A 127,301-nucleotide genomic window follows, 5' to 3' on the forward strand; every position below is an offset into this window, starting at 1 on the left:
TAGCGGTGCCCCTTGGCCTCTTTTGGCACTGTTATTTGGGGCTGATCCTCAAATCTGATGTCTCCTTTTAATCAACATTTTCACTCCCCAAAACAGCAGCTGCAGAAACAGAATTTAAATAATAGGCTTTTTCATTAACTTTCAGTAAAAAGCTCCACATCACATTCTCAGATATGCATTCACAAACTAACCAGACGTATATTTCTTCTTTCTGGTTGTAACTCATTAAAGATATTGTAAATCATATGCAGTGTGTGTCTTCATTTACTAATTGTTTGTCATTGGACAGGAAGACCTGTGGTTTGCTGGAGCAGCAACGAGAAGCAGAAATGTAGCACATAATGTTTAACAACTAAGAACAGGAAACATAAGGGGACTATCCAAACCCAATTTTATTCCTTCCTAGTTAAATTTACCCTTTTTAATTTTCATATTTATTTCCTATCTTATTCATAGCCTTTTCTTTTTTCTTTAGGTCACGAGCAGTTGTGTAAGCATTTCACTGCATATTGTGCATATCGTGTATGACTGTGTATGTGACAAATAAAATTTGAACTCAATTTATTGGGTTAACTTTATTCGTTTGATAAATTTCATCATGTTTTAGATGCTTCACTGTAATTAAAAATAAATGCATTTTAATTCTGACACATTATAGTGCGTAAGTGGTTTTTTTTTTTTTTCTTAAAGCAGAGCAGGTCGTTTAGTTCTACAGCCTTTCATAGAGAAGTGTCCCCTGCTGGCCGCTGGCTGAACTGCAGCCACTTACTGTACAATAACACGAAGGCGCTGCTGGTCGTCTCTGGGTCGACAGAGGGCGCTATCGCAGGTGAATACAGAGACGTCGTAACCTTTGAGGAAGCAGAAGAAGATCCACTACTAACAACAAACAGGTGACCTGTCTTCTCTCTGTGCGAGGCCGTGGGTCATGCAGTGTTATAACGTGTTCTGGTGAATAAACAGGTCTGGTTTTCGTTCAGTTTTGGGGTCTAAATGTTTTAAATCAGTCTCCATTAACTCGATGTTAGTTGTAAAACAGCAGCTAGCAGTCATTCTGGCTGGTAGCCTCTCCTCCTCCGCACACTGATCTCAGCTGTTGGCTGACAGAAGACTTCGAGCTGCTCTAAACTATTAAATAACGGCTAATTTGCATTTTGTGCTCACTTGTGAGGACCTCCCGTTCTGGTTAACACCTCCAACACTGTTATAAGGATTCAGAGGCTGCAGTGGAAGTGCTAAGACCAGTGCATGCTGTCTTTGTTTAATTATGAATATATGCAGAGTTAGGAAGTTTTACAGCACTCTTTGTATTTATGCATGTATATTGTATAAAGTATGTTAGAGTTATATGAATGGCCTCGTTTAGGGTGGTATCATCCAACATCCGTCAGTTTCACTGTATCATTTCTGCATATGTGGCCTTTATATTATTTCTCTGCCAGATTTAAATAGACAATCTTAATAAAATAAACTCATACAACCAATGCAATAAACGCAACATCGAGCCCTTCTTTCAGGTGAAGCTGTGATGTTATTTCCTGTTACAGCTGTTTTCAGACACAGTAAAGATCTTGTTCACAAACATTAGTGAAGTGCGGCTTTGAAACAAACTCCATGTAGACTCTCGTCGTTTGTGGCAGGCTTGTGTTTGGGTAAAAACGCATCTATAACTGAGTAACTCATTGCCTCACCAGAAGTCTGAAATATGAAGCAGGATTGTGGCTCATCCAGGTAACGTCAGCGTTTAGCTCGGTTGTCAGTGTTACAAAGGTGGTTCATTTGTTTCTCACGTGCATCACCATAACCTGTAGATCTGCTCCAGACAAGGAGGTGATCCAGGTGAACAAGCACCAAATCACTGAAACATAGCGTCAGCCATGTAACCCAAATCCAAATATATGCAGAAATAAATGAGTTTTTTAATTGAATTGAACTAATTGAATTATATCATTATTAATTAAATAGTTCTTACTGATTTGAATCGATTGGCATTTTTAGGTAATTATTTAAAACTCACTTTTTCAACAACACTTTCAGCTTCTAGAGTTCTTTTGTAAAGTGTCTCTGAGTTTCTTGAAAGGTGCTTTACAAATCTAAATTATTATGACTTATTATTCTTAACAGCAGTAGCCCTCATTATTCTTCACTCTGAACCCTGGTGACAGTACACAGCCACAACATGCTCAACGTGTAACTGAACCTTCTGTGTCAGCAGGAGTGTGCTGGAGATGAGTTTCACTCTCCGCCTCCTGGTTTCCTGCGGCGACTGCTATCATGGACGCCTTCTGCTCATCTGGTCTCAGTCGGTCCGATCGCTGAGCTCTGGTCCTCGAATCAGCCGCAGCCTGCGGGAGAGCTACCGGCTTCTGCAGCTGCCTGACGAGGGCAGCAGCAGTCCTGTGCAGGTGAAAGAGGCCTACCTGCGTCTCGCCAAGCTCTACCACCCTGACTCAGGGGTGCCAACTGCAGACGCGGTGCTGTTTGCTCGGGTCGAGGAGGCGTACCGTGCCGTGCTGGCGCATCAGAGCAAAGTCAAGCAGCTGAGCGGAGAGAAGGAAGCTGAAGCTGAAGATGAGGATAAGTCCAGAGGTGCAGCACTCCAGCACAGACACTACCTCAGCTACGAGGGCGTGGGCACAGGCACGCCCAGCCAGCGTGAGCGTCAGTACCGTCAGATTCGTGTCGACCGGGCATCCGAGCAGGTTTTAAACTACCGACAGCAGGAGCACGAGAGGGCGGCGGCGGGCGAGGGGGCGCTGGTGGAACGAGACATGCGCCAGCGTAGCCGCAAAATCAAGATCACCCAGGCAGTGGAGCGGCTCGTGGAGGATCTGATTCAGGAGTCGATGGCCCGCGGAGACTTCAGGAACCTGAGCGGCGCCGGAAAACCCCTCAACAAGTTTGAGCACAATCCCTACGCCGACCCCATGACCCACAACCTGAACCGCATCCTCGTAGACAACGGTTACCAGCCCCCTTGGGTTGTCACGCAGCGCGACATCAGAGAGGCCACCGCTCAGATCCGAAACAGGCTGCTGGACGGGCAGGCCCGGCTCAGTGACCCCGTGACTCCCAGAGAAAGCCGGGAGTGGGAGGAGCTGTGTGCGTCAGTGGAGGAGGAGCTAGTCAAACTGAACAAGCTGGTAGACAATTATAACCTGATCGTGCCGATGCTCAGCATGCAGATGGTTCACTTCAGTTTGTCCCGAGAGATCGAGTGTGCCGTGAAAGGAGCTCGCCAACGCCGACTGCAGCAGCAAACGGAGAGAGAGAGGGAGCGCGAGAGGAGGAAGGAGGAGAAGAAACGAGCCAACGCCGCAGCGATGACGAAGAACAGAAAACACGGACTCGTGTCGTGGATGCAGAATTTGCTCCGATAAAAAAACAACAACAATTATGTTTTTTAATTTAACCAGCACCAAAGGTCTGCCCGAAGGCACTGAAGCTACATCTGAGTTATTCAATTCTTACAGTAATTTCAGTGGTCACCAGGACATAAACACTGCATGTGTCAAATCAGCTGACTCTGCCCCAAAAAAGCATTTAAAATCTTTAATTTTCCCTGGAAGTTATGTTTCTAACATCAGCTTTGCTGTTGGATGGTTTCCCATAGATTTCTGTTCAGAGGCCTGAAGTACAAAGCATCTTCAGGTAGAACGTCACATCAGGTCGTGGTTATACTGGTTATACTGGGAAAAACAGAACATAAAAACCCTCATTCACTGACCAATCAGATACTTTGGTTTGAAGGATTTTAAACTGTTTCTGAATTAAAAAGTTCACCATGAGTACTTTAACTCATTCACTGCCAGCCATTGGCAGTGAATGAGTTAAACCCATTGACTCATTCACTGCAATTGACGGCTATAGACGTCAATGGCAGTGAATGAGTTAAGTGCCCAGCTTCCTCCAGCTCAGTAACAAAAAGATTAAACGGTCCGTTCTCGACTTGATGCTTTTCCCTCCTCATGGTAAGGAGGTGAAAGCATCTTCCAGTCCAAAGGTGGTGGACACCTGGTATAGCTAATAGCTAAAAGATAGGTGGTATGTAAGGTGATGTAGGGAAACTTGTGGTTTCAAACTTTAATAAAGGCTCATCACTGTGGATTGTGGTCCTTGGTTTCTGTAGATGTCCAGAAGTCGGGGTATCCGTAACAAAGTGTAAGTGGTTGGATTGTGTACCACAATAGGGCTGCCACAAACGATTATTTTGATAGTCGACTAGTCACCGATTATTTTTGCGATTAGTCGACTAATCAGATCATCATCCATTGGACGTAAAACGTACAGCTTATTGCACCAGCAGCATCTGCTCTTATATAACTATCATTAGCTTACAGCTTTAAGTGTTTAAGGTCTGTGCTAACTAACAATAAAGACAAGATGATAGTTTATTAAATTTTAATGACATTTGCAGATTGTTTCGGTGAAGTTTAATAAACTCCTTGCTATCTAAAATCTAACAGGACACCGGAGTAAATTCTCAGCATCTCACACTTCTGATGATCAGCTGTCTGCTTGACGTTTATTCAGCTGTGTAAAAACTATAACTTTAATCTCAGCCAAACGGATTTACTCAGGAACAAATAAAATACTAAAAAAAGCCAAACAATAACATTGTTAAGTTATCTAAGTGACTCATATATCATGTTTAACCTGAGTAGCGAAAGATGGCGGTGGGTTTGAAAACGATCTGCCGGGAGTCCGGTGTTCTCACGGCTCTAGTTAGCCTAGCCCCCGGCTAGCTATCGAGCTAGTGGGTAACAGACGTCTCCGAAAACGTCGGAGCGCTTTTGAAAATATGTGGTGTCTTGATAAACTGAGCAGATATTTGAGGTTTACACAGTTACATTCTCCATGAAAATATGTTAAACGTGTATTTTGTGACCCAGAAAGAATAATAAGAGTAATATTAAAACTAACTAGCTGCCGCCATTGTTGGAAACTGAGCTGGGCCGCGCTATGAATTCTGGGACACAGCTTCTTCTTCTTCGTCGGAGTTTAACGGCAGCTGGCATCCTTGTACATGCAGTGCTGCCATCTTCTGTTTCAGTCCGTTATTACACTCTTAAATCCTACTACTTATTCCTGCGTCTTTTGGGATCTTACAAAGCGATTTAATAGTCGACGTAATCGTGACTAGTCGACTAATCGTGGCAGCCCTACACCGCCACCATGTCCTTGTTTGTTGCATTAAACTACAGAGCTGATAGATTGATCCAGACTTTCATTTGTTTGTTTAGTGCTCAGCCAATCAGAGCCCAGCTCAGAGCTGCAGGTGTTTCCTGTCAGATAAAAGTTTAAAAGAAATCAGAATCAGAGTGCAAAGTGTGAGTAACTGTTGGAGTTATTTCTGTGAAATCACTGAAATGCAAACCCGACACTGTAACTTTTGGTTAATGTGATTAAATTAAATGTGGAGAGTGTTGCAATTTAAATTATTTGAGTCATTGATTGTCTTCGTTTAGTCCGTCAGCTGCTCCTGCGTCGCAGGATTGCAGATGATGACGGGCTCCTTGCTGCCCGCTCCATCACCCGTGGCCACCCTGCGCAGAGCCTGAGCGACGGCCCTGGACGGCGCCGTGGCCGCGTTCCAGTCGTGGGCGATGTACTGGTGGTACGGGTCGTGAGAGCTCTCCAGCTTCTTTGAGCGGATGTAGCTGAGCATGATACCGAACGTGAAGAAGCTGAACATGCCCACCAGCAGCAGGATGTACATGATTCCCTGAGACTCAGTGTGGGCCCTGCCTGCAGCCACGTGCTGCACAGCCTGCTGGGTAGTGAAGTTCTCAGCAGGCCCTGCAGGAGACAGAAAGCTCGTGCTGTTGAGGCAGTGCTGCAGGACGGAGAGAAGGAGAGACTGCAGCTCGGTACTGTTGATGTGGGACATGGCTGACCTCTGCTGGGCACTCAGCAAACTGCAACTAGGAAAAAAGATACATTTATAGAGAAATGCAGTTATTTAGAAATGCGATATATGCCTCTGGTACACGACAAATGAATAATAATTTTTCATTTGTGGAGTGATTTTAAAAACTCATGTTTAAAAATTCTGAGTGAGTCGTTCAGAGGAGTCGTGATTCCCACAGCGAGGGCTGCAGTGCTCCGCACGCTGTGCAGATTTTTCAGTTTTCAAGTCTTTACAACCAATCAATATATTTCTAAAAAGCTTTTAATTTTGTAAAATTTTCACTTGATTTTTCAGATTTTGAACAGTAGATTTATTCAAGTAAAAGTACATTTTAATATACTTTTACTTTATATAAGTATTTCCATGTTTTGCAGAGACTGTATATTACTTGCACTCCATCCATCTATTTTCTGTTGCTTCTCTGGTCGGGGTCATGCAGAGACGCTCAGGCCTTCCGCTCCCCGCCACCTTCTCCAGCTCTTCCAGAGGGACACCGCAGAGACACAGCCTCTGCAGAACGTCTCTGTGGGTTGTCGTCCCAGTGGGGCCTCGCATACGAGGAGCCATTCAGCTTTACTTGCTTATTATTTGGCAGATTTTAAAACATAAATCTATTATTATATGATGATGTATTATTAGGGGAAACGGTGTCAGGTATTATATAAGTGACTGAACTGATATATACAGTAATCACTAATATCATGTTTAGGATCCTCCATGAGTACTTTCATAACTTTTGTTCTATTCTTCAACTACGATTATGACTATTACTTAAATAAAGTGATTAAATATTTCTGTCATCACATTTACAAACAGCTGTTCACCTAAAAACAAACTTCAGCTCTTCCATGAAAGTAAAACTTGTCCCAATGTTTTCTGCACGACTCTCCAATCTTTCAGCCCCTCAGCTTAGTTCTTGTTCCCTTGTGCAGCAGCCCAATGAAAACACTCATTTCAATGTGACTTTATGCAGTATGAAGAAATGTGTTGTGAAAAGATTTAAATACTTAATGGCTCATTTACATATTTAATCATCAGAAGAAAATTTGTGATAAAAAAAAACGATCATCTTAACCTGAGAGGTCTAGTTCCAGTTTTCAGCCCGTTCACCTGAGATTTAAAATAAACTACAAGGGAGGCAAGTGGGAGGTGTAATCAGGTGTAATCTGAGAGGCAGCTCACATTTTTCAAATCAATATCAGGGTTCTCACATTCTCGGGGATGATGATCGAGTTTGTCTTATCGTTACTGATGTTTAGAGATTTCATTGTGCACACACATCCTGACTGAATCTTCATGCATTAGAGAGAAAAACTTACCTGAGAAGGACTCACATCAACCCGTGCGTCTCCAGCGAGGAAAGAAGCAGCTAGTCGCTGAACCCTGAGTATTAATGCTCAGTCCTCACCCATAAACATGCTCAACATGTCAACACGTTTAATGAAACCAGGAGGTCACAGGGCAAGGTCAAAGGCAGCAGGGGTGTCCTAATTTCACTCCCCTGTGCTGGTCCAAGCAGCAGCTTTGCAGGAAGATTATTATCTTTACATCAGGCCTTGTTTAGGCAGCGTTACCCAGTACAATGTCACTGCTTTCATTATGTATCATGAGTCTGACTGCATGTCAGATATGAACATTTCAGTGCTGCTCATACGATCGCCATCCATGCTCCTCTGAGCATCCAGACAGCAGCTTGTCAGATGTGTATGTGCTCGGCCGGGTTGTGTTGCAGAGGGAGCGTGTGTCGCTGCAGGGACGGCGCCGGGCTGCGAGCAGGAAGAACAAAGCTGCTTTCAGACCAGAGGCAGTTTGGATCGTCTGCAGCACAGCTCAGACTAGATTGAGTTACAGCACAGTCACCTCCAAATGTCCTCTCACCACTGTGTGTGTGTGTGGACGGGTTTTAACGTCTTCATGGGGACCAAAGATGGATAGTTTACTATACTGTGGGGACAAACAGCCATCGCGGGGACCAAAACGCCAGTCCCCTCGAGTTTGAAGGCATTTTTAGACTCAAAATGTGGTTTTAGTGTCAGGATTACAATTAGGTTATGGTCAGGTTTAGGGTCAGGGTTAGGCATTCATTTTTGATGGTTAGGGTAAGCAGCTAGGGAAAGCATTATCAATGAGACGATACAAGGATATAAATACACACATGTGTGTGTGTGTTTAGAAACAGTGTAGCAAAAACAGTGGACAAATATTAACAAAAATATGATTGTACAACCTTTGTCTAATTAGACGTCACTGTGTGTGCTTTTAAACCAGAGTTAACATCGTCGTCGTTTTGCTTTTGCTGGTCTCTGCTCTCTTCCCTCCAGCCTCCACCTCCTCACTGTTCTTCACGCTGCACAGTGTTAGCTGACTAGCTAGCATTACCCAGAATGCTGTTCTGCAGTGTAATTTTGTAAATATCCTCTTAAAATTCAATTATTTGCTTCCAATCATCAGAACTGTGAATAGGCTGAAATAAAGTTCCCCACAAGGCTCTTGGTGGGAAAATTAACAATAATTAGTGATAATAGAAAAATTAATATTATGTACAAAACTATACCCATAAATGGTTGAAATAAGGAAAAAATGCTCTCGTCTCATTTTGTTCTAATGTTTCATACATTCTGACTTGAATTGCAGATGAATGGAGGTAAAGTGTGTTCTCTCCTACTCCCTACTGTGAGCCGTTACAGGATGTTCAGCTCAGAGTCAGCGGGCCTCACTTTGAGAACCTGCACTTTAAAACAACTAATGGGCCAATAACCAACAGTCTCCTTTCCAATGCTTCCTGTTTACTCCTCCAAGACTGTGAAATTATGACTGAATCAGTTACAAGACTGATTCACCTTAGCTTGTGCCAGCTTAGCATGTGACACAAGACTCGGGCCTACACCACACTGGCAGCGACGTGGTGACCAGAAAACATCAAATACATTCGGCTAGCTGATCGTCAGCTCCTCTAGCCTTCACTCATCCTTAGGCAAGACACTGAACCTTGAGTTTATCCCAAATCATTCATCAGAGTGTGTGTGAAAGTAGAATGAGACTTGTTTTCAGTTAAATTTATTTATACAGCGCCAAATCACAACAACAGTCGCCCCAAGGCACTTTATACTGTACAATAAAGACCAATAATCCAGGGAAAAGCCCAACAATCAAATGACCCCCTATGAGCAGCACTTTGGTGACAGTGGGAAGAAAAAACTCTTTTAACAGGAAGAAACCTCCAGCAGAACCAGGCTCAGGGAGGGGCGGGGCCATCTGAGCAAGGGGAGGACTACAGAACAAAGACACGCTTTAAGGAGGGCGAGTGACCAATGAGAGCACCAGACACTACTTGACATGTGACCTGACAGTAGATATATTAGAGGGTTACCTAGGCAACCTGGGATATGTGTACAGCCATCATCTTCAAAGTGATGAGTGAAAGGCTTCCAGTGTGAATGCAGTTTTATTTTAATCTTGACTTCGTCCATCTTGATGCTTTAAAAACAGAGTGAGGGACGCTTTGAGCTCAGTCACGGAGCATCACATCAGCCGATCAGCTTTATTCTGAATTAAACCAGAATTGAACTAAATGTTTCTACTGTCACGAACTCTCACAGCTGTGTGCCCAGTGCTAAAAGAAAAGGAGCTGTTGTCGAATAAAATTGCTTCATCTATAGAGCCGAGAGTGTCCGTCCACCGTCGATCACCACAGTCCCCGCATTAAGCCAGCAGTAGAGTTGGATGAGGTTTTCAAGCCTTTTATCTCTAAAGGATTTCTTTCACTGACTGGGAGGGAGGGGGACAAGGTTCCCTCACAATTTTAAGGGATACTTGTATCTGTGGCACGTTGTGTTATTATGCCTTTTTCCAACCAGTCATACTATGGTGCAGATTTGTTGGTGTGGGGAATTACGATGCACATGCCGCTTCACACAGTAACCCTACTTTCCCCCTTAGTATCAGGCACAGAGCAGGTGGGGGTGAAAGATCAGCTACCAGTCGCGGGTGTTGATCTTATTCTTGGAAATGAATTCGCTGGGGGAAAGATGTTTCCTGCCACCCCTGAAGCTGCTGAAAACCCTGCTGCAGATGTTTTCGGTCATGCACCATCTGGGGCGGTGTCTCTGCAGTTTAGCATGTGTGGTTGCTCATGCACAGACCTTGGTGCTGCAGTGGACATTTCCCATACATTCTTTAAAAGCCTAAAACTCTTGTCAAGCCTTTGCCTGGGAATAAGAATGAATCTGTGGCGTTTACTGGGATACCAAACAACTTGTGTCTAGCAGTAGACAAAGAGCAATTCAGTAGAGCTCAGCAGTCTGATTCTACCTTGTCTGCCTGCCTCTGTGCTGCAAGGCGGCGAGCACTTGGAATCCAACCCGTGTTATACTGATGATGCTGTATTGCTTGTTAGGCCTTGACCACGATCCTTTAGGATTTAGGAGATCTTATGATAGAGTTTCCTGCTATTATTTTTGGCCAGGATTGAAAACTGAGGTTGTCAGATTCTGTCCATCATTTTATCCACGTCAAATGGGTCAAGCATTTCTTGAGTGGGAGAAATGTTAGATGGGGGAGTGTTATGATCCAGGTCATGATTTTGTGTTGTTGCTGCTCACCGCACCTGAGGGTGGCGTTGTTTGTTCTGTGCTTGTGTAAGTTTGCAGGTGGAGCCTGACCATTGGTAGAAGACTGAATGAGGCCGGCTATAAATTTGGACCTGTCCGGACTGGCGGCTCCGCCTACTTCCTGTTTCCAACAAGCTGTGTGTTTAGCCCCGTGTGTGGTGTGATTGAGTTTTCTTAGATAAGAAGAGCTAGGCTGCAGATATTGTAGATAGTGTAAAAAGATCTCTATTGTTGACCTGGTAGCTGTAGGGGCGGGAAGCCGTTTTCTTTGAGAAATGTTTCTCCTGTTAGGGAGACCGGTGGGAGGCCTGTATTTTCTTTTGGGTTTTCTCATTAAGTCAGTTCTGTTTAATGCCCACCCTGACGCTCGCTACCTTTTGAGTTTAATAAAACCGCTAGTCATTGTAAAACCGAGGCCGTGTTGTCCTACTGGAGCAGGGAGTGTGGGCTTTTTCTTTTTTTTTGGCTTTTCTTGTGTATTGCTCCAGCTCCTGCTAGGCCGGGGTGTACGAATGCACACAGGGAGAACAGACCACATTTATCTGGAATTATTGATGGAGAAGGAATATTCTCGAGTCACTGCTAACTTGTAAGTCTCTAATAAGTATAGTAGGTAACTTGAGTACAGCTCACCTGTGGCAAATAAGCAGTAATTTAATCGAACACTTTCATTGTTCGGAGATTGCTGACCGCAAACTCTTCATTGAAGGCTTAGTGTTTTTAAAGTAATGCAGGATGAGGGATTAATAGATGCTTTGTAAATATGACTTATGAGATAATAAACATTAGTAATTTAAAGGTGTTACTCACACCTTTAAGGCCTTTAAGCCTTAAATCAAAGTGGAGGTTTTCCTTTCCCCCCCTGTCATTTATGCGATGTTACAGTGGAAGATGTTTGCATTACAAATTACAGCACAGGCATCAGACTGCCCACACTCAGCTTTAACTACTCTTGGGTTTGTATGACACAAGAGAGAGGGGATATCCCTAATAAGGTCATCTCAGGTACAAAGGCTCCACCCACATTTTCAAATCTGTTGCATATGAGGGGCAGCCAATCAGAAGAAAAATGCCTTAAAAGGGAAATAAACAGCTTGTTTAACATAGAGGACAATCTGAGAGGCTTCCTCGAGGTCCAGCATGAGATAAATAAGGATTATTTTGAATTGTAATCATGCAAAGCCACACGAAGGTGTAAATGAGCAGGTCCATCTCAAAGAAAAAAATGCTCTGATCTTCTGCCTGAGCTCCAATCCAATCTGATGGATATAAAAAATGAAACATACAATCACAAAAATCAAAGTGAAAGACATTCTTCCGTGTACAGAGAATTTATACAGCAACTCACCGCTGATGTTAGTCTAGCTGCACCCCGTCACAGTTATCTTTAGATTCTCCCTGTCTACAAGTGCACAAAGGAGACAAAACAATCTTTTTAGATATAAAACCAACACAACCAAAATGACCTGTTTCCTGTGAACAGATCACCTGGACAACAGACATGACTTACCCAGCCTGAGCCTTTTTAGCTTGACGTGCTTCGTGCTCATCCCAGATTTTCTTGTAACAGTAGATCAGAACCGCAATGAGCCACAGCTGCAGGAACGTGACCAGCACGTACATCATTATCTCCGAGATCACATCAGCCAGCTCTCGATTGGCTGGGAAACAGGAACTGACAATGAAGCTTCAGAGAGAAGACTAACAGGGGCATATTTCTCCCATATTAGCTTCTCTTCTATCCGCCCAGCATGCATAGAGAAGAAGATCTTTTGTAACACTGCTTGGAACAACAATAATTTGTCTAACTGAAGGATTTAAATCCATCCTCCTTACCTACAGTCACCACACTAAGCTCAACCTCCTTCTCCACAGTGACAAGCTCAGGAGACAGCGGCAGGAAGAGGGTACGGTGGAAGGTGCAGCGATACGTCCCAGTGTCATTGAAGGTGACGTTATTAACATACACGGTTCCCATCTGAATGTCATCATTTAGCGTCCCGCGCCATACCAGGCGGTGGCTGAAGTCTTCATGGAGGATGTCAGCTACAGGATGGTCATAGTGGAAAATCTGAGATAGGGAAAGAATAAAAAAACTGGGAATTTAGTTATACTTGTTCCCTCACTTATATCTGAATAGAACATAAAGAAATAGACACACATAAGCTGATCGGTGACAAGGTAGGCCTGCTCTATAACATCCCCTGCTTTATTGTCCTTTTGAGCTCTAATAGGAAACATATTGTACCAAATAAATATCACCATGTATTCAGTAGGACTTTAAACAAATGACTGAGACCAAAAACTCATCAGAGATGTGTCAGGGGTACACGTCATAATAAAAAAGTTTGAAGGGATACATGTGAGCTTACATGTATGGACCCTCACACGCTCCACCAATCAGTGATCAGTCATCTAAGGCAGCGGTTCCCGACCCCCAGCCAATGGACTGGTACCGGGCCGTGAGAGTCGAGGCTCAGGTGTGAAATTTATGTTTTTCATGGTTTTTTATCGTTTTTATCATTAACTCGGTTTCTCTGGGTCTTTTCCTGTGTGTTATGAATAAATCTTCTTGTTTTGGCACCGCTAATCGTTTTATTTTGTGGTGTTCATCTGCGACACCTTAAAGGCCGGTCCGTGGTGCAAAAAAAGTTGGGGACCGCTGATCTAAGATGAACAAAGGTAGACACTGACAAATAAAACAGTTCATCTTCCCTCCCTCCATCCCTCATATATCCACCCATCCATCCATCCCTCATCCATCTATCCCTCCATCCATTTTCCAACACGTATCCATGGTGGCAGCAGTTTACTGTGTAATTTATGCCGTGGTGTTTGTGTCTGTGGAGTTATTTGCCCACACAGAGTGGTGCAGGTTCTCCGGTGCAAACTCCATCCACACTGTGCTGGATGTGAGTGATGCTGTTATTCTGTAGAAAGTGGTCCAGAACAGTGTTGCTCTTTTTTATGTTTGTGTCAAGAAACAAGAAAAAACATCAACGATAAAAAGAAAAAAAATCCAGTGACGTTTTTGTTTGATGCTCCACTACCTGAGTCACTAGAGAACTTTGCTGAACTTACATGCCTGAACTCCTCCTCTCCCAGAGGCTTGAAATGCCAGTCTACGGTGGCTCGTGCAGGGACCTCCTCTCGTCTCTTACAGGAGATGCAGCCCAGCAGGAATCCTTCTCCCGCCACAGCCTCAGTCAGAGAATCCACCTCAGAACAGCCGGCATGGCACTGAGACACTGCAGAGAGAGGACGAGGGGAAGAAGAAGTAGGAGAAGAAATATAAAATAGAAGCAGACAGAGAGAAAATACAAGAGCAGAAATAAATCAGAACTTTGTGAATCTGTCGGCAGTCACAATTGTCAAGCAAGCAAAACTTTACTTAAACAAGAAGTAGAGAGACAAAGAATAAAACTAAAGGCAAAAATACCCAAAATAAAAGAGCTCATGTCTTTCCAGTTACACACACATATCACATAATTTAGCACACAGGCTGCAATAAGAAGAAAAAGCGACATAAATCATGTCATAACAGACCAAAATAGTTTTAATCGCCTGCACATGAAGAATACAGTCACACACGTATGAATAAAACACCTGCATGCACTCTGTTAGGTAGACCTACTGAACTGCTCGCTAACACAAACATCTAATCGTCCAATCATGTGGCAGGAACTAAATGCATTTACCATGTATGAAGACATGTTTGAGACGACCTGCTGAAGTTCAATCTCAGCATCAGAATGAAGACCAAAAAACTGGATTAATCTCTCGTATTTACAGAGAAACAGGAAACATCCAGGAGCCGCAGGAGGAGCCATTCTCTGCTGGAATACTTAGTTGATGTCATAGACCAGAGCAACTCCAAACAACAGAAACTCAAATAACCACTTGTTGGAACCAAGGCTTGCAGAAGAGCAGCAGAAGTCCACACCGGGTGTTCATCATCATTTAGCCTGGAGAAATAGTTTGCTGCTTTATAAGAAAGCCCTCCGCAAAGCCAGAACATCTTACTATTCATCACTGATTGAAGAAAATAAGAACAACCCCAGGTTTCTCTTCAGCACTGTAGCCAGGCTGACAAAAAGTCAGAGCTCTTTTGAGCCAACAATCCCTTTAACGTTAACTAGTAATGACTTCATGAACTTCTTCACAAATAAAATTTTTATCATTAGAGAAAAAATTACCAATAATCATCCCACAGATGTAATATTATCTACAGTTACTCTTAGTACCGTTGATGTTAAGTTAGACTCTTTTTCTCCAATTGATCTTTCTGAGTTAACTTCAATAATTACTTCCTCCAAACCATCAACGTGTCTTTTAGACCCCATTCCTACAAAACTGCTCAAAGAAGTCCTGCCATTAATTAATTCTTCGATCTTAAATATGATCAACCTATCTCTAATAATCGGCTATGTACCACAGGCCTTCAAGCTGGCTGTAGTTAAACCTTTACTCAAAAAGCATCTCTAGACCCAGCAGTCTTAGCTAATTATAGGCCAATCTCCAACCTTCCTTTATATCAAACATCCTTGAAAGAGTAGTTGTCAAACAGCTAACAGATCATCTGCAGAGGAATGGTTTATTTGAAGAGTTTCAGTCAGGTTTCAGAGCTCATCACAGCACAGAAACAGCTTTAGTGAAGGTTACAAATGATCTTCTTATGGCCTCTGACAGTGGACTCATCTCTGTGCTTGTCCTGCTAGACCTCAGTGCAGCGTTCGATACTGTTGATCATAATATCCTATTAGAGCGATTAGAACATGCTGTAGGTATTACAGGTACTGCACTGCAGTGGTTTGTATCATATCTATCTAATAGACTCCAGTTTGTGCATGTAAATGGAGAGTCCTCTTCACACACTGAGGTTAATTATGGAGTTCCACAGGGTTCAGTGCTAGGACCAATTCTGTTTACATTATACATGCTTCCCTTAGGCAGCATCATTAGAAGACATAGCATACATTTTCACTGCTATGCAGATGACACCCAGCTCTATCTGTCCATGAAGCCAGATAACACACACCAATGAGTTAAACTGCAGGAATGTCTTAAAGACATAAAGACCTGGATGGCCGCTAACTTTCTGCTTCTTAATTCAGATAAAACTGAGGTTATTGTACTCGGCCCTGAAAATCTTAGAAATATGGTATCTAATCAGATTCTTACTCTGGATGGCATTACCTTGGCCTCCTTCAATGCACATATTAAACAAATATGTAAGACTGCGTTCTTCCATTTGTGCAACATCTCTAAAGTTAGAAATATCCTGTCTCAGAGTGACGCTGAAAAACTAGTTCATGCATTTATTACTTCCAGGCTGGACTACTGTAATTCATTATTATCAGGATGTCCAAAAAACTCACTGAAAAGCCTTCAGCTAATCCAAAATGCTGCAGCAAGAGTCCTGACAGGGACTAGAAAGAGAGAGCATATTTCTCCTGTTTTGGCTTCCCTTCATTGGCTTCCTGTTAAATCCAGAATTGAATTCAAAATCCTGCTCCTCACATACAAGGTCTTAAATAATCAGGCCCCATCTTATCTTAATGACCTTGTAGTACCATATCACCCTATTAGAGCGCTCCGCTCTCGCTCTGCAGGCCTACTTGTTGTTCCTAGAGTATTTAAAAGTAGAATGGGAGGCAGAGCCTTCAGTTTTCAGGCCCCTCTTCTGTGGAACCAGCTTCCAGTTTGGATTCAGGAGACAGACACTATCTCTACTTTTAAGATTAGGCTTAAAACTTTCCTTTTTTCTAAAGCATATAGTTAGGGCTGGACCAGGTGACCCTGAATCCTCCCTTAGTTATGCTGCAATAGACGTAGGCTGCCGGGGGATTCCCATGATGCATTGAGTTTTTCCTTTCCAGTCACCTTTCTCACTCACTATGTATTAACAGACCTCTCTGCATTGAATCATATCTGTTATTAACCTCTGTCTCTCTTCCACAGCATGTCTTTATCCTGTCTTCCTTCTCTCACCCCAACCGGTTGCAGCAGATGGCCCCGCCCCTCCCTGAGCCTGGTTCTGCTGGAGGTTTCTTCCTGTTAAAAGGGAGTTTTTCCTTCCCACTGTCGCCAAAGTGCTTGCTCATAGGGGGTCATATGATTGTTGGGTTTTTCTCTGTATCTATGAAGCGCCTTGAGGCGACTTTTGTTGTGATTTGGCGCTATATAAATAAAATTGAATTGAATTGAATTGAATCCTGTCAGCTAAGAACAGGAAGCTGAAGCTACAGTTCACACAATCTCCCCAAAACTGCACAACAGAAGACTGGAAAAATGTTTCCTGGTCTAATAACCAACCTACAGCAAATGTGTTATGCTGTCATTTTAATTTGGCCCCAAATCTCTGAGGAATGTTTTCATTACCTTGTTGAATCAGTGCCATAAAGAGTTACTGCAGTTCTGAAGCCAAAAGTACTAACAAAATGTACCTAATGATGTGTCCAGTCAGTGTTCATTTAGGCAAAAACAAACACTGTAATCATCAGACAGACAGTCGTAAAAGCTGAAAACTCTGGAGGTTAGACATGTTTTGCATGTAACATTAACTGTATGTGAGTAAAGCCCTCACATACACGAGTCATCAGACTGATTCAGCTCCAGGAAACTTTCATGCTGCACGTTGTCACTCTAAAAAACACATCTGTCCGTGTTTCTTCTCTTCTTATCATCGAATCTGGAAATGTGTGCAAATGTCATTGAACAGATCATTGCTTGTATACAGAAAAACAAAACAGAGGCATCTTTCAGTCCTTCCGGATGCAAATGATGGATCGAACAGGAACAGCGTCTCTTTGAGGAAGCGTCCAGTCTGTTTCTGTCGTCCCCGCCCCAACTTCAACAACACACAGACGGAAAACACAGGTGTGCAGGTGTGACGGCTACTGGAAACAGCAATAAGTGAGTATTTTATTTCTAATTAAACTCTACATGTCAACACCAAGAAAAACACAGTGACTGCAGTTGGAGAAAAATGAGACAAAGGCTGAAAAGAAGGACAGCGGGCTACAGATAGATGCAGATATTCTTATATCATCTTTTGTAAATAAAGACACAGTAGAAATGAAATACAATGCAATGCAAAAAATAAGAAATAAAACAGGATTTGTTTATTTGTAAAATACAATAAACAAAAAAAGAAGAAACTAAAGAATAAATGTAACCAGTCACAGACAGTTATGAAGACAGTTATGCAACATTGTATCGAAAAGGCCGCCGTCAGACCACTGAATCTGATGATATTTGTCCAACAAACTAAATTCGTTAACTTTTTTAGTTTTATTGGGTTTATAGTCATTTTCAACTTCCCAGAATAAGAGAGCTTTACGGTCAAAGTAAAGGGATTCCATGTATTAGAGCAAAACTTCAGCCACCAGCATTGATCGTTTCTCAGAGTTAAAAGTTAAAGTTGAAGAACAGGAAGGATTTTTTTGGACTTACCAAAAAGACTGAAGACAACTAACAAAGAAAAGTAGAGTCTCATCTCTGCGGGAGCCTCGGTCAAGCCTGCAGAGAAATATCGGTGTTGTCTGAGATTACATGTCTGCCTCTTGATTCCCAATGAATTTCATTTTCCACGTGAATCCAGACTTTGATTTTCCCATTGGTCCAACAGCTCAACAATCTTTAATTTCACTGAGGCAAAAAGAGAGCTTCAGAGCACAGGAAATGCTTCATTTATATCAAAAAGTTGAGTCTCTGTGTTTCAGGAGTTTTAAGTCTCCCGTGCTGTCCTGTCTGACTTTAAGGCAGCTAAATTTAGAGCGTGTGAATCCAGGAGAGTTGGGCATTACGAACGCTGAGAGCCAGCACGAAACCTGAGAAGATGAGACCTGAACCACAACCACAACGTGACCGCCACAGCAACACTACAGCCAAGTGTCCTCTGATTCAAACACTGACAAATCACAAGCCTGCAAAAGAGGAAAACTTTACATATAACTTCAGATACAGTGAAATTTGTTGTGGCCAAACAGACGTATATTCTTTCTCAGTGTGTACTACGATACACACAGTTTACTGTTCTGTGTTTCATGTTCGTTCTTTCCTGAAAGGAGCTGCAGGGCTGACATGCAAAATAACCACCATAGGATTTGTTAAACAAACAAAGTGGAAACAAAAGCAGCTCAGAGATTAAAGGGTAGCTCACAATCAGCTGCTTTCATTCATACAATAACTTCAGTAAAAAGTTCAACATTTTCCTTCATGGTTCAATATTTTTACAGACATAAACATTTACAAATGTTAAACATGACCACATAGGGAAGGCTCTTTGAGCCAAAAGGAACCACTGCACCAAAACTTTAACTGAGCATCTCCCACAATATGACCCTCGGTATTCACTCAAAGTGCAGTTTTCAAATTTTCTCCAGTAAAATATCAAAATCATCCAGGGGACCAATACTTGTTGCTGTTCTCATGTGCCATCAACATTAAAATGATGCTATCTCTGAATCATAGACAGACTTTGCTAGTTTGATTGCAGGTTTTACCAGAACTTAGATGTGTTTTCCAGCTGTACTCACAGAAATCCATAAGGACGCCTCAGCAGAGATACAAAAACAACAACAACACGTTTGTGGCAACTTTAAGAAAAGAACTGCAGTTTCTATCAAAGCTTAGTCATCAGAAGTGTTGCACATTTAAAATAAACTCAGTGAGACAATGTATGTTAAAAGAAGACAAAAGTAAAAGTTTCACATTTAAGAAGTGAAATATTTAATGGGGGTCGGGGTAAACTCGACAGTATATAATGGTTTTACTGATCTGACTCGTTACAAGGTTAAAGATGTATTAAACGCATGAATAAAATACACAGGTGTACTCATAAGACAGCAGGCAAATAGGAAATAAAGAAAAAGTGAGAAAAGATCAAAAAGGAAACAAAGAACAGCAAAGGGACAGAGAAAACTGGGAGTGTTGAAAAAAAGAAAGATGGAGGAACAGAAAAAGAAAAGAAATAAACAACAAAGGGGGAAGTGAAGAAGAAAGACGAGTGAGAACTAAATAAGGAAACCGGGGAAATGTTAAAAATGAAGAAAATATCAAAAGGGAGAAGAACAAAAAAGATTTTTAAAAAGAGGGGGGAGAAGGAAGCAATGAAAAAATAAAAATTAAAGCAAGACGAGCGACAAACGAGGGAAGAAGAAAGAATAACAAAATAAGGAAAGATGCACAAGAAGAAAGGAGGAATTCAGCAGAAAAGGAAGGAAGACACAACAAAGGAAGCTAGGCCAGAGGAAGGAATGAAGGAAAGGAATGAATGAAAACAAGGACAGAGAGAAGATTGGAGGAAATAGAAAAGGCTGCACCAAAGAAAGGAAAGTTTGGCGTGAAGATAACCCATGAACCGAAATAAATCTGACAGCCGCGGATTAAGTGATTTAAAAATGATTAGTTTTTATGAAACATCATGTCCCAGCTCCTTTAAAAACGTGTTTCCTCTCCTCTTTTAGACACCACATCTCTTGTTCCTGCTTTAAATCCATCTGAATATTCCACACTGACTCTGACATCTTTCACACTTCCTGCCTGTCCTGTTTAGCGCTGTAAATTGCACTCATCAGCCTCTTTAAACCTGATTTCAAACCCGGCACTTCCCTCGTGTTCAGCCACTAAATGTAATATTCGGTTTGTCTTGATTTCTGCCATTGGAGAGTCTGACAGTCGGTCAATGCCTGCCACAGAAACAAGGCCACTCAAGTCAAGGCTGCCAAAGCAGACATCGACTGAAGGCCTCAACTTGCGTGCTGACAAAGACATTCACGTGGAGGATGCAGGCGGTGAGGTGGCGTGATGAATGTAGCGGGCTGGATTGTTTTTAAAGGGGAATGGCTCGTGATGCGTGAGGTGAACCTGAACACGTCCCTCTGTGAGGTCGTACAAATATTTGGAGAAAATAATTAAAATGTGAGCAGGCGGTGGGACACACGCCGTGTTTGTGTGCGTTTGTGTATTTTAGTTGATTTGGAGGTCGAGGATGTCGTCATGTGATGTAACTAGAGCGATAAGCGTCCTTACCTCTTTGCTCTTTTTTGGCCTTGTGTGTGTCTGTGATTGATAATGGCAGCAAAAATCAGGAGGGTTAAAGAAATTCCCAGAGCAGAACATACGGGAGGGGGGACTTCAAGGAAATGTTGACACATGATAAACCCCGTGTGTGTGTGAGTGTGTGTGCGTGCACCTCTGTGACCCAACACATGCGTACACACAGTGAGTGACACACCTCCTATCTCACTATGCTGGTGATGATTCTTTATTTTTAGCTCAGATCGAGTTTCCAGCCCCTCCTGCTCCGCATGGTTCAGCAGCCAGAAGTGCTCAACAACACAACTCCCTGTAACCTGGAGCGCAGCAGTTCCTGCATATGTGACTCGGAGCTCAGCAGCAGCAGCAGCAGCGCCCAGCGAGGCGTTGATTGCAGGAGGCGGAGGAACAAACACCCGAGATGCCTCGCAGAAGCTATGGAGAATCTGAAATTGCCAAGTCACTGTGATGCTTTGTCATCAGTTTGAGAGGATGCAGAGGCAGCTGCTGGCTCGGGATCAAAACTGACAGGTACGTTAGAGACAATTCAAAAGTGGTTGTGTAGTTAAAGACTAAAAAACTTCTTTATATGAGTTTTTCTCCTCAAAGGACTACAAATGTCTCTGTTTCATAACGTGGTTGAGCTGCTGAAGTGCAAGAACAGCTATGTAAATATGGACTTTTAGAAAGTCCGGTATAGTGACAGATCAATAAAATCTCAAATATAGTTTGTAAATATGATAAAGTTAAACTTTGCATGCAAAACACCTAAAACTGTAAAAACCTTGAGAGACACACAAATCGTTTCCACACAAACCACAACACACAGAGATTGATCTTATTTAGATGATCACTGAGCTCCTTTATTTGATTTTGGTTTTTCCAGTTTAAATGTGCTGTTTTTGTCTTGTATTTGTGACCTTGTTAAATTAGTTTGTCTGAGCATCATATTTTTTATTTTATGGAGCTATTTGATAACTATTTAGCTGCTATTTAACACAGAAACTTCAAAACTTGGGGGATCAATAAAGTATATTGCATCTTCTTGTGACCCAATGATGTCACAATAATTAAAGCTTCTCTGTATGTCTGTACATGCCTGTACATTAACAGGTGCAGATTTCAATGGCGATTCTTGGGAAACATTAAAGATGTATATAACTATGACAGGTCGATTTTTCTTCAACAACAAATTCTTTTATTGCTACCAAAAATGAGAATTATGATTTCATGCCACCTCTGAATCTCTTTTTGCCTGCATGAATACCTCTGCCTGATGGAGGAGGCAGAAAAAACCCCACTGCAACTATGAGAAACCCTCAACTATTTTTTTTCTTCTCATGTGTAAGATCGCAAATTGATCTTAAACATTCTGCATTAGTCTTTTCATAAAATAATTTAAAACCTTACAGAATTCACTAAAACGATGAACCGAATAAGAAGAAACATCTACAGCTATGACTTCATCGCTATCAACTGAACTTGAACTGTACTTTAATGCAATACCACTTTCACTTTATACCAGAAGATGGAGCACAAAGTTGATGTACCCCGTTATTTAACCTAACAAGTAAAAAGGAATTTATTCAAATTCACAGGAAACGAGTTCAGGGCTATTTTCTTTTGAAATCCATCCATTCTCATTCCCAACACGTAACATACCAATGATTTGTTACATCCCGAGGCGTATCGTAGTAACGCGAAATGTAACCTTCCGCATCCCTATGGTACGATTGTGGATGGAATCCAACAGCGGTAACGCTCCAGCCGTCTATTCCAGCGCTAACACTAACCTTAACCATATCAGATAGTGTGTTCCAAAGCGATTCATGATCAGAATGTAAAATAAATGTACATGTCTAGATTCACTCTCATACCTCCAAAAGCGTACTATCCCGATGATTTGTCACATAGCGTTGATATGTTATGTTTTAGGATGAGAACATGTTGCTTCTGAAAACGTTTCAAAATGCTGCCCCTTCTGGTGAAAGGTTTAGTTCATATTTGCAGATCTTAATTACACCAATTCTCATTAAGACATTACAATCAAAATAAAGATTATGAGCATGAAAAATATGAATGAATCCACACTTAAACTGTTACTTTGTTTAAATGTTTAAGCAATATGAGCACAGACTGATAAATCCTGTCTCAGTAGTGATAATATTACACGGGAAAATGGAAAATAATTATTTCTTTCGAAAATGATACAGAATACCCGAGATTCTCACTGAATTTTGTTTTTTCTGTTACATAAATAATGTCCTGGGTGAGGTGTACATACGCCACCACTTACTTTATAATGTGGCTTCTTGACCTTTATTAAGATTAGATAAAAACTGTATTTTTTAATTCTGTAACTGTAAAGTGTAAACTGCTATGCCGTTCCTTTAAAATGGCATTTTAATATAATAAATGAATTTCAAACAAAACCTCGTCTACAGTTATGCATTTGCATTATTTGGGTTTTCTTTTATTCTCCACTGCAGACCAGGTGACCTGGTATACCTATCGCCCAAAGACTGCATCCTTCCTACAAATGATGCTTCTGCAAGCGGAAGCAGGTGAGATGTCAATCACACTCTTATTTCTTAAAGGACTGTTATTCACTTAATAGGGACCCACGGACACGCAGTATTTCCAGCGCGTGGGGTTACTAGTTGTTGCAGTAGGCCTCTTTAAACACAAGAGGTCGCTATGCTCCTTTGCATCAGCGGTGGTTAAGATTTGCTCCCTTCAAACAAACTCTGAAATTAAGCCAAATCTTTGGATTTCCCACCGGGTCAGATACCTGCTGCCCAGAACCTCTGCTGTTGTGACATCACCGAATTTATTTTTACTTTATTTTTTTCTTGTCCTGGAAGTAAAAGAGCCTCCGCGTCATAGAGACCCAGCTGGAGGTGACAGAAGTGAATAATGCGAAGGTTAAAGCTGATGGAAGCTAAACTGAAAACCAGTTCTCAGCAGGTTTCGTTTGTTTGATGTAAACACTCTTCTTCTCGCCACACATCGTCAGGACAGTTATTTTCCTCGGATCGTACCACAAAGTTTGTCCGTGGGGGATTCGTTTCGTTTGGCTGTTAGATGTGTGTGTATGTGCACATACATCGAAAAATTCATTTAATCATAACATATAGACTTAAACATTTTTGTGTGTGTTTTGTGTGTTTATTTATGAAAAAGACAGCAGGAGTTGTGTTTTATTGATGAGGTTTAGCACAGCTCCCCCCCGCGCACTAAGCTGGTCGCCCTGGTCTCGTCCTTTTCACTTTTCGACAAAAAACGCTTTGTCTGTTACTTCAATAGCGAGTTAGTTTGGTTCCAGTGCTGAGCTAACTTTGGTCTTTATCTTTGAATTCATTTTAAGAACAGGGTGAGGGAGGGTGTGTTTTTAAAAAAGTGAAATGGAGGAGGCGTAAGTGGAACTTTCTGTGCTGCGAATAAAGTCTGAGCGGCATCATTGTCGTGGCCTTCAGAGCTCGGGTCTGTGTTTAAGGTTAGCTGGCTAAAGGGGCTAACAGTTAGCTGGAGCCGGCCGGCTGATACCTCTCTGTGCATCCGAAGCATGTTGATGTGTTCCTGTGAGAAAGTGGATTTTAACATCACGTCCCGCACCGTGGCCCGGCTGGTTTTCGAGGCCGAACAGGATAACAGAAACGGAGGAAACTCGTCCAATGGGAGGTAGGACTTCTACGGACTTTTAAGGCTCTAAAAGTTTGTTGTTCTTGGTTCTTCTTTGCGCCTCGGTGGTCTTTCTTTGCGCTGCGGCTGTTTAACGGGTGGCAGGAGGTCGGAAATCTTTCAAGTGGTTATTTTCTGCACCGCGACGAACCGAGCAGCAGACTTTTGCACAGTTTAAACCGCAGAGCTAGTGCGTCTGACTCGGCTGTAGTCGGTGTGTTTGTTGGTGCAGTCGGAGGAGCTTCGTTTCACGGCGGGGACAGATAAGGCTCGCTCGTGTGTGCACGGGGATCACGGTGGCTGGATTACTCTGGGCAAACAAGTCTGTGCCAAGATTGTTCTTGTTCAAACAGATCACATCAAATACTGTCAGACGTGCCGGGGCCCTAGCCTTGGAAGTTCACGCTTTGAAGGCAAACAATGGACACACACACACAGGTTATCGTAACACACGGAGTTATCAGAGTTATCGTAGCTTCGCGTTTGCTAATATTATTTTATTCAGTTTGCAGAGTGGATTTCCTCGTTTCACTGTTTGAAAATGTTATGATTATGTTTCATTGGTGTCAGTGTAGCTTTAGTGTTTTTGCTCTAATGCAGAGAGTATTTATGAGGATCATGATTTTAAGAAGTTCACAATAGTTATTACAAAAACATATAAACACACAGCAGTTTTGAAGGCAGGAGTGTTGACCTCCAAAATCTCTATAAACATCTGCACCAAAGCCTCACCAGGTGGGCTGTGATAACAAATTTAACCAAAGACTGAAACTAACACACATTCTGGGTTTTGCACAATGTCGTTTCAGTTTGTAAACACAAGAAACTTTAACAAAAAATGATGCACAAGCAATTACAAAGTGATTCTCTGTTGGAGGACCCGTCTGCACTCTGTTTTCGGATAGTGTTGGCCTTGGCAGTGCCAGCTGGGCCTTGATACCAGCCACAGATTTTCCAAAGTTTGTGTTTGTGTCTCATACTGAAAAGAAGTGTGGGGTTGTTGCTGTTATTTCTGCCCATTTAGTAAACATAATTCTGCTTGAGGTATAAGTCAATTGAACCATATCGGAAAAAAGGTAGTTGAATGTTCCCTGGTGTATAACTTTTCTGACAAAAAAATTCAAATTTTTTTTCTCAATTTACAAGCTATCTTAGAAAACTGAAAGTTTACTATGAGTTGAGGCGTCTTTGAGGTATATAGGTGGTAGCTGTTATTAGCTATTTATTTTATGTTTCCACAGGATCCATTGAACAGTTATGGCTGCAGGATATAAAACTCCAGCATCTCTTAATGTTTCAAACCTAAAGCAAATAAAACTGAGCAGGGAGGGGGCATTGCGCTTGAAATCAACCCTTTTAAATCAACAAAGGCTCTTTCGGGGTTTTTGGATCTCTTGTTAATTCACAAATAAAACAACATTTACACCGATCAGTAATGTTTATCGGCTAATTTACCCCTATTTGGCTTGTTTGATCATAAAGGTTGCGTATCTGTTCTGGAGCAGCTGCGTTTTAAAAATTGGTCTCTTGAAACTTTAATTAGTGGCTGTTATCTGAAAGCCCCAACATTCACCCAGTTTTGGCTATTTCAGAGTTTCTTGAAGGGAGAATTTCTTTAAATGATCCAAAAATAGTCAAACATAAATTAGCTCATTACAGATTAATTCTATTGATCAGTCTTCTGATAATCATTGCTGTCTGACAGAAATGTCTGTAATCAGTTAAACCATCACTTTAACAACTTGTATGTGAGGAAGCAGATTTATGATAGCTGTGGTCAGGTCCAGGCAGGCCAGCGTTTTGAACGCCAGGTTTCTGCTCTTGTTGCTCCTCAGGTGGCTCCTTCCAGACAGTGCTATGTTTTTCTCTGAGGCTCCTTATCTCAGGAAAGTCTGCCTAAACTCAAAAGAGTGAGACTTCTAAGCTGAACACAGAAGTGGGAGGATCGCAGAGCGTTTTAGCCTCTCGTTGCCAGCATATATGTACAGACTGGACAGCGGGAAGTGGATTGGTTGAAGAACTGAAACTGAGACTGCCAACAAGTTTTCTGCTGCGTATTTTTTCTCTGCAAGAAACCCTCAAACCTGTTCACTTGAGAGCTGTTTTGCCTTTTTTACCACTTCAGGAGAAGTTGACCAGCACCTTCAGAAGAAAATCTGTTAAATTCACAGGAAACATGGTGCGTAATCAATAAGTTGCTGTCTGTGGCCGACACGTGGTCGGTTTTAAATGCTCGTCCTTCTTGATGGCCTTGACTGAAAAGCTCAAAAGATGACGATGTCCCCTCCTGCAAGACCAGAGGGCATGACTCTGGCTCAGCCCATCCCCGTCCCAATGCTGACCGTCCTCCCGCCGTCCTCGGACACAGAGTCCTGGTCTTGTTCGCCTAGTCCCAGACCCCTGCGCTCCGACCGACCCCGTGGCTCCCACCGTAGTAGGACAAGAACCAAAAGGCGGAAACAGGAAGAGCAAGGCTGTGCTTATAAGCCGCAATGGGGCAAAACTCCACAAATCGTGATACAGTCGTCCACAGAGAGGGGAGCTGTTCAACATCGGAGTCCCTCGCCCTCTTTGGTTACTGAGATGGGGACAGCGAAGCAAGGTCGGGACAGTCCGTCACATGACCTCCTCATACCGCCGTCTCGCTCCTGGTCTCGTAGTCCGTCACCCAGCCGCCGCTCTCGTTGGTCCCTCAGGAGCCTGCTCAGCAGGGACTCTGACGGAGACCGCTGCAGGTTAGTGTGCTGGATTCAGTCAGTGATTTATTTGTTTTTATCTACAGTTTATCTGCTCCTCATGGCACAGGCCAAGCTCAAGCTTTTCTTTTTACCTTCAGTGATTCAAGTGAAGGTTCTTTCTTATCTCGCAGCACATAAAGTTCAGGAGGTCAGAACAGAGCGTCCGCACCGTGTTCAGCAGCCTCCTGGGTATTCTGTGCTTACCGCTGTGTAAAAACATCAGCCGATTTGCATTCAGGCCCGCTGAGACGGCGGTGACTCACACGAGCTGTGCAGCCTCTCATCTGTGCACATTTGGTGAGAGATAAAAAGCACATGACGCTCTCAGTCATATTTTTCTCTCTGAAACTACACGAGAGCAGCTATTTTGGATTAGGGTGAAGGTAATTACCTAAAGCTAGTGAGGACAGGATGAAAAGTTTTTCTTTCTTTTTTTATTTGTATGACATATAGCCAAAGTTCGTACAGTTAAGGAGGAGGAAAAAGAGAAGAACTGAGCTGTATATCCAGCGTTTTTCCTTTATATGTAAAAATAGGTGTGGGCCTTCTCGTAAAGCTTATTTGGGTGGCTGTAGCTCAGGTGGCAGAGCAGGTCAGCCACTAATCAGAAGGTCGGTGGTTCGATCCCAGGCTGCATCCTGGCTGCATGCCAAATATCCTTGGGCAAGATACTAACCCCATGTTTGCCTACTGGTGGTGGTCAGAGGGCCCGGTGGCGCCTGTGTCCGGCAGCCTCGCCTCTGTCAGTGCGCCCCAGGGCAGCTATGGCTACAATGTAGCTTGCTATCGCCAGTGTGTGAATGTGTGTGTGAATGGGTGGATGACTGAATGTAGTGTGAAGCGCTTTGGGGTCCTATGGACTAGAAAAGCGCTATATAAATGCAGGCCATTTAGTATATGTGATATAATGTGCCACAAACAGGACTTTAATATCACCAACCATTCCCATGTTATTACCGTGTATCCATATAAATGGCCCACCCTGTACTTATCTAAGCAGCACTTTTTCCTCTGAAGAGATGAAGAGATTATGTTCACAAGTAAACCTGAGGATGCGTTATCTTGTGATGGTGGCATTACATTTCGTGTCAGTGAAACTGTTTCGTCAGGGTTTGGAGTCAGTCTCTGCGTGCAGCTGTGCAGCTCATTTCAACATCTGTGCATTAACTCTTTATAACTATTTTTTTGAACAGTAATAAAATATATATATATTGCACATCAGGTCATCTTACATATTAAGCCAGCATATTCTGCTTTAGCTCTTTTGCACACATCTGTTTCAATATCCATATTTTTGCCTCTTTTTCTGTCATCATTTATTTATTTGTACTATTTGTATTTATATGTTTTATTCTATATATTAATCGGCATCTGTGGGTGGACAGCACAAGAATTTCATTGCACAGAGAAATGCCTTTTTCTCTTGTGACGCATGACAATAAACACTTTGAATCTTGAATCTCTAACCTGTCAGAAACCAGCTGCAGCACATTCGACTGAAGCAAGTCGGGTCCGGTGTGCTTCTGCAAAGCTTGATATTACTTAGGCAAGCTCCTTTTTCATGATTCTGTATTTAAATGTTCAATCATAGCTTTAAATATATTTTGATTAAAGAGTTGTCATCTCACCTTTCTACAATTTATTTAAAAAAAAAAAAAAAGCTCAAGGAAAGTTTGTGTTTAAGCTGAAAGTAAATGAAGTTTCCTTTTTTATTCTTTAAGAAAATAACAATTTTGTGTCTCCAGGCAAATAAACATTTCATAACTGCAGGGTTGCTTTTTTTATTGTTTTTACCTTTACTGCATTACAAAGGATTCTGTGTGTAACAGCGTCTGAACCTCACCTAAAGAAAGCTGTGTCCTGGGTGTGATTGTGCTTTATGTTTTAACATGTTTAGTAGTTTGATTCCATGCAGAAGCTCATTAGTCCACCACTGCTCTCTGCATGTGGCTGCTGTGCTGTGCCTCTGTTCCCGCGGAGTTTCCCACTGGTTGTTTTTCCTCTTCTCTGCGTAAAAACCATAATCAGTGCTGTGGCAATGGCTCTAAGAAAATGCTATAAATGATTGTTCAGAGTTTGAACAGAATTATGCGGGTGGGGGTTAAAGTTCACAGCCTCTTCTTCCTGGAATCTCCCAGAGGAGCAGAAAGGGTCAGATCTGGTTACTCCAGGTTCAAGTAAAATTTAAACCGTTTATAAAGGGATGAGCTTGTTTGGGCAGTGTGATTGATTAAGGATGTATTTGTAATTTAGTTACAGGACAACTTTAAAATGATGAATTATGAGAGGAAATGTACTTTTCACCTTTATAGACCAACAACAATATAGCCTTATGATGCCAAAATAACTGGAGATATGATTCCTGTACCTCGTGACAGAATCTACATAATTCTCTATTTATTTTCCTCCCAATTTCTAATTATATGTATTTATTTATAGCTGAAAAGCTTTTATGCGACACATGTCTAAGAAATCCTCCCGTTTTGACTAAAAACTCATTACAACACAACTTCTTTTATTAACATGGGAGTGTTTTTATCTTAGCTTTTCTTTCCTCCCACATACCATACCAGTCATTTGTTTTTGCAGATTACCTGTTAAAATCCTGATTGAGTCCAAGTATGCTATGATGTCAAATTTAAAAAAACAAAAACCTAGAAGCAGTCAGATGGCAGGATCGCAGTGATAAAGCAAAGACTGTACCCTGTATTTAAACATCAACATCACTGCTCCAGATGACCTGAGAGGATGGTGTGACTGAGGACAGAACCCGGGTTATGTAAACTGTAAACAAAGAAAATGAGACCACCTCTGAAGGAAAAGCGGAGCTGAGTCAGGCACAAGGACCAGAGGCGGGTTCCTGCACTCTTTATCTGTTCCTCGGAATGATGACATCACCTCCAGCCAATGGGAGCGAGTTCCTGGTCTGATGATGTCATGTGAGCCCAATCAGATGAGGGATGTGTGGATCACTGCAGTGGGCTTCTGAGGGCATGCACATGAACAGCTGTGCCCTTGTCCTCTTCATCAGCGCCTCCTTTTATTGACCTACTTATATTGTTCTGCAGCATATTAATGATTTTTAATGTTCACAGCTGACCCGGCCAGCGAGGATTAGGGAGGGTTTTTTAATGGTGAAAGCAAATGTTTGTGGAGCTTAAATGGAAAAGAAAACATTTGGTTTAAATAATGTTTGGTGAAACTGGGGCTGCACAGGTTTCAGAGTTGTCACAACATTTGCATGTTTCCCACAGATTTGTAGTTTATTCAGGTTGGGATGTGTCTGCAGTGAGTTGTCAAATAGGGCTGCCACGATTAGTCGACTAGTCACGATTACGTCGACTATCAAAATCGTCGACGACTGATTTAATAGTCGACGCGTCGTTTGAAGCTTTGTAAGATCACAAAAGACGCAGGAATAAGTAGCAGGATTTAAGAGTGTAATAACGGACTGAAACAGAAGATGGCAGCACTGCATGTACAAGGATGCCAGCTGCCGTTAAACTCCGAAGAAGAAGAAGTAGCTCCGTCCCAGAATTCATAGCGCAGCCCAGCTCTGTTGTCAACAATGGCGGCAGCTAGTTAGTTTTTATATTACTCTTATTATTCTTTCCGGGTCACAAAATAAACGTTTAACATATTTTCAGGCGAGAATGTAGCTGTGTACTGGCCCTGATAATCGCACTGTCACTGCTTTAACCTGGAGTTGTTAATTAGCTTTTGCAGTTGTATTCTTTGGTTTGTGTTACAGCATGTACCCTCACAGGCTCTGAGGTTTAAAGTAAGCAGCTCTTTGTTTGGCTGCTCTTTTACGGTGCATTCATCTGGCCTTACACATTACCCGCTTGGTGCATGAGACTCTGACATGAGTATGAGCCATCTGTGGGTGAACCTCAGAAAAGCAGATTACACACAGGGAGACAGAATAGTGGAAATGTGGGCCTAGCTCAGGCCAGTGTGGATTATGATGTGGACTGTAATCCAGAGGGATGGACAGAGAGCCTGAGGGTTAAAGGATTGGGTGGGCTCTGGACTTTGGCCAGGTGGACTCACTACAGGCAGACGTGGCCTCTGTACTGTCAAAGCTAGCCACATTGGAGTCGTGTTTGTAGCTTTACAAGATGCTATACTTGAACACATTAATAGGTAATGACCCACAAACTAACAAACCTTGAGGTTAGCTCCAAAAGTGACCATCCCCATGGACTCATGTGTGAAAATACAGTACAGCCTGCTTCAGAGCAAAGCAGTTTTTCTCTTTGTGGATAGTTTCCCTCCTCATAACTGGACACAAGGTGAGTTATTAACCTGCACAAAGTCAGCGCGCCTGTTTTGCTGAGTGAGATCCTAGGGCTTTAGCAGGCTGTGACTTGGTACTAATTTGCAGATATATTTGCTCGTGTGATGCACGCGTGCACTTTATGGATGGCGCTTGTTAGCAAAGCTTGTTAATATGAGCTGAAATCAGAATATTTAATCTGTGTTCTATATGCAGAACAAAGGCCTTATTACAGATTTTTTAAAATTGATTTATAAATGTGTATTAACTTAAATGTTAAATTATTTATATTTTAAAATCTGCAAAACAATAAATTGCAACGTAATTGGGTATAAAGTATTTGAATCGAACATAAAGTAGAGTAGAAGTAGAACCTAGTCGTATTTTAGTGGGGATCATGCGACACACCCCTGGATATCCATCATGGATGCTTGTAGAAGTCAATAATTCACCTGAGTTAGTAAATGTTCAAACTTAACGAGCTGCTGACTGTGAGGAACCACTTCGTCCTCATCGAGATGAAGCATGATTTTCACCCTTTTCATTGTAAAGAGGTGCTCAGAGGGGGTTATATCATGACACCGATCCTCCCACCACTGCCTTTGGACTCAAGTGCTGTTAAACTTAAGACTCCCATTGGATGAGAGCTCTGATAGGGCTCGTAGTGGAATTAAGCAAATACTTTACCAAACTACGACTTTTAATACACTTTTACTTGAAGTATCCTCACATACTTGTCTATTTGCATGTTTCTTTATACTTGTACTTCACTATATTCTGCATTTATTCTGAATAAGTTTTATTGATTCTTTTTAAGATTTTAATTCAGACAAATCCAGTTAAGTTGAAGTTCGTTTCTTTGGTTTTTCTCCCTTTCGCTGATATCCTCTGTAATACTTGACCAGCTTTGTTGTGTATTTACTGCTGATTCCTGTGGGGCCCCATGCCTTGTCCTTGCCCCGTGTGCCACCCTCCACCCGGAAACGCCCCTGCCCACTTCATTAAGGTAGAAACGGCTCAGTCGGACTTTTCATCCTTGTCGATGCCATCAGTTGAGCGGTTTACAAAAAAAAATACACACGGAGCCTCCTCCCTCCCTCCTTCTCTCACTCCCTTACTCCTCCTCCTGCTCTTCCTTCCCCCACCTTCCCCCACCCTCCCCCTATAGTTGCAAAAGGATTACGGATGGACGCAGACACGGCAGCCCGTTACCGGGTCTTGCAGTCGGCATAGGGAGTAGCGGTGTGTGTCCGGTACCGGCGAGGTGCAGGGGCGTCGGCCCCGGTGGGAAATTAATTCGGATTTATTGAAGGAAACGCGGCAGAAGAAAAACCCTGATAGCGGCCGTGCTTCATCTGCACACTCCGAGCAGGAACACCGGTGCCATATTCCTGCTGCGAGGGTTTGTGACCATCAGCTGGACCACAAACGCCTCATGACATGTTCGAGTAAGTGGCATAAAGGAGGGAGGATGGCTGCTGTGCAATGCTCCGCTTTACGTACCCACACAGGTCGCATCCTGCAGAGCGGTAGCACGGAGGCGCAGCAACAGCCTGCTGATAGCTTCATCCCGCAGGTCCCCCACCCTCCCTCCATCCGCCCAGCCTCCATCCTGTGCACAGGCTGCTGGTTTAGCTGAAAACGTCTCGCATATTTCCCCTCTCCTTGGACTTTGCTTCTCTGGCAGGTTATTAGGTCGTAAACGGGCTCAGCAGACCGATTGTTTTCCATGTGCTAGCTGCACATTAGCTGATCATCTGTCGGATTTAATGGGTGACAGGATAGAGGACAATATTTAAGCTAATCCCTCCTCCTGGGTACAAGCCCTGCCCAGTGACTGCATATCATTTGTTGGTTTCTTTGAATGGACTGAGGTCCGGACAGAAGAGCTGTCCATTTCTCATCTAATCAGTTTTTTAGTTTTTCACCTGTTTGTGGGGGGTTTGTGTCTTTGTGTGCGTGTATATCTGTCTAGATGGATATAAATATATATTTTTAGTCCGTTTGTTTGTTTTGCACTGTAAACAGTGCCATAACTTTATAATATGTGCTATATATGTAGATATAAAATGTATCTGTTGCATATTTTGAAGCATAATTACAATCAAAGGAGGGTAGGGCTGGACTGATTTATATACATACATACATACGTTTCACTTATTGACCATATTGCAAATATTATTTTACAATACCAGAGTTTTACTTAACTTGGTATAAATGGAAATATTTCACATAACTTACAAGTCTTTTTTTCTGTGTCAGTATTGAAAAGCAGGGCAATCTTTTTAAAATATTTGGATATGAAGAATGTGGCTAAAATGATTAGTGCTTTAACAGTGTGCATATGTATACACAGTTTAAAATGGAATAACTCACGTTCCTGTATGACGTCCTGACCTTAAGAAATCCATCTTAAAGCAGGCATATGTACACAGTGACTGGTTAAAGTAAGAGTCTCAGAAATGTTAGCCAGCTGATAATACTTGACTTAAAGTACATATTATATTATTTTAGAGGAAGCAGTTCTCTAGTAAATTCTCATATAGATATAGAAACTCTTCCTTTCTGGTAAAACGTAGTACTAATCATCAAAGATGACGATGGTGTAAAAGAGGCACAGATTTCCTCAGGTGCTCTGATCCAAAACATCCTTTTAAAAGCAAATTCTGCCCACTCAGCAACCATCTCGAGCCTTTTTTAGGGCACTTATTTTGAAGCTTTAACATATGACCTCTAATTTCAGTCTTTGCCTAAACATAAGAACAGTCAATTTTTACTTTTTTTTTATTTTTATATATCTTGGAAGTTTCAATTGTACAGCAATCTTCACCAGTTGTGGATCCTTCCACAGATTTCGGTTTGAGACAGAGATTTATCAAATTTGAACGACTCAGTTCCTTTGAACTATTTTGCAGTCAGCATTGTTTAGCCTGTGCATACAGAGTTGTTTTTGGCTCAGATTGGGGCTTTTTGGCTGTTGAATATCTGTTGAATTTAAAACATGCAGCAGATAAAAAAAGAAAACACACGTATGTAGCATTTAGTTGCCTGATCTAATTGGACTGTATGTCTTGTTAGATTGGACAACTTTATTCTTCAGTAACTGAAACTCCTCCAGTTAACTCTTTTTTCAGCCAGTTGTATTATGTGGAAATGTGATTATTGTCTTTGTTATAACTAAAACCTTTGTTCTGCAGATAGCATTTGTTTGTCCCCACAGGGAATATCCCTCTACCAACATGTGTGTTATTTGGGATTTTTATTGACTTATCAGATGATCAGAAGTGACATAAGTCTGTTGATTTCCAGCTAACAGTCTCATGTTCTTTACTGTATATGATAACCATGCTTACTGGCTGTCTTAGTCACCCCCAGAGGTGGATTCTGGAAAATCAGTTAACTATTATTATGATAGGAAATAAGTTATGTTATGAGGGTTTATGTGACAATAGTTGGTGGTGCTTGTTGTTAAATATGTTGTCGGGATGAGGGTTGCTTACGTCACGGAGAGTTGTGAAAACCTCAAGTATTGTTTTCCTTTTACACTTGAGCTGCCGGCGGATTTAAACCCGGGTTGTAAACGCGTGCTGACACAGACTCACATCATTCAGTGTCCTCACACTCTGCCAGCTGACCAGCTGCACAACAAGCCTATTTAGAGGCTCTGCTGCCCTGCGTACGTTACCTAAAGATAGCTTAATGCTACTTGACATAATGCTCCCGTGATTAGCATCACTGCTAATATTTTAAGGATTATTTCCCTGTAAAAACAAACCCGGTCATGTTTACGGGTGACTCCCTCAGCTTCAGTTCTCCTTGTGGTTGTTTTTGGAGGTTATATCATTCTGACTAACCTCCTCCTCCTGTTTCCTCATGAACTCCTGATACTGAGTTTTTAAGCTAAGCCTTTGTGTTAATCTCAGCCTTTGTTTTTTCCCTAAGTTTCCCAAACTAGTTAAGAGCACAATCACATGAAGGAAGTGATGTTGGCATCATATGACCAATCATAAACAAGGACAGGTCTACTAGTGGCTAGAGGTGGGAATCACCATACATCCCACGATACGATATTATCACAATACTTAACGCACGATACAATATTATTGCAATTTTTAAAAATATTTTGCGATATTCAGATTCTGTACATGAAGGTAAACTTTATCAATATTCATTTTATCTAATATCAAAGTCTCACACTCAGTCTTTCTCTCATTTCAGTTTTATTGTTGACAAACTGAACAGTTTGTATTACAGTCTAGTCCAACTTAACTGAATGCAACCATCTGGTACAATTATAGCTATTCTGAACTATGCAATTTGTGAAAACTATGCAGCCCATTCAGCAACTGAAGAATTTGAAAGTAAATTAAAACAAAATATAATTTTACATTAAATAAAAAAGTTTTACATTTAATTAAAATAAAACATGTCTTAAATTAAAATAAGTAAACTGTCATGTTTATTGCTGCCAAAAACAGTTAAACACATTTGGACAGTGAAGGAATGTCAGGATTGTTGCTCAGAAAAAGGATCAACATGCTCTGAAGTCAGAGCACAGAAACCTTTTTTGTAACAAAATATCTGCTGTCCCTGTATCGATAGCAAACAAAATATCACGATACTACACAGTATCGATTTTTTTCCCCACCCCTACTAGTGGCAGAGCAGTGTACTTTACAAACAGGAAAACTATATTTTAAATATCCGAAGAGGTTGAACACTGTGTATCCTGTTGTACAGTATGTATAGTAGGGTTTGAAGTAGGTAAACCTACAAAAGCACAATATTAATAAAGCCAGGAGAGAAAGCTGACATAAAACAGGTGATTTGCTTTAATGAAAGTAGTCTGTCGTGTTTGTCGTGTAAGTCTTGATTCTTTCACCTTCGGGTCCATAGGGACTAAGTAAAGCGCTATACAAATACAGGCCATTTACTTTCAGTCACAAAGACGTGACGTTAAATGGTGTAACAATTTATAGTACTTGAAATTGAGTACATTCAAGGTCAGCAAGGTCTCAATTTAAGATTTTCTTATATGAAAACTTAAAATTACTTCCATATAAACCTGCTTTCAGCCAGCAGGGAGATAATTCCTCCTGTATTATCGGTTTCTTATTGATCCTCGTCAGGGAAAGATGAAGACTCCAAATGGTTTTCAGACTCTTTTACTTACAATGTCTGTTTTTCACTAAACTCCACTAACATGCCTCAAAACCTTTATCAGACATTTTTAAAAAATCCAGCATTAATCTAACGATCTAAGAGGTTTCTGCCTCAGGTTCAGATGTCATGTGATATTTGGTTTCCAGGTGTCTCTTTAGCTTGCTTACTATCAATGTTCCCTCTAATTTTTCATGTGTCTGAGCAAACACACAAACTCCCTGAGCGTCCCTTGGACCACTGTGAGCGACAGCAGACGTGCACTGTGGTCACGCCAGCATCGAATCCATCCAAGTTACATGGTTTAGTAAAATAATCAAATTACAGCATTTACATTTATGTTAGACGACTTTTAATTAACTGCTTTAGCCCACTTACAATGAAAATTTAAAAAAACCTTGTTCATGACCTGTGTAGCATGTTAACACTATTGGAAGGAAAAATAACTTTAACTCCAATTTTGAAAACACAACTTTATTATTATTATTTTTATAAAGCTCTGACTTGTATTATGAGTCTGTGGTCTGGGAGAGAGTCTGTAACTCTGTCTGCAAAATACAGGATATAATAACCAATGTTGGGCAATTAATTATATAGTTACTTCTCCAAAAAAGTTACTGAGTTATGCAAACAACAAAGTTTTTTTGCAGCTGTTTACCTAAAAATGCAGCCAAGGCGTTTTTTTAAACAAACATTTCAAACTATTTACAGAACAATCAGCTGTTCTGCATCAAATCTGATGCCACACAAATTATTTGTGCCACTCCAAAAAATAATTTCTGTCCACTATGAGATGAAGGAGAACATCAGCCTGATACCTGCAGGCCTGACAGCAGCAGATGTATCACTGCTGTAACACCTGTAACACTCAGCAGTCGCCTCATTGTTCTGACACACACAACAACACTATTGACTACACTACACACTAACTACACACTAACTACACAAGATCTGCGCTAAACGTTGCAAATCTCTCACATCTCAATTCCGCCTTCAATCCTGAAACTCCCCCCTTCCTAAACCACTAAATGCCATGTTGCCATATCATTTTTTGATTGGTCCACATGGTACATTTTTCCACCAATAGGAAATGCTGGGGGGAGGTTTGTTTTCGCTCACAGGCTTTCGAGCGTTTTCCTTATCAAACGCAGTTTTTACTGTTCCTTCCCGCAGTAAATATAAACAACGACAGTATTCGGGGGGAAAAAACAAACATTGCAGATATTTTTATCATAACTCTGGTTTTACGTGGCCGATCAACACAATTTAAAAACTGGTATAAAGTCCTCACTTTGTCCGTCAGTTGTTCCGTCTGTCCTGCTCACATCTCCAATGGTTGTACACGTTGTCATTAACGTGGCTTCACTCCACATCAGCCGCTTTGCTCGCTAAAACACCGGTGTCGCACATAAGGACGCTGTCATAGCCTGTCAGCGACGTTGATTGGCTGCGTATATACGAATGTGAATCGCATCATTGGCTGGACTTTGGGATAAGGTGGCATCGTTCTAATCCCATACGGGAGCAGCCAGTCACTGACTCACACTGCAAAACAGAATTGTTCAAGTTTTAATTTAAATTTAAATTCAGGTGAGATTTTTTTATTTGTTTTGTGCGCAACACAGATTTTCTGTGCGCAGAGACGTGCCCGCAGTGCGCAATTGCGCGCGCAGCTTAGAGGGAACATTGCTTGCTACTATATTTTTGTTTAGGAAACTGCTAACAAATGGCAAAGGTTTTGTTTTTGTTTTCTCTTTAGTTCATTTTTTGTGGTATTTTAAAGACAAAGTGATCAGTTTTATCTTCTCACAGATGTTTTCTTTATGTCATTCGTCACATTTTGTGCAGTAGAACTTCGCATCAATCAAATATTATTCTGAGCTCTCTAAAGACGTCTGACCTCCGTACTCCATGTGCTCCGAGGCCTGAGGGATCTCCTGGGAATGGTGGTGCCACTTTTCAGAGACGTGATTGATCAGTAGGCGATGGTCTTTGTAGTCACGAGGGCAGCGTGAAAATATTAGTTTACTGATTGAAAGCAAATGAATGCATGTTTTGAGTGTGTCTGCCTCACACTGCAGACACAGTGAGGTTAAAGCTATGAGTGTATCAGCAGTTCTTCTTGCTTTGGTTTCTTGTATTACATTTGTAACTGTAGCCCAAAAGGAGCTTCTTTTAAATCCAATCCAGGGATTAAAATGTGCCTCATATCATTTTATATTTGGAGCTCATTGATTCTTAAAGCTACATCCAAACATTTTAAATGCTAATGAATGAATAATCATTTTATTTGTAAACGTTTGAACATTTATTGAAGACTGTTACCAACTCGCTTTAGTCATATCTTGAGTATAATTAATTTGCCAAGAGGAGATAAAAGAACCAGTAATATTTGAGCAGGAGCACTTAAACATCAAGTAAATAAAAAAACGTGTTTAAATAATGCTGATTATTCAAACAAGCTATCATGCTGATAGCCGCGTGCCACGACAATAATGCTTTAGCAAATTTAATCTGAAAACCAAAAGCAGGTTAAAATGAGCCCAACAAAAAACCACCTTGTAGCAGACGCTCTAACATATAGTTGATAAGTGATGGGCTCACAGTTAATGACTTTTTATGAGGGGAAAAAACATAAAAAAAGCTAAAGATGAGATTTACTGATGTTAAAGGTATTGACATTCAGATTCTCCATGGAGATGATGTAATATTGTTATCCTGAAATCATTCGGCTGTGATAATGGGGCAATAAAAGCTAGTGTGACAGCGCTAAGGCCTGAAATACATTGTGTGTGTCTTTTGAAAGACGGGAATATCTGTGATTGACTGATGATGACAGTTTTACTCACACAGGATATGGATGTATTTCTGAAAAAGAAATCTGGACTACTGCGTAGGGCTGGGCGATATGGCCTAAAATCTGTATCGCGGTATAATTTGAAGCACGTGCGGTAACAATATATATCGCGATATATTCTTTTCTTCTGTATAATGTATTTTCCAAACTATAAGGACTTAAAATCCTTTAATTTTCTCAAAAATCGAGAGTGTTCCTTATGTATGAATTCTGGTTGTGCTTACTGACCTCGAACCGATTTGGGCTGCAGAAATCTGTTAAAAATGTTTTAGTGTAACTTTGGTAAGCAGCACTGCTTGATGGATTGTCAGAGCATTACGGCTGCCGTAGTGAGGAGCTTCGGAGTAAGCTGGGTCCAAAACTCCGTCTGCTTCAGGTCCCAAAGTCAAACGAACACTGAGAGTTAAAAACTGTCTAAATTCTTTCATCTTTAATAAAATCATCAGCGTTGCTGCTTTACCAGGTGTAACAATTAAGTTTAACATCCAGGCATCCATGAAAACAGAATATATTAAATTTAACGGAGTTAGCCGTTAACAGGAAGTTAGCTCGCTAGTTTCCACCTAAACATTTCATACCATGTTCTGACTGAGATTTTTGAAACTAATTCAAACGTACAGCTCTGCTGTCACTTCTAACATAAAGACAGGAAACTAAACAGCAGTGACATTTGCAGGGTTACTGAAGTTGGGCTAGCTGGTATATAATGTTGTGCTACGTGATTGCTAGCGACACAGCTATGTTAGCATAACATTAGCACAGTGAAGCTGGAGGATGAAGCCAACTTTTTTTCCACTCGATAAAAGTTAACGTGCGGGATTCTGGTGGTCAGGGACAAATGCAATCGCACTGCAGGATGCTGTACACGGGGCAACTTCAGTCAGGAGAACAACTGAGATCATTCATCCACAATACGAGGTTAGTTATTAATATACTGCAACAACATGGGAACAGAGCAGCTGCGAGAGAATTCAACATTAATGAATCAATGTTACGGAAGTGGAGGAAGCGCAGTTTTTGGCTTTCCCCATATTTCAAAAGTGCTTCACCTCTTTGCTATGACTGTCGCCCGCCATAATTTGCAGATGATAATGGTTGTAGCTGCTGCGATGCTTTCAACCAAAACAGGCGCAGCTTGATGACATCATCAACATGCGATAGAGCGATATAGTATCTCTATCGTTGGCTAAATTTATATCGTTTCTATCGCCCACCCCTACTACTGCGTTGTGGCATTAATTCCCAAAGCTAATGACAGTGGATGTTTAAATGTTTTTACTCTACTAGTTTTCTTCTTGTGCTTGATTAATTTGTTATATAAGATGTAAAATGCAGTAAGATTATGATTCCATTTTTTTTTATCGTCAAATAAAACTAAATGAGAGAAGCTTGTGGGAAAGTTGTTGTCGCCGTTGACCTTCTTATGTTCTCATCTAAATTTGTGTCTGACTTTTCACTTGTTTACTTAAAGAACTGAATCAGAGACAAACTGAAGCTCGTACGCTGTCGTTCTGACCTGCTGGTGTTTAATTTGTGGCTCTTGGGTTTCAAAGTTGCACGTCTTGATTGGATGGTCTTAACACCCTTTACTAACTGGATTTAAATGCCCCCCCGGTCTATCTGTACCAGTCAAAATGACTTTAGCTGATAGGTCTGGCCTTGCGTGGCCCCTCATTGGTCCTCAGTAGGCACTTTGTGATGGCGTTTTATCATCAAATGAGAAACGCCTGCAGCTTTTCTTCATAGCACGACATGAAAGACTCACTGGGCAAGTCAAGCAATGAAATGTGAAGCGGTTTCCTCTCTTCTCCCCTCAGCTGAATGTTTTGTTTTTTTCCTGTCTCTTTTTATCTCCAGTACGGCCAGTAACTCTCCACGCAGCACCCCCGGCAGCTCTCCCTCCCTGCGGCGCAGGGTCCTCGGGGGAGGCAGGGCCAGTGAGAATGAGGCTGGAGGAGAGAAGAGCAGCAGTGGAGGTGGAGGAGGTGCTGGTTCGGACGGTGCGCTCCCCTCCATACCCTCTGCCTCCTCCCTCTCGTCTGCCTACCCAATCGCCTCTCGCCACTTCAGCCGCAATGCCAAGGTAAGTGAAAATATCTGCTAAGGTGAATCGTAGACTGATCGACACAGCAACTGTGACCTCACAAATGTTTTACCGCTGCCATCTTGGTGTTTTGAAACTGGACTAACAAACTGTCATAGACACGTTGTTATGCAACAATCTTCCATTTTTATTCTAATAATGACCATAATTTACAAAGTGAGCTTCATATTTTATTTAATATGAGCTGAAGCTACTGACATGACCCATAAAGTCATCGGGAAAGTGTTTAATGAGGTCACAGAGCAAGTGTGGAGTAGCATCGGTTTCCCATAGACTTCTATAACCAGAGGTTTTTGTGCAAATAAAGCAGTCGCCTCTTTGCTGCTCGCCACATGCAGCTTGGAGGCTGTGTCCGTGTTCAGTTTGCAGAAATAAAAACGCAATAAACACTTTGCATTTGCATCCAGATTTTCTGCATTGATTGCTAAAAACGGTGGTTCTGATCTTCTAATTAGCTTTATCTAATCAGACTAAAGTAGCTACATTAAACACACTCGATGGTATGCAGAGCAGTTCCCCTCCTTATAAATGCAGCTAGGCTCATGGCAATTTGAGTTGAGACTGTCCTTTTTTAAGTCACGTATGTCAGCCTCAACCTGTCCATTCACCAATTTCAATCAAATCTTAGTAAAATTCTAGCTGTGCAAGCGCCAACCTAAACAGACAGGCACGTACCTGCCGGCTGAGAAACTACAGAACAGAATGCAACAAGAAGGAAAGTTGGTGCTGAAAGTAGACAGTTTAAATGAAAGTGTTAGACGTGGGAGGTCGCCCACGTCTTTAATGAATGCAGCGAGAGAGCCGGGTGTCCATCTGCCGTGACACCTTTTCTGTTTTCAACGAGCCAAACGGCAGCAAAGACGAGGAGTTGTAGTCAGGGAGGCTTCAGAGCTGAGCTGAAGGAGACGTGACGCTACAGCACTGAGTTTCTGAGTTTTACTTTCATGGCAAACAGCTGCTCTGTGTGTTAGAGATAAACTACATGATAAAAAAAATGTTTTGATAAACGTTGTCATATTCAAGCGTGTGAAAATGCTAAATGAGACATTAGTTTGTGACTAAATTAAATATGTTATTAAATTATACGTCTAGCCCTTAACTTGATTATCATTGTTTGCAGTGGGGCCCATAATGAAACTGAATCTGACGCCTTTGTTTAAACAGGAAGCCTTACAGGAACCCTGGGGCGCCTCTGTCAGTGCGCCCCAGGGTGGCTACAATGTAGCTGCCATCACCAGTGTGTGAATGTGTGGATGACTGGATATGTAAAGCGCTTTGGGGTCCTTAGGGACTAGTAAAGCGCTATATAAATACAGGCCATTTACCATTTACCAAAGTTTCCTAAAGATAAGCAGTTGTGACCAACAGCACTGTCATGGCATATTTCACACCTGGAGGAGATGGAGGATGCAACAGCATTTCTAAAGACACATAGTTTCATGTCAAATAACAGCAAAATAAACATACATATATAACGAGAACCAACTTTCTTTGGCTGTTTTTTAGAATAAAAAGTAATCATTCAAGTCTTCTAGAGTCCAGCTCCCCAAAGGTTTTATGAGGGACAGACAGTTCAATGAGCTGCTAGCATCCTGAACATAAAAGGACCATTCATCCTCACCACGTGCCATCAGGAAGCATCCAGTAGTTTTAACTGTATGTAGAATTTATCCACAGCTGGGAAGAGATGGGGAGAGACGGCAGGCATTTAACAAAATGAGACTTGCTCACAGGTTTAGTTATAGCCCAGCTACAGCTGTGTTTCATGCCTATGACATGCTCCTGGCATGTTTTGTATTTACGACTACTTTTAATTAAGCTTGCAACATGGTACAAAACGTCGATACATTAAAAAAACAAAACGCACACAAGCGGCGACGGGCAGAAAGTTTCATCGGCTCATGCACCCTGCGATCACAGTGTGTATATCCAGCTATGTGCCACGCCTCATTTATGCTGCAGGAAAAAAACACATCCAACAAAGGATTAACCTCCGTCTAATCCCCCGTTCTCCAGATACATTTTAGGAACTGAGGCGTGCTTCCACATGATGTACTGACACGGTCAGAGGCAGGAAGACAGAGGAGACGAGGGGGCACAAGTTAGAGAAATGAGAACAGCCTGCTGGTGCTAGCACTGCTGCTCCATCACCGTCACTCGTCTCATAGCTGCAGGCCTGCTTTGATTTCAGGCTAGCAGCATTAGCAGTGTGGCATACCTTCAGTACTGTGAAAGTGAAATTTTTTGCATTATGGGCCCCTGAAATTTTGAAATTTGACTGATCATAGGTTCTCAATCAGATTAAGATTTAAGACGTTTTCTGGACCTCAATCAAAAATGTTAATTGGATGTTTTCCAAGCTGCTTGGCTATCACTTCCTCTGTGACATGGTGCTTTAGTGGAAGAAGCCGACTATCCTTCAGGATTGTATCCCAGAAGCTGACAGTTAAGTTTTATTATCAACACAACATCATACACTCAAGTATACAGTCAGACGAAATATCGTCCTCCTGGATCAAAGCTGCAAACTGTAAAAGCAAAGATTCAACTATACAGAAACTAAGATAAACTAAGGATGAGTACAACAGTTTTGTACTTGAATAGAAATGGAATAAGAGTAGAAAACAATGAGAATAAATAAATACAGTGGTACATAGATGGACTCAAACAGTGTAATACAGAATAGTGCAAGTACTGGAAGTGAGAGGAGAGTGTTATGTAGTCCAAGAAGTGTGTGGAGAAGTGAGTCCAGTGTGGAGGAGGGCAGCGATGCATGGAAATTATTTTTCTTTTTCTAATACACAAAACTCCAGAATTACTTCACTGAGAAGAGACAGGAAATGCCCGATGGAGGTGTTGCTGAAAAGGAGCTTGTACAAGTTACTAAACTGTAGAGGTTGCTGTCTTAGCCTGCATTGCTGCATTGTGAGTCAGTGTGTTCAGTAAGGTCATAAAACGTACAACTGATTGTGTGTTATGTTAGTCCGATTGCGTTTGTGTAACTTTGATTTGGATAAAGATCTGACCGCATTTCATAAGCAATCAAAGCAGAAATTCCAAAGTGCTGCAGAAGTCTCGTGGTGCTCATCAGAGATTCAAACGGGCGTCTTCATGACTCTGTAAAATTTGATCCGACGCAGCGTTTAGTAACCAGTTAGGAAACGGTTCTGCTTCAATCCGGTCACTTAAATATTAACTCTGTGTTTGCCAGACGTTGATTGAACACGCTTGTGTTACGTAATGTCAATAAAAACGGTCTTGAGTCTTCAGTGAATTCACACAATACAATAAGTGAAAGTAAATGTTTATTTTTAGCAGCTCTCACTTCAGCCGTGTCAGCTCTTCCAGTGTTGACTCGTTCTTTCAGGAGACTGTAAAACGTTAGCGTGTTTGCCCTGAGTAAATTTACCTAACGGCACACGTAACCCGAAGGCTCTGGGTTCACCTCGTACTCACTGCAGGCTCGTCGCTTTGAAGGCAGCAGCCTGTTGCAGCCAAGACGGTTTGTTGCAGCTGCACAGTGACAATTACCTTTTTTTAAAATAGGGAAGTGGTGAAAGTTTGGACATCCCTTTAAAGCTGCACAACCTCAGCGTTGCATAAAACGGAGTCAAAATGTTCTGTTTCTGCTGTGACTGATTTTCTTTGAGTACTAAATGTTTTCCTTTTTTTCTTTGCAGAAAATGCAGAGCTGGTACAACGTAAGTACACGCCCTCTTCTTCTTTAACGGCTTTTTTCAGCTTTTACTTCCAGTAGATGAAACTGGTTGACAGTAAAATGATTGGTTTAGTGTGATATTTAAAAATGTGTTTTTTCTTCTTCTTGATTAAACAAATGCAAGTGTTACCCGAGATGTTTACTGCTAGGATGGTTGTGAGGTAGAATAACATGTTCTGTTTTTTCTTTCCTGTCGTCACTCACAGGTTCTCAGCCCCACGTACAAACAGCGGAACGAAGATTTTCGTAAAATCTTCAAGAAACTTCCTGACTCAGAGCGACTTATAGTGGGTGAGTGAAGCATGTGACAAAGTGTGCAGTACCACCAGCGCACCAGGATTTTATAATCGGCCACGCCGGCCGTGAATAGTCCACTTTCTGAGAGGTTAAAATGATTCCTAGTGCATAGGAATGGGAAGGTCATAAGGAAAGGGAGGATAGAAGATTTAAGGACGTGTGACTCTAAGATGTACAGTACAAGGAATGGTTTGCAGTTGCAACAGGTTCATGGTGCTCAGCTTAGAGCTGCTGCTCGGGTTGAGGTGGTTTTGGGCATCAGAATAGGGACAAGAGCTGAAAGAGGCGGCTGGGTGGGGAGGTGGAGTAAACGTTGCCCCCACTAACATACCCAGATGAACAGCAGACGTCGAATCTATTGAAAATCACAAATGTTATTCCTGTGTGCCAACAGCACACAGGTGCTTGAGAAACGCCATCTGTGGTTCCACACTGGTTTCTTTTTGGCTCTGAGAGGAGAACTATGCAGATTTAGTAGATTCAACACACGGAGACGCTCTCGAATGCAGGCCTGCAAAAGCCAGCAGCACATAGCAGCGACAGTTAAAGCCCTTTTTGTAGGTTGAATGCCAGTTGGTTGAAAGGTCTGCTTGAGCAGAAAGGAAGTGACATTAGTTCACCACAAAGAGGAAGGCTGCGATTAAACCATCAAGGATCAAAAAGCTCCGTGTGAGAAGCAAAGACGTAGGCTGCGAAGTGAAACTCGCTTTCGCTTCACTACAAAGAACTTCTTTGTTGTATGACTTGGATCTTCTCTAACGACCAACAGCATGACAGACAGGAACAGCAGTTCGTCACTGATGCTGTACAAGTGTTTCCCAGGTGTCAGTCTGGACGCTTTAGCCCCTTTTTCCATTAGTGTTTACTTCGATCGACTGGGTTTCCCCTGCAAACCAGTACTACCTAACATGTGTTTGTTGTCATAGCAACGTGTGTCCCGCAAAAAGGTGGACGTCGAGGCAACAGTATACCTGCTGCTCAGTCTGTGGCTTTTCGTCTGGCTCTGGAACCACTGCGTTGGTTTTGAAACCATCTCCCTCGTTGCTGAGATGCTCTCATGACTCATCGAGTGATGCTACTGGCCAGCCAATCGGTGGCATGCAATCTGATGATGTCATAATTTAGTACCCGCTCGCTTGGAATCCCGGGCGAGCAGATACTAAAGGTCACAGGACCCGGTACCTAATGGGAGAACCGTGAAAACTGTGGTGACCCGTGGAATGGAAAAGGGCTTGTGAGTCTTGTTTGCTGCATCATCGCTCCTGCTGGACCGCAGGCTGATGCCATAATGATGCCGTAGACTCTCTGTAAGAGTTTCAGTCATTTTTCTCTGCCCACCAGCCCCACTGCTAAGAGCCAAGTGGTGTTTACAACCTGTCTGACGTTGATCTGTGGCAGTGATGGCTGTTTTTGACATTTATTTCCGTCTGTCTTTTCTCAGACTACTCCTGCGCTCTGCAGAAGGATATTCTGCTTCAGGGACGCCTTTATCTGTCAGAGAATTGGCTGTGTTTCTACAGCAACATCTTCCGCTGGGAAACCACTGTAAGCTACACTGTGTACACTGGCGCACACCTTCTGCAAACTAATTGTCACACCTGCAGTCTGATAAGAGTGAAGTTTGCAGATCAATAAAGATGGCCTCTGCGAGATAAGAGCGTTGCACGCTGTAAAGCTTTCTCCTCTGCTTGTTGGTTCAGATCACCATCCTGCTGAAGGACGTTACCTCTATGACCAAGGAGAAGACTGCCAAGCTCATCCCAAATGCCATCCAGATCAGCACTGACAACGAGAAGGTGAGAGTCAAAGACGAATAATAAAAGAGACGCTTTGATTTACGAGGACATTCTGCGGTTTAACCGTTGATAGTGTCAGCTGTTGAAACGGTTCACTTCAATCTGTTAGAGAAGCGTTATGAAACAAGCTGACTCGGCTCGATCTTCACCGGCCGTGACGAGGCAAACGGGGGGAAACCGTCCGTCAAACCTGTTCTCACATTTTTGTTCTCTCTCCCTCCTTTTCTTCCTCCCCTCCTTCCTGTTGCGTTGATAATCACCCTCTCAGCATTTCTTCACATCTTTTGGCGCAAGAGATCGCAGCTACATGATGATTTTCCGCCTGTGGCAGAACGCACTGCTGGACAAGGTACAGCCTCCGCTCCCACCCTCCTGCTGGTTTGTGCTGCTAGTAGTTATCATGTCAGAGTAGAGCAGGGTGTCAGGAAGCGTGGTCGTAAATACAGGGCTGAGAGAGCAGTTTCGATTACTGTTATCTGCTGACTTTTCTGCTCTGAGGGTCTGTGCAGAAACACAGCTTACTATTATCTCACATGGTAGAGAAAATAATGGCTGATTACTCTTTCCCTGGAAAAAACCAAACTAATCTTTTAGTTTAGTTTGGACCTCTGGTTTCACGAGATGATCGAGAATGAACGGCCCTCTGAAACAAAATATTAAGGATGTCACATAAACCACTTCACGACAAGAATGCAGCTGCTTCCACCACAGCCAGCTGCTTATTGTGCATACATGTTTCTGTTGTGGTGTAGCTGCACTCACAGCATCTAGTTATTGTTCGGAAACAATTCCTGTAATAAATCCTTAACAGACCGATCAGCATTCAGCAGGATATTGGGCTTTCATGCTTTGAATTAGCTCCAAGTTTATTAAATTTTGAAAAAAAAAAGATTATTTTTTCCTTCCAGCGGTTTAAGATAAACTAAGAAAGTGTGTAAATAATTTGAGCCATTTAGTTTCATTGACATCCTTCATTAACAACGGTTTTCAATGCTGTCGGCTGAGTTGCCAACATGCCAGTGTCTGTTCCCTGCAGTGGCAATAAAAGTTGGGCTGAATGTCACTGTTTTGTAATGCTGACTACTGTTGGCTCCCTTTTAGTGAATCAACACTTGATTCCACTTTGACCTTTCAGCAGTGTTGACATCCTGGTCTTAACTTGAACAGTTTGCTTTTATTTACGCTCCTCTGGGCAGAAGATGCAGAGGCTTCTGCTTTTAGAGATTTACAGGCCTGCGGCGTGTACAGGTGTTCACACATCTTGTTTTTAACTTTAGTTTAAGATTTCATCTCGATATTTGCAGCATGAACCAGATGGAAAAATAAAACACTGCACGCTGCTCACACAACTAAAACTGATAAAACACAAAAATGTTACAGCAAGGTGGGATAAAAGTGGTTTTTCTTTATTGTCATTTCCCCCTGAGGTGAGCACCGGTGTGTTCATTTATAATAACTGTGGTGTTTTTCAGTAAAACAGCAGCTGTGCTCTGAATGGGCCGCATGGCACTATATTTACCGTCGCCTCAGACGGAGTCGTAAAGTGTCCAACATGTTTGCACAATTGATTTTGATTCAAGGCTCATTGAGAATCAATAAAAAGTCCCACACTCTGTTGCACAGTGAACATCCCAGACTAATGCACGCACACAGATGGATTTTGGCTGTCACACAAATCCTATTGCCTGCAGCTGCTGTTTCTACACTTGCAGTTTGACAAGACAAAGAGCTGCAGAGTGAACCGCGCAGGAACGTGCATGATTAAATGTCTGTATTTTCTGCAGTCTCTGTCCCCCAAAGAGCTGTGGCACATCGTGCACCAGTGCTACGGCACTGAGCTGGGCCTCACCAGCGAAGACGACGACTACGTCTCCCCCACCGCTGAACACATGAACGGCCTGCTGTGAGTGTCTATATGTAACCACCTCTAGTTATAGATGTGCGAGTTATTTGAGTCTTAACCATGTTAAAGCTGAAAACCTGCTTTTATTTTTTCCTCGTGTCACATTTTTATTGTTGGGTAAAGTTCTGCACGTCAACGATAAGTTGACTCTCTAATGAAAAAGACACAATATGCGTCCCTGTCAGTGAGATTTAAGCTTATTTGTTACGTCTATAGTTAATTGGCAGTGACAGAAGCTATAATAGTCATTTTATTGTGGTTAAATGCTTAAACAGAAGAAGGCATGACAGACAAGCTTATTAGCGATCATTTAAACATACATGTAGCTTTAGGGGTCACTTTTCCATCTTTTTAAGCAAACAAGAAGACTCTGGGTTCTCTAACAGATGTTTTTCCCTTTCCCTCGCTGCGACGTTCCTGTTGCCCTGTTCTCCAGGCCGGGAGAGGAGTCGGGGTCGGTCACAGACCTGTTGGACCTGAGCTCAGTATCCGTTCCCTCCGCGGGCAGCTCTCCGCCTCCGCTGGTGCCATGCAGTTTAAGCAGTCCTCCTTCAGCTGCCAGCCTCAGCGGATCCTCTCCGCCCTCCTCTGCCTCCTGTCTGCCCGTGGAGGTGCCCTCCTTGTCGGGAAGCAGGCTCGGCTCCGAGCCCCTCGAACCCAGCCCGCCCAGCTCACACAGCTCGCTGCCATCCACCACCACCACCAACGCCTCTTTCTCCGCCTCCACCCCGGCCTCTGCTGCTGCCTCTTTTGTGAGTGTTCTTCACATTCAGACTATTTAATATGCAGGACGTGGCTGTCTGTTTGTTATACCTGGAGGGCTGGGAAGCAGAGCCAGCTGACCTTTGCTCTGCATGTTGAAACTGAATCTTTTGAATCTGTATTTGATGAAACATGCCTGAAGCTAAAAGCAGCTTATTTAAATTGCACTGCCAACGCTTGATCACACAGTTTTGGGCCCTTTTATTCCCACGTTTGATTCATTACGATTATTTGTTCTAATTAATGAGCAAATCCAATCAGACACACTTATGTAACTGGATCCAGGATCTAAAAAACGATTAACAGGACCGGATTATTGCGGTTTACCCTGCTGGGTTTCTGTCTTATTAATTGGCATCCATCATTGAGCAGTTTTATTTTGTATTGTGCTTATTTTATCTACTGTTATCTATCTTTGTTTTCAATAACTTGAATACTTGATTTTAAGTTTTATTACGTTTGCTCTTGTTCTCTGCTCCTCTGTAAGCATTTTGAACTCCGCCCACCGGCATGAAGGTGCTATACAAATAACAGGCTAGAGGGGAGTAAACATGATGGGGATGGTTCCCAATAGATGTGAGAATTTCTATTTTCTATTATAGCAATTTAAAAATAAAAAAAGCAAATAATTAGTCGATTCAAAGGATTACATCTACATCTATGACCACATTCAGGAGGAAAAACAATAACGAGGCCTCCAGGCAAGAAGGAATTGATGGGAAATATTTGTGTAGTCTGCATTCGTCTCTGTGTCCGATCAGCCAAAAGCTGCTGCGGCGGCGGTTGTTTCTCTGCAGCCGTTATCTCGACGCTGACAGAGTGAATAAATGCAGCGCTGTGTCAACTCTGTGCCGGTTTCACATTAATTGGATGGCTACAGTGGTATGCCTGCCGAGGCCACATCAGCACGAGGCCAGCCTCGCTGTGAGGCCTCTCAAGTCATATGACAATGGGGTGATCTCCCTCAGACCCCTCACTAACTGCCCTCCCATGTGCTCTTTCTCTCTCCCCCGCCTCCTCTGCATCAGACTCTGGAAGAAGGCGGAGACAGCCTGTCCGAGTCAGCCAATCACATGCTGCCCCCACCAACTGCCAGTCTGGGAAACCTCTCGTCATTGGACATCACCAACGATGAGGACCTGCCCACAGACCCCAGCAACTCGTCTGACACACAGGAAGAGAGTGAGTGTCGTTTGGGCAAAGAGACCACAAGAAAAGAGATTTAATTTGAATCTGTCGGTCGGCATAAATTTCATCTAAAAACTAATTCTGATAACATCTTAGAGCTTCAATAAGACTCAGAGGTACCTTTATGTTGGTAACAAATGATATTAAAGTGGTTTCCTGCCCTCCTGATCTCAGAACAATAACTCTTTGCTCCGCTGCACGTCAGCAGTGAATGCAGGTTTTGTAAACATGAACATGCTGTACTTTGTCTCACTTCAGTTAAATCTGACCTGAACCAAACCGAAACGGTTCCCCGATCAGCTGACGCATCTACAATCACCTCCAAGCTGAGCGTGTTATATGGTGCTGTAGACGTTTACTCTACACCTCTCCTGCTGACTCTTGGCTTCACATTTGTTTGTTCTTGGACTCGGCTAGAGTGGCTTTGCATGATTCACTGTTCAAAATAATCCTTGTTATACTTACACTGGGCCTTACTGTGAGTTTAAGCTAATATTTTTGCGATTGGCTGTCGCTCATTAACAGGTTTAACAGCAGGTGGGTGTGGCTTATGTGCCTGAGATGGTCATATTGATACCCTCGCTCTGTGAACTAACAATAATGGGAAAAACATAAAGATGAGTGTTCAGAGTAGTCGGATTACTTATTGAGAACATCCAAAAACTGTCCTATAAAGATGCAAAGATGTAAAAACACATGTAACCCAAAGTTAGCCGTGTTTGGTCGAGCTCTGCCGTTAGTGACACTGTGACGCGCCTGCTCATGAACAAAGCAAACCTCCGTGGTGGAGGCAAATACTTTGTAGAAACATCAAAACAAACTTTTCTTTGGCCCTGCAGGTGAGGTGGAAGCGTTCTGCGCTGACCTTAGCGGGCGGCTGCTCATCAACACGGCGGTCCGCATGAGCGTGGACAAACTGCATGACCTGCTCTTCTCTGCTGACACGCACTTCATCCAGCACCTCTTCTCCCAGCGACACTTCACCGGTAGGTTAAAACACTCCTGAGAGTCAGGCCTGATGACTCACTCGTTTCATTTCGGTGGATTTCCATGATGTTTAATTACTTCTTTTTTTTAAACTAAATAAATAGATAAAGGTGAACTGGGCTGAATCTGCCGCAGTCATGCAGACACACGGTTTCATCTCGGCTGTCGTGTTTTAATTGTAGTTTGAAGCCCACGTTTTAATCACTAAATCAATAGCTTAGCCATACTCTGAGTCCCTTCTCCTGCTGTTAACCGTGTAGCTTTGCTGGATGATGTCATGCTCTAATGTTGCCCACAGTTAACTTCACTAACCTCCACAGTGCTTGTGTGAACTTGTTGCAGGAAGTTAGTGTGACAGAGCGAGTTTTTCCTGTTGAGACACTAACAGTTAAGGTTTGAAAATAAGTTCATCCACTCTTATTCTCGGTTTGCTGATACCTGATCTGCCAGCGTCCATTTTTGTAGCTCTGGTGTTTGAAATGAAAATAAAACAAATTCCCCTGGAAATCTGATTTTGGGGATGTGATTACTGTTGTGACGCTGCTGAAGCTCACCCTGTGTCCCACTGATGAGCTGCTGAAAAACCTGCTCCTCTTCTTTGTGCTGCGTCACTTTTCCTGTTTAGAATAGACTAGATAGAAGAATAGAAGAGAATTCAACTTTGTTGTCATTGCACATGTTACAGGTACAAGGCAACGAAATGCAGTTTGCATCCATCCACAGATATATTATATTATGGGTATGTTACAATGTACAGGGTATGAAGGTATAACTATAAGTATGTACAGGCTGTGTACAGGATATAAATATGAAAACTACACAGAAATATGAACTATGCACGTTATAAACAGTTGTAAAATTATAATGTTTGATAAACTGGCACTCAGAGTTGCCTTTGCTTTCATTTGTTGTATATTTTAGTGTTTCTCTGTGAAGCTGAGATGAAAGTGAAGCTGTGAGGCTGCTGGTTGGAGGCCCAGCTCGCTCAGGGACATTCTGTAGCTCTAACTGGGGCCTTCCTTTCTTTCTTCCTTTCTTTCTTTGTGTAAAGGAGCGTGCATTGACTCTCTCTCCTCGCTCTCGCACTCTTTCCTTTTCATTCATAAATTCGGAGCTTCGCGTGTTCTCTTTTTTGTCGCTCTCCCATTTTCACCGAGTCTCTCGGGCCCTCTCGTTACTTTTGTTCTCCCTCCCCTTCAGACCTGTCGGTGGGTGAATGGCAGCAGGACGGCAGCAGTGGGAACACCAGCCGTGTGCTCAGCTACACCATCGCCCTCAACAACCCCCTCGGGCCCAAGACCGCCCCTGTGGTGGAGACGCAGGTCAGTCGTCAGGATGAACGTTTCTAGCTTCATTGTGTAGAAACTGGAGGGGAGGTTTTATTTTGTATTGATGCTTCAACTAGCTCTAATTTGAGATGTGAGAGAAGATGTTAGTACTCTGTTATTACGCTTCAATAATTTTGAGTCAGTTTAACTTTTTAGTTGAATTTGGAGACGTGTTCTGTCGGACACATTAGCATTTGTAGCATTCTGAGCTGTTGACCCATCACTTGAACACATTTAGACGTGTTTAATAGAGATGGCACGATACCACTTTTTTATGTCCGATACCGATACCGATATCATAAATTTGGATATCTGCCGATACCGATATGAATCCGATATAGTGTTTTTTAATCAACAAAACTGTTTTTTAAATATCTTGCTGCATTTTGTATAAGTTCATACTCAAGTTTAAAACAACAACTACACTAAAGCTATTCTGTTATACCTGTATGCAAAAAAAAAAATTTCATAGTTCAGCAATACTGATCAATCTAATAAACTTAGACCTACACCATCCTCCCTATTCTGGTATTTTAAAGAGTACTTAGCGTAAATATTAAGCAACCTAACTAATAGGGTTCCAACTCCCAGCAACAACAAAAATAAATAAATAAAAAATAGGGAACCACCCCTCACGCTCCACCTCATGATGCTTAATCGACGTAATCAACCTTAATTTGATGCAGTGTGGAAAAAAATGCACAGAAATCAATTATTTTTCAAGAAATATTAAATAGATTCAACATCTTTCTTCAACAAAATTGCAGACTGCACAGATGGTACCTTCCCAAAGGAAAAAGTACTATAGCTTACTAGGGTATATATATTAGACTTAATAGTCACTATATACAGTAATGGACTTTATTCATTTTGCATCAAATTAAAACTTTGGGTGTCAGATAATTATTTATTAAAAGCTCGACATTTTAAATGAGAATAAGAAAGAAAAGTATGTCTTTGTGCCCCCTTTTCCCTGTTCATGCCCTATCGGCCCCCCTGGCTAAACTTTGCTAGATCCGCCCCTGCACAGTTACCAGCGTCAGCTACGTAGAAAAAGATCCTCGAGTAGAAAGTAATAATAAATACATTCTAACAACAGCCTATCAAGCTTAAACGTGCTGCTGTTGTTCAGCCGCTGGTTTCCTCTTTCTGGTGCAAAGTGGGCCAAAAACAAAGAAGAGACACGGACTCGCGACAGAAAAGCCGATCAGCTGATCATTAAGCAGTTTCATGATTGAAGTAGCAGCCGGAGAGAGAGAGGCAGTCGCTTGTTAAGCTTAACGCAGGAATGCTTTACAAACATTCAGAGATGGACTTACACACTTGCTTTACTTCTCTCGGGATAACTTTGTCGGAGATGAAATGCTGGGTTGCTAGCGAAGCTCCAAATGCTATCCAGACCACCGACAGGTCCCGCATGCCACAGCCGCTCTATCACGTGATGCACACTGCTCCGACGTGCTAACGTTCTGAGGTGAGTTACGGCGTGTTGCAAGTTTTGTGAGGTGCTTTCATGATATTTAATGGATCGGATTACATTTTTTTATTTTTCTCCGATATCCGATCCAGTCATTTAGGTCAGTATCGGACCGATACCGATACGTAATATCGGATCGGTCCATCTCTAGTGTTTAATATAAAAAATCCTCTTTTTTGAGAACCTGTGCGAGTGGAACGAGGAGGATAAAGAGCAGCCAGGTGCTGCTGGTGCACTCGATTCACTGACCATCTGCAGAGGTTTTGACAGTTTGGAGCAATGTTTGGATAGATGAGGCCAAACTGGAGATGTTTAAAGCCAAAAACCAACACCTTGTAGCAACTGTCAGCACTGTATGTTCAAATGTTCTGCAGTCAGATATGAGCCATGCAACAGGACAATGATCCTTAGCAGAGAAGCAGCACTGTGGCAGGACCTGAGGAGAGCTGCACACAGCGGCTCACAAACCTCAAAGAAGAAGTTTTTCACTGCAGAGTCTTTATTTTCCACATGACCGTGTAATACGAGCACAAAGGAAGCTTCAATATTATCACTGATGATGATGATGATGGTGTGATTATTATATTTACGGAGCATAATAACTGACAGTTTAACTACTGTGAGAGAGCAGTTTGGATTGCTAGCTCTGTAGCATGTTTGATGCAATACCTGCATCAAACATGGGAAACTTGCAGCAGCATTAGTCAACAAACCGCAGCTAGCTAGAGAAGAGCAAGATAGATTTGCTGATAAATCAGAGTGGGGCCTCAGAGGGAACCACAGAGTGCGTATAACGGATGCAGCCACCATGATTACTAGTGTTGTTTTGTGGTTTTGCATGTTTAACATGAAGCACTGACTCAGAAAGGTTTTGACATACAACTGTGATGTTTAGGTTTTTTGGGGGTTTTTGGGGTGGGGCTCTGTTGGATTCACTTCCTGCCTGTAGTTTCTACGTGGAGTGAAAAACATGGATCCTGCATTGCACTAAAACTCCACCTTCTGCCTGCTTACAGACGCTGCAGAAAAGCAGCGCCCGGGGCGAGTGCTACGTGGTGGACTCGGAGGTCATCACCTCAGGCATCCCATACCAGGACTACTTCTACACCGTCCACAGATACTGCCTCACCTCCATCAACAAACACAAGAGCCGACTCAGGTTTGTGCGCTCGTGGAGGTCGCCCGGCTTACTCTTCACGCTCACACGGTGTCACTTAGAGCCACGGCCGAGCGAACAAAGGAAGAACTGAAAAAACACTCGAGTTTATTTATGCAGCAGCCTGCACTCTATCAGACGGGCTCCTTACTGAAAACACTGTTGGACTCGGCGCTGCTTTACTTGATGATACTGTGACTGATAACGTTCGTGATTAGATAATAATCCAATCGAGTACACTTCACTTTGTAAATTCATAACTTCCATTGCTCTAAAAGCAACGGGCAAGTCGCAGAATATCCAGTTTAAAAAAATAAAATAAAAGCAGTTATTAAAGGAAATAAGATTTCAACAGAGCTCTGCGCCGTCTGTCCGTCCCTGATAAATGAGGACATCCAAACACGACAACATGAGCTGAGCAGGTCGACAAACACGACAGCAGACGAGCAGTAGAAGAAGTCATGATTGCATAAGTGGCTACAGGCTAATATTCTGTTAGCTTCCAGTGCTCGAATCAGTCCTTATTATGAAAATGCTGTTGGAGTAATAAGCAGCTGACGTACCAGAGACGCTGCTTAGCACGGCTAAAATGAACCACAGGACGGAGTTTGCAGCCCATGGGTGAAGCCACCGTGACATCATCACCCACTGGTGTCGAATGCTGTCAGTCAGATAATCCGTTAAAGAGCTCAAAGAGGCACCACCAGCACACACGGTGAAGCGCGAGGTCCACTTTAATGATTAAAAGCAGTGAAAAAGCTTAACGGACTCAGAAAACCTCCAAAAGTCTGAAAACGCAGACGGACCGAAGCCTCGTCAGGCCAGCTGTTTTCACCAAACACCAAAGAAACTTGGGTTTAGTTTAGTCTTAGTACACATTTTAATTTTTAATCAAATAATAATATTTTGTTTAATTTCTGCTCAGCCTGTGAGCATGACTGTGATAGAAATGGCACTCCACATGTCTGAAGTCTTGACTGTAGCATTCCCAGACTGAAGAGCATTTTTCAGCATTTTCCACCAAAAGCAGCAGACGGTAGTTTCTCAATAGACCGTTATGCACATGGCCTGAAGACAGCTTAGCTGAAGTAAGAGCGGTGGCTCTCCTGTTCCCAGTTATCTTCATCTCAAGCCCAAATGCAGCCAAGTTCATTCTGCTTTAGGCTGTAAATATTCCTCCTGGTCGTCGCTTTCTGTCTGATTACATGAACCTAAATATGAGATGTCGGTTGTTTTGACAGATGTCTTTCCCAAGAAATTGTGTCAAAGTTCCCACCTGGAGAGCGTTCACATTAAATATGCTCTCTGGATCATTCATAACCAACTTCAAGCATTAATATTCTGGCATACATCGAAGTTTGACGTCTGTGACGTAGAGTAACAGGAACATGCAACAGTTGCTGCTATTACCCCAATTCTGAAAAAAACTGGTCTAGATCCCAACAACTTTAATAATTTTCGTCCTATCTCCAATCTACCATTTCTCTCAAAAATCCTTGAAAAAATAGTTGCTTCACAAGTCCATCTTCACCTAACTGATAATAACCTTTATGAACAGTTCCAGTCTGGCTTTCGTCCTCTACATAGCACTGAAACTGCTCTTATAAAAATAACAAACGACCTTCTTATAGCAGCTGATTCTGGTCTCCTCTCCATCCTTATCCTTCTTGATCTGAGTGCAGCTTTTGACACCATCTCTCATCCCATTCTCCTTAGCAGATTAGCTTCTATTGGTCTCTCTCACACTCCACTAGCCTGGTTTAAATCATACCTATCTGACCGCACTCAGTTCATTCAATTAAAATCCTTCACTTCTCAGCTTTCTCCTTTATCCACTGGGGTGCCCCAGGGATCTGTCCTCGGGCCCCTTCTTTTCATCATCTACCTTCTTCCACTCGGACATATTTTTCGTAAATATAATATTCAGTTCCACTGCTACGCCGATGACACCCAGCTCTATCTCTCTACCAAACCTGACTCTACTCTTCCTCCACCCTCCCTCATCCTCTGTCTAGCTGAACTTAATTCTTGGTTCTCCTCCAACTTTCTTAAACTCAACAGCAATAAATCGGAACTTCTTCTGGTTGGCACTAAACGACTGCTATCCAGAATTAACAATTTCTCTCTCACCATCAATAACTCGCTGGTCCCTATCTCTCCCTCTGTGAAAAGCTTGGGTGTCATTCTCGATAGCACATTATCCTTTAACTCACATATCAATAATATTACACGTGCAGCATATTTCCAACTCCGTAACATTAATCGCCTCCGCCCCTTCCTCACACCTCACGCCACTGCCATTCTCATCCATAATCTTGTTATCTCTAGAATTGACTACTGCAACTCATTATTATTTGGCCTCACACAAAAATCTATCAATAAGCTCCAACGTGTCCAGAACTCTGCTGCCCGTATTATTACTAGGACTTCTTCTACCCACCACATCTCCCCAATCCTGAAGCAACTTCACTGGCTCCCGGTCAAATTTCGCATCCATTTTAAAATAATTCTGTATACATTCAAGGCTATTCATTCTCTCTCTCCACCGTACCTCTCTGACTTATTACAGATGAAGCTCCCATCCCGCTGCCTCAGATCTTCATCTTCTCTTTCTCTCTCTGTTCCCTCTGCTCGTCTGATCACAATGGGAGGGAGGGCCTTTAGCTGCTCTGCCCCTCGACTTTGGAATTCCCTACCCCCGGACCTCAGAAATATTAGTTCATTCTCTCTTTTTAAGTCCACCCTCAAAACTCATCTGTTTAAAATTGCCTATTCTTAAATTTCTGTATGTTTTAACTTTTATCTTCTATTTTTACCATTGTGTATATTTCCAGTTTTTATCTGTTGTACAGTGTCCTTGGGTGCTTTGAAAGGCGCTATTTAAATAAAATGTATTATTATTATTATTACATGCGTGGGTACCTGCGTGTTTCGTCCATTTTCTGCCAATGCTCTTTAAAAAAAAAGCATTCTGGGTGAAATATTGAATCATTTCACCATGTGGGGTAGGTTTGTACTTTAAAACACATACACAAAGCCACACTTTGTCGTTTAACCTGAAAACGGTATCAAAATCGCCCCTATTTTTGATTTTTAATATCCTCCCGATTCAGAGCTCGACTCTTTAGTCATAGTTGTACTTGCGTAATTCTCTGAACTTGATGCAGTTCTTTGGTAGACTGAAACACGCTAGCTTGCTAATTTTGTGAAATGCTCTTATACAAACGGAAGTTTGAGTTTGAATTATCAGATCAGACTGTAGAAAATGTAAGAGGCCCTGTGTGTAGTTACGAGCTGAGAAAAGTCCCGATTAAGACCAAAGTGATGCAGCGCAGGTTCAACTAAAGAGCTTTTCTTTCCAGAGAATAAAAATGATGCTTAAAAATGTTGCGCATGCTTTAAAAGTTCCTTTGCGTCTCCTCTGGCAGAGTTTCCTCAGACATCTGCTACAGGAAGCAGCCGTGGAGCCTGGTGAAGGCGCTGATCGAAAAAAACACCTGGAGCGGCATCGAAGAGTACTACAAACACATGGGTGAGTCAGGGCAGCCGAGCCGCTGAGAGAAACAAACAGGAAATGCTTAATTTAAAAGAAAAAAGGATGCTTCCTGCTGCAGATCAGAGAGATGGAGGATTGATGTGGTTTGCAATGTGGCCGCGAGCCGTTTATCTACAACTTCAGGTTCTTTGAACAGAGAAAACTTTGAGAGCTGACAACGTTTGATAGTTTGCTTCTGTTGTCTCACACTGCACCACACTGAACACGGTGAGCTTATATTTAGAGCAAAGTGCATTAAATTTATATTCAGATGTCTCAAATGTCAACAAATCTTTAGGTAATCCATTTCATATAGGCCTTGTTTACCTGCGTCCACGCAGCCCCCTGGGGGCCTGTGATGGTACTGCAAAGAGACCACGAGCAGTCAATTAATATTCTTAAGTCTAATTTAAATAAAGAAAAAGGAAAAAAAATCTAACTTCTTGCTTTAAAAAGTGTGAAGATGATGCAAGCAGCAGAGATGTTGAAGGTAGAAGCTGTGACGAAGAGGGTGGAGTGGGTGGAGTGGGTGGAGATGAGCGTCAGGAGTGATTTGTGACAGAAGGATGGCAGGAAGAGAGAAAGGGAAGTTTTGTGAGATGACAGTGGGACGGCTGGTTGGGAGACGTGGCACTGACAGGGACGGGGGCGGAGCTTGAGGAAAAGGGGAGGAGACTCCTGCAGTGACTCTAAAACAAAATGTTCTTTCAGGTTTTATGGTTTTGAATTTAAATATTTACATTTTCTAAAGAAGCTGAACTGATGAGGAAGCTTCACTAGAACTAAACCTGAACCAAGCTCCTCCTGCAGCTCTGTTAATAACTATAAAGGTCTTAATATGGAGAATGAAACTGTTGATGGGGAATTAAATTACGTGAATCATTAGAAGCTGATTGAGAGAACATAATATCCCTGTAATGATATTATGATAACTCATTTTCTGCTCGTGCGCTGAGTGTAGTGGATGTTTAGGTGGGCCTCACGCTGTCCACAGATAAGCAAGACATGGGCGCTGACAGAGAGCATATCAGATATCAGAGCTTACATTCTGTCACGCCGTCACAAGCTCCGGCCTGTAATCAGGCAGACGTACACATTTTTCTGTACGTGTCTGGTCGCGGTCGTCTCCGGAGCTTTTAAAGAGATCGCCTGGACGTCTGCGTGTGCGCTGATACTTTATGTAAAAGACAAACCGGAGCCATTAAGTTCATTTCTGTTTAAAGAAAGTCACAAAACAGACACGGGGGCTGCCAGTCCCACTTTCCAAGGTTTCAAATATAGTTTTTATTTTGGATAACGTTCTTGAAACTGCATCAAATTTGAACTTGGCCGGACTCGGGGCGTGTTGTGACACCTCATGGAGCGAGGTATTTTCCCTCCGGTCTTCCATTCTGGGTTTTAAATCTCTCACGCAGAGAGCGAGGTGTGCAAGCTGGAGACACTCCTGCAGACTGAGGTTACCGTGATGACCACAGGCGAAGCGGTGGGCACCGACGCCGCCAAGACCCCGCCCGGCTTGCGCCGCAGGAAACGCACGTGCTCGCGGCGGCAGGGCGAGAGGGAGCGAGAGAGGGAAGGAGGAGGAGCGGGTGGTGGAGACCGAGGGGACAGAGGAGTGGGAGAGGAGAGGGACACGAGAGAAGCCGGTAAGTCCGCCCGGATACAGACGCAACCAGCGAGTCCCGCCTCTGTGCAGTAACGCCCTCTGGTGGTTGTGTTCGGTTTTCCAGCCGTCCAACACAACCTCACTGATTTCTAATTGATTCAGTAACAAAGTGTTCACTGTTGTGTCCTTTAGGCTCTCAGTTTATGAAGCTGGGGGAGCGATCGCGTGGCGGCGGGCACAACGGCATATCCACCATCCTCCTCATCGTCAGCTTCATGTAAGTGTTTGTGGAGTCGAGTGTGTGGATTGGATCTGTGGGTGAGCGTCGCTCTGTCTGTCCAGCATGTGTGGTCTTATTTAATCAGCAGCAGCGGAGACGGTTGTATGAGGAGGGGTTGTACTGTTGCACGGCGGCGTCAGGACCGGTGCACGACGTGTGCTCTCTATACTGTGAGCTGATCACAGCCCTGCTTTGATTGTATGTCTCTGGTTAAAGTAGCTCGCTGCTGCTCAGTGCGCTGCTGAATGTTGCTCATGCAGACACAATCGATCCTTCTGCTTACTAACGGCCTCACGATGCCTTTCTTGCCATTTCTCTTTTTCCCTCCTTTCTGCATTACTTCTTGTGCGTAGGATCTGTATCAGGTTCGTATGAGAGGCTTTAAACGTTACACCACTGGCTGTTTAAATATGACCTCTGAGCACAAACGTACAGGAAAAATCCACCGTTCAGGCTGAACGTGAAGCTTTGACAAATTCAAATGAAATGTGATAAATGAGGTTCATTTCTCTTCGGTCTAAAAGCTCAGCTGCTGATTATTTTAAGCTGCTCTCATAAACGTACGATTATCTGTCCCCAAAGGGAGGAGGATTATTTAAACGAGGATTCATAACCAGATTTTAAGTCATATAAAAAAAAAAGATGAAATCTGTCTGAAGAAATGTGACACCACATTTTAGCCTTTATTGGATAGAGACGGTGTAGAGACAGAAGCACTGAGCGAAACCGTCGCCCTCACGTCTGATTTATTTGTAAAATAAGAAGTTTTAAACTGAACAAGGTCGGTGCAACAAAGTTACAAAATTAGAATCAATCAAAGAACTGTTTCAGAAGTTTTTAATCCAAACCTGCTGGTCATACCTCCTCAGCATGTTTGACACACATGTGCTGCAGTGAGACCAGCTTAAAGGCCGCAGCCTGCCGTCTGTGTCGTTTGTATCGTGGCTGGGATGAAGTCTAGTTAAAGGTTTCCAGTAAGACGGAAAATTGAACAAAAATGAAAAGAAGCCTTGAAATTAGCCTGTGTGTGTGTTAGCTGACGGTGGATTCTTCCTGTAACAGCTCAGACTCCAACAAACCCACAAATATTTGTGTTCTTTTGTTCCGTTGGTTTTTCGACCTTCCTGCTGTCCGTGTGGTTCAGTGTGAAACATTTTCAGATTGTGGTTGGTGCTGAGTGACTCTGACCTCTGTGCGCTCTCTGTCCCCGTCAGTCTGGTGGTGCTGGTGGCGCTCAACATGCTGCTGTTCTACAAGCTGTACGCTCTGGAAAGAGCCGCACATACACTGGAGACGTGGCACTCCTACTCTGTTGCTGACAGGTAAAAGACACCGCCCTGCTTTCCTTAAACACACACACACACACACACACGTTCCTCTGGGAAGGATAATTGGTGTTTGGTGTGAGTTGCTCCTGTGGGGGACCACAGCTCTGTTACTGCATAGCAACAGGTCAGAACAAGAAGTTTTAAAGGGGATAAGATCAGTAAAAATAGGATGAGCATCATTTAAGCAATAAAAAAATCTATTTCACACAAAATGAACCAAACGGCAAAACAAACAAATAAAAAACTGGCTTTCAGCAGGAAGGAAGTCCCGTCTTGTCTTATTCTCTGTGACGCAGGGACTATTTTCTTTCTACCGTCTACATCCGCCAGTTACAGAAGTGTGAAGCGAGCTAACGTTGCAGGTGGACGTCACTGTTTCCATCCCGTGAGGAGTGAAAGGTTTAATCCTCGGGTTTGTGTGGCCGCCTCCTGCACGCTGTGACACGCTCGGTTTGGTTGGAAGAAAATAGTTCGTCCATGAAACCGCTCACGGACGGGTTTGTGGATATTTTTAATAACCTGCTGAGTTTTCAAACATGTTTCGGTGCTTTGGACAGCACACAGGACAGGAAGTGCACTTTCAAACTAAAAGTTTGAGTTCCTGCTCGCACACTAACGCACATGGACATTCACATTTTTGGAAGCTTGTATTGAACCTTCTGACAAGTCTGTTTATGAGTTTTCATTTGTATTACTTTTGATTTTTTGTCTAATTTATTGCTCAGTTTGTTTCTTAGACAAAAACATAAAAGGTCACTTTGTGCTGTTGACTCTGGGTTAAAGAGCTCTTCTTCTTCCTCTTGTTTCTCCTTCCTCCTCCTCACCCCTCAGTCCTTTGCCTCAGACAGCTGGGGAGTGGGCTCAGGTCCTGCAGCTGCAGAGGCAGTTTCATCAGGCCCAGCTCAGCAAGTGGCAGCAGATCCTGCAGTCCTCCGTCTCGCTGCTCGACCAGGTTGGCGTCCCGCTTCAGTTTGCGTTGACGGCTGGCTTCAGCTCACAGATTATAACCCAGCGTGTGCCTCTCTGTCTCCAGATGAAGCAGTCTTTAGAGAAGCTCCACCAGGGCATCGTGGTCCCAGAGGTCAAGCAGGACCCCCCTGCTGACGCGGAGTCCCTGACCGAGGCCTGAACCTCGCCTGCTCCGACTGCCCCCCTCCCAACCTCCGAACCCGCAGAGATTCGGATAGTTTCCTGTTTGAACCCCGGTGAGAGAGGACGCCGCTCAGAACTCTCCTCGCCTGACTGACTTGAAACCGCGACGTTCACCTCGAGTGAACTCAGACTGGAAGCTTTCAGGACCACAGCAATAATTTCCCTGCAGCTGCAAGTCGTGCGTGTGTGTGTGTGTGTGTGTGTGTGCGTGTGTGTGCGTGTGTGTGCGTGTGTGTGCGTGTGTGTGTGTGCGTGCGTGCGTGTGCGTGTGTGTGACACGAGGCCACAGGTGGGCCCGTTCAGACCACCCGGTCAGCTGCAATCTCCTTTAATTCAGACCTCGACTATCACAGACCGAACTTCCTCTTCTGACCTGCAACATTTCAGAGGTTCACGATTCGGGAAAGCGGGAGCATCGATCGACTCTCAGCGGACGAGAGAAAAGAGGACGAGGAACACGCTCCCACTTCTCCCGGGCTCTGTCAGGGTTTTACGTCTTTTTCAAACTCGGTGCGTGCGACTGTTTCCTGGACCACGACAGTATTTATTGTTGCCGCTGACTGTCTCGTCCTGCTCTGAAGAAGTCATGTGATGCCTGTTTCCTGCTCTGATTTGCTGTTTTGTGCGTGGGCCAAGAGGGGCTCCACGAGAACGATCACTGGCCCCAGCAATAATAGTGATTCATGTTCTGAATGTTTCAGCAGAGTAGTACATAGATACATATATATATATATATATATATAATGGTAATAATGAACCGTGTGTGAGTGTGTGTGCAGCGGAGGACATTTGGAGGTGAGAGACGGGCGTTCGTGTTAGTTTGTTTTTGAAGATTTCTCTTTCATGTTGGGTTCAGGTGGAAGCTCTAAGGTCTGATCAGTGACGGAGCGACTCCTGTGAGGACCAAGCAGACCTGTGAGGGTCCCGGAGAAGAAAAAAAGGGAATTTTTCTGGCAGTATTGTTTTTCTGTGTGTGTGTTTGTACGATTCATTTTCTTTTTATTCAGTTTTCATCTTCCGTCTTTGATTTTTGTCGTTATTCGTCCTCCCCGCTCACCGGACCTGAAAACATTTCACCCACCCGAGAGCTTCCTCTCTGGTTTTCTTTCCTGCTCTTCCTCACGCTCTCGTTCTCTTTCTCTCTCCATTTCGTTTTGGAAAACGGCGTCTGCTGAAGCATGCGGGCCCTGCTGTGCACGGCCGTGCGTGGGTAACAAAAGGATGTAATATTTATTAAAGGAGGGAGAGAGGGATGAGGAGCAGAGATGGGAATGTACTGTAAAGATGTGATTGTACACCATGCTATGGAGAGAAATGAAAAGCTCTAAACACGCAACAACGCCTCACTTTTCTTTGAGTCTGTGTTTGTCTCCTTTGGCTTAATCCGTTTTGGTTCACAAATAAAGTTCCTGCAGTCTTCTCCAACCGAGGAAAACCTCCGTCAGTGCAGGTAGGACATGTTGAAACATGGGTCTCATCTTTCCCCGCACCATGTCGTCCCATCCCGGGAATATCTGAGCTCCCGTGCTGATGATCGTTGAAACAACAGTCGTGCAAACACAGTGAGGATAAACCAGGCTTTGCTCTGCTGTAATGCCTCTTTGCACCACTAGAAGGTGCAGTTAGTCTGTGTGACTTTTGCTTAACCACTTTATTTACAGTGGGGGTGGGCGCTAAAATTAAACAGACAACATGAAGTCAAAGGAGCTCTCCATGCAGGTGAAACGAGCCACCTTTAACCTGCCAAAGCAGAAAGAACCCACTAGAGAAATTGCTCCAATATTAGGATTAGCAAAGTCTCAGTTTGGTACACCATGAGACCGAAAGACAGCACTGAACTCAGCAACGCAAAAAGTCCTGGATGTCCACAGAAGACCGCAGTGGTGGATGATCGCAGAATAATTTCCATGGTGAAGAGAAACCCCTTCACAACAGCCAACCAAGTGAACAACACTCGATATCCAAGTCTACCATAGAGAGAAGACTGCATGAAAGTAAATACAGAGGGTTCACTGCAGGGTGCAAGTCACTGAAACCAAGATCAAGAAAAAAGTCAAGAGAAGACGTGGAACCGCTCATGATCCAGAGCACATCATCTGTAAAACACGGCAGAGGCTGTGTGATGGTGTGGGCGTGCACGGCTGCCAGTGGCACTGAGACACTAGTGTTTTTTGATGATGTGACTCAGGACAGAAGCAGCTGAATGACCTCTGAGGTGTTCAGAGACAGACTGTCTGCTCACATGCAGCTAAATACAGTCGAACTGGGCCTCATTTCATAATAAAGATGGAGAACGACCCAAACCAGCAAAGCAAGTTTATTAAAGCAAGGACGTGGAATATTCTTGAATGACCAAGTCCGTCACCTGATCTTAACCCAACAGAGCATAAAGTCACCGTTACGCTGAGCTCTGCACGCTCTCCTCGCCGTAAACTCAACTTTGTTCTTAGAAAACCTTTCAGCTCCTCTGTGAGGTGACATCATGAACAATTTGGCTCACAAACATATAACACGAAGAACTAACATTCCTAACATGTGACCAGCCGGGAACAGAATCTATAACATGACACAGAATTCACTTTAAAAACTATTTGTGTTTGCAGCTCAGTTTGACTTCATTCACAGACATCACCGACACATGTAAAGGCCTCAAACAGCTTATTGTGTCAGAAGTTTGATTTATTTCAGTTTGTTTCCAGTAAGCAACATTTCCACACCTAAAACTGCAGATTCTGATTTGCTGAAGCACGAGCAGTGCAGCGGGGAGGCTTCTTCTCGTTTCGCCGGTTCAAAGCACAAAGTACATCGCTTACAAAGGAGGGCACGGTTTGTTCTTTTTTAGCATCTCAAACTTTTGGTGTTTGTTCTGAAAAGAAACCATCACATTTCCGCCTTTGCGTTATTCCAACACGCAGCATGCAGGTACGTGTGTCTCATTCTTCTCAAAGTATGAAACTTGCTTTTGTACAATAGACGAGCAGTAAACATGCAGACTGGCAGTGTTGAGCTGCCATCTAGTGGCTTTCTGGAAACATGTTTTTCTTAAAAGCCAAAGCTTTTACGAAAAACATGTTTCACATTTTTCCCTTTTGTGTTTCCACTGGCTTCTCTCCGGGAGGCACACTGGGCACGGCTTGTGGTGCATTTGCCCACGGCAGGTTTATAATAGTTTGAGCCCTTAAGTTTTCTACAAAGACACTAAGACATTGGTATGAAGTTAAACATCAGTGGGAAACTTTCAGCTGCTGAGGGTTACACTTTCTCAGGGGCATCCGCTTCTGATCTGGGACAGGAAGTCACTGTTTTTGTTTTTTCAGCACTGAGGCTTGTAAACAGCTTTGAAGGGCAGGTTTAAATGAGCAGCGAGCCTCCTTGTGTCAAACAGCCAGTTTAAACAGGCGGTGATCTGCTGAAAAGGCCTGCCAGGCTTTTTTAACCTGGCCTGTGACGTACATGAGATGAAACAGGATCTAATATTAAACCTTAAAAACTAGCTGCTGTAGACCTATTCTGCTCATGCCTGCTCCATTTATATTGCTGGTCTGAAATGGAATAGCTTTGCATGCCTTTTGTTCACCAGTGCAGTGCTGGTGCTGGAACGCAATCCCAAAACCTTCCACCAAAACAAAAAGTCTGCAGCAGTAACTAGCACCACCACAGCACAGGGCAAACAGCTGCAGAAGCTGCAGTTCCAGCAGTGAGTCGGTCCCCGTAGACTCTACAGTAAACGTTACAGCAGAAATAAACATTTTTACAGCCTGACACAAAAACAGGATTTGGCCTCTGAGGAGGAGGATGATGGCTTCATCTGGGGCTGAAAGTTCAGGGTTTGAACGCCATCGTAGGAATGTATATATGACTGAGAAAAAGGAAAAGCAGAATATGTCCACTGTAACCTGTGAGTGCATCTTTGTCTGTAAGGTAACGTTTGCACCTTCCTGCTGCGTGTAAAGGTGAAGCTGTCGTGTTTCATGAGCTCGGAAACTTTCAGAACCGTCACAAATCCTCTCTATTAACTCCACGTGCTGCAGGGTAAAAGGTGTTTGGACACTTTATCCGGCTGATGAACAGTGAGCTGCACGTAAGATAGACCAGCACTTATATTTGTATTTTACATTATTTTGTGGTATAAACTGATTATCATGGTTATATAAGGATGATAAACAGTTTTTATTTGGCTCCACAGTTTAGTGAACCTGCAGAGGAAACCAGTGATTTTAATGCTCACCGGCACCAACACATGGAGAGTGATGAAGTATTTCTTGATAAGCTTGTAATCATGCAGTTAGTGAATACATAGCGTATAATAGACCCTACATGTGTTCTGTGCAGACGTATACACCTATATACAGCATGACTCCCTCCCTCTGTCCAGCTTAACAAAGACCTGATGCATCCGTGCGTTCCCTCTGAAAGTCCGTCCTTCATCCTGCTGCAGAAAGTCACTTTAGAAAAAAAAAAAAAACTTTCCATGAAGATCTTTCTCCTCGCTGTGGTTCCATGTTTCCAGCTTGTGGAGAGGATGGTGAGAGGAGGAGAGGGCACACAAGAGGACGAGCAACTCCTCAAAGAAGCCGCCTTGAACGTTTCCCCAAACTGAAGATTTAAAAAAACAAAGAAAACTGTAAGTCACTGACAGCGAGCGATGTGAGGCAGCGAGCTCAGTTTACATCTGATAAACTACATTTAAAGCGCGGGTTTCAAACATGAGGTTCAGGGGCCATAAAAAGCCCACATCATTCATCAGTGTGATGTGGCTCAGAGGTGTGCAGCAGTCCTGACTGCTCCTGATGAGGTCTGCGGGTCTGATATGTAAACTCCACAGCTCCTCTGCAGGATTCAGGTCTGGCAAATCTGAGGGTTGGCCGGTGACAACGCCAATCATCAATAATCTACAACTGCTTGCATGACCACATGAAGCTGGCCAGTGAAGACTGTCCCGCAGGAGTAACGCACCACCCACTTCATGGTGGTACCTAACAGCATTCAGGGTGCTGTCGGCTAACAGGTGGAGGTCTGCGCGGTCCTCCCTGACCATCGCTGACCCACCCAGTCGTGACAGGTGTCGACAGCAGAAGAGTCACCATGGCGTCTGCAGACTCTTTCGTGTCTGTTGCACGTGCTCAGTGTGAACCTGCTTCCATCTCTGAGCACACCGCAGGCCCACAGCAGTGGTGGACCTGCCAGTGCTGGTTTTCTGGACAGAGCTGTGCTGTGAGCACAGGATCAGGTGTTCTTACAGCATAAAATCTGAAGTATTAATGTCATGTAGTGCTCTCTAAATGTTCCTCGAGATGTTATTATGTTATTTTGAAGATCTCCCGCCTGAGTGCAGCCATCTAACGAGAGGCGCTTGTAAAGCCTGGGGTCACCAGACTGATTCAAAACACATAATTACTGGAATATTTCAGTTTCATTATTAATTTATGTAAAAGTAAAATCAGAATTCAGTAAAATGATGAGAAAAGTAAAGCAAGACCTGACCCACAGTGAGCTTTGCTGCAAATGCATGACTTATATGTTGACATGAAAATTACTTACACATGTGTTCTTATGTGTCTGCGTGATTCTTGGATGTAATCTGACTACTGCATGACCTCCTAACCCGCCCTTTTTGCATCTTCTTAAAATGAAAAAGCAAACAAAAGAAACTAAATATGGAATTTCACGGTGATCGAGACCTACCCGTGCTATTCTGCCACTTGTGCACCTGCACGATTATCTTTACTTTCCGATGCTATAGCTAAATACTCCTCCCTGGAAGAAAGTGAGAAGGAAAAAGGAGAGAAACAAGAATCAGAAGATGTCAGCTCAGTGAGAGGAAAAGGAAAATGTCATGTTGAAAACAGCAGATTGAAACAGTAGGATGGAAAAACGAGGTCGGAAGGTGAAGACAGCCCGGCGGGATTTTGGAAACAAAGTCCTGCTACTGCTCGTGTGCTTTAGGCGGTACTCACGCGCTCTCTCTCAGAGCTTCCTCTCCTGCAGCCGAGATCTTCCTGTAGCAGTAAATCATCTCGACCAAGAGCCAGAGCTGCAGCCCGATGATGGAGACGTACATCATCACCTCAGACAGGATGGACGCCATTCCCCGGGTAACTAGAGACACGCACAGGGTTAATTTGGGTGTTTATGCAATACGAGTTTTACAAAGATACGACTCCTGGATTTAAAATCATCATTTCCTGAACTTCACATGGTTCAAAAATCTTCAATTGTCTTGATTCGATCTTAGTTCATCCTCCCTCTGAAACAAGCTGTTTTAACTCCACCTGACCCTCTATGACATCATAAAGATCCAAGAGAAGGAAAAAAGTGTCTGAAAATGAGTGTTTAACTCGTAATCTTTCTTTTACTTAAGCATAGACTGACCTCATTACTGAGAGGAGACCCCCAGGCCGAATCAGGACCCCGGAGAGCTCATGTCTCATCTTTGTTAGGAAGGGAATTTATAAAGGATGCGCTTAACCTGTAAAGCCAAGTGCATCATCATCTTCTACATCATCAATATCATTTTTTTAAAATTAGATTACATGATGCAATAACCGTTTTCTCTGTATGGTTGCAGGTCTTTACCTACAATATGAATCACTTTGTGATGTGATGCTGCAACGTATTTTAAACCAGCATCACGTTCAAAGCCGCTGACGTGGCTCATTTACACACAAAGTGTCCTTTGGCGGTGAACTGAGTGGTGACATCACTGAGACGGGGTGTTGCTCGCCATTTTTCAACATCCGGGGCTGCTGTTTTGGAAGGGTGTGCTGCTCTCTCCCCGAGGAGGAAAGTGAGGAATAGTCTGTTAAATACTAGTTTGCTTAAAAAGATGCACCAACAGAGTGTTGTACTGACACCCGATACAGCACACAGACAGATGTCTGTGTGCTGTATCGGGTTTACTACACGCCAAGTGATCGTATCTGCCGGATAATGGCATTTAACACCGCCAGCATGTCCAGTTCAGTAACTCTGGTTAGTGTGAGAAATGAGGCCCATCTCAGAACTCATGTAAAAATTAGTAAACCAGAACAGGAAGTATGAGTCAGTTTTGAGTTCAGTGCTTACGCCGTGCAACCACATTAATGGTGATGTTCTTCTCTATGGTCTTTTCGTAGTCGTAGTTGCTGTATTTGAGGGTCCGGCTAAATTTGCATTTGTAGGTTCCAGTGTCATTGTAGGTCACGTTGAGGATGTAGATGGAGCCATCCTGCAGGTCCGTGGTATGCTTGCTGCCGTTCCAGGCCAGACGCTCGTAGAAACGTGGGTCAATGATCTCGCCGCGTGCATCCTCATAAATGTACAGCTGGAAGAGGAGGCGGAGGAGGGAAAGACATCATTTTACACTTCTTGTGTGTTTCTCTACCTGTTCTTGGATTGGATTGATATTCTTTGTTGTGAAATCATATTTATTTACAGGCTTCACATGAAATCACTCTAATCATTTCATTACACAGAAGACTCTCTGCATTTTAAAGGTTTTGGTTTTCGGAGCTATATTTGAAAGGAGAGTGTAGAGTGCTGCTCTGGCCATCGCCCAACACAAGCCTGATTAGAAAACTGCATCCATAAACTACACAGGTGCAACCTGGGTGTCATCTGCATAGCAGGGTAAATGTATGCTATTTCTTCTAATGATGCTGCCTAAGAGAAGCATGTATAATGTAAAGAGAATTGGTCCTAGCACTGAACCCTGTGGAACTCCATAACGCTCGAACGCTCACTGAGGAGGACAAGCACAGAGATGAGTCCACTGTCAGAGGCCATAAGAAGATCATTTGTAACCTTCACTGAAGCTGTTTCTGTGCTGTGATGAGCTCTGAAACCTGACTGAAACTCTTCAAATAAGCCTCTGCAGATGATCTCAGTCCAATCTTTCATATGTGTTGATGCATGTTCAATCATCCAGGTAAGGAAGTCCCAGAAAGTGGATTCTGTTCATCTGGACGTCATAAGTGGGAGAAACGTTTCATCCAGGTGACTTCTTCAGTCTAACTGCAGGTTTCCAATCTTATAAACAGGACATTTGCACAATGACTGAAACCAGCACCACTGAATGAACAATGGGCTGGGAGGGCAGTTCCTTTAATATGCAAATTGTCATGACCACTGATCAATAACCATGAGTCCCATTCACAGAGAGTTGGGGAATGGCTGCAATCACAGCATTGTAAGATGGGGACAGATGGACCCTTAGGCCCCCTCCTCGATTCAGAGATGGTCTTTCCCCTTTCACGTAAATGGCCTCCTTGGCTCCGCCCTCAAACCAGCGTTCCTCCCTGTCCAGGATGTTACATCCTCATCATTGAAAGAGCGTCCACTGGCCTGTAGGTGTGAATAGACTGCAGAGTCCTGGCCTGACGAGGTGGCTCTTAGGCTGTTTGATGAATAAATCGTCCTCCTGCATTCACACCATCTTCCAATGCTGCGAGCGCAGCCATCCCCCAACTCTCTGTGAATGCTGCTCAGAGCCATTGATCAGTGACTCATGCATGTTTAAAGAAACAGACATCTGGTCTCCACATCTCTTCCCGATATTGACTGAGCTGCAGCCTACATCTCATATCTGCACTTGCTGGTGAATTAATGGATGCTGAAACTAAAAGGCAGCTCAAGGCTAATGGGATCTTTCCCGCTGCATGCATGAGGCGTAATGGCCTTTTGCTGTGCCTGGTTGTGTCTCCTTAAGTAAGTAGGTTTTCAGCACAGACTGAAAAATATCTTCTGTCATGGAAAATGCATCTCTCTGCTCTGCCTCATGATAAATGCATTGGCATCCTTTTCCCAGAAGAGAAGAGGCTGCTGTGATGACGTGTGTTGAGACATCCAACCTCTAGCTTCAGAACATTTTACTATATTTCTGGCTAAATAAATTTCACCACTGCTATTTTAGGGATATGCAAGCATAACTGACAGGATTTGGTCCCTGCTTGAAGAGCATCTACAGCTCATCCAACCATCTGATAAATAATATGACTGCTGTGGGCCTAAATGTGCTAACACACCATCCAAGAAGTGAAAGCACTGAATAGGCAGTATGTACATGCCACACATTTCACCTCCGCAGTTCATGGATGCAGCTTGTTAACCAAACACCAACCAAAAGCTGAGGCTTCAGAAACCGTGAATGACGTCAGCTTCCTTGTATATTCTGTGGTAAAGTCTTACGTCTGAGAAGTCGCTGTCGCCTGAGCCTTTGAAGGACCATTTGACGGTGGCCGTGGCATCCACCTCGCCTCTCATCTTACAGTAGATGCAGCCCAGCTTGAAGCCGTCGCTGATAACAGCCTCTGTGTCCGAGTCCACTTCCACGCAGGCCCCGTGGCACAGCGGAGCTGCAGAGTGAGGGAGACGCAGTTAGTTTCTGTCTCTCGGCCTGTTTGCGGGTCACGGGGTCAGAGGCAAGTGCGGTGAGTGGCCGTCTTCCTCTCTGTCATGTGCCCGTGACTCGAGGGAAAGGCTGAATTTGGTGTTTTCTCTCAGTACTTGCAGGCAAACTGTCTAAACTGTACTCGAGAAAACAATGCTAGCTACGTGACTTTTACGTGCTTGGTCCCAATGCTCATTACATGCAAGTTTTTTGTATCGGGCATATCTTTTTTTTCTTGCAATTTTTTATTTCCCCTCATTGTTTCAGCTCATAGATGGATTAGATTTGGTAAGTTTGGGTTCTCTGTTTGGCGTCATTTTCACTTCTGGTGTTTTTAACTGAAGCTGGGGGGAAATAAAGAGGTTGCAGTGAGCGATACCATTGTCTTGCATTCTGGCCACTGCTAACTGAGCTAAATTCATATATAGAAGCGTGAGTCTATATATGCCATCATCATCATGACACATACTTCTCATCGGCCAGGAGTTACACACCTGCAACTCCAAATGTTTCTGTCTCACACTGCACCTTGCAGTTTCCACTGCGGCCTCAGCATCGCTCTCAACCAATGATCTTGTGCTATTCTCAACTCTCACCTCTGGGAAGCGTTTGATTTGAATCGTAAGATGGTGGGGAGGGGAATGAGGGAGAGGACAGAAACACACAGCACACAACGCTGATCAGAAAAATCATTAAACAGCAGCCGCACGTCGTCCGTGTGCACGCAAAAACGCCGCTCTGTTCCTTTACTTCCTGGGACGTTTAAAAGAAACACGCAATCGAAAAGCCACCACACGGAGGGACGTGGAAGGGGAGACATGAAAGAGGGAAGAAAGAGAAGGGTAGCACAGGTATCAGTCGTTAACAGCCATTTCTACAGGAAAAGCACGGGAGACGGGGAAGCAGGAGAGGAGAGGGGTAAATGCTGTATGATGCACTGCAGAGAGGAAAAAAGGGGAGGAAGGAGGAGAAGAGAGAGTTAAAAACACAATTTAAGGCTTCACAAATATAAACCCAAACACTACTGAGCCGACAGCTGTCGCATTAGAAGAAGAGACTGAAGCAGACCACAAACCCCCCAGATGGACCCGAGAACACCCGAACCCGAGCCAGAGGGCAATGATTGCAGAGGACTTGGAGAGCAGGGATGAGTGATTACACGAGTGCCTGGGGGAAAGCCACATTCAAACAAGCTGTATTTCATTTTGGGCAGAAAGCGCGTCCTGATGAGCGAGCTCAGAGAGAGCGGCAGCTGTCAGTCCGGACGCCTGGTTCACTCGTCACGATGTCAGAAGATTTGTTGAACTGGATTTTAGTTCAACGCCTGGTAGCTGTGAGCCGATTTTATTAGAGTTTGTGTTGTAAACTCATAATTTATGAATGCTCATAATTCAGAGCTCCACCCTCTTATCCGAACAAGTATGCACGCTTTTGGCATCCCCCCCAAATTATAGTGTGGCAGACCAGTAGGGGGCTCCACTCACACCCAGCGAGAAGGGAAGGGGTAATGTTTTTGGGTTGTAGGAGGTGTTTGCCGCCTTGTGAGTTCGGTTGGTTGAAGCCGAGATTAAAGTTGGAGTAAAACGTGGCGAGCTCTCGTGTCGTCCTTATGTACCTCCACAATGGTGCCCGTGTCTACTTTTAATAAACAGTTTATAACACTTTAAATATACAGTCTTTTCCCCATGGGTGTGTTTGGGTGAACTCGTTTACCACCATTCGCTGTCACTTGCTCGAGTCTCGGCACCTTCTTCTCATATGTTATTATAAACATCTGAAACAGTTGAATCATGACTTTGCTCTAAAGCGCGGGAGCTCGGGTAAGCTCGGGGTTTGGGGGTTTTCTGGGAGGCGAGCCTGCTGAACACCAAACAGGCCTGAGGCAAACACCGTCTGCACACACCGCTCAGAGGACAGAAGAAAACACAAGGCTGCTGCTTTATTTGATTTTTTCCCCTTTCAGATTCATATCTGCTGTAATTGGCTCTCGTCTCTGTTACAAATGCGATCTGATTGTTTGCGTTAATTGCACGCTGCTGTAAGCTGCACCAGCTGTCAGCGCCGTGGCTAATCCTCGCCACCAATAGAGGTCGATGAGAGTCAGTCATCAGTTAATGCCCCTGTGAAATCCCACAGGGGGAGCATCTGCAAATCAAACGATAGCCATTTCTCTCTACAAAGAGGTTCCACCAAGTTTCCAGCTGAGCATTAATGTGCAACAACATTTTGACTCAGGTCTGTGTACTGCTGACTTTACCTGATACAGATTCTACCATGAAAAGCAAAGAAAGGAAACAGGAAGGCAGTAAAGGAAGAGGACGTGCAGAGACACATAGAAGGGTTTGACATGAGACCTGGAATACAGACAGTAGAGACACATTAAAACAGGAACTAACCACAGCAGAGATCAGAGGAGGATAGAAGAGAGCGCTCTGGCTGCAGAGCCACTCCCTGAGCCTGGTTCTGCTGGAGGTTTCTTCCTTTTAAAAGGGAGTTTTTCATTCCCACCGTTGCCAAAGTGCTTGCTCATAGGGGCTCATATGATTGTTGGGCCCCTTGGGGCAACTGTTGTTGTGATTTGGTGCTATATAAATAAAACTGAATTGAACTGCAGAAGTTAGTCTAATATTTGCAGGTCAACCCACTGCACTCATGTTGTCACAGATTAGCACAACATGAACAGCTTAACGTTCATAAATCTAATTCAACAAACATGTGATGCAGAATATTTTAACCAACGTTTGTAATCTTTGCTGCTGCAAACCTCACCACACCCACTGACCTGATGACATCAGACACACACGTTCATGTTGAAACAGAAATGAGTGCCATGAAATTATTCCATCAATGCATGTTAATCAGAAACTCCATAACAGGAGAAAATGTCACAGGAACTCAAAATACTTTCCCCCCCTTGTTTGATATTAAGTTTACGCAACATATTCTGTGTAATTACTTTATGCATTCAGGTTTACAGTGCAGATGTAAATCCAGCTGCACACACACAGAGACAGCATGAGGCTCTGATCCTGAGGGAGGGAGGCTGGTGACGCAGTCAGAGGCCACACTGTGCAAGGTGAGCAAGCATGTTGCTGACTGTCCAAAGCTGAGGCAGCGAAAAGGCAGCGAGACGAACATGCAAGCAGACACAAAGAGGAGCTCACATCCAAAGTGCAGACTAGACAGTCAGCAGAGTCCCTGAGCAACGATTCCTCAGAGCAGCAGCCGCAGCAGTGCACAAACACAGAGCATCAAAAGTGCAAATCCATTGCGTAATCTGCAGACGGAGGTTCAGGATTATGCAACGGATATTCCAGAAAATGCCGATTAGGAGATTTCTTTTTTCCCCCCAACAGGCTGGTTAATCTCTCATTTCAGTTGCCGTTTGCCTCCTGAGGACTACAAAGTGACTACAAAAGACTACCCAGTGAGGTGAGCTAGCTTAGCATGTCACAGGAGGCTAAAGAAAATACAGAAAGGATCGAGATTATTTGCTGAACTGGGCACAAGAGGAAGAAAAGAGAATTGGATAAGCGACAGGAAAAGAGATGAGTGAGGACGACATCTGTTTCCATGGCCGGGTTACCAACACCCACAGACACCGTGGGCATATATGACCCGGGTTTAATGCCAAGCATCCGTGACATTTCCCCCGACACAGAGCCGGTGAGGGACTTTCTACTGGAACAAGGGAAACAAAAAGACACACAGCTCCGAGAGCTTCGCTTTCGTTTTACTCCACAAAGATGCCACTTGATGGCACAGACGCAGGGCTTTACTTCATGTGTTTTCCTCTGCAAGAGCAGAGTCTGTCCTGGACTTGGGGTGACCCGGAGGTCTCAGAGTTTGGCTGCACATCACTTTTCCCCCATTTCCAAAATCTAAATGAAACTGCTCAAAATATTACAGATAATTTCCCTTTCATAACAACTGTACTGGAGTTCATTCATTCAACTCGACCAACTGGATTTTCTTAATGTGAAAATAAGAGGTCAGGGTTAAAAAGGAACAAATAAATAAACACTGAAAAGAACACAGTGGAAAACGTTAAACTAAAAATAATGCAAAAATAAAATAATACAAAAAATAGACACAAAATAAATATAAATGTTGTATTTATTGATGTTCAGTTGTAGCACTGTTAGTAATATGAATTATATTATTGGCACATTTGACAATATTTCATTTATTTATTGGCAGTATTAGGCCTCCATACACACAGTCAGTGTTGGAAAGGTTACTTTTTAAAATGTATTCCACTACAGATTACAGATTACATGCCACAAATTGTATTTTGTAACGTATTCTGTTACGTTACTCAATGAGAGTAACGTATTCTGGATACTTTGGATTACTTAATATATTATCATGCTTTTTACAACTACATGAATGCGCTATTGCTGAATGATTTATTACTATTACTGAAGGTTACTCTCCACACCAACACCAACTAGATGTTTAAATCTTAATATAAATGAGTAACAGTAGGTGGACATTAGGTAAGGCTGCACTTTTTGCATCGATCTCGTATAGAAAACTATTCCGCGCGTATATAAAACAGGTCCGCGGCTCCGAACCGTAGTAAAGGGACCTCTGAATAATAGGGCTGCCACAAACCATTATTTTGATAGTCGACTAATCAGATCATCATCCATTGGACGTAAAACGTACAGCTTATTGCACCAGCAGCATCTGCTCTTATATAACTATCATTAGCTTACAGCTTTAAGTGTTTCAGGTCTGTGCTAACTAAAAATAAAGACAAGATGATCGTTTATTAAATTTTAATGAAATTTGCAGATTGTTTCGGTGAAGTTTAATAAACTCCTTGCTATCTAAAATCTAACAGGACACCGGAGTATATTCTCGAGCATCTCACACTTCTGATAATCAGCTGTCTGCTTGATGTTTATTCAGCTGTGTAAAAACTATAACTTTAATCTCAGCCAAACCGATTTACTCAGGAACAAATAAAATACTGAAAAAAGCCAAACAATAACATTGTTAAGTTATCTAAGTGACTCATATATCATGTTTAACCTGAGTAGCGAAAGACGGCGGTGGGTTTGAAAACGATCTGCCGGGAGTCCGGTGTTCTCACGGCTCTAGTTAGCCTAGCCCCCCGGCTAGCTATCGAGCTAGTGGGTAACAGATGTCTCCGAAAACGTCAGAGCGCTTTTGAAAATATGTGGTGTCTTGATAAACTGAGCAGATATTTGAGGTTTACACAGCTACATTCTCACCTGAAAATATGTTAAACGTTTATTTTGTGACCCAGAAAGAATAATAAGAGTAATATTAAAACTAACTAGCTGCCGCATTGTTGGCAACTGAGCTGGGCTGCGCTATGAATTCTGGGACACAGCTTCTTCTTCTTCGGGGTTTAACGGCAGCTGGCATCCTTGTACATGCAGTGCTGCCATCTTCTGTTTCAGTCCGTTATTACACTCTTAAATCCTGCCACTTATTCCTGCGTCTTTTGTGATCTTACAAAGCTTCAAACGACGCGTCGACTATTAAATCAGTCGTCGACGATTTTGATAGTCGACGTAATCGTGACTAGTCGACTAATCGTGGCAGCCCTACTGAATAATACGTCGGGTTCGTGTCGGGCTCATAGCTGAAAACTAGCTTTACTTGAAAGGCTGCTCCAATGGAAGTTATTGTTTCGGAGGAAAACAGGAACACAGGGTACAGTCGAGTCTTAACAGCTTACTTACAGCTGGGCTCGTCAGGCTCTCTTCTTTGCTCCAGTGGTTATTATTATATTTACATGCTTCCAGCTCCCGTTTCTGCTCGGCGACAGCTCGTACTTTTCCTTCTTCTCCCTCCCTCGCTCACAGACACATAACAGCAGTCCATGCTCCCTGCAGCACGGACTACACTGCCCATCAGGCTACATTCTTTAGAGCGATGCCTGTAACACTCTGCCTGTTGCCTTCATATTAAATATTTTTTGAATAATTTTTAAAAATATTTCTTCGCCGCAAGTAGGGGTGACATGGGCCGCTTTAGACCCTCTTAATGCGTGTTTTGTTTGGGTTTCCACCGGCTTGGAATTACCAAAAATAGAGAGGGCATAGCTGAACATATGAAACAGGAAAAACCGCTGTGTAATCCATTTATTTCAACAAAGTAACTGTATTCTGAATACAACCTTTTTAAACGGTAACTAACGGAATACAGTTACTCATATTTTATATTTTAAATACGTAACGGCGGTACATGTATTCTGTTACTCCCCAACACTGCACACAGTACATCCAGGGAGTTACATTTGTGCTTTAATATCTGCTGTAAAACATCTCCAGGGAGAGAAATCCTTTGATTTCACTTCAGCTGTAATTACGTCTACAACAGGTTTTCATTTTTTTCCTGTAAGCTAAACCAAAATACTTTCCCTTCAATATTATCGAAGATGTTATTGGATCAAATCTGTTCCCAGTGATTGTTTTTACTCTCCAAGCTGCGTGGAAGGTCACCTCGTCCTTCAGAGCCCATCAAAGCCTCCCCTTCAAAGCAGCAACAGCATCTCACCGGGATTACAAACCTCCACACAGCTGGATGAACAGAGGCTCAGGTGTGCATGCGTCTGCCTGTCACGTGTTTGTGACACTATCGAGAGGGACACACGAAGCCCGCAATTAGGTCGTGGCACAGTCTCTCGTTCCAGATTCATGGGTTAGAAAGGATCTAGAAAGGATGTGAGGCCAAAAAAAAGATCCAAGCATCTCTGAGCTTTCAGTGCCACGCATTTAATTCCTCTTAAGAAAGGGCTGAAAAACTTTGTAGTTTCATCGTGGGCTGAAAGTGCACACGCAGAGGAAGAATGGTTTGTGAAGAGGACAGACGGTGATTATTTTTAGATTTTCTCACCTGACACAGATGCTTGGAAAACTGCCAGCCATAAATCATGTTAGCTGCTTTTTAAAGGTTTAGTGCACTGCAGCTCTAGAGTACTCATAATTAGCTTATCTGGCAAAGCTCCTCTGTAACGTAATCGTCCTTAGTGATGCAGAGGATGGAGTGAACTGATGTAATGGCGATGGAGCCGTTATTGAAACATCGCGGAATTCAAGCCATTCGCAGACTAAAGGACTCTGCCATGTTACAACTTTGGACGCAGAGCATTAATACGGTTCGGGTCAGGCTTGGAATCTCACACAGTGCTGTCATATGATTGTCGTGGCTTTTTAAAAACCGCAGCTTGTTATCAGATCAATTGTTTTTTTCCCACAATCTGAAATGAACGATGTGACAAACATTCGACTTTTTACCAACAGAGAAGATCGTGGTTGTGACAAACAGAAACAATTCTCCTCATTCCCAGATCTGCACTCCACGGGCAGCTTTGCATGATTCACAGTTCAAAATAAGTTCGTTATTCAGTTTATTATGTTCGTAAAACAAGCTCCTTTGGCTCATCCCATTTAAGCCAACTGTCACCTGACTGGCTGTCCCACAGCAGGTGGGCGGGGCATCTGTGTCTGATGTCAGGATATCAGGGCTCTATGATATCGCACAGACCCAGGAGTAAAAAAAGTCAAGTCACAGCACGTTTATGTATGTTTCATACACTGACCTTGTTATTTGAAACTTAAATATGAGCACCATCGTAACAATATAAACATGACAGCACAAAAGAAACAAAGAAGTCTCTCACAATTTTTATCCTATCAAAAAAAAGAAATCAACAAAAAAAAATTCAGAGGACCAAGTACGGCACCTTGAGGGACACCTCTTCTTTGAGTTATGTCGTTTTTCTTGTAACAGTATTAGGTCAGTACCATTCAGTTTGGAACAATTACAGCACCAACTTTGCTCACAGTCGGCCTTTTTCTAAGACGATTATATGAAACCCAACCACTGTCTGCACTAACACTGAAAATTATATAAAAATAAATATAAAGATAAATAAAGATGTAAATCTTAAAATCTGTAAATAAAAATCAAAATACGTGTGAAATATCAAGCAGGTTTCTTTTCAAAACAAAGAAATATTACATAAATACTGAAGCCATTTTTTAATCATTATTTTGTCATCAGATACAGGGTACCTTTTTTCTGTGAGCTAAAGTCAGTTTTTGGGTGGATTTAAAAACATCAAATAAAATGTGTTTTTGTTTGGGGTGGTTAAAAATTCTCAAAAAGCTCATAATCTCATACTCTCTTCTGTTCCTCTTTGTTAGTTTCCATCCAGTGTGGTGCTTCGCCTTCTATCTTCCCTGTCTCCAGCTCCAGATGTAGAAGCTGACTCTTAACCTTTAACTAACCCACCGGCCCACAACCAACCCGCCCAGCCCGCTGACAGACGTTGTGTAACCTTAGTACTTTGCCCAGATCGCTTTCCTGCAGCTCTGACATGTGTTCACCTTTGGGCGGATGAAGCCGTGTTAACGCGTCCACGTGCAGCAGTGTTCTGAGAGACTGAGTGTGAGTTAAAGAGCAGCTGGCTGATGGAGATAAGAGCTCAGTAAATAGAGGTTTCTGAAGAAATTCATCAAAGAACACTCTTGGTTAGGCATGTTTTGTTTTTATGGTCAATACTGATTTCAATTGCATACTGTTGTGTTTATATATATGAATCGATGGCTTTACATTTAGAAACATTTTTAAACGCCTGCAGGTTTCATGAGACTGGCAGTAATTAAAATGTGATGGATAGCGAGGTTCAGGCTGTTTTCGCACATCAGTGGAAGGTGTTTCTCGTGCTTTAATTAAATAAATGTCGGTAACCGGATTCCTGTGAAGGTAAGAAAGTGAGTCGTGATATCTGAAAGGATCCAAAAGGAGCAGAGGGAGCTGGTTCGAGTCAAAGGATGATGGTTTTCACCCGAGTGCTCCACTTCAAAAACCCCTCAAATCACACACCTGCACGCAGCGTGATGCTGGCAGGCTGAGCTGTCTTAGAGTGCGTGTACAAAAGCATGAATGATGGACTCCATCAGCAAAACAGGGGACGGTGATAGTCCATTTCTCTCTCTGTGGGCAGAATCTACACATACGTGTATCATAGGGCTAAACATGTTTTTGTTTTGGAGGGCAAAAACGGTACAAAGGTTCATATTTAAAATTGGGTAGAATGTAAATTTTAGTCTTAGGTTTGAATGATTAACTGTTTAACTGCAAAACATAGAAACATGCTGGTTTGTCCATCGCTGGCTCGATGCTTCATCGAGTGACAGCAAGGTTCTGAGTTTGAACCTTCCTGAGGTCTTTGTTCTTTGTGCACCTCGTACCTGACATGTTAGGTTACCTGGTGACTCTAAATTGGCAGAAGGTGCAGATGCTAGCAAACATGGCAGACGCCATGAGGTTATCCCCCTCGTCATGTTTCAACAGCAAAAACTGCACAAAAGATGGACAGATGTTGTTGTTTCAACAGTAACCAGTCAGACTGTTGGTTACAGAGCAAACACACGTCTTTGTTCGATGTGATACAAGATTTGATTGACAACTTATCTGGTTAGAAGATGATTTGGACACAACACTCACTCCACCCACGCAGACTAATGGTACCGAGCCTGCCGTGTTTGTGCCATCAACATTTATCTTTGTGTGAATTCTGTCTCATTATGTGCTGCATGCAAAAGGAAAGACATCAGTTCTAGTTTGATTTGGTTCATCTTTTCCTGAGCTTTTGATGTTTGGTTTGCTTTTTGTTCCGAGTCCTTAAAAGAAGCACCCAAAACAATTCCTCTAACTAAAAATTCCAAGAAGGACAGAAAAGCTATGTCTTGAACACAACTTTGATCTTTGTCCCGGGACCCTTGCACCTTAAAACCAAACAAAAGGATCAAGTCCAGTTTTGAACCTGGTTTCCGTACGAATAAAAAAAACAATCTTCAACTTCAGAGAGCAGGCAGCTCTGCAGGAGCTCATCACTGTTACTCATCTTTGCCAGTTAATCGATCATTTAATTGTTTACGTTATCCTCGCTGACTCCAGCTTCTCCAGCCTGTTTGTAGCTTCGGTCTGTTTATCGACATAAAACTGGACGACATCTGTTTCACAACGATTAACCAAACAATGGGTATGTTAATAAATAATGAAAAGCAGTCATTAATGGACTCTCCACTCTGTGAACACAGGCACACATTGTTCCTGACTTTTAAGATACACACCAGATGCTGCGTCGGTATGTGTGAGTGCGTTTGCGCTCGGCATTTTAAAGCCGCCACATGGCCTCATCTCATTTCAAATTTTGAACAGCTGGGCGTTTGGCTCTACGGTGGAACAACAAACAGTCGGAGGCACACAGAGAACGGAAAACACCTCAACAGAAACCATCGAGGCGAGGTCACCACTCACCTTCAAGTGCCAGGAGGACCAGAGGCAGCAGCAGCAGCAGCTCCATCACCGCGGACATCCTGACAGAGGACAGAGGGGTGGTGGCGTCTCTCAACAGTGCACACACAGACACACACACATACACAGACAGGACAGATCTGGAAACCCTCAGAGCATAAACACACCAAAGACGTCCCAACTGTGACTAAAAGTCGCCTCCTGTTTATCTGAGGGGTGGGCGGTGTGGGTGGGTCCTCCTCTTGCTCTGCTCCTTGTTCAACAACAGGAAAAAGCTCACATCAGCAGCAGTTTGTTCGTGCGCCTCTCAGTGTTTGAGCATCTAGAGTTACCAGAGGGAAGAATCAGACCAGGTCTCAGGTTTCGGCCTCTTTGTTCAACTATTTATGTTCCGTGGCACACCCTCAGGTCTCCTTATTGACACTGCGCGCACCACACAATGTAAGAGCCAATGGAAGCCCGGTGTTTGAAGCTCAGCTGGTGGGGGATGATGGAAACAGTGCTGGAAATGGAAGAAGTTTGTGAGAGCTGGTGATGACTGCGCAGCTCGAGAGCCAGTCAAAATGTTGCATTCATGAATCCACAAGAAACACCGAGCTGACTTTGTCCTCGTGGGCAACCTGAGTTTAAAAACGGAGGAGCGGAGCTCGGCTGGGCCAAATGGAAGCAGTGGGAAGCGTGCGCCTCTCTTTGGCTTTGGAAGACTCAGTATTGCGTCTCTCAGAGTTATTGCTGTCTGCAGAACCTTTCGGGGAAGAGTCTTGTGTTTTCCCTCTTATGAAATCACCCGCTGTGCGCGCACATATGCGTGGTTTGGCTGCTGTCTGCGCATGAGCTGCACAGGTGGCACGCACCGGGCGGTGATCCCGCGCGTCTCTGGGAAAAGTGCGCGATTCCCGCTGTGCGTTCCAGCAGTGCAGCCGTATTTAAACTCACCTCCGGTCTCACAGCGCGAATCTGTCGAACCCAAACCGTCAGCGCCCTCCTGGCCGTCTGTTCTCCCTGTGAAACAAACGTAGTCCCGTTTACCTGTAAAAAGAATCCTCCTCTGGAGGAGAAATCCTGCGCTCCGTCCTGAGTTCCTCGAAGCGCCTCCTTCTACTGACAGGTTAGAGATGGTCTCTCTCCCACATCGGAGAGATTTCAAGATCACACAAGGGGAGAAAATCTTCTTTTCGACCTTTAAGAACGAGCAGAGCTTCACATTCCTGAGTGAGAACACACAAACGCACACACAGAGCTCCAGGAATTACGTGTCAGCGCAAGGATGCCGCGCTAATCAGTCTTTGGGATGGGTGAAGGCTGGGGGGGAGGTGCATGGAGGAGGAGGAGGAGGAGGGTATTATGCATTGCAGCAGCAGAGGGATGGAGAACGAAGAGGAGGAGGGAGAGGTATAGAGCCGTTGTTATGGCAACAGTGGTTTATGCGATGGTTTCTTCCCTTCCAGAAACCCCCACGTGCTGGCAGGAGAGTCAGGTCTGAGTAACGGAGCGGTGTCACGTGGCGCCTGGATTTAGACTGAGCCATTAACGGGGTGGGAGGTACAAAATAAAAGATTTATGCCTAAAATACTGACTTCACGATTTGACGTAATTTTTCCCCAGAACTAAAGTGTAAAACGTTCATTTTAATGGAGAAAAGTGAATAAGAGACATATTAGAAATAAATAGTGTGTACAAAAGAGTGGTTTGTACTGAGGAAAAATGGATATGACAAAATTCATATAAAGTGTGGGAGTAAAAATGATACCTCCTGTGTGCATAATGCTCAGCCTGACTGCTGCTGGGATGAAGGAGCTGAGCAGTCACTCCTGCAGGAGCGGCTCAGGACCTCCACGGTCCCATCCAGGGGGTGAGAGGTGCTGTCCATAATGGACATTAGCTTGGCTAACATCCTCCTCTCACTCACCTCCTCTGTCCAGGACAGAGCTGACCCTCATTAACTATAAGCCACTTCCTGCTCCTCCGTGGCAGACAGCCACATAAAAGCCTACAGAAACCACCACAGCGCTCCTCAGTAATGTCCTGCACACCTGAAAAGACCTCAGCCTGCCAGCAGATGGAGCCGACTTTTTGATGTAGCTCAATGTTTTCAGTGTACGATGAAAATGAAACATGTAACATGTTCGAACTTTGCCGCGAGCTATGACAGATATAAACCCTCAGACTTCATTCAAAATGTGGGTGTTTGATGGAGAGTTGCGGTTAGAGAGAGTTTGGAGACCGTTTGGAGGTTTATGAGAGTGAGGAGAGAAAGTCAGGAGAGAATGGAGCCAGCTAAGAAGAGGAGGATGTCCTCCCCTGTGTGGGAACATTTTGATTTTATTCCTCCCAACAAGGTATGTAAATTTCTACAGAAGATGTATTTTAATGATACTGATGGTGCAATACAATTTATGTTGAGCTGTCTTGACTTTTGTACAAGGTGAAGTGTTTGCTATGTGCCAGGGAGCTGGGATATAACAACAACATCAATGCTTAGGCACTACAGAGCTTTGCATGAGAATAAGAGGAACACCGATTGTGGAGCAAGACCAGGTGAGCCATCAAATGCAATGATAATATAGCATGCAGTAATGTTACTAAATGATATAACAATATTATACAACTGTTATAAGTTACGTGTGTGATATTTATATTTGTGCTTTGTCTTTATTGTCTTTCCTCAGGAGAACAATCTCAAATAGATGAAGACCTGGTCAGCATGGTGATTGAGGACTCCCAGCCATTTAGCATTGTGGAGGACAAAGGATTCAAAAGATTTGTTAAATCATTAAATCCTAGCTATGTTCTCCCCACTAAAAAGGACGTAAAAGCAGTGAAAATTTAGGTTTTACAGAATAAAATGTGAACAGGCAGGACTGAGGCTCAAAGCCTCAGTGTGTAGCTGTCCATACCTCAACGTTACAAAAGCACAACTACTGTCCACACCCCAACCACACCTCACCTCACAGTAAATGATCATTTCCATTTCAAGCATTTCCAAATAATCATTTCCCATACTGCCACTATAAATATACACAGTATACTGCCATCACTACAATATACATGTTTTACACACTCCTTTTGTTGTTGACATTTACAGGCTGTGTGCAAAATGCCACACTCTTCAAATTCATGCCAGCTATTATTTTTACGTCCAGTAGGTGTCCTGCTAGAGCAAATGAAGTTTCAAGAAGCTTTGCGTTGGGGTGAACCAATTGGATGAAAAGCTTCAGTGCTTCATGGGGCTTCATCTGCCCATCACTATCAGACAGCACTTCAATAACGTTAGCGACTCAAAAACACTACCAGGCTTAGTGCAATACTCCAGCGCTGTCTGTCGCTCAGCCACACCATTAAGTAGCCCTGCTACTAGTTGATTGGCAGCAGCTGGTGGATTGACTGCAGGTGCGGCAGCTCCGGGCGACAGCACTTCCGGGTCGGAGGTAGCCTGTTGCTAGGTTACCTCCTAACACATCACAGCGGAGCCGGAGGGGAAGACAGGGCGATATGAGAGACACATACACACGCACACAGATATACACACACACTGGCAGGTCGACCGGTCAGGGCGCCGTCAGATCCTGACAGGACCATGCTGAGGACAGACCGGAGGCACCACCCCATGACATGAGTGAGATTATGAGAGCTATTGCTAGCTCTGAAAAGACGATATTGGACCGTATCGATTCAAGCACGAAAGATTTATTATTCCAGAGGTTGGGACATATTTTTCCTGCACCTGCATTTTGGTACCTGAATGGCAAGCTCGCAAAGTCATCTGCTCTTCGTTTTATAAGCTGGAATGTTAAAGGTATAAATAATCCGGTTAAACGCACAAGAGTTTTTACTCATTTAAAATCATTGAGATCCGATGTTGTATATCTGCAGGAAACACACCTCCGATCAAGTGAACAAATTAAACGAATTAAACTGTTTCTCTGCTTGTCTGCATTGCCACAAATTGTTCTATTTGGTGATGTATCATAGAACTGTACTATATAGTGTATGTAAGTTTCTGTGTTTGCTAGTAACTACCATCAACCTAAGGTCTCAGCTAATTTATCTTTGCAGAGATGTTCATTTGATTGTAACAGCAGTAGGAAAGAGCAGTAACAAGAGTAGGACAGCTAAGCTAATTATGGCTAAACATTTGGAATTTAATGAAAGCAAAAATTGACCTTGCAAAGATGGATAGGTTTATTTAGAAAGTCAGCTATTTACATTTAGTGTTCGTCCCAAGTAGGAGATTTTGAATTGAGTCTAAATTGACCGCAAATTTACTTAACTTGTTAAAATCAACCAGGCTGTTACTGAAGCAGTCGAGGAATTACCTTTGAGGTCTCAGTCATAGGTATTAATGCAAAATCTAACATTACACTAACCTTATATTTTTGTAAAAGGCAAAATGGACTTTTTTCCAGGGTGGGGGAGTGTTTCATGTCTGTAAGTTAAAATTGTTATTTTTGTTGTTTCCTGATTTCTAAGAATTGGGAGAACAATTACATGCTAACAAAATGATGCATTTTGGTTGCCCATGTTTGGTGTTGCTTTGGGCTTAGGGTGATCACTGACGATGACTTACACCTAAAAGAGCTCAAAATCAGAAAACGTTGCTCTAAAACATGTTGACATGGTAAATGAAAATGAACAATAATCAAAATTGATCATGCAAACTGAAAGACTACTTACTATGTTTCTCTTGTTACTTCATTAGCCTCAGTGTTCTCAGATCATTCTTTACATAAAAGCACCCAGTTGTCTTGCAAAGAATGTGTAGGATTAGTGCAATCACACACATTCGAAGATACTGGTAGTTATTGTTTCAAATGCCTATTTCATGACAACCAGGCTAAATTCATCTAAGGGAGTATGAAAGAGATTATCTGGATGCTGAAATGATTGTTAAAATACATTAGGCCAATAATAGTAGACCTGTGCTACATTTGTCCAGCTAGGCAACACATATTTCTGCATAAGAGATACATGAGACACCCTTTAAATAAGCAAATTTCATGTTTAAAACATGGAAATGCAGCCAAAATGGACCATACAATGGCCTCAGTGAACACATCAGCACATAAGTAGAGATGAGGAAACTCAATCACATTAGACATTAATATGACTATGAGTAAATTATATATATTATATATTCTGTTACATGGTTTAAAGAATACAATGTGATAATCACACATGAGAACGCTGTTTCCAGTTATACAAATTTATTTTATTTCACTATTAAAGAAACCAATTATGTGAATAAAAGCTCACCACAAGAACATCTCCCAACCCAGTCTTACAAAGTTGCAGTTACAATAAAAAACTGTTGGTGAGCTAAAAAACAATCCTGGTGCTGATGCTTGTCATTGAACGTTTTGGACAGAGCTCTTGATTGAAATGCCTACCGTTGTGTGTAGGCATTTCGGTCCAGATGTTATGGAGTTCAGTTCAGCTAAGATGTATTTCTAAAGCACCGGATCGCAAAAATAGCCGCTTCTCGGCTGTTTATATTGTAAGGTAAAGACCATACAATATAAGAGAGAAAACCCCCCAACAATCAGATGATCCCCTGTGAGCAAACCCTTGATGACAGTGTCTGTGAAGGTTATCAGTCATCAAGGCCATAGTAGTCTAAGGAGCTTGGAAAGAAAAGCGCCTGGACTTCTTTAAGTTAAAGAAGTCCAGGCGCTTTTCTCCAAGCTCCTTAGACTTGGTGACGGTGGGAAAGAAAAACTCCCTTTTAACAGGAAGAAACTTTCGGCAGAACCAGGCTCAGTGAGGGGCGGCCATCTGCCTCGACCGGTTGGGGGGGGGGCACAGCTGTTATAACCCCTGACGCAGCATAGCTTCTAATTCTGAAAGATACGTAGATACCTTAAACCTGCACTCTATGCAGGACACCAAGCGATGACACGACTTGCAGTACTATAGGAGTCTATGCAGAAACAGTTTTCTCTCTTGAATCTCTGTAATTCTTTTGCTACTGAGTGTCTGGGTGCAGTCACTCATTTTGGGCCAATTAAATCAAATGAACTTCCATTGTCTAAGTTATAGCCCTATTGAACCTGCGTTAACCAGCTTTAATAGGGAGGGCCAAAGTCGTAGTTGTGCTAAATTTCCTCGAATTCTCCTCGGAGATTTTCGAGTAGCTTCCTTTGTTCTTGAAAGTTCTTTTCCATTTGTCTCATCGCTTCCCGTCCATTCCACATCTTTTTGGTAAGGTCACTAACCTTATTTTCTAAGGCCTTATTTTGTTGTTTGAGTATGTCAACTTGGACATCGTAGTTGTTTATCAGATTGTTATGTTCTTCCTGTGAATCATACAGATTTTTCTTTACCTCTTCAAGCTCTCTTTTCATTTCCTCAAATTCATGGCACAACAACTCCTTTTCTCTGTTGGTCACGTTAACATCATGTTGGGAGTCTTTCTCAGTGGCTTTGAAGATCCGTGATTCTCCTTTCGCACCCTCATCGTGTGGTTTCAGTTCTTTTTGAGAATCACCACTCCTTTTGGAAAGCTCCTGGAGGTCCTGTTCAAGAAGTTCGTTATGCCGCCTCAATATGTCAATTTCATGTGCAAAGCATTGGAGTTCCAGGGTCTGTCTGAGCTGTTCACTGTCCGTTGTTTTGTTTTCCTCATTCATGATCCTTTTTCTTTCTTCACTCTCTTGTAACTCTTTAAAGGCTGTGTTTGCCTGATGGAGCTCAGTTTTAACAGCCTGTATTTCCTGTTGCATGTCATCTTTTTCCTTTTCAAAGTCCCTTTTCAGCTCACACATGCGTTTTACCGTCACATCATTTTCCTCTCTTAAAGACTGGTTGTCCTTTTCCATGTCTCCCACTTTTATAACCAAGCCTGTCTTGCTGCTTTGCAACTCTCTGATTTCTGCCTCCATTTCCTGCATCACCTCTTTCTGTTGCTGGATCTCTTTGGTTTTGGAGCTGTTTAAATCCTTTAGAATTTGGTTCCAATATTCCAGCTCTTGAATTTTGAAGTGAATTGTTTCATTCTCTAGTTGCAGGTCTCTTTTCCTCTTGTTTTTAGAGAACCCACTTCGTTTGAAGAGAACTTCAATGTTTTTTTGGAGAATCTTGTTCTCATTTATGAGCTCTCTTTTTTGCTCCTTAAGGTCGGCGTTCTCGACTTTAAGGTCACGTATGGTAGAGTTTTGTTGTTTGAGAGTTTTATTCTCATTTTTCAGCTCTTTGATTTGCTGTTTAAGTTTTTCGTTCTCGGCTCTCATGTTGCATGCAACAGGATTTGACAGACTCATATTTCAAATTGAAGTTGATGCTAAATCTCTGTACCAACTAAAAGATTTTTTAAAAATACCGTCAACTGTGTCAGAAACGCAAGTTTCCAGTAGTTTCCTGCCTAGTGAATTCTTCCACTCTCTTTGAAAGACTGCCAAGAGTGAGAACCTCTCCCCTATTTATAGGTTTTAGTGTGCTGATGTCATAAAGAAGACCAGAGATCAAAGGGATTCTGGTGAAACGTCACTGTGTCTGGTCTGGGCAGTTCTGAATTGAATAATAACAAAATGACGGGGGGCGTGTCTGGTAGCCATGTGAAGACGTGTTGTACAGGGCTCCTCAATGCAGGGCCGGCCCGTGGCATAGGCCGTATAGGCAAATGCTAAGGGCGCCGTCCATCAGGGGGCGCCACGCCAGTGCCATAAATGTTGAAAAAAAAAAAAAGTTGGTACTATTATTTCTAAATACAAAAAATAATCCCACGTTAATTAAAATGCAAAGTAAAGCTTAGTTAATAGAAACATTATTTGTTACAACATTACGCCCCCCCTCCCCGTACAATGCGCCCCCTCCCTTCCCGTATCATGGTTCCTTTTGGACACAAGATGTCAAAACGGCCAAAACTGTCAGGTGGCCAGGGAAGAAAAAAGAGAGAAGAAGAGGAGGAGAAACGAGAAAAAGACAGAGGTAGGTAACGTTAGCCTACATGAAATTATTTGAATGTGATAGTAACCTAAATTTTTAGCATTAAGCTAATGTTACATGATTCGCTAATTGCTAATCAATAAATAGCTAGTTAACTGTTTTAACGTCAGTTAATATTGTGGAGGGGGCTAAATTGTTATGGAAAATAATAATGTAACGTTAGGTAATTACAGTACTCCCACCTTTCCCACCATTCCTCATTTGTATTCATCTTTTAAGCAGGTGTTTTTTGTTTACATTGTTATTGCCTTCTGGTTAGCTAACGTTTACCCTGCAGGTAATAGTCACTTTTCCACCCCTGTATATATTATAGTTGTAAGCCTAGTTGTTAAAGCGCACATCATTAATGCTAATTAAGCAATATCACATGAGAGGGAATGCTGTTTTTTAATATGAGCACTGCTGTGATTCGGTCAAAGATAATCATAACATAACATTCTCATATGATATTATACTGTTACTTTGCATTCTGCTATTCAGCATTTCACTGTAATGATGACAATAAATTGAATCTAATCTAATTTGCATATCAGTTAACATCATACATATATCTCTTTGGTTTTTCATTTATATTATATCATTTCATTTTATTCCTGGAATCATATGTTTTTATTATTAGACTTTAATACTCAGTGGTGTCACATACTCCTCTCTTCAGATGCACTGTTGAAGTTTCTAAATCCCACCCCTGGGCCATCTACCACATCTACCGCTGCTGCCTCCACTTCAGCAGCACAACCCACCAGTGATGCAGCATCAGCAGCACCAGCAGCACAACCCAGCCATGATGCAGCAGCATCAAGCGGTCTTCCTGCTGCACCAATAGACCCTGCTGACTGGCCTTCTGCTTTAACTGAAAAGGTACGAACAGAGTTAGTTCACAGAGGTCCATTTGTAATTGATAGTGACTTCACATTCCCGAAACAGAAAGACGGGCGAAGGTGTCAGCATGATTATTTTAACAGACTCTTAATCAATGGGGAAAAGGTGAGAAGAACCTGGCTTATGTATTCGAAAAAAGAGGATAGCTTGCACTGCTTCTGCTGCAAAATGTTTTCCAAGAGAGATTACAAACTGAGTAGGGAAGGTCTGAAGGACTGGAAAAATGCAAGCCACTTGCTCAAGGTCCATGAGGATAGCCAGGAGCATAATGCTCACATGGCAACATGGAAAGACTTGGAGGTCCGTTTTGCGAAAGGACTCACAATAGATAAACAAGAGATGGCACTTGCTGAGGCTGAGAGAAAAAGGTGGCGTGAAGTTCTACATCGTTTGGTGGCAATAATTCAGTCCTTAGCTGAAAGAAACATGGCTTTCAGGGGGTCCACAGACACATTAAATAAACCAGACAATGGCAATTTTCTGAAAGAAGTGGAGCTTATGGCCAAATTTGATCCAGTGATGAAGCAGCATGTCAGTAGAGTAGAAAGTGGAGCTGGCAGTCACATACGTTATCTGGGAAAAACAATCCAAAATGAACTGATTGACACCATCAGTTCAAGAATAATAAAATGCATTGTGGAAGATATCAAAGTATTTCTCCATCATTTTAGATTGCACACCTGATCTGAGTCATAAGGAACAGCTCTCTGTCATTGTTGCAGAGGAATCAACAGGAGATCATTTGTCAACTCTCATCCTAAAACGGATAGAGGAGCTTAACATTCCTTTTGAAGACTGCAGAGGACAGTCCTATGACAATGGGGCCAACATGAAGGGAAAAAATAAAGGTGTTCAGGCAAGGTTGCTTCAGCTAAACTCAAGAGCTTTTTTGGTCCCATGTGGTGCCCACACTTTAAATCTGGTAGTAGCTGATGCTGCAAAAAGCTCACCAGATGCCCTTGGCTACTTTGGGCATTTAGCAAAATTATGTTGTGTGTTGTTTTTTGAATCACTGTCGTACCCAAATGGTTTGGTGAGCTGACAGAGTTGATACCACCGGCTCTGATACCAGCGGACTCTGATGGCCTCTCGTGAAACTTCACTCTCATTGAAAGTCAGTGTGAAGGTGCAGGGGAGCGTGGCAGTGGATCCTCTGACAGCACAAGTAGACCAGAGAGGATAGATCACAGTTTGACCCACAGCACCTAAAGACGAGCAAACAGCGATTAGAACGCAGTGACTCAGTTTAGTGATGGACGGTAAAGGGACTGACTCTTCTATAGCGCTTTATACAACATGCCACATTCACCCATTCACACAAACACTGCTTTCTATGCTTGTCAGTGCTTTCATACACCGATGGCTGCATCAGAGGCAACTTAGGGTTAGTATCTTGCCGAAGGATATTTGCCATGCAGACTGGGGCAGCCAGGGATCGTCAGTAAATACAGACTGCGGTGTGAAGCACTAAAACAAAGTTTCAGTTCAAACAACAAGATCTTTGAAAAGTTCTGACTTTTTGATGCAGAATGCAAAGGTAATGTCATCAGATCAACATCAGACACAACCATTCAAACTTCTTTACTGTTCAGATTTTCTTGAGAGAGAATTTTTGATCCATCTGAAACATTCAAGAGATTAAAAAACTCATTTAACTCAATCAAATCTGTTCATTAATAACAGTTTGATGGGAAAACAGAAGCTTTTTGGCCAAAATTATTCCAAACCAAAGTTTGAGAAGCAAATCAAATGATCATCATCATCACAGTCAGTCTTACCTGCCAGCAGGAACAGGAGCCCTCACAGACTGTTTTTGTCCCAAACTGCCATCCTTACGTTTTAATGAGCCGACTGAATGACTTCTTTAAACGTGTGGTCAGCAGTGCTGATGAAGACACTGGCTGACACACTGAGGTGGTGGGTTTAATGTCTCTGTGGTCAGTGTTTCACTTCCTTTGATTTTTCAATAAGTTCATTGTAACTGAAACATGTCGTGCAGCCTGGGTGAGGAGGAACTCACAGGTTTGAGTTTCACTGTTAGCTCCTCTGAAATGCACCACAGAGACGTCGTGTTGACGCAGAGACGACCAAATCCAAAAACATAAGGAGAGAAAAAATGATGTGCTGAAACATCGATTTACTGGAGTTAAAACTTTTAACTGTCCTGTTTTTGTTGTTTCTAAATAATAATTTAACTAAATAATTTCTGCTTGTTTTAGTGTTGATAAGTCTCGTGCTTCTTACTCAGGGTTACCGTCATTCTCGCTCTCAGGCTGACCAAGAACCTCCGTCTGAATAAGGGGAAGCTTCATCAGTGTATCTCATCAAAGAAAAGCCTTTCAGGTGATGTCAAAGAAACAACAAACACAATAAACCTCAAAAAATGTGGTTCTCATGTTTGCTGTGTTCAGACCTGTCTGTAAGGCGAATGAAGACACTCGACAATGAACGTAACCTGATTCTGATTTGATTAAATGTTAAGAGCATGAAGTTCTGAGCATGATGCTGCTTTAAGTGTTATGATTAATAATGAACGAGCAGCTGCAGATGAGATTCATGAGGACGTCTTCACAGTTTTTCAGCTCTCAGTCATGAAGAGGTGTGGACTGATCCTGCTGCTGCTCTCAGGTCTGTGAACTCATCTCAGTCGCCTCATTTACAGTTTGAATAAAACTTTTGATGTCAGAAAATCAAAGAAAGCACAAAGTGAACTGCTCCATAGGGATTATTTTAAAGGTGTCTGTAAACGAGCTTCAAGCAGTCACAGGAACACTCGTACAATCTCCAAAGACCTTTGTCATGTCAACTAAACTTCTAAAGGTTTCTTTGGGTCCAGTTAGAAGTTTGATTGACAGTTTAATGGTCGGTAGTTTGTAAGAGTTTGTATAAAGTGAAGTAAAAGAGTAAAGAAAGAAAGGAGGGAAGAGTCAGTGCATGAACGTGGCTGTTTGTGTGCACTGCTGAGAAAAACACGTCTTGATTTTATTTTCTGTGTAGAAATCTGACTGAAAGCCTGAAACGCTGCAAACCCGTCAGCTCGCTGAAAAAGATCCTGACTGCTTTTACCACGTCCGTGTGCACGTTAGAGCAGGGCGATATGACCAAAAATATTTATCATGATATTTCATTTTCTTATTGTTGCCTAACATTGTACCGGTATTACCGTGAACGGTATAATATGGCCCAGCCCTAGTGCACGTGTTGTTCAGCTTTGAGCCTCGACCACTAACACGTCGTTTTCCTTCATTGTGCACACTGAAGAGGAAAAATCGTCCAAATACATGTGCAATAAGGCCAGAGTGAAAAACAAACTTAGCACTGTTAAAGCAGCTTTTTAAGCTGATGTGAGAGTTTCGCCCTGGAGCAGGAAACCAGTGTGTAGGTGTCCACAGGCACCGTAAAACAGCTTTTAACCAGTACACGAGTTACACATCCTTTGAAGGACACATATATTAACATATATTCACGTCTTTAAAGATGTCAACAAAAAGTTTGCGTTGTGGTAGCATGTAAAGAATTTATTCTCCTGATGACTAAAATAGTCGAGCTGAGGTGAGTCTGTGACCGCGCTGACTGACTCGTGTCCTCTCAGGTTACGTGATGGTCTGCCATCTTCAGTCTGATCAGTTAGTCAGACAGCTCCACCTGGTTGACCTGCAGAAGTCCTGGAACGATGCTCAGCAATACTGCAGAGATGAGTACATTGACCTCGCCATCGTTAACAGCTCAGCTCTCATCCAGGAAGCCCAGAAAAGGGCGGGGAGCACCGAGGCGTGGATTGGACTCTCCAAGAGCGGCTGGAAATGGTCTCGCCTCGGTCCAGTTCAGTCATCATGGTTTAACATGTGGTCACCGGGACAGCCAGGGACTGATGAGTGTGTTACAATATCTAGTGATGGATCATGGTCCACAAGACCGTGCTCAGCTACTTATGACTTTGTCTGCTATGACGGTGAGTGTTTCAGACTTTGGTACCAGGGTTTGACAAACTGAACATTTTAGCTGCAGGTTTGAATCCGTCTGATCTTTTGTTTCAGCTGCGACTAACAAACACATCCTGGTGAAGAACTCAATGACCTGGTCTGATGCTCAGTCTTACTGCAGACAGACGTACACAGACCTGAGCACCATCACCAACACGCAGGACAACAGCCAGGTCGCTTCTATGTTGTCAGATACTGCTGGTGCCTGGATTGGACTGTACAGAAAATACTGGACGTGGTCAAACTCGAGCACAGCCTCCAACCTGCCGTGGGGGCCCGGGCAGCCTGATGACAGCGTAAACTGTGCCACAATAGTCGGATCAACAGGCTCCTTCAACAGTCATAACTGTGATGACCAACGCCCCTTCCTCTGCTCCAGAGGTGAGTCTGTCCTCTGTGTTTCTGCACAGTCTGGTCCTCCTGGGCTCATCCGGACACTCTTGGCACAGCACTGCCGATGCTTTGGGTGGCGCTGTCATTTAGTGTTTGCTCTGTCTGCGGTAGAGTATCACTTCCTGTTCCTGTTTCAACACAGGAACAGGAAGTAGTAGTTGAGTAGCTTATCTGCGTAGCAATTTAATTAAAAACCTTTAGATAACTTCTGTTTTCATAGTATAATCTTCACGTGCACCATGGCTACTTCACCTGTCCCTCCTGCACTTTCTTGCTCATTGTGTCAGATGTTTAGTTACTCCTTTAGCAGTAATGATATCTGTAACAAATGTAGCATATTTGCAGCTCTGGAGGCCAGGATTACTGAATTGGAGACTCGGCTTCGCACCCTTCATTCACCCATAGCTAGCCAGGCCCCTGTAGCTGGTGCAGCCGAAGATAGCGTAGGCCCCGCTAGCTGTTCCCCGGCAGACCCCAAGCAGCTGGGGAAAGAGGGCGGCTGGGTGACGGTGAGGAGGAAGCATAGTCCTAAACAGAAGCCCCAGGTACACCACCAACCCGTTCATGTGTCTAACCGTTTTTCCCCACTCGGCGACACACCCGCCGGGGGTCAAACTCTGGTAATTGGTGATTCTGTTCTCAGACATGTGAAGCTAGAGACACCGGCAGGGGCCAGAGCAGGCGACATTGAAGGAAATTTAAAACTGCTGGCTAAGGGTAAACGTAAATTCAGTAAAATCATAATTCACGTCGGCAGTAATGACACCCGGTTACGCCAATCAGAGGTCACTAAAATCAATATTGAATCGGTGTGCAACTTTGCCAAAACAATGTGGGACTCTGTAGTTTTCTCTGGTCCCCTCCCCAATCAGACCAGGAGTGACATGTTTAGCCGCATGTTCTCCTTAAATTGCTGGCTGTCTGAGTGGTGTCCCAGAAACGATGTGGGCTTCATAGATAATTGGCAAACCTTCTGGAGGAAACCTGGTCTTGTTAGGAGAGACGGCATCCATCCCACTTTGGATGGAGCAGCTCTCATTTCTAGAAATATGGACAAATTTATTAAACCCCCCAAAATATGACTATCCAGAGTTGGGACCAGGAAGCAGAGTTGCAGTCTTACACGCCTCTCTGCAGCTTCTCTCCTCCTGCTACCCCCCCAAAAACCCATCTCCATAGAGACTGTGTCAGCTCCCAAACAGACAAAAAACAAACTAAAACCAGAAACAAACAACTTAAACATAAACAATTACAAAGAAAGAACAATACAGTATCCACATCTGAACCAAAGAGTAAAACAGTGAAATGTGGATTATTAAATATTAGGTCTCTCTCCTCCAAGTCTCTGTTAGTACATGACTTAATAATTGATCAACAAATCGATTTACTCTGCCTTACAGAAACCTGGTTGCAGCAGGATGATTATGTTAGTTTAAATGAATCAACACCCCCGAGTCATTCTAACTACCAGAAATCTCGAAGCACAGGCCGAGGGGGAGGTGTGCTGGGCTGGTTCTAGACAGGCATATATGAGGGGGCAGACAGAAATGTAAAGGGGGCACATGGTGGCAGCTGAGGCGAATGTGGGGTGCTCTGAATAACTGTTTTTGTCATGTAATTGGATTGCACTTTGTCAAACCTCTACCCTAAAACCTGACCAACTTGGGTGTCCCCCCTGAAGGCTCAGCTTCTGCAGGTCTAGATCTTAGTGTCACTGAGGCACACAAACCCCCTGACCACGTTAAGGTGGCAATCACTCAGGAGGAAAACTGAAAAACAAAATAAAAAATAATAAAATAAAATATTGCTCATCAGATTCTACCAACTAAAAACATGACATTTACCTTAATTAGATGCCCTATGTTAAATACATTTGAATCCAACCATAGTACTTCTCACTATTGCCAATATTAACAAAACTAAAAAGGGTAGGCCAAGTTATGAAAAAAGGGCACTTCTCCAACTCTTGAAAAATAGAAATAAAAAATACATTAAAATATCCATCCAGTTCTTTAAAACCAACAACATAAAATCTATCTTAATTTGATTGCCTAAGTAAAGTATCAAATCAATTTTATTTATATAGCACTTTTACATTATACATGCTTCCCTTAGGCAGCATCATTAGAAGACATAGCATACATTTACACTGCTATGCAGATGACACCCAGCTCTATCTGTGCATGAAGCCAGATAACACACACCAATGAGTTACACTGCAGGAATGCCTTAAAGACATAAAGACCTGGATGGCCGCTAACTTTCTGCTTCTTAATTCAGATCAAACTGAGGTTATTGTACTCGGCCCTGAAAAGCTTAGAAATATGGTATCTAAGCAGATTCTTACTCTGGATGGCATTACCTTGGCCTCCAGTAACACTGTGAGGAACCTTGGAGTCATTTTTGACCAGGACATGTCCTTCAATGCACATATTAAACAAATATGTAAGACTGCGTTCTTCCATTTGCGCCCCTCCCTGAGCTCTGAGTTCTGCTGGAGGTTTCTTCCTGTTAAAAGGGAAAAAGTTTTTCCTTCTGACTGTCGCCAAAGTGCTTATTCATAGGGGGTCATTTGATTGCTTGGTTTTTTCTCTATATGTATTACTATAGGGTCTACCGCACAGTATAAAGCGCCTTGAGGCGACTGTTGTTGTGATTTAGTGATGTATAAATAAAATTGAATTGAATTGAATGGCCCTTTTCTTTCTCTGCAGATGTCAAACCTTCAGCCTCGAGGTCAGTGAAGGTTCAGCTGAGGGCGGGATCTGCAGACCTGAACGACCCCACAGTGCAAGAATCCATCCTGCAGCAGGTCAGAGGTCACACGGGCCCCGATACAAGGAACAGACCGCTATAACTACTGTGAAATGATAGAGAGCAGTGAGTCTGTGCAGGTTCAGGGACACGTGACAGCACACAGCTGCAGAGATACGGGGCTCGTTTAATGCAATCCCATCCATTTGTATTATTTAACCTTTTTAACTGGTAACTTGAAGAAGTCACTTAATTTCAGATTACTGTGAGGAGACGACGTGAACCAATGACAGGCAATGAGGCCTAATTCCAGACTTCAGTTTCATCCCCAGCCAGTTCATTTAGTTCATTTCCCCCAGAAACAGCACCAACAACGTTTTCTGCTCACTACAGAAACAACGGCTGATTAATGAGGAGCTTCTGTTAATGTGTGAAAACTGTGTTTCAGGTGAGGGAGAAGCTGGTGGAGCAAGGAGTCACTGAGGAGGTGAAGCTGAGGTGGAGGACGCAGCCTGATGGGAAGGTTTTCCACAGAGAGGAGGAGACAGCCGCTTACAGTGAGAAGGAAGACTGTGGCGGTTTAGTCTGAACGTTATTGGCTGATGTTCCTCAGATGATCTGCTGTGTAATTCAACTTATTTCCATCTCTGTACTCTGACTGCTGGACTGTAACAGCGTAGCTTTGCATGACTGACAGTTGGAAATCATCCTTCTTTATCCTAAGCTCAGATCAGACCCCACACACACACGCACACACGCACACACACACACACACGTACGCACACACACACACGCGCACACACACACACACACACACACACGCGCACACACACATTAGAGGAACAAAAGCCAAAAACAACAGGAAACAGATTAAAGCTCATCTATAAAATGAGTTGTCAGCAGTCGCTGCCCTGACATGGACGTGGCTGATGTGTTTACAGATGCATGTCTTTATTTTTCCTTTTCATGATGATCATGTGTTTTGAATAATTGTATTGTTTGTTATTTTCTCTTTTACCGTGGGAGGGGCTTTCGTGAGAATGAGATAAAGTAAATGATGGGCTGAGGAAAGCTGTTCCAAAGTTGGGAGCTGTGACTCTGGGTCGGTTTAGTCTGCCCACCAGGAAGTGACTGATCAGCTGATTTTTAATGGCTGATGTTCACAGGTTGATTTGACTCTTTTTTATCTTTAGAAAAATGCTCGTTTTGTTGGACAATAACATTTTTGTTATTCAGAGATGCTAACAGTAGAAAAGGTCTGAGTGGTAATGATCGAGTTTTCCTTCAGGACTTCATCGTTCTTCCTGAAAATGTGTGACTGACCATTTAAAAGTCCAGCCCTTCACCTCCACAGTAACACTCTAAGGAGTTTAAGACCATGGCGCCATCTGCTGGCCAAACCTTCACATTGCACCACGAGAATAGAATAGAATTCAACTTTATTGTCATTGCACACGTCACAAGTACAAGGCAATGAAACGCAGTTTGCATCCATCCAGAAAGTGCTTTAGCCACAATATAGATGTATTACAGAAATGGGTCTGTTACAATGTTCATGGTATGAAGGTATGTCATGAATAAGCTCTAAGTATGTGCAGGCTGTAGTGAGTATACAGGCTATGAACAGGATATCAATATGAACTATGCAAGTTATAAACAGCTGGTTATAACTTGCATGTGGTTTATAGAAGATGGTTGATCTTCTATAAACCGTTTATAGAATTATAATTATTGTATTGTACAGTATGATTGTCTACACGGCGTTTACAGTAGCGCAGTTTAGATCAGTGAGATATGTGGCTAATTTCTACAGAGGCTGTATAAAGTGCTAGTGGTTGTGTGTGTGTGTGTATGTTCAGTCCATGAGTTGATGTGGGTCATGGACATTAGCTTGGAAACGATGTTTGATGATCTCCACATTTTCTTTAACTTTAAACTTCCTCAAAGACAATCTAACCTCAGTCCAGAATAATCCACTTACTTCTCTTTTTGTATTGCCGTGTGTGTGTTAACACTCTTCCTGTCTTGTTATTTTAGAGCTTCTTTCTTATTGGAAACTCCCTGCGTCTACACAAGTTTGACCATCTCATGTCAAACATGAACACTTTTACACTTTATTGAATGTAACAACAACCAAACTGCAGTCTGAAACCATCTTTGTAATAATAAAGAAGCCTCTCATGTCTGTCCTGTGTTTCCTGACCCCGATGCAGAAGTCTGCCTGATCCCAAACCAGAAAAACTATTTCTCCTGCTTTAACAGGCGAATTAAAGAGAAAAGATGACTGAACACGAGCCGAGACTCAGAACGTGTCAACCAGCTTTTATGTGTTTTTACTCAGAGGGTCCAAACTGCTTCAGCTCAGTCCAGAGATCCTCTGAAAACCCACTTCATGCGATTGTCCAGCCTCCTTCACCCAGTTCATGTGAGCTGCTTGTGCATGGTGGGTGTAGCTGAAGCAGACGAGCACTTAAAGGGTCTGCTGTCGGCTCCACCTGTATTTTTGCATTCTCAGTCAGTTTAACCTGAGCTCAAATCTGCATCAGCGTTTGGTCCAAAGTAGAAGCTGAATGCAACACTGCCTCCCAGAGGCCAAATGCACCAACTACAGCTTCATTCAGGCGGATTTACAGCTTGTAATGGATTTCCTTCCATCCATTTTATTTTGCAGGAACTGCTGTATACTGTGTGCAGAAAAACAGTAGACATAAAACTAACTGTACAAATGATATCAGCTTGAAAATGAATAACGCCAACGCAGTGTGGGAAAGCCCCACTCTTAGGGCATACTTCCACACACTGTCTCAATACTTTTAAATCACTACTCAAAACCCATCTGTTTAGAATTGCATACACCTGATCTGTCTTAGGCCGTTTTTACCTGCTCAGTTTTTATATTTACTTTTATGACTGTTTATGTCTAAATTTTATCTACCATGTTTGCTATATATACATTTTTCTTATGTTTTTTATGGTGTTGTTTACGTGCTACTGTGAGGTGACCTTGAGGGTCTGAAAGGCGCCTATAAATAAAAAGTATTATCATTATTATTATTATCATTATTATTATTATTATTATTATCATTATTATTATTATTATCAATACAAATCAGACAAAAACAGATGCAGCAGGATCACAAACAGACACATGTTGGCTACATGTTGATGCTAAATGACTAAAATCACACGTGCAACACTTTCTACATATTTGACAACAGAAGAAGAACACAAACAAAGTTGGAATGTATTTTTAATTATTTTAAATTTTTATTTTATGCCAAATTAGATATTTTGCATAATCAAGCACCAAATCACAAAGTCTCCTCCCTGTTTGTACTGTAAGGTCAAAACCCTACAGTACTACAGAGAACCCCAACAATCAAACGATCCCCCTCTGAGCAAGCACGAGGCGACTGTGGGGCAGAAAAACTCCCTTTTAACAGGAAGAAACTTCCAACGGAACCGGGCTCAGAAGGGACGGCCATCCACTGCGACCGGTTGGGGGGGATGGAAATCAAAAAGGAGACGAGATGGCGTGAACTACAGTTGTTAGAATTTGGATTTGGTGCTAAAATTCTGCTTCAAGATGTTAAAAGAAGCAGGGCGGCGGGGAAAAGCCAGGATGGTCATTTCAATCATCTCTGGCTTTAGTGAACCACCTGAAGGGTTTTCGCAGAGTTTTTCCCAACGCTGAAAAAAACCTGGAAATTTTGGACTTTTTGGGAGGACCGGGGATGACTCCGAGGCGCATTTTTAGATGCTTTGTCAGAACCTCATCAAAAGACGCATCCTTTGCCATCGCAGCCTTTAACACAGTGTCTGGGGAGCCAAACTCCTTGATGAGGCATTTGGTCATTTTCTTGATGAACTTTTTCTTGTCCTTCATCAGACTTGTGACGGACTCTGTGCTGCTGAGTTCAGGCTGCATCAGATCTCTCAGACGCTTGAGGATCGCGTCAGGTTCTTTTGTAGTACATGCTGCCCTGGCAAAAAAGTGCTGAGTTTCAGGTTTGGATTTTCTGATGACTCTCATCATGAGGAGAACGGCGAGGTCACTGGAAATTTTCTCAGCATCAGAAGATGACGCTGATACAGACCTCATCTCTGACATGTCAGAGGAATCCTTGGGTGAGCCTGAAACACTGGCAGAGCGTTTTTGTGGGGAAATGCTCCCAGACTTTGGTGTCTGATCAGTCACCTGATCAGGTGTCTGATACCTGAGCAAAAGTCAAAAGTGGCCTTGCTCTACAAGCCTTCAGTACATAAAACAATATAATAGGAAAATAAGGATACTAAGGATATTGATTTCATGACACCATCTGTCCTTATGGACTAACGTCTCTGAGGAACGTTTCCAGCATCTTACTGAATCTCAGGACTAAGAGAGCTCTGAATGCAAAAAGGGTCCAAGCCAATACTAGCAGGGCATCGCTAATCAAGGGTCCAGTCAATATATCTGCTCTGTGACAGCAGGTAATAAAGTAATGGAGCAATATTCAGCCTGCAGCTTCCTGTGGTTAGCTGTTTATTGACAAATATGGGTCACCAACAGGAAGCGTCAGCCACATGTAGGTTATAACCTTCTCTCAGAGTGGGCACTTTGCATGTGACGACAGCTGAAACAGTACACAGTGCAGACTTAATCACAACACTGCGACTCAACCACTTTGTTATGGAATCTGATTTAGAGCAGAGATTAGAAGCAGGAAATGCCTGCTGAGGTCGGTGTAAACCAGTGGAGGCAGGTTTACACCGACATTAACAGGTGTTAAGTGTTAAAGTTGACTTTAACATGAGTGCAGAGAGAAAATGTGATGTTCCAGCACTCCTTAGAAAGAGAGCGTGTGTGATTCAGTGAGTGATGGTGTTGAACGGGACTCTCAGTTACAGGTCAGTGGTTGATTTTGTCATCATACCATCAGATCTGCAGTTTCTTGGACACACGGGTGAAGAGAGAGAAGCTCAGCTGATCAGCACTTGGTGGTGACTTGAATCAGGTGCTTGGTACCCGACAGACCTGGCGTTTCTAAACATATATGTCCCGGGAGGGTCTTGCAGAGGCCTCTTCCACATGGTGGAAGCATGAGCTGCAGCCTCAACATGGACCAGTGTGGCCCAGGCAGCGGCTGAGAGGAAAATTCAGTAGGAGTTTGGACAGGACATGAAGCAAGACTTTTAGCTGGCCCTGAAATGATTCTAGCAAACTGTAACTTGATTTGAGAGGAGGTAGTGGCCACTCCCACTGCCACGCCTTCCACAGAGAACATCGAATCGAATCCGGGGAAGAGGAGAAGGACTCACCCATCACTGCAGGTGAGGTCATTGTAGTAGTTGTGACAGTGACGGAGCAAATCTCCACGGGGTGAGATGAAATGAGCTGTGGTTGGAGCGTCGCTGGTCTTTGTCTTAGAGACAGGAGGAGCTCTGTCATTTGTCTCTATCACTGGCATCCTGGTCGCTTAACTGACGTCTTCTAGGGATGTCCTACAGGGAGGAGGCTCCAGGGCAGAGCCAGGACACGCTGGAGAGATCTGGCTCTTTGCTTGGCTGATCACCCTGCTCTCCCTGCTGCTTAGACTGCAGATGGATGGAAAATTTCACTTCTTCATGCGAGTTGGAATATGGCCAGATTTCCTAACGCTTTGCAGCAGGTGCAAAGTCAACTTTTAGTGTTAAAAAGCTACAGTTGGGATTTACTAAAGAGGCACAGTGAGAGTTTTGAATCAGAAAGGAGCAGACAGGGCTCATTTTCACCGGACTTACTGAGGAGTTACAGAACACACAAGGTTGTGGGGAGAACCTTTAAATTAAGTTTTATTATTTTGATGGTGGCAGGAGTGTTCATTTATTTTGAAAGAACAAGGAGAACAGAGCAAATGTGAAGAAAAACAGTTTGTGATGATTACGATAAAAAGAGACAGCAGCAGGTATATTACAGGTGATAGTGGCGTTGGCCTCATTCTTCTTCGTTGGTCCTCAGTGACGTCTGGAGGCTGCAACAGAAGAAGAAGACAGCAGCAGACAGGTCGGTGCTGATAAACAGGCTCAAACTCCAAATCATGACAAGTGATGCAAACAGAGAAAACTTTGTGATGATTCAGATAAAAAGAGACTCGGTGTTCAGAGGAAGCATGACGGTCTGACAGAGAAAGCCATCTGTGACCGTTGCTGAGGCTTTTTCTCATCCTCAGCACCGACAGTGTTTGTGTAATTACTCTCACTGCCAGAAGGGGGAGACACAGCTCCAGCCTGCAGGGAGAAACACTGCAGCTCTGGATTTCCAACAAAGGAGTTTATAAATCAGAGTTTTAGTTAAATAAGTTAGCAAACAAATGTAAAAGAAGAAGCACTGCACTGAGTGTTTTATACCTGCGCAACACTGTGACTCACCTGAGCTGCCAGACATCTTCAGCTCTCTGCTGCTGACCTGCTAACAAGATTTCCTGAGCAGAAACAAGAAGAACAGTTTAATTTTCAATAAAAAATATTGTTGAAATGTTTGAAAGTATATTTTACAAGTGTGTTCGGCCATGATTTATCAGTGAAAAGTCCATTTTATTTTCCACTTTATTTTTATAGCATCAGATCACAGCAACAGTCAGCTCAAGACACTTTGAGGGTTAAAACTCTACAACATTAGGAAGTAGGAATGGGTGCAAGAGAACAACGAAGGAAGTAATAACTGAAGTTTGTTCTGAAAGATTGACCTGAGAGGGAGAGTCAAAACAAACACTGAGCGGTTCTTGTAGAGAACCACTTCTACTGTTCCTTAGAATTGTTAGTCTGCTTGTCCATCTATCACCGGTTAACAGTACGTTTAGTCACTGTGCTATCCTAGCCTGGAGGGTTGCGATCTCAGGGATAATAGTAGATCAGCATGGGGTTTTGAGGCTCGTTTTATTTATTTATTTTTTCCCCTTTTTTTTTTCCTCTCCCCCTCTTTCTTTTGGGGCGGGGGGGTTCCAGAGGTTGGGACATATTTTTTCTGCACCTGCATTTTGGTACCTGAATGGCAAGCTCGCAAAGTCATCTGCTCTTCGTTTTATAAGCTGGAATGTTAAAGGTATAAATAATCCGGTTAAACGCACAAGGGCTTTTACTCATTTAAAATCATTGAGATCCGATGTTGTATATCTGCAGGAAACACACCTCCGATCAAGTGAACAAATTAAACGAATTAAACTGTTTCTCTGCTTGTCTGCATTGCCACAAATTGTTCTATTTGGTGATGTATCATAGAACTGTACTATATAGTGTATGTAAGTTTCTGTGTTTGCTAGTAACTACCATCAACCTAAGGTCTCAGCTAATTTATCTTTGCAGAGATGTTCATTTGATTGTAACAGCAGTAGGAAAGAGCAGTAACAAGAGTAGGACAGCTAAGCTAATTATGGCTAAACATTTGGAATTTAATGAAAGCAAAAATTGACCTTGCAAAGATGGATAGGTTTATTTAGAAAGTCAGCTATTTACATTTAGTGTTCGTCCCAAGTAGGAGATTTTGAATTGAGTCTAAATTGACCGCAAATTTACTTAACTTGTTAAAATCAACCAGGCTGTTACTGAAGCAGTCGAGGAATTACCTTTGAGGTCTCAGTCATAGGTATTAATGCAAAATCTAACATTACACTAACCTTATATTTTTGTAAAAGGCAAAATGGACTTTTTTCCAGGGTGGGGGAGTGTTTCATGTCTGTAAGTTAAAATTGTTATTTTTGTTGTTTCCTGATTTCTAAGAATTGGGAGAACAATTACATGCTAACAAAATGATGCATTTTGGTTGCCCATGTTTGGTGTTGCTTTGGGCTTAGGGTGATCACTGACGATGACTTACACCTAAAAGAGCTCAAAATCAGAAAACGTTGCTCTAAAACATGTTGACATGGTAAATGAAAATGAACAATAATCAAAATTGATCATGCAAACTGAAAGACTACTTACTATGTTTCTCTTGTTACTTCATTAGCCTCAGTGTTCTCAGATCATTCTTTACATAAAAGCACCCAGTTGTCTTGCAAAGAATGTGTAGGATTAGTGCAATCACACACATTCGAAGATACTGGTAGTTATTGTTTCAAATGCCTATTTCATGACAACCAGGCTAAATTCATCTAAGGGAGTATGAAAGAGATTATCTGGATGCTGAAATGATTGTTAAAATACATTAGGCCAATAATAGTAGACCTGTGCTACATTTGTCCAGCTAGGCAACACATATTTCTGCATAAGAGATACATGAGACACCCTTTAAATAAGCAAATTTCATGTTTAAAACATGGAAATGCAGCCAAAATGGACCATACAATGGCCTCAGTGAACACATCAGCACATAAGTAGAGATGAGGAAACTCAATCACATTAGACATTAATATGACTATGAGTAAATTATATATATTATATATTCTGTTACATGGTTTAAAGAATACAATGTGATAATCACACATGAGAACGCTGTTTCCAGTTATACAAATTTATTTTATTTCACTATTAAAGAAACCAATTATGTGAATAAAAGCTCACCACAAGAACATCTCCCAACCCAGTCTTACAAAGTTGCAGTTACAATAAAAAACTGTTGGTGAGCTAAAAAACAATCCTGGTGCTGATGCTTGTCATTGAACGTTTTGGACAGAGCTCTTGATTGAAATGCCTACCGTTGTGTGTAGGCATTTCGGTCCAGATGTTATGGAGTTCAGTTCAGCTAAGATGTATTTCTAAAGCACCGGATCGCAAAAATAGCCGCTTCTCGGCTGTTTATATTGTAAGGTAAAGACCATACAATATAAGAGAGAAAACCCCCCAACAATCAGATGATCCCCTGTGAGCAAACCCTTGATGACAGTGTCTGTGAAGGTTATCAGTCATCAAGGCCATAGTAGTCTAAGGAGCTTGGAAAGAAAAGCGCCTGGACTTCTTTAAGTTAAAGAAGTCCAGGCGCTTTTCTCCAAGCTCCTTAGACTTGGTGACGGTGGGAAAGAAAAACTCCCTTTTAACAGGAAGAAACTTTCGGCAGAACCAGGCTCAGTGAGGGGCGGCCATCTGCCTCGACCGGTTGGGGGGGGGGGCACAGCTGTTATAACCCCTGACGCAGCATAGCTTCTAATTCTGAAAGATACGTAGATACCTTAAACCTGCACTCTATGCAGGACACCAAGCGATGACACGACTTGCAGTACTATAGGAGTCTATGCAGAAACAGTTTTCTCTCTTGAATCTCTGTAATTTTTTTGCTACTGAGTGTCTGGGTGCAGTCACTCATTTTGGGCCAATTAAATCAAATGAACTTCCATTGTCTAAGTTATAGCCCTATTGAACCTGCGTTAACCAGCTTTAATAGGGAGGGCCAAAGTCGTAGTTGTGCTAAATTTCCTCGAATTCTCCTCGGAGATTTTCGAGTAGCTTCCTTTGTTCTTGAAAGTTCTTTTCCATTTGTCTCATCGCTTCCCGTCCATTCCACATCTTTTTGGTAAGGTCACTAACCTTATTTTCTAAGGCCTTATTTTGTTGTTTGAGTATGTCAACTTGGACATCGTAGTTGTTTATCAGATTGTTATGTTCTTCCTGTGAATCATACAGATTTTTCTTGACCTCTTCAAGCTCTCTTTGCATTTCCTCAAATTCATGGCACAACAACTCCTTTTCTCTGTTGGTCACGTTAAAATCATGTTCGGAGTCTTTCTCAGTGGCTTTGGAGATCCGTGATTCTCCTTTCGCACCCTCATCGTGTGGTTTCAGTTCTTTTTGAGAATCACCACTCCTTTTGGAAAGCTCCTGGAGGTCCTGTTCAAGAAGTTCGTTATGCCGCCTCAATATGTCAATTTCATGTGCAAAGCATTGGAGTTCCAGGGTCTGTCTGAGCTGTTCACTGTCCGTTGTTTTGTTTTCCTCATTCATGATCCTTTTTCTTTCTTCACTCTCTTGTAACTCTTTAAAGGCTGTGTTTGCCTGATGGAGCTCAGTTTTAACAGCCTGTATTTCCTGTTGCATGTCATCTTTTTCCTTTTCAAAGTCCCTTTTCAGCTCACACATGCGTTTTACCGTCACATCATTTTCCTCTCTTAAAGACTGGTTGTCCTTTTCCATGTCTCCCACTTTTATAACCAAGCCTGTCTTGCTGCTTTGCAACTCTCTGATTTCTGCCTCCATTTCCTGCATCACCTCTTTCTGTTGCTGGATCTCTTTGGTTTTGGAGCTGTTTAAATCCTTTAGAATTTGGTTCCAATATTCCAGCTCTTGAATTTTGAAGTGAATTGTTTCATTCTCTAGTTGCAGGTCTCTTTTCCTCTTGTTTTTAGAGAACCCACTTCGTTTGAAGAGAACTTCAATGTTTTTTTGGAGAATCTTGTTCTCATTTATGAGCTCTCTTTTTTGCTCCTTAAGGTCGGCGTTCTCGACTTTAAGGTCACGTATGGTAGAGTTTTGTTGTTTGAGAGTTTTATTCTCATTTTTCAGCTCTTTGATTTGCTGTTTAAGTTTTTCGTTCTCGGCTCTCATGTTGCATGCAACAGGATTTGACAGACTCATATTTCAAATTGAAGTTGATGCTAAATCTCTGTACCAACTAAAAGATTTTTTAAAAATACCGTCAACTGTGTCAGAAACGCAAGTTTCCAGTAGTTTCCTGCCTAGTGAATTCTTCCACTCTCTTTGAAAGACTGCCAAGAGTGAGAACCTCTCCCCTATTTATAGGTTTTCGTGTGCTGATGTCATAAAGAAGACCAGAGATCAAAGGGATTCTGGTGAAACGTCACTGTGTCTGGTCTGGGCAGTTCTGAATTGAATAATAACAAAATGACGGGGGGCGTGTCTGGTAGCCATGTGAAGACGTGTTGTACAGGGCTCCTCAATGCAGGGCCGGCCCGTGGCATAGGCCGTATAGGCAAATGCTAAGGGCGCCGTCCATCAGGGGGCGCCACGCCAGTGCCATAAATGTTGAAAAAAAAAAAAAAGTTGGTACTATTATTTCTAAATACAAAAAATAATCCCACGTTAATTAAAATGCAAAGTAAAGCTTAGTTAATAGAAACATTATTTGTTACAACATTACGCCCCCCCTCCCCGTACAATGCGCCCCCTCCCTTCCCGTATCATGGTTCCTTTTGGACACAAGATGTCAAAACGGCCAAAACTGTCAGGTGGCCAGGGAAGAAAAAAGAGAGAAGAAGAGGAGGAGAAACGAGAAAAAGACAGAGGTAGGTAACGTTAGCCTACATGAAATTATTTGAATGTGATAGTAACCTAAATTTTTAGCATTAAGCTAATGTTACATGATTCGCTAATTGCTAATCAATAAATAGCTAGTTAACTGTTTTAACGTCAGTTAATATTGTGGAGGGGGCTAAATTGTTATGGAAAATAATAATGTAACGTTAGGTAATTACAGTACTCCCACCTTTCCCACCATTCCTCATTTGTATTCATCTTTTAAGCAGGTGTTTTTTGTTTACATTGTTATTGCCTTCTGGTTAGCTAACGTTTACCCTGCAGGTAATAGTCACTTTTCCACCCCTGTATATATTATAGTTGTAAGCCTAGTTGTTAAAGCGCACATCATTAATGCTAATTAAGCAATATCACATGAGAGGGAATGCTGTTTTTTAATATGAGCACTGCTGTGATTCGGTCAAAGATAATCATAACATAACATTCTCATATGATATTATACTGTTACTTTGCATTCTGCTATTCAGCATTTCACTGTAATGATGACAATAAATTGAATCTAATCTAATTTGCATATCAGTTAACATCATACATATATCTCTTTGGTTTTTCATTTATATTATATCATTTCATTTTATTCCTGGAATCATATGTTTTTATTATTAGACTTTAATACTCAGTGGTGTCACATACTCCTCTCTTCAGATGCACTGTTGAAGTTTCTAAATCCCACCCCTGGGCCATCTACCACATCTACCGCTGCTGCCTCCACTTCAGCAGCACAACCCACCAGTGATGCAGCATCAGCAGCACCAGCAGCACAACCCAGCCATGATGCAGCAGCATCAAGCGGTCTTCCTGCTGCACCAATAGACCCTGCTGACTGGCCTTCTGCTTTAACTGAAAAGGTACGAACAGAGTTAGTTCACAGAGGTCCATTTGTAATTGATAGTGACTTCACATTCCCGAAACAGAAAGACGGGCGAAGGTGTCAGCATGATTATTTTAACAGACTCTTAATCAATGGGGAAAAGGTGAGAAGAACCTGGCTTATGTATTCGAAAAAAGAGGATAGCTTGCACTGCTTCTGCTGCAAAATGTTTTCCAAGAGAGATTACAAACTGAGTAGGGAAGGTCTGAAGGACTGGAAAAATGCAAGCCACTTGCTCAAGGTCCATGAGGATAGCCAGGAGCATAATGCTCACATGGCAACATGGAAGGACTTGGAGGTCCGTTTTGCGAAAGGACTCACAATAGATAAACAAGAGATGGCACTTGCTGAGGCTGAGAGAAAAAGGTGGCGTGAAGTTCTACATCGTTTGGTGGCAATAATTCAGTCCTTAGCTGAAAGAAACATGGCTTTCAGGGGGTCCACAGACACATTAAATAAACCAGACAATGGCAATTTTCTGAAAGAAGTGGAGCTTATGGCCAAATTTGATCCAGTGATGAAGCAGCATGTCAGTAGAGTAGAAAGTGGAGCTGGCAGTCACATACGTTATCTGGGAAAAACAATCCAAAATGAACTGATTGACACCATCAGTTCAAGAATAATAAAATGCATTGTGGAAGATATCAAAGTATTTCTCCATCATTTTAGATTGCACACCTGATCTGAGTCATAAGGAACAGCTCTCTGTCATTGTTGCAGAGGAATCAACAGGAGATCATTTGTCAACTCTCATCCTAAAACGGATAGAGGAGCTTAACATTCCTTTTGAAGACTGCAGAGGACAGTCCTATGACAATGGGGCCAACATGAAGGGAAAAAATAAAGGTGTTCAGGCAAGGTTGCTTCAGCTAAACTCAAGAGCTTTTTTGGTCCCATGTGGTGCCCACACTTTAAATCTGGTAGTAGCTGATGCTGCAAAAAGCTCACCAGATGCCCTTGGCTACTTTGGGCATTTAGCAAAATTATGTTGTGTGTTGTTTTTTGAATCACTGTCGTACCCAAATGGTTTGGTGAGCTGACAGAGTTGATACCACCGGCTCTGATACCAGCGGACTCTGATGGCCTCTCGTGAAACTTCACTCTCATTGAAAGTCAGTGTGAAGGTGCAGGGGAGCGTGGCAGTGGATCCTCTGACAGCACAAGTAGACCAGAGAGGATAGATCACAGTTTGACCCACAGCACCTAAAGACGAGCAAACAGCGATTAGAACGCAGTGACTCAGTTTAGTGATGGACGGTAAAGGGACTGACTCTTCTATAGCGCTTTATACAACATGCCACATTCACCCATTCACACAAACACTGCTTTCTATGCTTGTCAGTGCTTTCATACACCGATGGCTGCATCAGAGGCAACTTAGGGTTAGTATCTTGCCGAAGGATATTTGCCATGCAGACTGGGGCAGCCAGGGATCGTCAGTAAATACAGACTGCGGTGTGAAGCACTAAAACAAAGTTTCAGTTCAAACAACAAGATCTTTGAAAAGTTCTGACTTTTTGATGCAGAATGCAAAGGTAATGTCATCAGATCAACATCAGACACAACCATTCAAACTTCTTTACTGTTCAGATTTTCTTGAGAGAGAATTTTTGATCCATCTGAAACATTCAAGAGATTAAAAAACTCATTTAACTCAATCAAATCTGTTCATTAATAACAGTTTGATGGGAAAACAGAAGCTTTTTGGCCAAAATTATTCCAAACCAAAGTTTGAGAAGCAAATCAAATGATCATCATCATCACAGTCAGTCTTACCTGCCAGCAGGAACAGGAGCCCTCACAGACTGTTTTTGTCCCAAACTGCCATCCTTACGTTTTAATGAGCCGACTGAATGACTTCTTTAAACGTGTGGTCAGCAGTGCTGATGAAGACACTGGCTGACACACTGAGGTGGTGGGTTTAATGTCTCTGTGGTCAGTGTTTCACTTCCTTTGATTTTTCAATAAGTTCATTGTAACTGAAACATGTCGTGCAGCCTGGGTGAGGAGGAACTCACAGGTTTGAGTTTCACTGTTAGCTCCTCTGAAATGCACCACAGAGACGTCGTGTTGACGCAGAGACGACCAAATCCAAAAACATAAGGAGAGAAAAAATGATGTGCTGAAACATCGATTTACTGGAGTTAAAACTTTTAACTGTCCTGTTTTTGTTGTTTCTAAATAATAATTTAACTAAATAATTTCTGCTTGTTTTAGTGTTGATAAGTCTCGTGCTTCTTACTCAGGGTTACCGTCATTCTCGCTCTCAGGCTGACCAAGAACCTCCGTCTGAATAAGGGGAAGCTTCATCAGTGTATCTCATCAAAGAAAAGCCTTTCAGGTGATGTCAAAGAAACAACAAACACAATAAACCTCAAAAAATGTGGTTCTCATGTTTGCTGTGTTCAGACCTGTCTGTAAGGCGAATGAAGACACTCGACAATGAACGTAACCTGATTCTGATTTGATTAAATGTTAAGAGCATGAAGTTCTGAGCATGATGCTGCTTTAAGTGTTATGATTAATAATGAACGAGCAGCTGCAGATGAGATTCATGAGGACGTCTTCACAGTTTTTCAGCTCTCAGTCATGAAGAGGTGTGGACTGATCCTGCTGCTGCTCTCAGGTCTGTGAACTCATCTCAGTCGCCTCATTTACAGTTTGAATAAAACTTTTGATGTCAGAAAATCAAAGAAAGCACAAAGTGAACTGCTCCATAGGGATTATTTTAAAGGTGTCTGTAAACGAGCTTCAAGCAGTCACAGGAACACTCGTACAATCTCCAAAGACCTTTGTCATGTCAACTAAACTTCTAAAGGTTTCTTTGGGTCCAGTTAGAAGTTTGATTGACAGTTTAATGGTCGGTAGTTTGTAAGAGTTTGTATAAAGTGAAGTAAAAGAGTAAAGAAAGAAAGGAGGGAAGAGTCAGTGCATGAACGTGGCTGTTTGTGTGCACTGCTGAGAAAAACACGTCTTGATTTTATTTTCTGTGTAGAAATCTGACTGAAAACCTGAAACGCTGCAAACCCGTCAGCTCGCTGAAAAAGATCCTGACTGCTTTTACCACGTCCGTGTGCACGTTAGAGCAGGGCGATATGGCCAAAAATATTTATCACGATATAGATTAGAAAATTTGCGATAGAACTGACGATATAATTGATGCGAGACAAAATACAACTCCACAACTTTGCTAGCGCACAAAAACCCATCCATTTATTTTCACTTAAACAAGCAGCTGTTTTATGTACATTAAAGCTTTATAAAAATGTAACAGTGCAAATGCAAATTCTTTGCTGAAAGTTTAACCAAAAGGCATTTCCAGTAGAAATGGGCTGACATATCCTGAGCATAACCATGTATAATATCCACCGAAGTTAAAAAGAGGAGCTTTGCAACATTAAACTGCAGTGTGCCAAATAAAAAAGTCAAATATGTATTTTTCAGACCATAAGGTGCACGGGATTATAAGACACATTAAGCGAAACAAAGCAGTCAGATAAATCAAACTTTATTCAACTCATTCTTCTTGCTTCCTCCACTTCTGTACCATCGATTCATTAATGCTGTTTTCTATCACAGCTGCTCTATTCCCATGTTGTTGCAGTATATTAATGACTAACCTCGTATTGTGGATGGATTATCTCAGTTGTTCTCCTGACGAGTTTGGTCCGTTTATAGCATCCTGCTATGCGACTGCATTTGTCTCTAACCATGAGGAACCTTCACGTTAACTTTTATCGAGTGGAAAAGTGTTAGCGTTCATCCTCCAGCTTCAGTGTTTATGCTATGCTAACATAGCTGTGTTGCTAGCGATCACGTAGCACATCATTATATACCAGCTAGCCCAACTTCAGTAACTTTACAAACATCACAGCTGTTTAGTTTCCTGTCTTCATTTATGTTGGAAGTGATAGCAGAGCAGTAAGTTTGAATTTTTTCAGAAATCTCTCAGTCAGAACAAGCGAAACTAGCGAGCTAACTTCCTGCTAGCTTCTAACTCCGTTAAATGTAATAAATTCTGTTTTCATGGATGCTTGGATGTTAAACTTCATAGTTACACCTGGTAAAGCAGCAATGCTGATCGTTTTATTAAAGATGAAAGAATTTACACAGTTTTTAACTCTCAGTGACGCTGCAGTGTTTGTTTGACTTCGGGACCTGAATGATCTGACGGACAAACACCAAACCAGTTCCACATCACTGAAGTTGCACCATTTTTACAAACCTATTCTGGTTCATCCATTTCACTCAACGATCCGCTTTCCCCCTTCTCATTCTCCGTTGCCGCCATGCTCTTTTGGCCATGTGCGTATGAAAACAAAGGCACTACACATGTGTGTTTTACCCATATTCTATCACGATATTTCATTTTCTTATCGTTGCCTAACATTGTACCGGTATTACCGTGAACGGTATAATATGGCCCAGCCCTAGTGCACGTGTTGTTCAGCTTTGAGAGCCACTAACACGTCGTTTTCCTTCATTGTGCACACTGAAGAGGAAAAATCGTCCAAATACATGTGCAATAAGGCCAGAGTGAAAAACAAACTTAGCACTGTTAAAGCAGCTTTTTAAGCTGATGTGAGAGTTTCGCCCTGGAGCAGGAAACCAGTGTGTAGGTGTCCACAGGCACCGTAAAACAGCTTTTAACCAGTACACGAGTTACACATCCTTTGAAGGACACATATATTAACATATATTCACGTCTTTAAAGATGTCAACAAAAAGTTTGCGTTGTGGTAGCATGTAAAGAATTTATTCTCCTGATGACTAAAATAGTCGAGCTGAGGTGAGTCTGTGACCGCGCTGACTGACTCGTGTCCTCTCAGGTTACGTGATGGTCTGCCATCTTCAGTCTGATCAGTTAGTCAGACAGCTCCACCTGGTTGACCTGCAGAAGTCCTGGAACGATGCTCAGCAATACTGCAGAGATGAGTACATTGACCTCGCCATCGTTAACAGCTCAGCTCTCATCCAGGAAGCCCAGAAAAGGGCGGGGAGCACCGAGGCGTGGATTGGACTCTCCAAGAGCGGCTGGAAATGGTCTCGCCTCGGTCCAGTTCAGTCATCATGGTTTAACATGTGGTCACCGGGACAGCCAGGGACTGATGAGTGTGTTACAATATCTAGTGATGGATCATGGTCCACAAGACCGTGCTCAGCTACTTATGACTTTGTCTGCTATGACGGTGAGTGTTTCAGACTTTGGTACCAGGGTTTGACAAACTGAACATTTTAGCTGCAGGTTTGAATCCGTCTGATCTTTTGTTTCAGCTGCGACTAACAAACACATCCTGGTGAAGAACTCAATGACCTGGTCTGATGCTCAGTCTTACTGCAGACAGACGTACACAGACCTGAGCACCATCACCAACACGCAGGACAACAGCCAGGTCGCTTCTATGTTGTCAGATACTGCTGGTGCCTGGATTGGACTGTACAGAAAATACTGGACGTGGTCAAACTCGAGCACAGCCTCCAACCTGCCGTGGGGGCCCGGGCAGCCTGATGACAGCGTAAACTGTGCCACAATAGTCGGATCAACAGGCTCCTTCAACAGTCATAACTGTGATGACCAACGCCCCTTCCTCTGCTCCAGAGGTGAGTCTGTCCTCTGTGTTTCTGCACAGTCTGGTCCTCCTGGGCTCATCCGGACACTCTTGGCACAGCACTGCCGATGCTTTGGGTGGCGCTGTCATTTAGTGTTTGCTCTGTCTGCGGTAGAGTATCACTTCCTGTTCCTGTTTCAACACAGGAACAGGAAGTAGTAGTTGAGTAGCTTATCTGCGTAGCAATTTAATTAAAAACCTTTAGATAACTTCTGTTTTCATAGTATAATCTTCACGTGCACCATGGCTACTTCACCTGTCCCTCCTGCACTTTCTTGCTCATTGTGTCAGATGTTTAGTTACTCCTTTAGCAGTAATGATATCTGTAACAAATGTAGCATATTTGCAGCTCTGGAGGCCAGGATTACTGAATTGGAGACTCGGCTTCGCACCCTTCATTCACCCATAGCTAGCCAGGCCCCTGTAGCTGGTGCAGCCGAAGATAGCGTAGGCCCCGCTAGCTGTTCCCCGGCAGACCCCAAGCAGCTGGGGAAAGAGGGCGGCTGGGTGACGGTGAGGAGGAAGCATAGTCCTAAACAGAAGCCCCAGGTACACCACCAACCCGTTCATGTGTCTAACCGTTTTTCCCCACTCGGCGACACACCCGCCGGGGGTCAAACTCTGGTAATTGGTGATTCTGTTCTCAGACATGTGAAGCTAGAGACACCGGCAGGGGCCAGAGCAGGCGACATTGAAGGAAATTTAAAACTGCTGGCTAAGGGTAAACGTAAATTCAGTAAAATCATAATTCACGTCGGCAGTAATGACACCCGGTTACGCCAATCAGAGGTCACTAAAATCAATATTGAATCGGTGTGCAACTTTGCCAAAACAATGTGGGACTCTGTAGTTTTCTCTGGTCCCCTCCCCAATCAGACCAGGAGTGACATGTTTAGCCGCATGTTCTCCTTAAATTGCTGGCTGTCTGAGTGGTGTCCCAGAAACGATGTGGGCTTCATAGATAATTGGCAAACCTTCTGGAGGAAACCTGGTCTTGTTAGGAGAGACGGCATCCATCCCACTTTGGATGGAGCAGCTCTCATTTCTAGAAATATGGACAAATTTATTAAACCCCCCAAAATATGACTATCCAGAGTTGGGACCAGGAAGCAGAGTTGCAGTCTTACACGCCTCTCTGCAGCTTCTCTCCTCCTGCTACCCCCCCAAAAACCCATCTCCATAGAGACTGTGTCAGCTCCCAAACAGACAAAAAACAAACTAAAACCAGAAACAAACAACTTAAACATAAACAATTACAAAGAAAGAACAATACAGTATCCACATCTGAACCAAAGAGTAAAACAGTGAAATGTGGATTATTAAATATTAGGTCTCTCTCCTCCAAGTCTCTGTTAGTACATGACTTAATAATTGATCAACAAATCGATTTACTCTGCCTTACAGAAACCTGGTTGCAGCAGGATGATTATGTTAGTTTAAATGAATCAACACCCCCGAGTCATTCTAACTACCAGAAATCTCGAAGCACAGGCCGAGGGGGTGGTGTGCTGGGCTGGTTCTAGACAGGCATATATGAGGGGGCAGACAGAAATGTAAAGGGGGCACATGGTGGCAGCTGAGGCGAATGTGGGGTGCTCTGAATAACTGTTTTTGTCATGTAATTGGATTGCACTTTGTCAAACCTCTACCCTAAAACCTGACCAACTTGGGTGTCCCCCCTGAAGGCTCAGCTTCTGCAGGTCTAGATCTTAGTGTCACTGAGGCACACAAACCCCCTGACCACGTTAAGGTGGCAATCACTCAGGAGGAAAACTGAAAAACAAAATAAAAAATAATAAAATAAAATATTGCTCATCAGATTCTACCAACTAAAAACATGACATTTACCTTAATTAGATGCCCTATGTTAAATACATTTGAATCCAACCATAGTACTTCTCACTATTGCCAATATTAACAAAACTAAAAAGGGTAGGCCAAGTTATGAAAAAAGGGCACTTCTCCAACTCTTGAAAAATAGAAATAAAAAATACATTAAAATATCCATCCAGTTCTTTAAAACCAACAACATAAAATCTATCTTAATTTGATTGCCTAAGTAAAGTATCAAATCAATTTTATTTATATAGCACTTTTACATTATACATGCTTCCCTTAGGCAGCATCATTAGAAGACATAGCATACATTTACACTGCTATGCAGATGACACCCAGCTCTATCTGTGCATGAAGCCAGATAACACACACCAATGAGTTACACTGCAGGAATGCCTTAAAGACATAAAGACCTGGATGGCCGCTAACTTTCTGCTTCTTAATTCAGATCAAACTGAGGTTATTGTACTCGGCCCTGAAAAGCTTAGAAATATGGTATCTAAGCAGATTCTTACTCTGGATGGCATTACCTTGGCCTCCAGTAACACTGTGAGGAACCTTGGAGTCATTTTTGACCAGGACATGTCCTTCAATGCACATATTAAACAAATATGTAAGACTGCGTTCTTCCATTTGCGCCCCTCCCTGAGCTCTGAGTTCTGCTGGAGGTTTCTTCCTGTTAAAAGGGAAAAAGTTTTTCCTTCTGACTGTCGCCAAAGTGCTTATTCATAGGGGGTCATTTGATTGCTTGGTTTTTTCTCTATATGTATTACTATAGGGTCTACCGCACAGTATAAAGCGCCTTGAGGCGACTGTTGTTGTGATTTAGTGATGTATAAATAAAATTGAATTGAATTGAATGGCCCTTTTCTTTCTCTGCAGATGTCAAACCTTCAGCCTCGAGGTCAGTGAAGGTTCAGCTGAGGGCGGGATCTGCAGACCTGAACGACCCCACAGTGCAAGAATCCATCCTGCAGCAGGTCAGAGGTCACACGGGCCCCGATACAAGGAACAGACCGCTATAACTACTGTGAAATGATAGAGAGCAGTGAGTCTGTGCAGGTTCAGGGACACGTGACAGCACACAGCTGCAGAGATACGGGGCTCGTTTAATGCAATCCCATCCATTTGTATTATTTAACCTTTTTAACTGGTAACTTGAAGAAGTCACTTAATTTCAGATTACTGTGAGGAGACGACGTGAACCAATGACAGGCAATGAGGCCTAATTCCAGACTTCAGTTTCATCCCCAGCCAGTTCATTTAGTTCATTTCCCCCAGAAACAGCACCAACAACGTTTTCTGCTCACTACAGAAACAACGGCTGATTAATGAGGAGCTTCTGTTAATGTGTGAAAACTGTGTTTCAGGTGAGGGAGAAGCTGGTGGAGCAAGGAGTCACTGAGGAGGTGAAGCTGAGGTGGAGGACGCAGCCTGATGGGAAGGTTTTCCACAGAGAGGAGGAGACAGCCGCTTACAGTGAGAAGGAAGACTGTGGCGGTTTAGTCTGAACGTTATTGGCTGATGTTCCTCAGATGATCTGCTGTGTAATTCAACTTATTTCCATCTCTGTACTCTGACTGCTGGACTGTAACAGCGTAGCTTTGCATGACTGACAGTTGGAAATCATCCTTCTTTATCCTAAGCTCAGATCAGACCCCACACACACACGCACACACGCACACACACACACGCACGCACACACACACACGCGCGCACACACACACACACACACACACACGCGCACACGCACATTAGAGGAACAAAAGCCAAAAACAACAGGAAACAGATTAAAGCTCATCTATAAAATGAGTTGTCAGCAGTCGCTGCCCTGACATGGACGTGGCTGATGTGTTTACAGATGCATGTCTTTATTTTTCCTTTTCATGATGATCATGTGTTTTGAATAATTGTATTGTTTGTTATTTTCTCTTTTACCGTGGGAGGGGCTTTCGTGAGAATGAGATAAAGTAAATGATGGGCTGAGGAAAGCTGTTCCAAAGTTGGGAGCTGTGACTCTGGGTCGGTTTAGTCTGCCCACCAGGAAGTGACTGATCAGCTGATTTTTAATGGCTGATGTTCACAGGTTGATTTGACTCTTTTTTATCTTTAGAAAAATGCTCGTTTTGTTGGACAATAACATTTTTGTTATTCAGAGATGCTAACAGTAGAAAAGGTCTGAGTGGTAATGATCGAGTTTTCCTTCAGGACTTCATCGTTCTTCCTGAAAATGTGTGACTGACCATTTAAAAGTCCAGCCCTTCACCTCCACAGTAACACTCTAAGGAGTTTAAGACCATGGCGCCATCTGCTGGCCAAACCTTCACATTGCACCACGAGAATAGAATAGAATTCAACTTTATTGTCATTGCACACGTCACAAGTACAAGGCAATGAAACGCAGTTTGCATCCATCCAGAAAGTGCTTTAGCCACAATATAGATGTATTACAGAAATGGGTCTGTTACAATGTTCATGGTATGAAGGTATGTCATGAATAAGCTCTAAGTATGTGCAGGCTGTAGTGAGTATACAGGCTATGAACAGGATATCAATATGAACTATGCAAGTTATAAACAGCTGGTTATAACTTGCATGTGGTTTATAGAAGATGGTTGATCTTCTATAAACCGTTTATAGAATTATAATTATTGTATTGTACAGTATGATTGTCTACACGGCGTTTACAGTAGCGCAGTTTAGATCAGTGAGATATGTGGCTAATTTCTACAGAGGCTGTATAAAGTGCTAGTGGTTGTGTGTGTGTGTGTATGTTCAGTCCATGAGTTGATGTGGGTCATGGACATTAGCTTGGAAACGATGTTTGATGATCTCCACATTTTCTTTAACTTTAAACTTCCTCAAAGACAATCTAACCTCAGTCCAGAATAATCCACTTACTTCTCTTTTTGTATTGCCGTGTGTGTGTTAACACTCTTCCTGTCTTGTTATTTTAGAGCTTCTTTCTTATTGGAAACTCCCTGCGTCTACACAAGTTTGACCATCTCATGTCAAACATGAACACTTTTACACTTTATTGAATGTAACAACAACCAAACTGCAGTCTGAAACCATCTTTGTAATAATAAAGAAGCCTCTCATGTCTGTCCTGTGTTTCCTGACCCCGATGCAGAAGTCTGCCTGATCCCAAACCAGAAAAACTATTTCTCCTGCTTTAACAGGCGAATTAAAGAGAAAAGATGACTGAACACGAGCCGAGACTCAGAACGTGTCAACCAGCTTTTATGTGTTTTTACTCAGAGGGTCCAAACTGCTTCAGCTCAGTCCAGAGATCCTCTGAAAACCCACTTCATGCGATTGTCCAGCCTCCTTCACCCAGTTCATGTGAGCTGCTTGTGCATGGTGGGTGTAGCTGAAGCAGACGAGCACTTAAAGGGTCTGCTGTCGGCTCCACCTGTATTTTTGCATTCTCAGTCAGTTTAACCTGAGCTCAAATCTGCATCAGCGTTTGGTCCAAAGTAGAAGCTGAATGCAACACTGCCTCCCAGAGGCCAAATGCACCAACTACAGCTTCATTCAGGCGGATTTACAGCTTGTAATGGATTTCCTTCCATCCATTTTATTTTGCAGGAACTGCTGTATACTGTGTGCAGAAAAACAGTAGACATAAAACTAACTGTACAAATGATATCAGCTTGAAAATGAATAACGCCAACGCAGTGTGGGAAAGCCCCACTCTTAGGGCATACTTCCACACACTGTCTCAATACTTTTAAATCACTACTCAAAACCCATCTGTTTAGAATTGCATACACCTGATCTGTCTTAGGCCGTTTTTACCTGCTCAGTTTTTATATTTACTTTTATGACTGTTTATGTCTAAATTTTATCTACCATGTTTGCTATATATACATTTTTCTTATGTTTTTTATGGTGTTGTTTACGTGCTACTGTGAGGTGACCTTGAGGGTCTGAAAGGCGCCTATAAATAAAAAGTATTATCATTATTATTATTATCATTATTATTATTATTATTATTATCATTATTATTATTATTATTATTATCAATACAAATCAGACAAAAACAGATGCAGCAGGATCACAAACAGACACATGTTGGCTACATGTTGATGCTAAATGACTAAAATCACACGTGCAACACTTTCTACATATTTGACAACAGAAGAAGAACACAAACAAAGTTGGAATGTATTTTTAATTATTTTAAATTTTTATTTTATGCCAAATTAGATATTTTGCATAATCAAGCACCAAATCACAAAGTCTCCTCCCTGTTTGTACTGTAAGGTCAAAACCCTACAGTACTACAGAGAACCCCAACAATCAAACGATCCCCCTCTGAGCAAGCACGAGGCGACTGTGGGGCAGAAAAACTCCCTTTTAACAGGAAGAAACTTCCAACGGAACCGGGCTCAGAAGGGACGGCCATCCACTGCGACCGGTTGGGGGGGATGGAAATCAAAAAGGAGACGAGATGGCGTGAACTACAGTTGTTAGAATTTGGATTTGGTGCTAAAATTCTGCTTCAAGATGTTAAAAGAAGCAGGGCGGCGGGGAAAAGCCAGGATGGTCATTTCAATCATCTCTGGCTTTAGTGAACCACCTGAAGGGTTTTCGCAGAGTTTTTCCCAACGCTGAAAAAAACCTGGAAATTTTGGACTTTTTGGGAGGACCGGGGATGACTCCGAGGCGCATTTTTAGATGCTTTGTCAGAACCTCATCAAAAGACGCATCCTTTGCCATCGCAGCCTTTAACACAGTGTCTGGGGAGCCAAACTCCTTGATGAGGCATTTGGTCATTTTCTTGATGAACTTTTTCTTGTCCTTCATCAGACTTGTGACGGACTCTGTGCTGCTGAGTTCAGGCTGCATCAGATCTCTCAGACGCTTGAGGATCGCGTCAGGTTCTTTTGTAGTACATGCTGCCCTGGCAAAAAAGTGCTGAGTTTCAGGTTTGGATTTTCTGATGACTCTCATCATGAGGAGAACGGCGAGGTCACTGGAAATTTTCTCAGCATCAGAAGATGACGCTGATACAGACCTCATCTCTGACATGTCAGAGGAATCCTTGGGTGAGCCTGAAACACTGGCAGAGCGTTTTTGTGGGGAAATGCTCCCAGACTTTGGTGTCTGATCAGTCACCTGATCAGGTGTCTGATACCTGAGCAAAAGTCAAAAGTGGCCTTGCTCTACAAGCCTTCAGTACATAAAACAATATAATAGGAAAATAAGGATACTAAGGATATTGATTTCATGACACCATCTGTCCTTATGGACTAACGTCTCTGAGGAACGTTTCCAGCATCTTACTGAATCTCAGGACTAAGAGAGCTCTGAATGCAAAAAGGGTCCAAGCCAATACTAGCAGGGCATCGCTAATCAAGGGTCCAGTCAATATATCTGCTCTGTGACAGCAGGTAATAAAGTAATGGAGCAATATTCAGCCTGCAGCTTCCTGTGGTTAGCTGTTTACTGACAAATATGGGTCACCAACAGGAAGCGTCAGCCACATGTAGGTTATAACCTTCTCTCTGAGTGGGCACTTTGCATGTGACGACAGCTGAAACGGTACACAGTGCAGACTTAATCACAACACTGCGACTCAACCACTTTGTTATGGAATCTGATTTAGAGCAGAGATTAGAAGCAGGAAATGCCTGCTGAGGTCGGTGTAAACCAGTGGAGGCAGGTTTACACCGACATTAACAGGTGTTAAGTGTTAAAGTTGACTTTAACATGAGTGCAGAGAGAAAATGTGATGTTCCAGCACTCCTTAGAAAGAGAGCGTGTGTGATTCAGTGAGTGATGGTGTTGAACGGGACTCTCAGTTACAGGTCAGTGGTTGATTTTGTCATCATACCATCAGATCTGCAGTTTCTTGGACACACGGGTGAAGAGAGAGAAGCTCAGCTGATCAGCACTTGGTGGTGACTTGAATCAGGTGCTTGGTACCCGACAGACCTGGCGTTTCTAAACATATATGTCCCGGGAGGGTCTTGCAGAGGCCTCTTCCACATGGTGGAAGCATGAGCTGCAGCCTCAACATGGACCAGTGTGGCCCAGGCAGCGGCTGAGAGGAAAATTCAGTAGGAGTTTGGACAGGACATGAAGCAAGACTTTTAGCTGGCCCTGAAATGATTCTAGCAAACTGTAACTTGATTTGAGAGGAGGTAGTGGCCACTCCCACTGCCACGCCTTCCACAGAGAACATCGAATCGAATCCGGGGAAGAGGAGAAGGACTCACCCATCACTGCAGGTGAGGTCATTGTAGTAGTTGTGACAGTGACGGAGCAAATCTCCACGGGGTGAGATGAAATGAGCTGTGGTTGGAGCGTCGCTGGTCTTTGTCTTAGAGACAGGAGGAGCTCTGTCATTTGTCTCTATCACTGGCATCCTGGTCGCTTAACTGACGTCTTCTAGGGATGTCCTACAGGGAGGAGGCTCCAGGGCAGAGCCAGGACACGCTGGAGAGATCTGGCTCTTTGCTTGGCTGATCACCCTGCTCTCCCTGCTGCTTAGACTGCAGATGGATGGAAAATTTCACTTCTTCATGCGAGTTGGAATATGGCCAGATTTCCTAACGCTTTGCAGCAGGTGCAAAGTCAACTTTTAGTGTTAAAAAGCTACAGTTGGGATTTACTAAAGAGGCACAGTGAGAGTTTTGAATCAGAAAGGAGCAGACAGGGCTCATTTTCACCGGACTTACTGAGGAGTTACAGAACACACAAGGTTGTGGGGAGAACCTTTAAATTAAGTTTTATTATTTTGATGGTGGCAGGAGTGTTCATTTATTTTGAAAGAACAAGGAGAACAGAGCAAATGTGAAGAAAAACAGTTTGTGATGATTACGATAAAAAGAGACAGCAGCAGGTATATTACAGGTGATAGTGGCGTTGGCCTCATTCTTCTTCGTTGGTCCTCAGTGACGTCTGGAGGCTGCAACAGAAGAAGAAGACAGCAGCAGACAGGTCGGTGCTGATAAACAGGCTCAAACTCCAAATCATGACAAGTGATGCAAACAGAGAAAACTTTGTGATGATTCAGATAAAAAGAGACTCGGTGTTCAGAGGAAGCATGACGGTCTGACAGAGAAAGCCATCTGTGACCGTTGCTGAGGCTTTTTCTCATCCTCAGCACCGACAGTGTTTGTGTAATTACTCTCACTGCCAGAAGGGGGAGACACAGCTCCAGCCTGCAGGGAGAAACACTGCAGCTCTGGATTTCCAACAAAGGAGTTTATAAATCAGAGTTTTAGTTAAATAAGTTAGCAAACAAATGTAAAAGAAGAAGCACTGCACTGAGTGTTTTATACCTGCGCAATACTGTGACTCACCTGAGCTGCCAGACATCTTCAGCTCTCTGCTGCTGACCTGCTAACAAGATTTCCTGAGCAGAAACAAGAAGAACAGTTTAATTTTCAATAAAAAATAAAAAATATTGTTGAAATGTTTGAAAGTATATTTTACAAGTGTGTTCGGCCATGATTTATCAGTGAAAAGTCCATTTTATTTTCCACTTTATTTTTATAGCATCAGATCACAGCAACAGTCAGCTCAAGACACTTTGAGGGTTAAAACTCTACAACATTAGGAAGTAGGAATGGGTGCAAGAGAACAACGAAGGAAGTAATAACTGAAGTTTGTTCTGAAAGATTGACCTGAGAGGGAGAGTCAAAACAAACACTGAGCGGTTCTTGTAGAGAACCACTTCTACTGTTCCTTAGAATTGTTAGTCTGCTTGTCCATCTATCACCGGTTAACAGTACGTTTAGTCACTGTGCTATCCTAGCCTGGAGGGTTGCGATCTCAGGGATAATAGTAGATCAGCATGGGGTTTTGAGGCTCGTTTTATTTATTTATTTTTTCCCCTTTTTTTTTTCCTCTCCCCCTCTTTCTTTTGGGGGGGTTCCAGAGGTTGGGACATATTTTTTCTGCACCTGCATTTTGGTACCTGAATGGCAAGCTCGCAAAGTCATCTGCTCTTCGTTTTATAAGCTGGAATGTTAAAGGTATAAATAATCCGGTTAAACGCACAAGGGTTTTTACTCATTTAAAATCATTGAGATCCGATGTTGTATATCTGCAGGAAACACACCTCCGATCAAGTGAACAAATTAAACGAATTAAACTGTTTCTCTGCTTGTCTGCATTGCCACAAATTGTTCTATTTGGTGATGTATCATAGAACTGTACTATATAGTGTATGTACGTTTCTGTGTTTGCTAGTAACTACCATCAACCTAAGGTCTCAGCTAATT

General features: G+C 42.8%; 6 protein-coding genes across 6 annotated transcripts; 4 read left to right on the forward strand and 2 right to left on the reverse strand.

The window, feature by feature from the left end:
- The first annotated feature begins 911 nt into the window (after positions 1–911).
- Positions 912–4,301, forward strand: dnajc28 (DnaJ (Hsp40) homolog, subfamily C, member 28). The gene is made up of 2 exons (XM_085365990.1): positions 912–963; positions 2,216–4,301. The coding sequence occupies exon 2, from the start codon at positions 2,229–2,231 to the stop codon at positions 3,378–3,380; it is 1,152 nt and encodes a 383-aa protein (XP_085222116.1). The 5' UTR covers positions 912–963; positions 2,216–2,228; the 3' UTR covers positions 3,381–4,301.
- A 4,629-nt stretch (positions 4,302–8,930) lies between these two features.
- LOC146623559 (sodium channel regulatory subunit beta-1) lies at positions 8,931–18,289 on the reverse strand. The gene is made up of 6 exons (XM_085365991.1): positions 17,977–18,289; positions 13,603–13,769; positions 12,358–12,592; positions 12,032–12,182; positions 11,870–11,923; positions 8,931–11,780 (listed from the first exon to the last, which is right to left on the reverse strand). Exons 1-5 carry the CDS (start codon positions 18,017–18,019, stop codon positions 11,878–11,880), a joined length of 642 nt encoding a protein of 213 aa, XP_085222117.1. The 5' UTR covers positions 18,020–18,289; the 3' UTR covers positions 8,931–11,780; positions 11,870–11,877.
- A 2,593-nt stretch (positions 18,290–20,882) lies between these two features.
- gramd1a (GRAM domain containing 1A) lies at positions 20,883–64,093 on the forward strand. Its single transcript, XM_085365992.1, has 22 exons — positions 20,883–21,093; positions 23,052–23,126; positions 26,079–26,978; positions 41,135–41,360; positions 45,062–45,082; positions 45,306–45,390; positions 46,838–46,941; positions 47,097–47,192; positions 47,461–47,541; positions 48,977–49,095; positions 49,532–49,847; positions 50,886–51,039; positions 51,304–51,387; positions 51,885–52,031; positions 53,233–53,354; positions 55,854–55,996; positions 59,422–59,525; positions 60,944–61,174; positions 61,327–61,411; positions 62,629–62,736; positions 63,574–63,694; positions 63,776–64,093. The coding sequence occupies exons 3-22, from the start codon at positions 26,515–26,517 to the stop codon at positions 63,869–63,871; spliced, it is 2,907 nt and encodes a 968-aa protein (XP_085222118.1). The 5' UTR covers positions 20,883–21,093; positions 23,052–23,126; positions 26,079–26,514; the 3' UTR covers positions 63,872–64,093.
- Positions 64,094–69,584: 5,491 nt separating this feature from the next.
- On the reverse strand, positions 69,585–83,630 carry scn1ba (sodium channel, voltage-gated, type I, beta a). The gene is made up of 6 exons (XM_085364953.1): positions 83,573–83,630; positions 74,198–74,230; positions 73,060–73,226; positions 70,960–71,197; positions 69,852–69,993; positions 69,585–69,651 (listed from the first exon to the last, which is right to left on the reverse strand). The coding sequence occupies exons 1-6, from the start codon at positions 83,628–83,630 to the stop codon at positions 69,585–69,587; spliced, it is 705 nt and encodes a 234-aa protein (XP_085221079.1).
- Positions 83,631–94,983: 11,353 nt separating this feature from the next.
- Positions 94,984–100,111, forward strand: LOC146623562 (putative C-type lectin domain family 20 member A). Its single transcript, XM_085365993.1, has 5 exons — positions 94,984–95,020; positions 95,985–96,344; positions 96,430–96,756; positions 99,483–99,580; positions 99,971–100,111. The coding sequence occupies exons 1-5, from the start codon at positions 94,984–94,986 to the stop codon at positions 100,109–100,111; spliced, it is 963 nt and encodes a 320-aa protein (XP_085222119.1).
- Positions 100,112–114,205: 14,094 nt separating this feature from the next.
- On the forward strand, positions 114,206–120,572 carry LOC146623563 (putative C-type lectin domain family 20 member A). Its single transcript, XM_085365994.1, has 5 exons — positions 114,206–114,242; positions 116,446–116,805; positions 116,891–117,217; positions 119,944–120,041; positions 120,432–120,572. Exons 1-5 carry the CDS (start codon positions 114,206–114,208, stop codon positions 120,570–120,572), a joined length of 963 nt encoding a protein of 320 aa, XP_085222120.1.
- The last annotated feature ends 6,729 nt before the right edge of the window (positions 120,573–127,301 follow it).

This window comes from Diplotaxodon limnothrissa, linkage group LG11 (genome assembly GCF_057381915.1).
Source record: "Diplotaxodon limnothrissa isolate DT_005_m linkage group LG11, D_limnothrissa_male_GT1.1, whole genome shotgun sequence".
NCBI classification, from domain to species: Eukaryota; Metazoa; Chordata; class Actinopteri; order Cichliformes; family Cichlidae; genus Diplotaxodon; species Diplotaxodon limnothrissa.

Coding starts and splice junctions, on each gene's coding strand:
- dnajc28 (XM_085365990.1), top strand. CDS start 2,229: ATGAGTTTCACTCTCCGCCTCCTGGTTTCCTGCGGCGACTGCTATCAT.
- LOC146623559 (XM_085365991.1), bottom strand. CDS start 18,019: ATGAGACTCTACTTTTCTTTGTTAGTTGTCTTCAGTCTTTTTG. Junction 12,593..13,602: donor GAGAGGAGGAGTTCAGGCAT/GTAAGTTCAGCA, acceptor TCCCTATCTCAG/ATTTTCCACTATGACCATCC. Junction 11,924..12,031: donor GCTAAAAAGGCTCAGGCTGG/GTAAGTCATGTC, acceptor GTGCACTTGTAG/ACAGGGAGAATCTAAAGATA.
- gramd1a (XM_085365992.1), top strand. CDS start 26,515: ATGACGATGTCCCCTCCTGCAAGACCAGAGGGCATGACTCTGGCTCAG. Junction 45,391..46,837: donor CTCAGAGCGACTTATAGTGG/GTGAGTGAAGCA, acceptor GTCTTTTCTCAG/ACTACTCCTGCGCTCTGCAG. Junction 53,355..55,853: donor CCCCTGTGGTGGAGACGCAG/GTCAGTCGTCAG, acceptor GCCTGCTTACAG/ACGCTGCAGAAAAGCAGCGC.
- scn1ba (XM_085364953.1), bottom strand. CDS start 83,630: ATGTCCGCGGTGATGGAGCTGCTGCTGCTGCTGCCTCTGGTCCTCCTG. Junction 71,198..73,059: donor GCGACAGCGACTTCTCAGAC/GTAAGACTTTAC, acceptor CTCCTCTTCCAG/CTGTACATTTATGAGGATGC. Junction 69,652..69,851: donor GAAGCTCTGAGAGAGAGCGC/GTGAGTACCGCC, acceptor ACTTTCTTCCAG/GGAGGAGTATTTAGCTATAG.
- LOC146623562 (XM_085365993.1), top strand. CDS start 94,984: ATGAAGAGGTGTGGACTGATCCTGCTGCTGCTCTCAG. Junction 95,021..95,984: donor GATCCTGCTGCTGCTCTCAG/GTCTGTGAACTC, acceptor GTGTCCTCTCAG/GTTACGTGATGGTCTGCCAT. Junction 96,757..99,482: donor CCCCTTCCTCTGCTCCAGAG/GTGAGTCTGTCC, acceptor CTTTCTCTGCAG/ATGTCAAACCTTCAGCCTCG.
- LOC146623563 (XM_085365994.1), top strand. CDS start 114,206: ATGAAGAGGTGTGGACTGATCCTGCTGCTGCTCTCAG. Junction 114,243..116,445: donor GATCCTGCTGCTGCTCTCAG/GTCTGTGAACTC, acceptor GTGTCCTCTCAG/GTTACGTGATGGTCTGCCAT. Junction 120,042..120,431: donor AAGAATCCATCCTGCAGCAG/GTCAGAGGTCAC, acceptor ACTGTGTTTCAG/GTGAGGGAGAAGCTGGTGGA.